Source organism: Cotesia glomerata, linkage group LG8 (genome assembly GCF_020080835.1).
Source record: "Cotesia glomerata isolate CgM1 linkage group LG8, MPM_Cglom_v2.3, whole genome shotgun sequence".
NCBI classification, from domain to species: Eukaryota; Metazoa; Arthropoda; class Insecta; order Hymenoptera; family Braconidae; genus Cotesia; species Cotesia glomerata.
Window position 1 is genome coordinate 15,120,026 of NC_058165.1, and position 120,905 is coordinate 15,240,930.

The 120,905-nt window shown below is 29.2% G+C and overlaps 6 protein-coding genes and 2 long non-coding RNA genes across 9 annotated transcripts; 1 reads left to right on the forward strand and 7 right to left on the reverse strand.

Moving 5' to 3' along the window:
• Nucleotides 1-1,220: 1,220 nt before the first annotated feature.
• LOC123270273 (ABC transporter G family member 7-like) lies at nt 1,221-3,611 on the reverse strand. The gene is made up of 3 exons (XM_044736265.1): nt 2,733-3,611; nt 2,367-2,650; nt 1,221-2,069 (listed from the first exon to the last, which is right to left on the reverse strand). Exons 1-2 carry the CDS (start codon nt 3,535-3,537, stop codon nt 2,472-2,474), a joined length of 984 nt encoding a protein of 327 aa, XP_044592200.1. The 5' UTR covers nt 3,538-3,611; the 3' UTR covers nt 1,221-2,069; nt 2,367-2,471.
• Nucleotides 3,612-4,180: 569 nt separating this feature from the next.
• On the reverse strand, nt 4,181-8,175 carry LOC123270637 (uncharacterized protein F58A4.6). Its single transcript, XM_044736769.1, has 3 exons — nt 7,449-8,175; nt 7,200-7,314; nt 4,181-4,567 (listed from the first exon to the last, which is right to left on the reverse strand). Exons 1-3 carry the CDS (start codon nt 7,799-7,801, stop codon nt 4,289-4,291), a joined length of 747 nt encoding a protein of 248 aa, XP_044592704.1. The 5' UTR covers nt 7,802-8,175; the 3' UTR covers nt 4,181-4,288.
• Nucleotides 8,176-12,623: 4,448 nt separating this feature from the next.
• Nucleotides 12,624-27,954, reverse strand: LOC123270253. The gene is made up of 4 exons (XR_006510549.1): nt 27,464-27,954; nt 13,456-13,549; nt 13,300-13,396; nt 12,624-13,182 (listed from the first exon to the last, which is right to left on the reverse strand). It is a non-coding gene; the product is annotated as an uncharacterized LOC123270253 (long non-coding RNA).
• A 129-nt stretch (nt 27,955-28,083) lies between these two features.
• On the reverse strand, nt 28,084-56,603 carry LOC123270254. Its single transcript, XR_006510550.1, has 3 exons — nt 56,534-56,603; nt 36,763-36,783; nt 28,084-28,093 (listed from the first exon to the last, which is right to left on the reverse strand). It is a non-coding gene; the product is annotated as an uncharacterized LOC123270254 (long non-coding RNA).
• LOC123270252 (bleomycin hydrolase) lies at nt 37,453-56,469 on the reverse strand. Its single transcript, XM_044736226.1, has 4 exons — nt 56,321-56,469; nt 46,191-46,501; nt 38,049-38,876; nt 37,453-37,757 (listed from the first exon to the last, which is right to left on the reverse strand). Exons 1-4 carry the CDS (start codon nt 56,328-56,330, stop codon nt 37,542-37,544), a joined length of 1,365 nt encoding a protein of 454 aa, XP_044592161.1. The 5' UTR covers nt 56,331-56,469; the 3' UTR covers nt 37,453-37,541.
• A 33,599-nt stretch (nt 56,604-90,202) lies between the features above and the next one.
• On the forward strand, nt 90,203-91,513 carry LOC123270963. The gene is made up of 2 exons (XM_044737147.1): nt 90,203-91,106; nt 91,178-91,513. The coding sequence occupies exons 1-2, from the start codon at nt 90,220-90,222 to the stop codon at nt 91,188-91,190; spliced, it is 900 nt and encodes a 299-aa protein (XP_044593082.1). The 5' UTR covers nt 90,203-90,219; the 3' UTR covers nt 91,191-91,513.
• A 6,549-nt stretch (nt 91,514-98,062) lies between these two features.
• Nucleotides 98,063-106,634, reverse strand: LOC123270979 (polymerase delta-interacting protein 2). 2 transcript variants are annotated; one of them, XM_044737180.1, is made up of 8 exons: nt 106,629-106,634; nt 105,296-105,297; nt 99,980-100,075; nt 99,739-99,894; nt 99,023-99,122; nt 98,609-98,950; nt 98,339-98,544; nt 98,063-98,220 (listed from the first exon to the last, which is right to left on the reverse strand). In XM_044737180.1, exons 3-8 carry the CDS (start codon nt 100,072-100,074, stop codon nt 98,112-98,114), a joined length of 1,008 nt encoding a protein of 335 aa, XP_044593115.1. In that variant the 5' UTR covers nt 100,075; nt 105,296-105,297; nt 106,629-106,634; the 3' UTR covers nt 98,063-98,111. The 2 variants fall into 2 exon arrangements, with proteins under 2 accessions (XP_044593115.1, XP_044593114.1); XM_044737179.1 differs by lacking the exons at nt 105,296-105,297; nt 106,629-106,634 and having other exon boundaries at nt 99,980-100,134.
• On the reverse strand, nt 101,223-103,270 carry LOC123270976. Its single transcript, XM_044737174.1, has 3 exons — nt 102,923-103,270; nt 102,533-102,853; nt 101,223-102,463 (listed from the first exon to the last, which is right to left on the reverse strand). The coding sequence occupies exons 1-3, from the start codon at nt 103,005-103,007 to the stop codon at nt 101,376-101,378; spliced, it is 1,494 nt and encodes a 497-aa protein (XP_044593109.1). The 5' UTR covers nt 103,008-103,270; the 3' UTR covers nt 101,223-101,375.
• Nucleotides 106,635-120,905: the final 14,271 nt, after the last annotated feature.

A 120,905-nucleotide genomic window follows, 5' to 3' on the forward strand; every position in this document is an offset into this window, starting at 1 on the left:
TTGAGGGTGATTGAGATTTATTATGAGAATTGTTAGAGCTCCAGGTTACATTTTAGTTATCGTTTTGAGTTATCACGCTACATTGAGGTTTTAGTTAATTATTATTTTGTCAGTAAATTATTCCGTTTATTTTTGTAATATTTATGATTTTGTATCGAGTCAAGTTTATGATTTTTGATATTTAGTTTGTTAATAAATCAAAGATCAATTGAATATCTAAGCGTATTAATAATCACATTAATTCTTATCTGCATCCGAATCCCTCCCTCTCTCCACAAACCAGCATACTGAGCGACACTGTGGCTTACCTGTCTTTCCGCTTTAGCTACCAGTCTCAGGTTCTAGTTTTTTTTTATTTATTAAGTTTTAGAGTATTTTTCGTTTTGAGCTACATTTATTGAGTTTTGGTAATTTCTCTTGGGTTAAAATTATCTGGCGCCTTGGGTTTTAGTTGAGACTGGAAGCGAGAGTGAGAGACAGAAGTATAACCAACATTGAGTAGGTTAATCTGCTACGTAGTAGCAGGTCTACCCGATGTTAAAAATTTTGGTTATAATATATATATATATATATATTAGGGTGTTTCAAAAAAAAAAAAAAATTTTTTTTTTTTAATGGTGTTGAAAAGTTGAAAGTACATTTAAAAACAAAAATTTTTGCGCCTATTAGAGCCCTTAATATTAATATTAAGGTTTGCCTCAATTCATTTGTAATTTTTCTATTTAAATAACACGAGAAAACTTTTTTTTTATTTTTGAATTTCAATTACTTCGGAATGACTTGTTTACGCAATATCCCAGAGAGAACCCTTATAGGAAATTTCACGCTCTACAAAAAACGTTTGAAGGTCAAAGTTCCTCAGATCAACCGTTTCAAAGATATTTGCAATCAAAAATAACACCAATCAAAAATTTCAAATATTTTCCAATAAAATTGCAAAAAAAAATCATACTTTATATTGATATTGTTTTTTTTTGTTAAATCAATTGAATTCTGTTAATTTGAGATTTTAATTTTTTTTTTGCTTATTAACTCCATACGTAACTCACAAAAAGTACAAATAAATAAATATAAAGGTTAAAATTATTAAACAAATGATTTTTGGGTCTCTTTTATAACAAATTTATTTTATTTTCTACCAAATACTAATAAATTCTATTAAACAATCAATTCTTTATAACAAAAAACAATATTTAACAACAATTCATAAAATTTTTTCTAACTTGAAAATATTACAGTTTTATAAAATTATTTTTATTGCAATTAGAATATCGTTTTCTGTGTTCTGTCACTACTTGCAATAAATACTGAAGCTATTCTTCATTTTTCGTTAAGCATCGATTATACTGCTCTATCAATGCCACGCCGCGTTCTGCTACATCATTTACAACTTGAAGTTTCTCAAAATACTCCAAGTTTCTTTTGTAATTTAGATTCTGAGGCCACAAAGTTACATCCTCATCAATGAAATCATACGACAAATCAAACGATTTAAACAGATTTATCGATCTCATAGATACAAATTGACTAAGATCTTTATTTAATAATGACTCTAAATTTTTCTTATCGATTATAAAACGACTCGTTGTAGTTTCATTGGTTTCACAGTTTTTTAAAGCATGAACTATTCTTCTTTTTGTTTCAACTGAAACACTTTCGTCAAAGAGAGATAAAACAGACAACTCGTTATTTAAATACCACAAGTGATCGGCTAATTTTTCTGAGCATATCCGTGAAATAATATTATTAAATTTTTTGTATGAAATTAATTCTTTAATTAAAGTTAAATTATTATTAGGTGCTGCTATAGCGCACGGCGCAGTATACCAAGCTTTTAAATAGAATATTATGATAAATAAACTAAGTTCTGATAATCCAGCTATTTCTGATTTAGTAAGATGAAATTCATTTCTAAATAAAAAAATTTTTAAACTATATATTGCTTTAGCCATCCACCTTGGATGATGGACAGCTCCAGGATGCTTAAATATAATATTTGTGGTAGTAGCACTCAAAAATATCGATGATAATTGCAGGAGTTCACGGTAATCGTCACGACAATGATCCATCTACAAAAAAGTTCAAAGTAAAAATAAAATTAATTACATTGCAACCTCAAAGTAAAGAACATTAATTATTATCAACTGATGTGAAGTAAAAGTTACAAAATATTTTACAAATGCAATTGTAATCGTTAATGATGATTAAGAATGTAATAATCATGTGAAATTGATTTCCAATATTTTTATTTACAACGGGGTTAATTATCAAGTGTAAAATGGATGATTATACGGAACTTCATAAATTTTCATGTTTCACTTTAACATCAGTTGATAATTCTTTAGCGCTGGATTAAAAAATTTTACTTCTATTTGATTATTAACGAATTTCAAAATTTCATCTTTGATTGGTGTTATAACTTCCAAAATTTCTTGGTCATAAATACCAGCCGTAAAGTTTGATTGATCAATTTAATCCCACTTCTTTTTAAATCTCTGATAAATTGGAACGTTTGGGCCAGATGAAGCAGGCCAGTATATTTCAAATGCACTTCGAAGAACAATTTCAAAAATATGGTGTCGACATGGCAAGTATAACAGTTGTCGATTCAGAGCCTTTTCTACTAATACACACGCACCATTTCTGATTCCTGTAAAAATAAAATAAGAATTTAGCATTTAACATTACTATAACTAAACGCTTTATATATTAATAATTAATAAGTAATTTACCCGTATTTGACGCTGTAGTATCAGAACACAATGCTTTGATGTTATCAGTATTAATATTCCATTGTTTTACTGTTGTAATAATAGCTGAAGCTTGATTTTGTCCAGTTCCAGATTCTAGTTTGGGGATTCCTAACAGTTGAAATTTACCTGATGATGATAAAATAATAGGAAGCCGGTTAACTTGTTCTATACCTGTAATATCTGACAACAGTTTTCCATCAAAATGTAGCACATAAGTATCAGTTTCCAAATTAGTTTTCAGATTTAACGTCGCTTCTTTGCGAAATTTTTCCCGTGCTCGGTGAATAGTCAAATGACTGAAGTTTACGCTTGCACAATCAATATTTAGGCTAGATAATAAAGCAGCAAAAATGTAAGTCGCCGACCTACTACTCACATCAGCTCTATCCAAAGCCGCACCAAGTTCTGATGTCATTAGATCAATTTTAGGAACTTGTTGTTTTGGAATTTCATCTTCATAATCAGAGATTAAACGAGAAGTATTACTTTCCAAAGATTTCTGGGATAACTTAGATGTTTGACTTGATATTTCATGATTAACAACATTATCAGTCTCAACTGTACAAGAATAGTCAACATTGTCATTACCGAACTCTCCGACATCAAATGTACCACTATCATTATTGTTATTATAATTGATATCAATGTTCTCTTCATTATTGTTATCACTATTACTGTAGTTATTATTTTCATCGTTTACATCAACTTTGACCCTCAGACGTTTTTTGTAGAGCGTGAAATTTCCTATAAGACCTCTTTCTGGGATATTGTGTAAACAAGCCATTCCGAAGAAATTAAAATTGAAAAGTAAAAAAAAAAATTTTCTCGTGTTATTTAAATAGAAAAATAACAAATGAATTGAGGCAAACCTTAATATTAATATTAAAGGCTCTAATAGGCGTCAAAATTTTTGTTTTTAAATGTACTTTCAACTTTTCAACACCATTAAAAAAAAAAAAATTTTTTTTTTTTGAAACACCCTAATATATATATATATATATATATAGCTACATGTAAAGTTAAGTTTTGGAAACATTACAATGACTTTTTCTCCGCTGCCAAAGAGACGATCGTTGTAAAGAAATTTTTACTGAATTTATTGAAGTTTAATAGATACCTATGTTCTAAGTTTTATGTCTCAAGAAGTTTGAGTTTATAAACGAAAACATTTTTTTACCATTTTTTTAAACATTTTTTTTACATTTTACTCACCAATATGACATAACCTACATATAAAGTCGATTATCGCGAAATTCGTTTTTAGCTGATATCCATGGATACATAATAATAATGTATATATATAATAATATAATATATATATATATATATATATATCTATATATATATATATATATATATATATATATATATATATATATATATATATATATATATCTTAATACAATTAAAAAATAATTAAGTTAAAATTTTAATGATAATGTAGTTTTTATTTCTCTCATCACTGATACCACTGAAATCAGTAAGAACATAATAAGTTTATATACACCAAAATGCACAATTTCAGTTCGTACACTTTACGATATATAAACCAATTTTTTTTTCTTTTTTTTATTCAAACTATAACAATATTTAAGTTTTGCCCATATTCCTTGACACATTCTTCCTAAGTTCTCATCTTTACTTGTTTTTGAATTTTTGTAGATTCTAGGAATGATGATTTTTGGCCAATCATATTTTTCTTGTTGTATAAGACTTAAACATACATATAATTTGCAACAGGCAATTACCGATGGGTCACCTAAACGCATCGCTAACTTGAATTGATGAATCGAAATTTTTCCAGCAATTTTAGCCTGAAAAATATTTTTATATTAATTCACAATAGTATTTTATATCAGAATAAATCACAAAGTAAGATAGATACCTGAGAAAAATTTTTTATATATAATCATATATAATTATGTGTAAGAAGGTCATGTGTGTATAATAGGGTGGGCCAAAAAAAACTTTTAATTTTTTTTTCTTTAGCTACCGCGAAAATATCGTCCAAGATGACGAAAAAAAAATTCTGGTAGAATTTGAGCTCTTAATATCAATATCTAGAGGTGTCACATGGTGATTTTTGATTTCTCATTTAAATAACACGGGAATTTTTATTTATTTTTTTTTTTTTTGAATTTTGATGTATCTCAACGAGTTATTGTGTGGTAAAAATGAATAGATATTTTTGTAGGAAATTGAACGGCCTGCAAAAAAGGTCTAATATAATTGTTCGCTAAGTCAACTCGATTAAAAGTTATTCGCAGTTAAAGTTCAACTTAAAATAATATACGATGACTTTCACAATTTTTTATACTTTTTAACAATAAATCGGCTTGAAATCATAAAACAACATATTGTTCATGATTTTTCTCGTTTTTACTTCGCAAAATTATTGAGAAAAACTTATGTCATATGGCACAGAATTCGAATAAAAGCGTTGAAAACTGATTTCAATGTAGTCGGAAGTACTGTAAAGATTTTTGATGCGATTATATATATTATTTATTAATTTGCTGTTACCCGCTTGCTTCGCTGAGGGCTTTGTAGAATTGCATTTTTAGATCTAGACTTGAAATTTAATTGGAGTATTGTTTTGATTTGCACAGATTCCAAATGGAGTATTGAAAGTTTTAGTTAAAGTCATTGTAAGTCTCATAAGTGAAGTTGAAATCTATCTAGCTTCAAATGCGAAGAATTTTCCTGTGATTCAAAATTTTTTCAGTGACATTATTTTTCTATATAAAATAAATTTAAAATTTTTTTTACAAATTCTATTTAAATAATTAGCCAAATTTATTTTTTATATATCAAATGTTTGGAAAATGCATTCATTTTCATCTGTTACAAACCCGCGATCTCGCAATAAGAAAAATTTATCGGTTATGTGATCAGCAAAAATAACATGTTATTTCCATGCATGTATGTAAAATTCTTAGTCCATTGACTGAATAACTATCATTAATATTAAGTTTTGAAAACTTTACTATGACTTTTACCCTGCTGCCAGAGAGACGATCTTTGTAAGGAAATTTTTAGAAAATTTCATTGAAACCCAATAGACTTATCCTAAATTTCACGTCTCAAAAGGTCCTAGTTCATAAATAACAACATTTTTTCTCTTCTACTATTTTTAGCTGATATCTAATTAAAAAGAAAAAAAAATATTCAAATCGGTTGACCCTCGAGGCCATTTCTGGAATTTCCTGTTTCTCTTGAGATTCTATCAAATTTTATTTCTGTACACAGAAAAGGAAGTAGAATTTATTGAAATCCGTATTGAGATGATCTCTACATGACCAATAAAAGACTACTACCAAATTAAGTCTATAGGAACTATAGCTAGTAAATTTTAAATTTTCATTGTTAACACCCACCCTCGCAATCCGTATTGGGAGTGGGTTATCATATAACATAAGTTTTTCTCAATAAATTTGGGAAGTAAAAAATAAAATCACGAAAAATATGTTGTTTTATGATTTTTAGCCGTTTTATTGTTAAAAGTATAAAAAATTGTGAAAGTCATCGTATATTATTATAAGTTGAATTTTAACTGCGAATAACTTTTAACTGAGTTGACTAAGCGAAAAATTATATCAGACCTTTTTTGTAGGCCGTTCAATTTCCTACAAAAATATCTATTTATTTTTACCACACAATAACTCGTTAAGATACATCAAAATTCCAAAAAAAAAAAAAATTCCCGTGTTATTTAAAGGGGAAATCAAAAATCACCATGTGACACCTCTAGATATTGATATTAAGAGCTCAAACTTTACCAGAATTTTTTTTTCGTCATCTTGGACGATATTTTCGCGGTAGCTAAAGAAAAAAAAATTAAAAGTTTTTTTTGGCCCACCCTAGTGTATAATCATAAATAAAAACTGGCTAATTATAATCATATATAATTGTACATGATTATATATTAAAATTTTTTTTCGGGTAGAGACAGTGGTATTCTTTTACATCTAATCTGTAAGCTAGAGCTGATTCTACCCCAAGTCTACAATAGTATTTTGTCCTGTGTCACGTACAATATTTTTCAAGTCAAATTCAAATGCATTCAAATTTTATGTGTAAGTGTTAAGAAAAATAAAATACTACAATTGTGAAACAATGGACCGTGTTTTACTATTAAATTTCATTTGTTAAAATCATAATTTATAAATAATAACGTAATTTTCTATAGAGTCTTCAAATAATTTTAAATAAAATTTAAGGGTCAGACTTCAAACCACGTTTTTTATTAAAAGCTAGCTTTCTAATATTGAAAAGAACTGACCTTTAAAAATTTTTTTAAATTATTTAAACGTTTAGAAGAAAATCAGTATTATGCGGTTAAGCTCCAGTGATCTAAAATTGTTTATTACGGTAAGTTAAGTAGACTCGAGAACCTAAGTTGTTAGCCAAATGACATAAAAAACTATTTGTTATGTATTTTCTTACACAATGACAAAATTGATCTCCCATAGCTGAAAACGCGCCGCCTAACGTTGACAACCAGGACATGGCATAACTTATTTCTCTTCTCTCTAATACCATAGACGTTATAATATCGTTCCTATAAAGAAAACATTCCTACATGTGATTTTAATAGGCAAAACACGAAGATACTCATCTAAAAGATTAATAAAAATAATAATAATTTAGAAATCTTGACTATATATATATATGAACATATGTGTATGTAATTACCAAATGTAGTCTAAAAATTGTTTCCGAGGCATTTTTAATTTCATAAGAAAAATACCCGTGAAGTTCATAATTTTTTCATGGGGTATTATTTCAGGTAGTATTAAATCAGCATAAAGTTTTAAAGCTGATGAACGGTATAATAACGAATTTTTCATCAATGTCACATAACCTGATCCTGCATATCCACTAAAACCCTTTGTATTCATTGGCACTAAAATGATTGTTGTAGATGATTGTATCGCTAATGATTTCTCATGCTTTGGACTTTTTTTATAATCGATGACACGATTAGGAGATATTAATAAATTATCAAAAATAAATTTTTTTGTATAAATAACTAAATGAACATCCATTTTCTGCTCAGAATCACCAAGTATTAGACTTTAATTTAACGATTCGTACTTCTGTTCGTAACCACTTTTTATTTGCAGCTCGTATTTTTTAGTTTAAGAATATTTGTATTTCCAGACATGAACTTAATTCAGTTTTAATTGAATTTTTGTGTGAATACTATTTTTGCTCTACATGTATAAAATATACCTGAGGGAGGGACAAAAGAGTGTGCGACATTTTGCAGAACTGGATATGAGATTTCGTATGTTAAGGTTGGCCAAGTGGTTGTACTAAACATTATCGCGTCGTGCCACCTGGTTGCGACAAAACTCATCGTAGAAATTGAGAGTAAAACAGATTTCCTAAATTAATGTAATGAAAATCTAATAGATGGCGGATACATGTGCATTTAGAACTTTAACCGGATCCTCGTACCATTAGAGAGCTCCCTGTAAAAGCATACATTTTTCTCTTGTATATAAGTAGATGATGTGTACTCCATTATACAAGTTATACAAAACTACGATAAAAATATTAATTTATTGTTTTTTAAATTGTAATAATTATTCAGTGGTTTAAATTAAAAATATTTGTGCAATCAATATTTTTATTATAATTATTTAAATAAAATTATTTATTTTAATAATAATTTCTTTTTATTGCTCGTGAAATATTTATCAGTTTTAAAATAAATGTCAATAATTTATAAATTATAACAATAAAATGTAAATAATAATAACAATAAAATGTAAATAATAATAACAATAAAAATAAATAACAATAACAATAAACTATAAATTGTTAAAAAATATAAGTGTTTTAATTTTTATAAGAACTATTAGATTAAAATAAAAAAATCCAGGATGTTAAATTACAATTACATTTGTGAGTAATTATTAATTTATTAATTCAAAAAATTTCATATCCCTATAAATATCTTTACTGTTTCCTGATTAATAAATATTTAAATACATATATAAATTTTTTTTTTTTATGTCTCTCATGTACATAATTTATATTTATTAATAAAAGTACTCCGAAATTTTTAATCTGTCTTTAACATGTATTTCCCATTCATCTAAAACATATTCATTTTGGAGTTGATTTTTTTTTAATATCTATGATATTTACAATAATAAATTATTTATTAACAAATTTCATTATCCGATCGATTATTTAATAAAAATAAAAGTGTTGTCATTAATTAACGCGGTTCACCTCAGCATGGATGGTCTAAAATTATAAACAAAATAAATAAATATAATTTATGCTCAGCCAATTATAATAAAAAATTTAAAAGAGCTGTAAATAATTGCCATTGGGCCCCATCCTAGCTATAATGGTCCGATTTTGTTTATAAATAATAATTTTTATCTTTACTCTTCTAAATATAGCACAAAAATAAGGGTTTATATATAATTTACCAAAAACACCTTGGCACGGACGACCCGGTATAATTGATGAAAATCATTCAATTAGTAGCAAGTCAATTATATTAAAAAAAAAAAAAAGGATTCTAAACATTTAACCATATCCTTCTTGGTACAAATGATGGCCCCATGTTCATGTTCAAATAAAATTCTCACATACCCAGACAAGTATTATTTATTTTATAACTTATTTTGTGTTGAGTATTGAGTGTTGTTGAGTATTGAGAAATATAATAAGCTAAGTGGGGATAGCGTCAATTACGGTCTGTTATATACAGTTCTGAGACCAACAGTCAGAGACGCGTATGCCACTCCTTCCCTTCTTAGTAGGGGAGCCCACGATGCTAAATGGGGATTTACTCGAGCGTCGTAGAGACCTATTGGGTTGCAAAGCTTAGGTGATAAGAAGAAAAAAATGTTATATGATATATACCTTTACATCGGTGGGGGAAGCGGCTATAAATTTTTAAATATGTAAAAAAAAAACTGTTGCATGGACATCCTCGAGCGCGTCAGATATTGATAGCATCAATGCTCTACGTATTTGTAATAATGTACGTATATTAATCTGATCGTTTGCATGATGCGGGTGGTTGTATGTAAGGGTTGAAAATGAAAAAAAAAATTTTTTATCGAGCGCGTCAGATTTTCTAAGGGAGTGTTAAGTGCACCAAAAAAAAGCTCTCATTCACTAATCTGACGATTTCGATGGGATGCAAACTCGCGGGCATTTTCATAATGTGCAAAAAAAATTCGCCATTTTGAAATACTCAAGCGCGTCAGATTAAGATATATATGGTTCATCTTTATGTTCTAAACGTACTGTCTCATAATCTGACGATTATCTAGAGGGATTCGCCTGATCTGACAAAAAAAAATTAGACAAACGATTCACCTTAAAGGCCATCCCTGCAACTTCCCGCTAATTCCATTCCTGGGCGCTTAAAATTGTACTTATGACATTTTTGAGCTCAAAATATAATTTATGTGATATTTTAAGCTTGCTGAGTTCAAAGAAAAAATATTTCTATGCATTTGAGCTCTCCCAGCTCGAAAGTCTGATAGAAGTTTCATAGAACACTATTTTTGGAATTTTCAAACCGCAATAACTTTTGAATGGATCAAGCAATTTTCACGCGGTTGGCGGCATTCGACGCCGTTTTATCATCCTCATAAGTAATTTTGCAATTTTAATTGATCGAACTACAAATTTCGGAGTAATCCCGAAAAAACACTTTTTCGGGTTTCTTTCGTTCACGATATCTCTTGAACGAATCAACCGATTTTGACCAGCTTAGTGGCGATCGACGTGGTTTTTCAAGCTCAAAGGCGGATTAGTTTTTAGAGTTGATCGATAAAGCCGTTTAAAAGTTATAAGTTTAAAAAAAATTTTTTTCTTATTTTTTTTGAGATTTTTCAAAATTTCTCAAATCCTATCGGTCCGAATCGGTTCAAATTCACAGGAAATTTAATTTTGAGAGAAATCTTTAAAACGCCGTTTAGTAGATTCCGATCGGTTTAGTAGTTCAAAAGTTATAAGCGAGTCACATAGTCACACACACACACACACACACACACACACACACACACACACACACACACACACACACACACACACACACACACACACACACACACACACACACACACACACACACACACACACACACACACACACACACACAAAAATATATTTTGATAAAATCTTATGTGGCTTATCATGACTCGACTAAGAGGAGATTATTTATTGAGAATAAACATTAACTTGTATCAGACTTATCGTGGAATAAAAATTAAAGCAGGTATTATAAAAAAAAAAAAAGGATAATTCATATCCTGCTTTTCTTTAGTTAAAAGCTGGCGGCACTATTTAAATCTGGCAAACTCACTTTCACATTAACGGCTTAAGTTTGCTTTTTTTTTTAATTATATAAAATTTTGTGAACAATAAAATTTAAAAAAAAAATATAATAGATGATAAGCAAGTTTAACTTTGGCACGGATAATTGGTGATCACTTGAAAAAATGTAGTACTTATTCGATAAAAGGTCAATTTGACTGTTAAAATTAATAATTATTCAAAATTCACGTAAAGTTTTCTAAGCACGGATAACCCGGAATAATAATTATAAACAAAAGAATTCATAGGTTCAGGCTAATTAACAGATAGAAATGAAAGGTCATAGAAAATTTACGAAGAAATATTTTTTTACAAATGACCTAGCAGTAATATAAAATGGGTAGGGATAATATATACCTGGCTTAGATATTTATAAAAAGTAGGTCTAAGACTCGACTTTCCTTAGCCCCTCTTGTCATATTTTCAAATAAAATTTTTCATTTCAAATGACATAAGATCAGCTTAAACAATATCATAATTTTCAATGAAAATTACGATTAATGTTTAAGTTTAACCTTAAAATAGATAATGCACTTCTACGAGAAATAAAAGAAAATTTAATACTTATCCGAAAAAAGAACGAATTGATTGTTAAAATTGATGATTATTTAAATTTCACGTAATAGTTTCTACGCACGGATGGCCCTGAATAATAATTATATACAAAACAATTCATAGGTTTAGGCTAATTAACAAATAGAAACAGAAAGTAATATAAAATTTACAAAGAAAAACTTCTTTACAAATGACCTAGCAGTAATATAAAAAATGGGTATGAATAATATATACCTGGCTTAGATATTTATTGAAATTCGAACTAAGACTCGACTTTCTTTAGCCCCCCTTGTCATATTTTCAAATAATTTTTTTCATTTTAAATAACATAAGATCAGCTTTAACAATATTATAATTTTCAATAAAAATTATGATTAATGATTAAGTCTAACCTTGAAACAGATAATGCACTACTACGAAAAATTTAATACTTATCCGAAAAAAGAATGAATTGATTGTTAAAATTGATGATTATTTAAATTTCACGTAAAAGTTTCTACACACGGATGGCCCGGAATAATTATTGAAAACTAAAAAACTGATAGTTACAGGTTAATTATTGAATATAAATGAAGGGTTATTGAACATTTAAAAAGAAAAACTTTTTCACAAATGACCTGGTAGTAATATGAAGGGGTAGGGATGATAAATACCTGGCTTAGATGTTTAAAAGATATTGCAATAAATTACACAGAGTTAGTCCACACCCAAGTCTTCAATAAGATTTGAATATTGTAATTAATTCATGAAGCTTATGTTGGCATGGATAGCCCTAATAGTTTTTATTCAAAATTCAACACTATTGATAGCCAGCCAAACATCCAAAAAACGTCAAAAGAGTATTTCAAAGTTAACAAAAAATATTTTGAAAAATATATCCGCAAAGATAGACCAGTATTAATCTTAAAATAAACATTATTATAGGTTCTCCACCAATTATTAAATAAAAAGTCTTAGTTGATAAATACTTACGATTTTATTTTCAATAAGTGCATAGAAAATCAGTACACAAGAACGTTAGTTAAATAGAACATAATGATTATGAATTTTTTATAATTATTATTAAGACTTTGTTTTTGCGTTCATCAATGTATTTACTGCTATGTACGCTGATTCTGTAAAATATTTTTTCTTTTCACGTATGTCAAAATTTATTATATTTTGACACATTATTTTTATCAATCTTTAATAAGTTATGAAGATTTATAAGACTTTTGTTATTTAAAATACTTTCGACATCTACTTTTGGTCTTAACGACTCAAGAAAGCTTGTAAATTTAATAAATTCTATGTCTTTAGGATCATTTACTCGCCTCAACACAATAACAGGTTGCATACTGACATATTTGTCGGTGCTCTTATGACCACTTCTTTGCAATTCATAATCGGATTTTCTCCTACTTTCTGTACTTTTTTTTACAGGGCCTGATTTTTGGGCCTGAAATTTCTTATAAAGCTTAATAACATCTTCCAGAAGGAGTTGCCTATGTTTGACTGGTCCATCTTTTCCAACTATCTGAAAAAGAAAAAATCATAATTTATTTAATTGAAATCTTAAAAGAAGAGTATAAGTACACTTTGATGTCAAAAAAGTAATTTTTTTCTGAAAAACACAAAACTTCCTATTACTTACAGTAGGTGGATGATTGTGTTTGTCTTTAAAGTGATCGACTTGTAGATTTTTTTTATGTGGTGACGTGCTTAACCACAATTTTGCGGGACAAGTCTCCCTGTTAATAAAAAATGATATTAAAAATGGTCAAAAATACACAATTATTTCGATACTTACGTTGAATTTATTCCCTTTTCTTTGTTGATAATTAACAAACCACTTATTCAATTTATCATACGAATGAAATTTCGCAGGTATATCTGTTGAATTCCTGGACATTTTTTTTTTTTTATTTTTAAGTAATAATCGACATTAATGAGAAAAGAATTTAGCAATAAAAATATTAGGTTATGTTAAGCGAAAGTAACGAGGTTTCGTACAAAAGGCGCCGAAATCAAATAATAAGTTAACGGTAAGAAAAATAATTTTAAAATTCAGATGAGCTATATAAATGTGAAAAGTTTATAAACAAATTTATAAAAGATTAAATAATAAGTGAATTCGTAAATGAAAGTGTGAAATTTAATATATTTTTTCTGTCCGAAATACAAATCCAGTTTGGAAAGTTAAGACTACATGTTAAAAAAAATATACACTGTAACTAATTTTCCCAAGTTACTTTTCTTATTTTTTGATAAAATATAAAATTCTATTTTAATTAATCATTCTTCTTGATAATTTTTTAAATAATGCTTTTCAAAAGTTGACAGTATCAATCTTAATACAAAGAGCTCGGTATTATTTTTTAAAACATTAATTTTAGTTCGTAATCAGCTTAGTATAAAACGTTAACTGCAATTTTAAATAAATTTTGTGAACCAACCTTGGCACACTTTTCCATAGATGAAATTTATTTAATTCAATACATAACAAATTTACCTGCACAATATTATAATGTAAAGAAAAATTTACAATAATATTGAAATTTGACCTTGAAACGCATGATGCACTACGAATAAAAATGAAAAAATATGTACTATTTATTCGATAAAATTATTTTTTAATAAGATTTTACGTCACTTAAGGTAAAAGCCCCAATAGATGATCACGTACCAGTATATGATCACTCCATGTATTTGTATATCTATATTCATAAATATAGGTATACAAATACATGGAGTGATCATATACTGGTACATGATCATCTATTGGGGCTTTTACCTTATCGTGGCTTGACTACGCGAGAATTATTTATTAAAAATTATAATTAATTTGTATAAGACCAATGAAGAAATGAAAATAAGTGCAGGGATCACAAATAAACATTCGGTAGAATCTGGCGCCAAGTTCCGTTCAAATCCGTTGTAAACGGAGCGCCAGACTACCTACTATGTTTACTGTAAGCAGAACGGTATTTTGAGGTTGCAAAATTTTATTTAATTCTACGGTACTTCTTGTTCCTAAATTTTATATTATAAAAGTAATTCATGCTTTATTTTACTGATATTAATTAATTATATTCAATTATAATAATTAATCTACTTGAAATTATTAAATTTTATCAGCACAAACTATAGCAAGCTCAAAAATTTCGATCCTGACTTTTTTTCTATGTAAAAAGTGACATGCCACAGACTAAATAATTCGAGAATGCATGGTAATCTTCCAATAGATGGGAAACTACAGTTAAAAAAATACATTTCAAAACTTGCATCGACATTCGCCAGGGTGCGCTGGAATTGTTTTTACATAAACTGTAGCTTCAAGAGGATAGTTTGCTATAAAAAATGCAGCCAACGCGAGATTTAAGTTGGTACCAATTGTAAATTTTTATTATAATTACAAAAAATACTAAAATCCGAACAAAAACAGTTTCACTGTAATGTGTTTTACGATTATGGAAAACACCTCATCAGAAGTGACCTGGTAGTACAATCAAAATGAAGAGACGATAAATACTCTATTCATATTGTCATAAAGAGTCAGGGTGAAACTCGTCTCTCCCAAACACACCTTAAATTAAAGTAAATCTATTTGTTGTTATAAATATCAAATGTTATTCTTCCAATTAAGAATATTCATACAATCAATATCTTTTTAATTGTGAAATTTTAATCATATCTGTTATCATTATACTTTTCTTTTACTACTTGAAGATCACTATTCGGCTACCGAATATGAATAATTCAAAATCACTACAGGTAAGTCGCAGTTTTGCTATAAATATATGTATAACAATTTTTCGGAAACAATATCGGAATAAATAAATCTATGTAGTTTTTAGAATTTCTGATGTGTTTGTAAATTAAAATTTGTTTATGAAATTGAACAATTTTATGCTGTAGTTAATATTTCGACTTTGTTCTCATGATAAATAGTATTTATTTGCTTCTTATTTTTTTCTATTACTGAAAACTTTTATACCCACGTTGTACATATATAACGAAAAATGATTATAGCTAATAATTCGCCGGACCTACCTTGGCACAGATTATCCGATATTATTTTTTTAAAAAGTATTATAGGCATTCAAATAAGTATTAAATTAAAATTTATGTGACTCACTCTGACTTGAACAATTTTTGTGAAATAAAATTTTAAATTGTGTACTAATATACATTTGCTTCCTGATTGGGCTACTCCAACGCCGTTAATCGGCAGTTTCCATTAAAATTTTTTAAAGCAGTACTGGTCAATGTGATTAGTAATCAATCGATAATGAAAAATAGAAAATTTGGCGTTTCTGGATTGCTTTAATTTAAGGTTAAAAATTGAGTGTCTTGAAATTCTTGGTCATATTAAATATCAAATTAAATTTAATTGATGATGAGGGTTAAAATTAATAAAAGTGCGAATTTAACAAAAAACAAAAAAAAAAGAAAGCAAATACGTAAAGTGGCACTTTAATGGTTACGCTTATCGTGTTACCAAAAGAACGATGGGTGGAACTAAAATGTAAGTACAATTGAGGTAACCATACATAATTTAAATATTCTCACCAATATGTGAGATACAATAATGGACAATAATTTATCCCTGCTTGTGTTGCTTTGGTATCGATGAAAGTTTGGATTTATGAAAATTTGTCCAAATAAATATGAAAGTTTGTAAAAATGCTAATGAATCTAAATGAATAAAAGCACAGAAAAATTTCCATATAAATAAATATAAATACAAATGATTATATGTAAACTAGATCATCTGTGCAATTGTACAGTTGTACATATGACCAACTGAACAAATAAAATTCCCTATTTTTAAAAATACGTACAACTAATAATATGTTTATTTGATTTAAATTCCAAAAGTATAAATGGAAAAATGAACATTACTGTAAATGAAAATGTATATATTTAATAGTTAATAAAAATATCATTTGAATAAATGATTAATAATACAAGTGTATAAAAATAAATGATACATTGACTTAATGAATTTATGTATTTAAAAAGATATATCCGGATGTAAAAAAGCTATGATAATTATTTGAACAAAAGAAATTGCGGATAAATAATGGTAATGAATAAATGTAGAAATGATTTTATGAATAAACGACATTATGATCATTAGTATTTTTAAGTTTTTGTATAAATGAATATTTGTAAACATGATGATCTGAACAAATGAAAACTGTCCGAATGGATATTTGAATAAATGAAATTCTGTCCAAGTAAATCAATACAAATGAACATCTGGATTAAAGTAAATCTGTAAAAATGAATATTTGTCCAGAAGTTAAACTGCCAAAATGAATATTTGTCCAAAAGTTAAACTGTCAAAATGAATATCGGTGAAAAAAAAAATTTCCACAATATCTCTCTAATAATTTTATTTCATTAGCATGTTGGAATGTATTAAGAACGAACTTTATAACATTCCACCCTCAAACGAGTGTACGGGGACGTTAAAAATTAAGAGAAATTTAAATGTATAACTTGTATAGGTGTGAAAGAAACGGATTTAATGAGTAGAAATTTCACTCACTGAGTACAGTGCGGGGGCGTTAAATATTTAATAAAAAAATAAAAAATTTTTAACTTACAGCTCCTACAGGTTTGAAAGTTGGATGTAGTTCTCGTTGCATATAAGGGATTTAGAAATTTTTATTTTAAAAAAAATGGCAAGTGGCTGAAAATTTTTTCTAAATGAAAAGTTATAGTTTGCAAATGTAAATTCTGTTTAATTACCGGAATAAAAAAGATTGTATTTAATTAGATACGATTATAGATAATTTATATGGGGCATTTCATGCCAAATCGACCACTTTTGAACCTGACCCTTTTCGATTTTTCTGAAATTTTGGTATCTTTCTGTACCGTATTGAAAATAATTATCTGAATTTTTACAAATTTTTTTACCCAACCAAAAAAAAGTTACGAGTTATTCAAAAAAGACAGGTTTTTTTAAATACCCACAACTTTTTTGAAAATTAACTTATTGGGATGATTTTTTTTTTTAGAAATTTTTGTTTTTAAATATATTTTTCAGAAAAAAATGAAAATTTTATCTAACTTTATTGGAAAATAATGAAATCTTATCGATGATTGTCACTTTTAATTTTAGTTTTTATTTTTTTTTCTCGGATTTTAAAGTTTTGTAAATTTGCTAAAAAATTTGCAGAGTGGTATAACGAAAAACAAACATTTAAAAAAAATTTTTATTTTTCATTTCTTAAAAAAAAAAAATATAAACAAAAAAAAATACCACTCTGATAATTTCACGACATTCGCAGAAAGTACTGAAGTTTTTTATAAAAAAAAAAAAAAAAAACGAAAATTAATAATGTCAACAATCCCAAAATTTTTTTTTTTTTACAAAAATTTCATAAAAAAAAAACGTTGAATATCAATGCGAATTATTATTTGAATTTTTTTCTGAAAAATATATTTAAAAACAAAAATTAAAAAAAAAATCATCCAAATAAGTTGATTTTCAATAAAGTTATGGTTATTTAAAAAAAAAAAAACTGCCTTCTTTGAATAACTCGTAACTTTTATTTTGGTTGGGTAAAAAAATTTGCAAAAAATTCTGATAATAATTTTCAATACGGTAGAGAAAGATACTAAAATTGCAGAAAAATCGAAAAGGGTCCGGTTCAAAAGTGGTCGATTTGGCATGGAATGCCCCACATATAATTGTATCTCGTCTATTTATAATTGGATGTAATTATATCCAATTATATAAAATCATTCAAAATCATCAAGTAGAATTATATATACATAATTAGATACAATTGTTTAAAATTATATTAAATTTTATATGATTCACCTCCACAACTTAATAAAATTTTATACAATTATATATACTTAGATACAATTGCATAGAATTATATCTAATTACACACCACTGTATAAAATTGTATAAAATTATATATAATGAGATACATTTATATATAATTTAACGGAATTCTCTTCTACGATCTCAGATAATTATATATAACAAGATACAATTTTATATAATTGTGGACAACTCTGTATAATTGTATAGAATGCATGGTCTTGAAACAGACTTCTGCAATTTCATGTAAGTACACATATGTATTTATGTATCTGTTTTAAATTTAACAGGATTGAATATATTGTGATTACTAAGTATAAGACATTCCCTTTTTTTATGTAAGAGTCTGTTTTTCCAATTATTAATAATCTTTTAATATAGAGTATTCTGTGGATTAAATAATAGGAACTATATTAACTTATATAAAAATTAAATTTCACAAATATTAATTATTAGTAAATTTTTCTTTATCTTGAGTTTCTTCATTATTAATCTCTTGTCCTTTTCAAACTGTAAATATTATAAATTTAGAAATAGTATCAGTCACTTTTATTATTATTTTTTATTTTACGTAAGTTTATTTAAAGTGAAACAAATATTAATACAATTTTTTAAACTAATTCTTTTAACGTTGAATCTATTACAATATATAGATAACAAAAATAATAAATTAAATAATAATTATAATGTAAATAAACCATCATAACACAAATCGCAATAATAATATATTATAAGTCTTTTCCTAACCATTGTATTATTTACGTTTTGAAGATATTAATATTTCAATTAATTTTTTTTTAATGTAATTGATAATATCAATTATTTCATATTATGAATTATTTAATGTAGGTAATATTAATTTTTTATTAATTAGGTATTTTTAGACTTTAAACTTAGACTTTAAACTTTTCAATAGACTTTAAACTTTTAACTTTAAACTTTTCAATTAATTAATATTATTAAATATATTGAGTTTTATTTTATATTAGGTTATTAAAATGTACCAGCCAGTCTTGCCTTGCACAATGCCAGGAAACAAGTAAACTCGCTGTAATGATGTGGTTTTTCAATCAACGCCTTTTGATGGTCAGAGCGATTATAATGAACCTGCAAACATAAAAAATAACATTGTGCAAGGCAAGACTGGCTGGTACATTTTAATAACCTAATATAAAATAAAACTCAATATATTTAATAATATTAATTAATTGAAAAGTTTAAAGTTAAAAGTTTAAAGTCTATTGAAAAGTTTAAAGTCTAAGTTTAAAGTCTAAAAATACCTAATTAATAAAAAATTAATATTACCTACATTAAATAATTCATAATATGAAATAATTGATATTATCAATTACATTAAAAAAAAATTAATTGAAATATTAATATCTTCAAAACGTAAATAATACAATGGTTAGGAAAAGACTTATAATATATTATTATTGCGATTTGTGTTATGATGGTTTATTTACATTATAATTATTATTTAATTTATTATTTTTGTTATCTATATATTGTAATAGATTCAACGTTAAAAGAATTAGTTTAAAAAATTGTATTAATATTTGTTTCACTTTAAATAAACTTACGTAAAATAAAAAATAATAATAAAAGTGACTGATACTATTTCTAAATTTATAATATTTACAGTTTGAAAAGGACAAGAGATTAATAATGAAGAAACTCAAGATAAAGAAAAATTTACTAATAATTAATATTTGTGAAATTTAATTTTTATATAAGTTAATATAGTTCCTATTATTTAATCCACAGAATACTCTATATTAAAAGATTATTAATAATTGGAAAAACAGACTCTTACATAAAAAAAGGGAATGTCTTATACTTAGTAATCACAATATATTCAATCCTGTTAAATTTAAAACAGATACATAAATACATATGTGTACTTACATGAAATTGCAGAAGTCTGTTTCAAGACCATGCATTCTATACAATTATACAGAGTTGTCCACAATTATATAAAATTGTATCTTGTTATATATAATTATCTGAGATCGTAGAAGAGAATTCCGTTAAATTATATATAAATGTATCTCATTATATATAATTTTATACAATTTTATACAGTGGTGTGTAATTAGATATAATTCTATGCAATTGTATCTAAGTATATATAATTGTATAAAATTTTATTAAGTTGTGGAGGTGAATCATATAAAATTTAATATAATTTTAAACAATTGTATCTAATTATGTATATATAATTCTACTTGATGATTTTGAATGATTTTATATAATTGGATATAATTACATCCAATTATAAATAGACGAGATACAATTATATGTGGGGCATTCCATGCCAAATCGACCACTTTTGAACCGGACCCTTTTCGATTTTTCTGCAATTTTAGTATCTTTCTCTACCGTATTGAAAATTATTATCAGAATTTTTTGCAAATTTTTTTACCCAACCAAAATAAAAGTTACGAGTTATTCAAAGAAGGCAGTTTTTTTTTTTTTAAATAACCATAACTTTATTGAAAATCAACTTATTTGGATGATTTTTTTTTTAATTTTTGTTTTTAAATATATTTTTCAGAAAAAAATTCAAATAATAATTCGCATTGATATTCAACGTTTTTTTTTTATGAAATTTTTGTAAAAAAAAAAAAATTTTGGGATTGTTGACATTATTAATTTTCGTTTTTTTTTTTTTTTTTTATAAAAAACTTCAGTACTTTCTGCGAATGTCGTGAAATTATCAGAGTGGTATTTTTTTTTGTTTATATTTTTTTTTTTTAAGAAATGAAAAATAAAAATTTTTTTTAAATGTTTGTTTTTCGTTATACCACTCTGCAAATTTTTTAGCAAATTTACAAAACTTTAAAATCCGAGAAAAAAAAATAAAAACTAAAATTAAAAGTGACAATCATCGATAAGATTTCATTATTTTCCAATAAAGTTAGATAAAATTTTCATTTTTTTCTGAAAAATATATTTAAAAACAAAAATTTCTAAAAAAAAAAATCATCCCAATAAGTTAATTTTCAAAAAAGTTGTGGGTATTTAAAAAACCTGTCTTTTTGAATAACTCGTAACTTTTTTTTGGTTGGGTAAAAAAATTTGTAAAAATTCAGATAATTATTTTCAATACGGTACAGAAAGATACCAAAATTTCAGAAAAATCGAAAAGGGTCAGGTTCAAAAGTGGTCGATTTGGCATGAAATGCCCCATATAAATTATCTATAATCGTATCTAATTAAATACAATCTTTTTTATTCCGGTAATTAAACAGAATTTACATTTGCAAACTATAACTTTTCATTTAGAAAAAATTTTCAGCCACTTGCCATTTTTTTTAAAATAAAAATTTCTAAATCCCTTATATGCAACGAGAACTACATCCAACTTTCAAACCTGTAGGAGCTGTAAGTTAAAAATTTTTTATTTTTTTATTAAATATTTAACGCCCCCGCACTGTACTCAGTGAGTGAAATTTCTACTCATTAAATCCGTTTCTTTCACACCTATACAAGTTATACATTTAAATTTCTCTTAATTTTTAACGTCCCCGTACACTCGTTTGAGGGTGGAATGTTATAAAGTTCGTTCTTAATACATTCCAACATGCTAATGAAATAAAATTATTAGAGAGATATTGTGGAAATTTTTTTTTTCACCGATATTCATTTTGACAGTTTAACTTTTGGACAAATATTCATTTTGGCAGTTTAACTTCTGGACAAATATTCATTTTTACAGATTTACTTTAATCCAGATGTTCATTTGTATTGATTTACTTGGACAGAATTTCATTTATTCAAATATCCATTCGGACAGTTTTCATTTGTTCAGATCATCATGTTTACAAATATTCATTTATACAAAAACTTAAAAATACTAATGATCATAATGTCGTTTATTCATAAAATCATTTCTACATTTATTCATTACCATTATTTATCCGCAATTTCTTTTGTTCAAATAATTATCATAGCTTTTTTACATCCGGATATATCTTTTTAAATACATAAATTCATTAAGTCAATGTATCATTTATTTTTTTATACACTTGTATTATTAATCATTTATTCAAATGATATTTTTTATTAACTATTAAATATATACATTTTCATTTACAGTAATGTTCATTTTTCCATTTATACTTTTGGAATTTAAATCAAATAAACATATTATTAGTTGTACGTATTTTTAAAAATAGGGAATTTTATTTGTTCAGTTGGTCATATGTACAACTGTACAATTGCACAGATGATCTAGTTTACATATAATCATTTGTATTTATATTTATTTATATGGAAATTTTTCTGTGCTTTTATTCATTTAGATTCATTAGCATTTTTACAAACTTTCATATTTATTTGGACAAATTTTCATAAATCCAAACTTTCATCGATACCAAAGCAACACAAGCAGGGATAAATTATTGTCCATTATTGTATATCTAACAGATTTAAGGAAAGAAAAAGAAAGCAATATCTTATAACTTCATATTGCTTATGTTATGTAACAGGAATATTTATCTTTGTGTAAGATTGGCAAATTGTTATGTCATTAAATTTAATTTAATATTTATTATTGTAGCCATCTATATTGCGTTAAGCCTAGGTGTCCAGGCCACGGATACTTTCAAGACAAAAAATTTTCACCAGCCGAAAACGTCAAACACAATCATGATCCAAATCCTGAGTTAGAAACGGTTGATAACTTTTTTTCAACCATCAGAGATTTGAGTTGTGTTCCAGGACAGGAGCCGCGAGAAGTATACCACGCCGCTAAATTGAAGTAACCCTAATATATCATTCTTAATGACGCTTAGCTTATTGAAATTCAAATTATATGATTAATATAAAATGTTATAATAAAATCATATAGCTTACGCAAATTCACGCTTATTAATTTTTTTGCATGTAGCTTTCCTATCTGTAGCTTTCCTATCTGTACTCTATTTACTCATAATAAATGCTGAAATTAAAGATAACATTAAGGATGTCTAAGACAACGATAACTGGCTTCCCGGGAAAAAATGATCAGACCTGTTCATGTCTGATCAGGTCTGAAATTAGACCTGTTCATGCCTGTTCATGTCTGATCAGGTCTGAAATTAGACCTGGTCAGGCCTGTTCATGTATGATCAGGCCTGAAGTTAGTCATGAGCATGCCTGTCCAGGCCTGTTCATGTCTGAAGCGTTAAAGACGCTCAGGCCTGATCAGACCTGTCCATGTCTGACCAGACCTGTCCATGCCTGATCAGACCTGTTCATGTCTTAAGCGTTAAAGACACTCAGGCATGATCAGACCTGTCCATGTCTGACCAGACCTGTCCATGCCTGATCAGACCTGTTCATGTCTGAAGCGTTAAAGATGCTCAGGCCTGATCAGACCTGCCCATGCCTGTCCATGTTTGATCAGGCCTGTTCATGTCTGAAGCGTTAAAGACGCTCAGGCCTGATCAGACCTGTCCATGCCTGACCAGACCTGTCCATGCCTGATCAGACCTGTTCATGTCTAAAGCGTTAAAGACGCTCAGGCCTGATCAGATCTGTCCATGCCTGACCAGGCCTGTCCATGTTTGATCAGGCCTGTTCATGTCTGAAGCGTTAAATACGCTCAGGCCTGATCAGGCCTGTTCATGTCTGTTTATCTCAGAAACGTTAAATACGTTCAGGCCTGATCAGACACGTTCATGTCTGATCAGGCCTGTTCATGTCTAGAAAAGCTATATTCACCCTACGGTAGGTTTTCAATGATTATCAAATTACTTTTATTTATTGAATAATAAAATATACCTGCAGGTATAATCAGGCCTGAGCGTATTTAACGCTTCAGACATGAACAGGGATGGACAGGCATGAACAGGTATGATCAGGCCTGAGCGTATTTAACACTTCAGACATGAACAGGCATGGTCAGGTCTGATCATTTTTTTCCGGGTAGATCTGATCAGACTTGCATAGTCAGAGATGTGATAAAAATTTTTTCTTTGACGAAAAAAATTTTTTTGGTCATCACAAAAAGTGCAAAATTATTTTTATCATTACGTTTAAATAATTTTGAAATAAAAAATTTGTTACATTTCCTATGGGATGTTTTGCTCTGCTCTGCTTTTGCCTAATATTAAAATCATTACTTATTTTATTATTTAAATAAATGTGATGTTATAATGAGATTCGGTTAAATAAATAAATTAAGACTATCAAAATATATTATAAAATCAATTTTTATATTATATTTATGATAAACTTATTCGATACGTTATGTACTTCATAGAATTGTTGTCACATAAGATAGCAGCACAGCAGGCGGGAACTTCAAGGCGCACGGATATCACCAAAGTTAAACAGCATTGAGCGTGGTCAGTAGTTGGATGGGTGACTGCTGGTGATACAGCCGTACAATTATATGTAATCATTTTTTTTTATTTTTATTTATTATAGAGAATTGCATATGACTCTATCAAATACTATATTCATAAAATTGAGCAAAATAATTTATTAAAAGTAACAATGGGCTTTCAGACCTGACCATGTCTGATCAGGCCTGATCAGGCATGGTCATTTTTCATGTCTGATCAGGCCTGAAGACTCATGCCTGTTCATGTCTGATCAGGTCTGATCATTTTTTCCCGGGTTACTAATAAAAGTGTACTGATGCACATAATTGCTTTCTGCTTTTCACATTTTGCTGCATGGTAGGTGCAGCATGTAGATATGTTTGTCAAAAATTTTTGATACTTTACTGTTGTCATGCAACACTTAAAAACCTTTCAGGAAAAAAGTTTACTAATTCATGACATGAAATTTGATGTATTGAAAAAACGTTGGTAGAAAAAAAATTATGTCAATTACCGGCAAATAATGAAGCCGTGCCATCCGTTCCACGATTACCGTGAATGTAACGGTAGGTTTTAACTCCAATAAAAATATTAGCAATGAAATAAATTTATACATTTAATATTCTGCCTAACTAAAGGTATAGATTCAGAGCATAGAATGGTATTAATTAATAAATAACTATCAAAAATGATCGCGCGAGCTTCAAAGAACGATTATCGACTTAACCAGCGCATAGACTACATGTTCTTAACTTATCGTACGTAATTTATTTTTAATTTTTTTGGTACATCGATTACCTGCAAAGACTATTGGAAGTAAACAGCTAATTTATTTGTCTCATAGAAAGCTTCGTTTAAAAACATTTACGAAGCCAAACAAGTAAAAGAATCACAGGAATTATGAACTTTTGGCGCTATTTTTTAGAATTTTGTGAGAACAGTTGCTTTTAAAAATTTTTGACAAGCAGATTTATACGATTTCCTCATCAACCTTTTAAATGCGATTTTTTAACTATATTAAAAAAATTAACTAACATCTTAACCTTGTGGATGCACAATCAAGAATTGGTAATGAAAGTTCTGCAGTGGCGTATAATCCAACGAGTCGTCGTAGAATTCAACGCATTCTAAATCAAGAGAACCCTTAACGGCTGAACATTGGCGTGAATGTCGATACAGTGGAAGAATTGGGGGAATTCCTTGCATTGAACATGAACAATAAATGCATGAAATATGAACACAATCAACAGGAATACAGCCTGAGTACTGGAATGGATAGTTTTGAATTACAAAATTACAAAAAACAGATGATCACCGCCACAAACTTGTACTTCTTCGATGAAGAATTTGTACAACAACTCTGTCCATTCGATGGTCTCATTTATGTTGACGCGACATTCGATACCGTGCCAAACGTGCAAAATAATAACAATATGCAGTTTTTAAGCATTTTGGCTAAGGTAACATCGAATGGATGTGTAAAGGTATTATTGATAACTATAATAATCGTTACTATGATAACCGTTACCGCACAGTAACCGCAAATATAGTAATTGTTGAAAATGACAGCTTTTGATGACTATTACAAAATTTTTTTCCAGGCTTTTCCTATTTTTTGGGTTTTGATGACCAACAAATCACAGGAGTGCTATTTAAAAGTATTCAGGTATTTTGCTCGTAAATTTCCCAATTTCCAACCACGGGAAAGTTTAACGGACCATGAGATTGCCATGAGGAATGCGTTGAAAATTGTTTACCCTGCAATAACTACTAGAATTTGTTATTTTCATTATAGTCAAGTAAGTATAAGATTATTTGGAACATATATAATAACAAAGTGAGATAAAACCGAATGAAATTGTTGGAAAAAATATAAAAAATTATCTAACTTCACCGAAATATGGTAAGGCCGTGCCATCCGTGCCACGAATACCGTACACAGCGGTCAATTTGATCTATAAAACTTAAGCTTCACAAAAGTTTCTAACAATTTGATAAAAATTAATAGTCATAGACAACGTAAGAAGCTACTTTGCGGGCTTTTCTTAAAAAAAAAAAAATATTTTTAACGACAGTATTCCAATTTCTGTGATATATTTACAAATGTAGAAAAGACAAGCTTATAGTTCCATGTTTTGGAACAACACGTTTAACCCCCTCAACTTTAGTTCTAAATTGACTACACGAAAACTCAAAATTTAAGCTTCAAGAAATCTATTTTCACTTAGAATGCCGTATGGTCTTTTTAAATCCTCATTTTACATTATCTTCAAGTGATTTCGTTTAACAATACATTAATCATGCACAACTACTCATTCTTGAGTTCATACAGTTACCTACATAAATAATATCTCCTATAGGCTCGAGTCAAAAATGCACGGGACAAAAAACTAATTAGTACATCCTCGAGTACGTGGTCAAATCCTGAAACTTTCTGTGTAATAAATTTATTAAAATATTTAGCTTTGCTTCCTGCAAACTGCATTAGCAAAACGTATGAAGCTATTAAAAAAGAAGCGACAGAAAGTTTTGGTGATTTTTTTGACGACTACTTCGAGTACTATCATGATCAATGGTTACGCAAAGAAGGAACTGTGCAAATCTCTAATTTCGATAGGGGGGAGGACCGTACAACTAATGTTATAGAGTCTTACCACAGTCAACTTAATCGATTAGTAGGCAAACATCCACACTGCAACAAATTTCTTGGTAAATTGTAAAAATTTTCCTTTATTTTCATTTTCACTGCACAGTATAAAATTTTTCGTCAAATTTAACTCAAAAACGTACATTAACGTCTTTTTTTACCCAAACTTAGTATTAATTCAACAGTATCTGTGTGTAACACTGTTTTGTGTGAAAATAACACAAATCTGTGTTAAAAGGTAGTTCCCTGATTCAGAAAGATGATTTGAAATTATTACCTTCATGTTAATTGTATATCTATATAGTCCCAGCAATCGAAGTCGGATTGAAATTCAATGCGAACTAACCCGATTTAATGCGATTTTTTAACACAGTGTTTCGTGCTAAAACGCATTGAATCGGATAGAATAAATTCGAGGCAGAGTTCAATTTACCGACTTAGTCGGCTCATTTATCATCCGTGGTTAAAGTAGAATTTAAATGATAATCGGAGCTGCAGTTTTTCTCCCATAAAAAAAAATATATATAATATATTTCGAAATATAAAAAACATATTTAAAATATATTAAAAATGAAATGTATAAACAATATATAAATATATAAAAAATATGCAAAAAAAATTTTTTTATAATAACTAACTTCTCGCCGATTTTTACATATATTTTAGATATATTTTAAAATACATAAAAAAAATATAGCTGAAATATAAAAAAATATATTTTTAACGTATCTAAAATATATTTTAAATGTATAAAATATATATGGAAATCGGCCAAAAGTTAGTTATTAAAAATATATTTACTATACATAATTTATATATTTTTTATAGATTTATAATATATTAAAAAAATATTTTTATATATTTCGGAACATATATTTATAAAATTTTTTTTTCATGGGGGTATTGTGTATTTCATATGTATAGATTCATATTAGACAATTATGCATTTGGAGATAGCAGAAATGAAATCATAATTTATGGAAAAAAAAATTTTTTAAATAATGGAAATAAACGTACACCTGCTATTGCATGCGGTTGATTCGGTGCGTAAAAGTGGCCCTTTATGGGCAAATTATACATACCCTCACGAAGGTAATATTCATTTTTTGAAAATGCTTGTCAATGGTCCTAAAGGTGTTGACCTTCAAATTGTTAAAAAATCGATTAATATAAACAGTTTGAAAACAGAATTCGATGAAAATATTAAAATAACAATTAGAAATGTGAAAATCTTTTTTCTACTACTGAAGAGTCTTTAACGGGTACTATGTGTAATGGTGTACTTTATAATCAAGCCAACTGCGTATCATCAAAAAGTACTTTAAATAAAAAATATTATAATAAATGTGTTTATAAAAAAATTATCTACACAACTATGTTCTATAAAAAAAGCATCAAATGGGATGATAGTTATGTACAACTTAAAAGCGGTGAATTCGCTCGAATTCAAGAAATATTTTTTAGCGATAATAAAAATTTATTAACTGTCAAAATAGACGCTGAACAAATAAATATTAACGGTATAAACATGACACATTTATGGAAAGTAAAAGTACAACGAACTAATGCCGTACCAATGTCTTTAGAGAACGTTCTTAGAAAAATCATTTATATTAAAGGTGAAAATGTTGATTTTATAACATTACAACCTAGTAATTATAACGTTAATTAATTATTTCAAAGTTTAAAATAACATTAATTAATTATTTAAATTGTATAGTAAAAAGTTACTTTTAATTGTATAGTTATGAACAAAGTGTGTATTATTATTAATAAAAATTATCTATTAATAAATTAAATATTTTAAATAACATTTTACTGTAATGATTTAAATAGGACCCTGAATAAAAACATTTATTAAAATTTAATTATTTGACATCTACAAATTTTTGCAATTTTTTTTTATTGAAAAAATTATTGAAAAAAAATTTTTTTTTAATTTTCATTCATAAAAAATTAGAAAAACTGTAAATGCAATGTAAAAAAAAATTTTTTTTGTTCTAATTTAATGAACCAAAAATAGACAAAAAAAATTATAAACGTCGGCTAATTTTAGTATCATAAAATTTTTAAATATTTAAAATTATTTTGTAATATTTAAATACATAATTAATATATATTATTTATAAGAAAATTTACTTTTCAATAATAATAACATCTAACTGTATTATCAGTGTCGTTGAATAAAGTAGAAAATGTTAATTTAGTTGCCGGTATAGAAGAACTTTTAGAAGTTGGTAAAATTTTTACTATAGTTATCGAACACTGACGGATCGAATTGAATCGTATTAAGACGGATTGAAAACCGAAGATTTCAGAAATTGGATTGAATCGTGTTAAAGCGGATAGGATGTTGAATCCGACTCAATTCGACCCCGTTTGCTGGGCATATGCAATCAATATTAAATATCCAACTATTAATTGAATTCATCTCGGGTTATAGGCGGTTACTCGACAAAATTTTAAGGGTAATTGTATCATCATGTTCTTAATGAATATACAAAAATTTAGAATTTTTCGATGTTATGGCTTAACCGCGACAGCTACCTTAGAAGTAAAGTAACACAGCTTTGTGTAAGTGTAGCATTAAAAAAGTGTTACTCAAATATTGAAAAACATATTTTTGTATCGGAAAGCGGATCGATGGAACGATATAAATGATTAATCGTATTAAATCAACACGTTAAAATGTTTAAAGTTTACACTAAAACTTTTACACAATGACGAAAAATTTCTTACTGAGTGTTAAAATGCGAGTAACTGCATCACTAATGCAACAGAAAAATGTAAATAGCTCCGTAATTGAGAATAATTATTTATGTTTTGTAGCTACACTTATAATGATTTTGCGAGAGGGACGCATAGATCTACATTCTGTACAAACTGGAAAATATGTACAACCCCACCAAAACACGGAATCAAAAAAAAAAAACAATCAAGAGTACGTCCAATTCTGGCAAGATATAAAAAAAAAATAAAAGAAGACAATGAAGAATTAAATGTAATTGATGAAATTAAAAAAATTAATCATATAAAAGAATTACAAGAAAACGAGAGGAAGATTGTCGAAAAATTAATTAATAATGTAAAAGAGAGGTATGAAGAAAAATACGAATTTGAAAAATATACAATGTATACAGCGATCAATGATCCTGAAAATCCGCCTGCAATCATGCATCATATAAGGGACATTAGGCATAAGCTTATCGCCTCAACGGATCCTGCAGTACTACAGTAATATATATTTACAGTAAATATATTTATATACTACAGTAAATATATTTATTGTATATAATACACCAAAAGCACCTGTAAATTTTGGAGAAAATATAAAAAGTTCTTCAGAAGAAACAGCTCAAAAATATTATAAATATTACCTGATTTATAAAGAAAATGAGCTCATGTGTGCTTTTGGAAAATAATACCGGGCCAACCGTGTCGGTCTTATCCGTACATTTTTAACAATCTTTTATATTAATTAGTTAAGATGCTACTGAATATATTTTCTTATTTCTTCTAAATATTAATGAAAAACTTTATTAAAAATATAATTAAAAACTTAAAAATCTCTATTTAAAAATACAATCGACTGGGTATTGATTATGAATAAATTATTATATGAAATACTGGGTCATCCGTGTCAAAATAGGTGTGTTAGTTATGAACATCTTTTATTTTATTAGTAGAACTGTAAGTTATAAATGTAAATTATGTATTTTGACAACCTAAATGATAGGAAGAAAAATAAAAATACAGGTTATGTTTATAATTAAGACGATGTAAATGCATTAAAAATGTTTAAAAGGTAAGAATTTCGTAGTTAACTACATTTTTTATTACAATAAACAATAATCGAGATACCAACAATATTTTATTTATTATAAGCAATTCCTTGCTAATGATTTTCTAGTGAATAAATTTCAAATTGTCTGAATTTAGGTTAGTCATTATTTTTTAATTTCCTTTGTATCTTCTTTTTATAATTCCGTTTTTTTTTTTTATTTGAATTGTTTCAATGGACTATTTTCTAATTTTAGGCCTTTTCAATTTTAATTTTGTATGATAATAATATGATCTAATAATTTAGTAAATGTTTTTATATTGAGCTATAGTTGTTTGATATTGTTTATTTTTAAGACTGTAATTACCCGGGAAAAAATGAATTTGCCTACCCTGTTGAAAAACTCCAATAAGATCCCATCAAAAGCGACAAAAGCCACTAAGAAACCAATAAAATTTATGGGTTTCTAAGTGGCTTTTGTCGCTTTTGATGAGATCCTATTGGAAATTTTAAACATGGTAATCATATATATTCATATATTATTATATATTGAATATATAGAATTATATATGATTATATCTAAATTTTTATATAAAATATATATAATCATATATAGACTAATATATTGTATGTATATTTTATATAAGTCTGTATATGATCAGATCTGAGTTATCTAGGTCTATATATGATTATATATAAATCTATATATGTTTAGATCTGATTAGACCTGAGTTATCAAGGGCTATATATGATTATATCTGATCAGATCTGATTGATATTCCAGCTGTCGGGTTATAAAAAATGTCAAAAGAAAATTGCTATTTTTGCTTTTGATTTTAAATAAATATTTGTTAACTGTTAACAAATATTTATTAACATTTAATAAATCGTATTTAATAAATAATTTATTAACTGGTAATAAATATATATTAAATCCCATGATGTTAAAAAATCACTTATTAACAGTTAATAAAGGTCATTAAATATAAACAAATCCTTCTATCAATATCAGTGTAACTATATGGAAATCATATATAATTATATATGAATCATATATAACTATATATGAATCATATAATTATATATGAATCATATCTAATTATATATTAATCATATATGAATCATATATAATTATATATGCATTTTGTGATTACTATAAAACATTCTCTGTTTTCATCTCAGAGTCTGCTGCTCCAATGATTAATAATCTTTTAAACTATAGTTTTTTGTGGATGAAATAATGGAACTGTATTAATTAATTTAACTTATAAAAATCGATTATGTATTCGATTTGTATTAGTTGTAGGTATTTCAAGCTTTACTCTTCCAGTAAGTCTCGTAGGTAAACAGATACCGTGTTAGTCTGTCAAGCGGGGGTGTTTTTGTTAATTTTCCATCGCAATCTAATAAATATAAAATATAAATTATATGGTAATTTAAAATATAAATACTTAAACAATGAGATAATAAGGCCCTGAATCCCAGGCCCACATGCTAGATTGGTATGAGCAGCTCCAACACGGAGACTAATACTAAACTTATATAAACATATCATAATGGCTAGTTTTTAAGTTAATTTGCAGCCGAACTTTGTAAAACATATGTAATTTACCAACAAAAGCAAATAAACTTAAAAAAAAAAAAAAAAAAAATACCGTGTTAGTCTTTAAAGCGTCAGGTCCCCGGTTCGATCTCCGCTCACGGTGAATTTTTTTTATTTTTATAGAAATAATTATATCTAATTATATATGATTATATATAATTAGATCTGGCCAATTTTCAGGTCTAATTATATATAAGTGATTATATATAACTATATATGATTAGGCAAATTCATTTTTTTCCGGCATATAAGGAGACTAATATTTTATTTATTTTCTTTTAATTGAAACATCAAATTTATTTGAAATATTTTATTTGTATAGTTTTTAATATTCAAATTATTTCTCTGGGGATTTACCATGTAGGAATTTTTCATCTTTAATTATGTTTATGTATAGAAATTTTTATTTGGATAAATTTCTATAATTATGTTTGTCTGAGCTTACAATTATTTATTTTATGTGAATTTTCTTCATAGTTTCGTATATTTTTCTTATTTTCTGAACATATTATTAATTGAAATTTTTAGTGAGAGATGTCCAAATTGAAAATTTTTTATTCTACTCGACCCGTACTGAAAAAAAATATATACCGCATATACGGGGACAAAAAAAAAGTATGTGGCGTATATATTTTATATGTGCGACGTATATGTATTTTTGTCAGCATATATGCGTATAGATATTTTTTCAGTGTGGGGAATTATTGCCAACCGTTACGAATCAATGACGACGACAATCAATGACGACGACAATCAATGACGACGACGGTACATATTGAATGAAAAAAAATGATGGAATATTATTTTGATCTTCCCATTTGACATGTTAATCAATAAAAATATTAATGAAAATTAACTTCTATCTTTATATTTAATTTTTTGGAGCAAGAGAGAAATTTTCTCAAGACAACAAGATTTTCTGGACTTAAATAAATTTTCTTGGATCAAGATACGTTTTTTTAAAGCAAGAGAATTAATCTTGTTGGAATAAGTGAAATTTCCTGTGTCGAAAAAATTTTTTTTTCGCTCAAGAAAATAATTTGGAAGAAAAACATTTTCTTGGCTCAAGTGAACTTTTTTAACTTTCCGCTAGGAAAATCGAAGATTTTCAAGAATCGGGAAGTTATTGTTTCACCCCGTTTTACGAAAATCGAGTTTTCATCGAATCTCGACGTTTCGAGGTCCTAGGAAGCTTCCCTGACTATTGCCGCGATGGTGTCTGTAGTTTCTGTGTGTGTGTGTGTGTGTGTGTGTGTGTGTGTGTGTGTGTGTGTGTGTGTGTGTGTGTGTGTGTGTGTGTGTGTGTGTGTGTGTGGATGTATGTAAACCTCTTATAACTTTTGAACGACTTGACCGATTTGATCGCAGTTGGTGCCATTCAAAAGGGCTTGACTAAACTTAGATTTTGAATATACTTTGAAACGATTCGGACCGGTAGATTTTGAGAAATCGCAAAAAAAACTACAAAAAAAATTTTTTTTAAATAACTCTAAACGACTTTACCGATCAATTCCAAAAACTAATCAGCTTTTAACATAAAAAAAACTACGTCGATCGCAGCCAGTTCGGTCAAAATCGGTTGATTCGTTCGTGAGTTATCGTTGACGAAAGAAAACCGAAAAAAGTGTTTTTTCGGAATTACTCCGAAATTTTTCGCTCTATTAATTTAAACTTTAAGATTCTTTATGAAGCTTAAAAAACTGCGTTAAATGCTTCCAACCACGTGGAAATCGGTTCATTCATTCAAAAGTTATTGCGATTTGAAAATTAAAAAAATAGTGTTTTATCAAACTTCTATCAAACTTTTGAGCTCGAAGAGCTCAAAAGCATAAAAAAGCTATTTTTTGAGCTCGAAGAGCTCAAAATAATACTCAAATTGTATTTAAGAAACCGAAGAGCTCAAAAACGTCATGAGTGTAATTTCAAGCGTTTAGGTATAGATTTGGCGGGAAGTTGCAGGGATGGCCTTCAGGGTCAACCGTTTTCCTAATTTTTTTTTGTGTAGTTTATAAAAAAACACATTTTTTCTATTCTACTTATCACTCTGACACAGCCTGCATATGAAGCCAATTATCGCAAAATTTGTTTATATCTGTTATTTAATTATTGAGAAAGAAAAATAAATAAATCGGTTGACTCTGGAGCTCATTTCTGAAATTTCCTGTTTCTCTCGAGATTCTATTAAAATTTATGTCTGTAGGCACTGTATTTGAAGAGTATGAATTTTTTGACAATTAACACCCCCGCACTCCTATATGAGGGAGGAATTTCTTAAGATCCTATTCGAGATGATTTCTACATCATAAATAAAAGATTTCTAGAAAACTTTGAGTCCACAGAAACTATTGATTGGAAATAAGAATTGTTTATTGTTAATGCCCTCGCAACCTCTATTGGAGTTGGAATTTGATAAAATCCATTCTTAGCTGAACTTGAAACGAAGATTATACACGTAGATCCCTACCAAATTTAGAGTCTATAGAAGTTACAGTTTGGAAATTGAAATCAAAAATTCTAACACCCACCCCCGCAATCCCTATTAAAAGTAGAATTTATTGAAATCCGTTTTGAGATAATCTCTACATGACAATTAAAAGACTCCTACCAAATTTGGAGTCTGTAGAAACTATTGCTAGCAAATTAAAAATTTTAATTGCTTATACCCAACCCCGCAATCCTTATTAAGATCGGGTTGTCGTAAAATCCTCATTTAGATCACTTCTACATCACACATGGAAGACTCTTACTGAATTTGGAGTCTGTAGGAGTTATAGCTAGAAAATTAAAAATTTTTATTGTTTAAGCCCTCGTCTGCTTTTTGAGTTAAAAATATTTTGTCATCAAATTTTTGTCGCAACATATCAATAAAGGGTTTCAATTTATATCATTGACACAGTAGGAAAATATTATTTGTCCATATTTACATTAAAATTTTGGTGAAAAATTAAAAAATCCTTAAAAAACTCGAATTTTTTATTAAAAAAATTCGAAAAAGTTGCTTAAAAAATCGAAGATATTTGAATCCTCATTCAACAAAGGACTTAAAAAATTTGTTTTACAGTCTAGTGAAACATATATTTTTTTCAAGAAAATTAAAAATGTCGGTCTTCAAAAGAAGTCAAAATTTGAGTTAAAATGTAAAAAAAATTTTTTTTTTTCGAAAACTACATTTAAAACTGAAGAAAATAGCCACTTACAAAATGAAATTACGATAATTTAATCAGGAATTATGAATTTCTGAAAATTACCTCATCGTTATTTTTTTGCGATTTTCAAAAATTCGTATCCCCAAGGTTCTTGGAAATTTAGGGCTCAAAATTTAGGACTAGGTGTCTTTTTATATGTAGAAAAACATATAAAAAATTCAACCGGATCAAAAAATATGATTTTTAAAATCAGGTGATTTGGCATGGAATGACCCATATACATGTATACGAATGATTCGTATGAGCCCGACTAGTACACGGAAAAAAGAAAACTCGAAAAATTAAAGTATAAAATGTAAAATCGGTCCCGTCGTAATCAAAACTAGAAAAATTACAGTTTGAAATAACATTTTTCTAAATTCAATTTTTTAATTTAATATTCAGAGCTTGCAATGTAAATAATACATTCTACAATGTAATTCTTACAAAATCTGTAACAATTACAATCTAAAACTGTAATTTTTCCAGTTTTCATCACAAAGCATCACGTTGCATTATATACTGTAATTTTTCGAGTTTTCTTTTTTCCGTGTATATTAATATATGATGAGATTTAATTATACAAAAGTATATATGATTATATTGAATGATACATGGTCAGATCTCATAGTAGCAGATTTTCATAGCGAAATATTAAGAATTAAGAGAGTAGAAAAATTTCTAAATTTTTAATAATCATGATAGCTCGCGTAAATTTTTTTTCTGTGTAAATATACGAAGTTTTTAATATTTTTTTTCTTTTTCTCTTGATAGTATTATTATTAAAGTTACACAAACTTTCAAAAATCTCTAAAAATTTTGGAAATTTATCTGCTATATCTATATATGTTTTTTTAATACAATAAAATGCAGAGATATTTATAATTAACAGAAATAATTTAACTATTAATAGAGTTTTGAAATTTTTACTTTAAACTTTATACAAACGCTTTTAGGTAACTGTAACTGAGACTTAAATTTTATTAAAAATTTATTAAAAATTATCTGATCTCTTTCTCAGTGAACATTAAAAAAAATCATTTTGTAGAGTTACAAAATTCTGAAAGTATTATATGTATCCAAGTGATTATTTAAATGAAGTCATTGTTTAATCAAATTAAAAGTGATTTGCATTTTTATCAACCAACTCACATTTTTTCTTAGTGTGATTGTTACTATTTTATCATCCTACATTTAATGATAATTTATGAATTGTAAAATTTTTTTTCCTAACGCCGTAATAGATATTATTAAAATGAAATAAAGTAATATAGCTACTGCTTGTTAGAAATTAAATCATAAAAGCTTTAAAACAAACATCAATTGATCAATCCAATTAATTGAAATAATCATAAAAATAATACTATCGAGCATAATTCTTATAAATATGAGAATAATTAGATAATAAAGTTTCAAAAGATCAAAACTAGAAAAAAATTGATAAATCATGTTAGCTGTTTACAGATAAAAATAATTTCATGGAATAAAAGTATAAAATAGTACAATAAGTGATACATTATTGAGCTAAAGTTCCCATTGGATCCCAAGCTGGTAAAACGATTGGCTTTTGTTGGAATACTGCCAAAACTTCAGCTGGTACGAATTTTTTATCTACGACTATTTCGAAAACAAATTCCATAAACCAGTCAGCAGTCATTGTAATGAAACCTTTTTCACCACGTTCTTCTCCCCAGGAATTTTCTACTCGTAATTTTGTCACTTTTTCATCAGGCTGAAAAGTAAAAAATCATAAATTCGAGACATCTAATTATTTACTATTAATTTTTATCCACTTAAGAAATATATAAAAATTACGAAGACATATGTTAATCATTGACAATTTCTGATTTTTTCTGATATGATAATAAATTTATCTTAATCTCAAGTTTTTATAATTGAAAAAAATGTTAGTAACTAGTTATTATAAAATTATTATTGAAGATTATCAAACACTAATAAGTGATAATGTCGAACTTTCAAACACTAAGTATTAAAATAATAAAAAGAAAAAAAGAAAGCTTACATCAAATGAAACACCAGTAAAGACCATAGCATGTGTCATAGATGATTCTCCATATATAAGTCTATCCGCTTTAGATAGTCCCATTTGAGTATCGATTCCGAACAAGGAATCGATGTCGTGCGCATCAATACTATGAAATCCTTGTTTAGAAGCAAATCGTTTGATCACTTCACAGCCGAACCAAACTGCTTCATTTTGCTTGATACTTTTTCCAACCAGTGACAATAATAAATCGACTGGTTGATTATTATATACTGTATCATGACCACCCTTGACATTTCCCAAACAATCTACCGTGTAAAGATGACCAAAAGGATGGCTTGGTCTCGGATCTGTTACCAAACATACTTTGTCATCAATATTGTAAAATGGTTTTACATAGTTCTTATAAAAATCTAAGCCAGTTATCGGCCCAATTGAATGATAAGCTTTAGATTTATCATAATATTCCCAGGTTATTTCTTGTGCAGGTATTCCCAAACAAATACCAACAATACGATAAATTATGTTCATTTTCTCGTAAATTTTCTTTTCAATTAGATCATCAGATGCTCCATCAGTAATAATATTTCTTAATTCCTTAGCAAATTCTCTCAATTTACTTGTCAAAAGAAAATTCATGCGCGATGTTGATTCACTTGTCCATGATTCAGGGAAACATGATTTTGGTACTAAACCATATTTATTAATCAAATTGCATATCATATCCCATTGACCACCATCACAAGTGGGATCATGGAGTAAAAATGATACTAAACGATCCTCAACTTTTTCACCTTGTTTCGCAGTCTTTACTATGTTATGCAAAAAATAATTGGATCGTTCAATCTGCAAGAAAAAAATTTTATTTACTTATAAAAGTAAATATTCTTAACTCTGTTAGTCTATAAAATATTTATATCTCATATTCCAGATTTAAAATCAACGAAATTCGTATAGATACAGCAAAACCTGGGTACACTAACCACCTACGGTTCTCAAAAATAGTGGTCATCGTACAGAAAATGATAGGGAGTTTAATAAAAAAGAAATCAGTTGAGAGAAAGTATTTCATATATTTTTCGAGAATCTCGAAAATCAACTTTTGTTTCTAGAACAAGGTTAAGAAAGATAGCCACTGTGATGGATGAAAAAAAATTTGAAGTTTATATCTTCGAAAAAATGTATAAAACTCTAAGTAAAAATTCCAAAAATTGACTGAGTTACACTCATTTCATTAAGATGATATATGATTTAATATTAATTTATGAATCGACGGTCTAATTAGCAATTTGTCTAACTCCTTATTTTTTTAGAGGGTAATTTTTTAATATTTTGATGTGGTGATAGTCTAATTATAAATTATTTAGATGATTCAAACTAAAATATTATACCTCTATTATTAGATATTAATGATATTAAATGGTTTTTTAGAGTAATATTAAATTTTGAATCAATTGTTTTTTCGTACAAATGGAAGGTTCTCTAAAACGGAGTTAGACAATTTGCTAATTAGAACGTCGATATAATCATATATAATTGTATATAGTCATACATAATTACATATAACCCCATATACAATTATATATATATATATATATATTAGACTGGGCCAAAAAAATTAACTATTTTTTTTTTTTTTTTGTATATCGAAAATATTATTTGGGATGACAAAAAAAAAATGTTGTGAGAATTTGAGCCCTTAATATTTAAGAGGTCTATCATCGCAACTTTTAATTTTTTTTTCCGGAACGGGTTTTTGTCTCATAACTCCTAAACCATCGAGGTAAATGAAATAAACTTAGATGTTTTTTGAAGCAAATTTAATTGTCTACAAAAAAAGACTGATTGAAATTTTTCGTCAGATGAACCGTTTTCTTATAAACACGCCTTGAAAATTGATAAGATTTCAGAATTTTATTGTTTAACTTTGGAATTTTGTAATTCACTTAAAAATTAGTTTCCGGAAAAATTCAATAGAGATTCTTGAAGGGAATTTAATTTCCTACAAAAATGTCTCTTAACATTTTTAGCTAAATTCACTCCTTTGAAAGTTATTCAAAGTTAAAGTTGATGTCAAAATAAAATTCTGGTTTTCGCTGTAAATTTAATTTTTGAGCCCATTGAAAATTTTGATCTTTATAGATAATAATTTTTATTTTATCAACAGAATTATGAAAAATTTGAAAAAATCATAATATATTTTTATTTATTGGCATTGAAAAGCTATTTTCTGCAGAAAATTGCATTTTCACTGTGTTTTGATAGTTTAAAAATAACAATCATGTTGTTTTCTCATTGAAAATTATTTACTTTTTATTTAATACAAATTTATCTACGAGAATCCGCTTTGATTAACAACCTCCTTACTCCCTTGTTTCATTTTCGACATCAATCCACAGTACTACTTCTCATGAGATTACTCTCTCATTTTCTCAATAATTGCGTCGCTTAATACGAATGCTTAGCAGAAATTAATCATCAATGATATAGTACACATTCAATAAGAAACAAAATCAAATTACAGTCAACGCTCTCTGTATTTGATTCGCCCGTCAGGACCATTCTCTGTACTTGACTCGTCCATAAGAGCTGTGTAAATTCGTCAAATACAGAGGAAAAATGTGGTCAAACACAGAGAGCGGTTAAAATACAGAGAGGTCCAATACAGAGAGCATCGACTGTATCATTCATAAAAAATTTTATAGCACAAAAATATCATTGTATGGATTTTAAGCATTTTTAGTCTAGAAGGTAAACAAGAGAAGACTTTAGTACATCTATAATTATATTTTACAATTAAAAAGACGGAATAATCATTCAATTAACGTACTTTTATTGCAATTAGGGAATTTTTCCGATACTCACTAATAACTAGTAATAAATATTGGAGCTGTTCTTCGTCTTTAGTAAGGCATTGATTGTAATCTTCAATTAGCGCTACACCACGTTCCGCGACATCATTGACAACAGCCAATTTACTAAAAATTGTTGACATTCCTGAAAACTATCGATGCTGGACCACTTGTCGACTTCTTCACTTAAAATTCATGTGGCAAGTCAAAAGTCTTTTAAAATTGTTAACGATTCTGTTGAAAATGAAGTCACTTACATCTTTGTTGTAAAAATTCATGTAAGTTTTGTAGTCAAATTCATATTTTCTGGCTTTAGTTTTTATAGGGTTCCGATTTTTCAAATTTTTACCATTTTTCTTTACTTCCGGATCTACAGCATCGTCAAATAGAGAAATATGGCTAATTTGTCATAAATACCACAAATGATCGCTCATTTTTTAAAGCTCCTTTTGATACAGATGAATTAATTTTATCATAGAGTATCAATTGTTGCATCAAAATTAAGTCATTATTTGCAGCTAAGATAGCAGAAGGTGAAGTGAACCAAGCTTTTATATAAATGACAATTATGAAAATACATACTTGGCGAATACTAGTTAATTCATGAGGGTCAGCTTAAATTCTCCCCTAAAATATATATTTTCAGGCAATAAATTACCTTCGACATCCAACGAGCATGACTCATCGCTCCTGGATGTTTAAAAGGTGAAATTATCTTTTAGGAATAACTCCTAAAAAATTGACGATAACTCTAAAAATTCTCGGTAATCATTCCTCGGAAGATATTTCTGCAACAAATGAGTACGAATGAAAAAAACTGATTTTCTTAATCTAGAATTAATAATTAAAAATCGTTTTGAATACTAAAGAACAAGATTTCAATTAAAACAAAGTACAAAATTCGATCAATTTTAATTTAACATAAATTACGAGTTAAAAGATAATCACGTATATTTTTGTCTATGTTTAAAATGAATTGTATTCGATCGACACCAGGAAATTACTATTAATTTAAAGTTTAAATTTTTCCATTACACAATTTTTTAAATTTACCGAAAAGGAAAAATTTCTTTTGAAAAAATATGGGCATTCTAGTGACAAGACATTGATATGTTGGAAATTTTCAACAATTTCATTTCTTTGCAGAAGAAATCAAAATTTTTCGCACAGTAACTTTTTTGTTGGAAAATAGTTTAACTGATTAAAAAATAAAACAAAAATACAATTTTAGATAGATAACTTGAGAATTTTCATTCAGAATTGTTTTCAAATGTGAAAACTTCTTTCAATTATTTGCATTTTCTTAAAAAAATTTTTCTCTCAGTGTATAGTGAAAAGAAAGTTGTTTTTGAGTGCTTTTTGTGAATGATATTATGTAACTAAAACATACCAGCGAATAACTTTCAATAAAATCAATGTTTCGTCTTTTTCTCTGATAGTACTTTAGCAACAATAGGATCATTAATTCCTGCACTGTATTTTTTTTTATCAATCTTGTCCCAATTATTTTTGTATCTACCAAAAATTGAAACATTTGGGCCATTTGCGTTGGCCAGTATACTTCAAAACACCTTTAATGAGTAGTTCAATGACGTGATGACGACATGGCAACCAAATGAGCTTTCGCCCTAAAAGATTCTCTAGTTCTACGCCAGCGCCACGATGAATGCCTATTTAATAATAGAATCATTAATGAATTAAAAACAAACATGAAAAATAAAATCTCTCAATTCTAAATACTTTGTTAATAGTATTGATTTACCTGTGTATTGTATATGCAGTATCAAAGCACACCGCTTTGACATAATCACTGACATTTAATGCTTCAAAGGTTGAGTTTACTGCTGAAGCTTGCTCAATTCAGTTCCTGCTCAATTTTTGGAATGCCTAATAATTGTTCAGCGCCAGACGATGTCAGAAGAATTGGGGTCTATCTACAACATCTGCGCCAACAATATCGCTTAACAATTTACCATCCCAATGAACTTCGTAATTATCATTGAACTTTAAGTCTTTTTAACCCTTCAGCTATTTCTTTTCGAAGAGAGTATACGATTCGTTGGATAGTTTTATAGCAAATTAACATTCCGAAGATCTATTCCAACGCTTTCTGTAAGGTAGCTGCCAAAATATATATGGCATTTCTGTTGCTAACATTTTACACGATCAAGCGCAGCTGCTAAATTTGGAGTGATAATGTTTATTTTTGGTATTTTTTTCAGACAACAATTCTGTTTTCAAAATCGGAAACATTTGAAATTTGACTGATAGTTGACTGCGACGATGTTAGTAACTCTTGACTAGGTGTAATTTCATTATTATTATTATCGATAACCAAATCTATTTCTGAAAAGTATTTTTGATATTATTTACAAGAAAATGTGATCAAAGTATAACAAGATTACATAATATTTAGTTATCAATTAGTTATGCTGAGCATAAAAATTACACAGAAAAACTTCTTGCACCAAGAAAATTTTAAGGAAGACAAAAGTTATTTTGGAGCAAAAAAGAAATTTTCTGGGGTCAAGAAACTTTGACTTCATTAAAAGAAATTTTTTAATCTTCCCTTAATATTTTCTTGAGCCAAGATAATTTACCTTCTAGTCAGGAATTTTTTTTTTTTCTGTATACGGTTACGGGAACAGAATAAATTGCAGTTATTTTTCAGTTATTAATTTTATTAAATCAAGTATTAGTAGCCAAATACCAAACATATCTACCTATCTCATCGGTTTCCATAATTTCAACATATTTTCTCGAAGTTTCTGGTGAACTGGAGTTATCAGAAATTTCTGGTTGATTCAATAGTTTCTGAGCCGAAAAGTTGTTGATCTCTCCATTCAAACTTAGCACCGTTTTTCCAGCGATATTAAATAACTGTTGAATTTTTGTTTCAAAAACTCACTTCTTTTTGTTTTGAGCTTGTGATTTTATTCTTTTTCTTATTGCACTGCAATAATTGCCATTTTGAAAAACTCAAGTATTTTGTTAATCGTATTTCGAAGCCCGGAGGTTAAAATTTGTAAAATTTTTCCAACAATCTTGAACTATATTTGCAGTTTTTTGCACTTTCATTGACTTTTAGATGAAGAACTTTGTGATGATAAAAAAAATAATAATAAACTTCTTTTTATAGTGTGGGAAGTTTACGACCATTAATTTTAGCTATTGGAACACCAATCAAATTAATTTTTCGGTTGTCATATTGATACAGTTCTTTGATATTATTCAATTATATTTACGTAATCAAAAAATCACAACAAATAAAGAGAGTCAGGTTGTAATAAAATTGTAACAACACTCAGAAATTAGACACACAACTCACAACACACGAATACTGAGATTAAAAGCGACGCTCGATCCACAATTAACAATGAAGAAAGATGCTACAGTTATCTAAAAAACATAACCTCTCTCTATTTATAGAACAATGTAATATAAGAAATACCGAAAGTGAAGGTCGAACTAGGGTCTTTTGTAGAAATGGTGATAGATGAATAAAAACATCGTGGCGCTATATAATACGATACTAATAATTAATAATATTGTTTTGAGGTTATGTTCAATCGGTTGGCTTTGTATTAAGCTTGACACTATTATTGAGAGAAATGAGAGGAGTAAATCTCATGAGATGTAGTACTGTGGATTGATGTCGAAAATGAAACAAGGGGAGTAAGGGGGAGGTTGTTAATCAAAGCGGTTCTCGTAGATAAATTTGTGTATTAAATAAAAAGTAAATAATTTTCAATGAGAAAACAACATGATTGTTATTTTTTAAACTATCAAAACACAGTGAAAATGCAATTTTCTGCAGAAAATAGCTTTTCAATGCCAATAAATAAAAAATATATTATGATTTTTTCAAATTTTTTCATAATTCCTGTTGATAAAATAAAAATTATTATCTATAAAAAGATCAAAAATTTTCAATGAACTCAAAAATTAAATTTACAGCGAAAAAACCAGAATTTTATTTTGACATCAACTTTTAACTTTTGAATAACTTTCAAAGGAGTGAATTTAGCTAAAAATGTTAAGAGACATTTTTGTAGGAAATTAAATTCAACTTCAAGAATCTCTATTGAATTTTTTCCGGAAACTTAATTTTTTAAGTGAATTACAAAAATTCCAAAAGTTAAACAATAAAATTCTGAAATCTTATCAATTTTCAAGGCATGTTTATAAGAAAACGGTTCTATCTGACGAAAAATTTCAATCAGTCTTTTTTTGTAGACAATTAAATTTGCTTCAAAAAACATCTAAGTTTATTTCATTTACCTCGATGGTTTAGGAGTTATGAGACAAAAACCCGTTCCGGAAAAAAAAATTAAAAGTTGCGATGATAGACCTCTTAAATATTAAGGGCTCAAATTCTCACAACATTTTTTTTTTGTCATCCCAAATAATATTTTCCATATACAAAAAAAAAAAAAATAGTTAATTTTTTTGGCCCAGTATAATATATATATATATATATGGGGGTACGATCCTTAAGGAAAAAATGCTCATAATCTCAGATTTTCTCGCTTGTGTTACTTTCTTTTCAGTTTCTTACCACGTTATTATTATTATTAATATGATACGTTGATTGAAAAATAAAAGTATTAAAATATGGGGCGAAATGAGACCCCTAAAAAATTCTATTAGTGTTTTTATTCTTTTTACGTTATTTGAAGCTTTTGTCCGAGAGTAAAAAACTAATTTGATTCAAGAGCATTATAATCTTGAACCCAGAAGATCATTTTGAAGAAATTATCTTAAATCAAGCACAAAAATTTTTGTCCTAAGCATATCTAGTATCTTTCTTGGTTCCAGATTTTTGCCCTTATATCGAGTTAATTTTTTATCAGTGAACGTATTTGTTTACAATATGATCGAAGAGCTGAAAATAAAAACTTATTTAAATTAAAAAGGAATTATATAAATGATTTCTCATGAACAAATCAGTGTAAAATTATTGTATAATAATAAATCACTTCCAAGTGTTCGTGTTATAGAAGCGCATGAAAAATTAATTTTCATAAAAAATAATTAATTATCTGTTTTTATTCATACGAAAAAGGATCCTACAAAATCTATGAAATCGACATAAATAAAAGACCTATTTATTAGTAAAAGTATTTTTAATTCACTGTACTCTAATAACATGAAAGTTTCATTTTCATTTCCAGAAGACATAAAATTTCTTAAGTTATAGTTCTAAAACGTATGTATCATATATTTGAAAATAAATTAAACTTTGTAGAGTACTTGTTTGAAATATATGGTTAAATATTATTTTAAAAATAAAAATTATTTTGCTTACTTTATCCCAAAAGAACAAATAAGGTTGGCTGAATTCAAATTCTTCTAAATTATACTGTTTCACAAATGGAATCCTGATGACATTCAATGTTGCGAAAATCCAGCATCTTCCTGAATTTTTTTGATTCGTCATTGGTTTTACTTCTGATACTTTGTGTTGAAACACATGATTAGTTTTTTCAATGTTTGATCTTGAAAGACAACATTCCAATGGGTCGCTTTTTGTACATACATTTTGGGCTAGTATATTTTTTTTATCTTCATAAAATTTTTGATGAAATTCATCCAATATTTTAGACGTTAGCATTCCCGCTATTAATGAAACAAAAAAGAATTAATGTTAATATACATTCATTATTACTGATTTTTCATAATATGAAAAAATTTTATACGGACAATCTACATCGTCAATACGTGATTGAAGTGTGTGAAATGTTTTATCAATCGATTATTATTATCGAAAAAAAAAAATTGACTTAGAACAGGAAAAAACAGTATGTACAACAGTTAAAATTAGTTTTAATAGTCATTAACGAAGAATACAAATTTTTCCGAATTTTAAAAAATAAGAAAAAAATTAATTATAGAGGGCCACGACCCGACAAGACTAAAAAGTTTTAAGAATATAGGAATTTAATATAAAAAATTTTCAAAAAATCAAAATATGCAGCTTCTTAAAAAAATTATAATTCAAATTTCAAACTTGATAATTATGTGAAAAACATTTCGACTAGTTGTTTTTTTTTTGTTTTTTTTTCAAGACCATTAGAAAAAAATAATTCGATTTTGCAATTTTTACTTAGTGTTGTACTAAATCAAAAAGTTGATAAAATTCTTGGGTACAGAAGAGTATATAAGCGACATTGTCTGATAAAGTTTGGTGATGCATGTTTTCAAAAACGTAGTCCTAAAAATTATTTTAGTTTGATTTCTTCTATTATAGAATGGTTTTCAAGTTGGGAATAATAACTTGGGTGTTTTTTCATAGTTTTCACTTGTATCGCTATTAATCAATTCTAATTTTTACAATAAATAAAAACAAAAACTAAAAAATAAGCTTTTTCTTAATATCCCGAAAATAATTAGAGATTAAGGGCTGAAATTTTTGCTAAATTTTTTTTTTTTCGGTACCATATTGATCTCCAACAGGTGGATGTCGTGTTATCGTATTTAAACAGAAACATTGCAAAAAAAATTATACATGAAAGCTTTAATGATGTTAAAAAAAGCTCTGCAAGGAATAATTTGTATCAAATATAAAAATTCCGATATCTTCGAAAGTAGAACGAAGATGGTTAGGAGGATCTCCAAAAGTAATGAGGTTTGCAATTTAAGTCAGGCAATTTACGGATTAAATGGTACAAACTAATGAGTGCCACGCTAAAGAAGCTAAGATTGGAACTCACAGTTTCGAACCCCTGTTTATTCCAAACTTGGTCAGATAGGAAGATTACCATAATGGCAGTGTGTGTTTATGTTTGTGTGTGAGCAAATGTAAACCTCATATAATTTTCTAACGGATTAATTGATCGGAATGCAATTGGCGGCATCTCAATAGTTGAACACCACGCAAAATGGAACTAGTACAAGAACAGATTTATGTGAGTGGTATCACTGGATATTTCTGGTATTAAATATAAGTGATATTCATATTTTAATATTAAAATATATAATTTAAAATATATGTTATATATATATATATATATATATATATATATATATATATATATATATAATAGCCCGGGAAATAGGATCGCTAATCTAATCAATGATAATTGCTCGCACCTCGAATTATTTGACACTTCGATCACATCGTTTGTATCATCGGTTAAAATACTGCTTCTAACCAATAACCACTAGCCTTTTAAAAAGTGCAATTTCATTTCATCTTGTAATGACTACTCTTAGAGATATTTTCATATAATACTAATAATTTAAACATAAAGTAAATGAAATTGATTTAATTCAATTCAATTAAAATTTAATTCTATTGAAATGTTTATACTCTTTTTACTTTATTTTTATTTTTATTTTCTTTTTTCACCCATAACCAAATTTAATTGATGTAAATCTAATGTATAAAGCCGATTGGCGTATGAATGAATAAATAAATAAATAAAAAAAAGATGTGGTGTCGTGGTACACCAGGTAAGAACGAAGTTCCTTCGGCTAATGTAGAATCGACACAATTTGCAAAAAAAAAATCGTGCTCAATTTTATGTAGGTTTTCTTGATTTTTCTCTTAAATTTTGCTGATTAGTTTTTATTTAAGTACAGGAAAGTATTTACGAAATTCAGTATTTTAGGAAATAATAAATTACGTAAAATAAAAAAAAATCGTAATTCAAATTATCAATTAAAATAACAAAATATGTCTCTTTATTTTTGTTAGACAACATAAAATTACATAGAAATAGAAATAATTACAAAAAAAGTTTATTATTATTATAAGTAATTCTTATTAATCAGTCTCGTCATTAAATTATATTGCTGAAACTATTGGCTTGTGGTAACTAAAATATGATACATATGTTTGTGATTATATTTTATGCAAATACCTCGAAAAGACAGCATCAATAGTAGTACCGTATCTCGTTGTCGATTCTTTTGGATTGTTATTTATATGTAATTTAAATTTTTCTAAAAGAAAATGTTCTTAGTGGTTCTGATTTTTCATCTGCAAAATTGATATTGAAGTCTCCAGATAAAACTATCGGAAGCTGATGGAAGTTTTCACCAAGTATTTCAGAAACCTCATCAGTATATTCTATCAGCGCTTGATGGATGAAATGTTTCACATCTTCAATTTTCGTATTTGGTGAAATGTAGACTATTACCATGACAGTTTCAACTCCGTTGTTCGTTTTACATATAGCTGAACAAATGTCTCCAACTCCTGTACGTCTAACATTCACATCACCAGTATTTTTTAAGATTATGTCCATATTTGGTGTTAAAATATTAGTAGTGTCATTGCTATTTTGATAGATAGCAACTCCACGTGTACGTACGTAATCTCGCTTGAAATGGGCAATGCAGTTGAAATTAGGAATATCAAACTGTTGGTCATTGCTCATCCACGTTTCGGAAAGAAGTAAGAATAGTATATTACACACCTAGGGAAGTAAAGTAAGAAATGTCTCGGATCACATGTAATTGTCGGCCGAGGCGAAGCCGAGGTTGACAAACATGTGATCTGAGGCTTTCTTATTTACTTCCCGTGGAGTGTATACTATTTTTTTGCTCGACGAAGGCAGAAAGGGGCAACTTAGTTTAACGCAGCGGGACGAAAGTTGCCACTTTCCGCCCGGAGGGCAAAAAATTAGTTTTTTGAATTACAGAATCCGACAAATCCAATCTATGGCTTTGTAGACTTTGACAATTTAATGTGGTTATGGAAATGCCATTTTTAGTTTGAAGAAAATCCAAGATCGTTTGGGCTTTAGTGTGTAAAGGATTTAACGACAATCTCTGAAATTCTTGCAGCAAACTTTTCGTTGATGATGCTTGCACTCAATTATGGTGGAATCTGAAGTTAGTTGGATCGTTATCGGGTGTTACAATAAACAAACCTTCGATGTTTGTTACACGAGATAGCTCAACATAAATAAGCTCTTGTGGAAGAGCTACCAATATCCTGTTACGTGAATGTGGAACGCTTCACGTAATAATTACCGTAACTCCTACTCTTTCCTGCTTCACAGCATTATTTATATTTATAATATTGGTAGCTTTTTCAAATAGTAAAGCATCAAGTTGAACACGCTGCTTTTTCAATCTAGATTTCTGCTGATACTTTTTACAGTGTTTAGATTGAGTTTTTTTAGTTTTAGATGGTGCATTTAATGCAGCGTTACTAAAAAAAAAAAAAATATTTAACATGAAAAAAAAAAAAAAAAATTTCTATATATACATTTGAGTGCTTCTTTTCTTTGAATTTATATATTTTCACTCCACACACGAATTATTATTCTAAACTCAGAAAGTAATTTTTTTTTTCTAATTTACAATAATACTTTTTCGTAGATGAGGCCAAAAATAAAATTCGAAAAAAAGGGAGCACCCTCGTATGTATACATACACATCGATATTTTTTTATTGTACCTTTCTCGTTTATTTTTAATTTTCTTCATTTTTTGACGTTCCCTGAATGCCTTTTGATGCTCTGCATTTGTTTTTGGTGGTTTTGCGGTACTGAAAATGATAAAAAATAGATTTTTTGTTTAACTTAAAACTTAAAAAAAAAAATATTCAATTAACTTTTTAAATATTTTCATTAGTTTACTAGATATTTTTGCTTTATATTGTACCTTTCTTGCTTATTCTCATTTTTTTTAGCTTTTTAGCGTTCCCAATACTCCTTTTGATACTCTGCTTTGGTTTTTGGTGGTTTTGCAGTACTAAAAATGATTAATAAAAATAGAATTATCAAAATATATATATATATTTAAATGTTTGGAATTGAAGGGCGAATTTTTTTTAATTATTTAAAAAAATAATCAATAAACTTTTTAAATATTTTCATTAGTTTAGAGGATATCCTTGCTTTATATCGTACCTTTCTTGCTTATTTTCATTTTTTTTAGCTTTTTCGCGTTCCCTATACGCTTTTTGATACTCTGCTTTGGTTTTCGGTGGTTTTGCAGTACTAAAAATGATTAAATATAAATAGAATTATTAATAACATGTATATATATTTAGGACAGAATTAACTCTTAAAAAGAAATATTCACACACACACACACACACACACACACGCACACGCACGCACGCACGCGCTCACACACACGCACACGCATGTATAATCTCTATGAAGTTTCGTAGTTTTTTTCTCAATTTTTCCGTATGACCCTCAAAACAACAAGAAAGATAACCTAGAAAACCTTACAAAAATTTTAGTGTGTACATACAATATTAACCAATGTAAAATATTTTATATTTATAAATAAAATAATACTTACGTATTTAATTCTTTTGCACTGAATAATTTCCCACTATTATCACTGTCAATTGCATTCAAGTCACTTGTTAGTTTACTTGCGATTGTTACTATATTTATTATTGTTTTGACGATTTGAAATTATATGAAAATAAACGTGGCTACTCTCGAGTAAAATGTTTCTATAAAGTGAGTATTCGCCACGTGCTTGTCCATGAATTCATGAGTATATACTATGCATTGGCGGGGTGGAGTGGTAATAGAGAGAGAAGGGATGAGAGAACGAAAAGAAAGAAGGAGAAAGAGAAAGGTATAATAAAGAGAAAGACGCACGTCTCATTTAACGGTTTTATTCCACGGACTTTTTCTTACGGTTTTACTATCACATTTTTTTTCAGTTCGGTCGCGCAGCGAAATCCCTATCTCCTCCAAGCCTGCCGTAAGGAACTTCGTTCCAATAAATAAATAAATCCACAGATTCGGTAGAATCTGGCGCCAAGTTCCGTTCAAATCCGTTGTAAACGGAGCACCAGACTACCGAGTATGTTTACCGTAAGCAGAACGATATTTTCAGGTTGCAAAATTTTATTCATTCTACAGACTTTTTTTTTCTTCAATGATACTCTATAATAATACGTTATATGTTATATTATCAATATTAATTAATAATGGTCTGAAAATAATAAATTCTATTTAAAATTAATTAAATTCACTGGCACAAACTATAGCGACCCAGATTTTTAGATCCTGACTTTTTTCTTATGGAGAAAGTGATCTGCCACAGACTAAATAATTCGAGAATGCATAGTAATCCTTCATTAGATGGGAAACTACAGTTAAAAAAAGATATTTCACAGCTTGCACCTACACCCGCCAGGGTGCGCTGGAATTATTTCTACATAAACTGTAGCTTCAAGAGGATATTTTGTTATAAAAAATTCAGCCAACGCGAGATTTAAGTTGATACCAATTGTCTATTTTTATTATAATTACAAAAAATACTAAAATCCGAACATAAACAGTTTCACTGTAAAAAATCGCGCCAAGTCCACGTTCATAAGACTTTTAAGAAAAAAAAATTTTTTTTTCTTTACAAAAAGATATAAAATCAAAATATTAAAAAATCCAAGTAACCGATATGATTGTATATAATTTTCGGAAATTAAAAAACATTTTGTTGTAAATTTAAAAATTAAAGAAATAATTTTGGAACGTACTTGGTGTGCGTCATTGTGTATGTCAAATTTTTTTTCAGTCTTAGTAGATAGATTTTACGAATTTTATAAAAAGTAAAATATTTTGCAACCACGCACACTAAATACGTTCCAAAATTATTTCTTTAATTTTTAAATTTACAACAAAATGTTTTTTAATTTCCGAAAATTATATACAATCATATCGGTTACTTGGATTTTTTAATATTTTGATTTTATATCTTTTTGTAAAGAAAAAAAATTTTTTTTTCTTAAAAGTCTTATGAACGTGGACTTGGCGCGATTCTTTACAGTGAAACTGTTTTTGTTCGGATATTATTTAATAAGTTAGCAATCAATTTCGAAGAATTTTTAAATTACAGTTGAACTTTAAATTGAAATAATTATAATTTTCCTTACTTCAAAAGTATCGTATCAGAAATGGCTAATAAATACTACAGTTAAAAAAAAAATTCTTGACTGGAGTGTAAATTTTCTTGGATCAAAAAAATATTAAGGAAGGTTGAAAATTTCTTGAATGAAGACAAAGTTTCTTGAGCCAAGAAAATTTTTTCTTGCTCCAAAATAACTTTCGTTATCCTTAAAATTTTCTTGGCGCAAGCAATTTGTTTTTTGTGTGTACTTATATGATAAAAGTATTATCATAAAAATGGTACTCTTGGAATCTTTAAATCCATAACCAGCAAAAAAACGTTATATGATCATTTTAGCATAAAAAAATGATACCCATAGTTAAAATTATCTCTCTTAGGAATAATATATTTTTTACATGATTGAAAAATTTTTCTTTTTTCATTAAATTTTACTCTCTAACTATACCTCCCAAATTTCGAAATTGCTAAATAAATAAATAAGTAAAATAATTTTGGTATAATTGAAAATGATTAAAGCCGTAATATCATGTTTTTCTTGGGTTCTCAGAACTTGAGAATACTTTTTGTATAATCTAACAACAAAATTACGAAACGTAAAGAAAATAATTTTGCAGGAAAATTTAATTCCAAGTGTACTTGAAAAAAAAAAATTGTTATTTCGGTAGAAAAGTCAAAAAACATAAACAAATACTATAAATTTGAAAAATTATGGACCAATCAATATTTCTTATTGAATTCAGTAAAAAATATTGATTGAAGAGAAATAAAAATGATGAAATTTCAATTCTTTTAAATAATTTGAATTCTTGTGTTTATATATAAATAAATATGGAAATACCGTTTGAATGAAACGATTGCTTTTCTATTCTTTTCAATATCAGTATTTTTAAAATGTTAATTCAACTAGGACTTCTGTAATGGAAATTCAATACTTGAATCTGATAGCTGTAACGAATTCTTTCCAAATCGTAAAAACTTTTAATAAATAAGTTACTAGCTCGGAGGAAGTCATTAATCTAGATGAAAGTGAACTTATGATGGTTTTTTAAAGACAACATGGTTTCTATAAAAGGAGCAATAATTAAATATTATCTCAATATAACTTAAAAACTCTTTAATATTCAACGCTTAAGGATTCTAAAAAAATGATTAAACTTAATAAAATAACTCTTTTGCTGTTTAGATTTTTATCTTAGTTAATGACATAACAATTTTAATATTAATAGGAATATAAAAATAAAAATGTTTTTGATTTTTAATTAACGAATCATATATTTAAAATATTTTTTTTAAATATCTATGAATTCTTTATAAGCAATCTTTGATATCAATAAAAGACAATTTTTTCAGCTGTATCTTATGCTTGTTCAAATACCGTGATGTTCAACTTCTACTGTTTTTATGTCTTATGTTACAAATATATAAATTTGATTATTTGAGATTTCTTCACTAACAGATTCAAAATTGTTTATATGTTTTTGAATAACACTCAATTTATCGAATAAATTAATTTTTATCTGCTAAAAGGAAGGGTTCAATACATTTCACTTTAAAACCTGCCCAACTACTCAGTATTTGACCTTATAGCTCGTTATTGCACTTTAAAAATTATTCAGTGAATTTTTTAAGATTAAAGCATAAGAATTCAATAAATTATACTGTCAAATTTATAATACTTCACAGGATCGTCATTGGACATTTTCTTGTAAAGCGCAAACTGTTTTCATGTAACATATGATTATAATAATGCTTATCTAAAATAGTTGGACTTATGAGCTGTGTAAGTCATCAGCTGTCTTTAAAATATACAATTAACATCAATGATTATTTTGTAGAGAGTTCCATACGTTACACAATAATTGTTATAATTATTTTTCTGAAAAAACTTTTCTCTGAATCAAGAAGTTGGGTTAAATATAAAAAAGTTTGGAAAATCCAAAAATGCATGCCTTACAACGCTCATTCATTTTTTAAGAAAAAAATTAATTGTGTAATTGATTAAAAAAAAAAAAATTATAACTAAGCAATTTCTTACAGAGTATTTTTTATTTTTTTTTAAATATCGGTGCCTTTTTTTCTTGTCATATGCGCACGCATCAAGTGGCGCCATAGTTCTCACGTGACAAACAAGAAAAGTTCGTTTGGTTTTGTACGGTTGTATCGTAGTGAATTTTAATAAAAATTCAATTAAAAAAAAAAAAAATACGTCAGCTAGGCCACTGATATGAAATACGAACCCAGTTTATCGAATTCTTAAACTAATGGAAAAGGTCCGGTCTTGAAATATCATTTTGTTCGGGAGTAATCGTTGATACATCCAAAATGGGGTGACATCCGGACGTCCACGTAAAATTGTTTTCAAAACGTTTTTTTTTTTTTTCAAAATAGCAACATGAAATGATTTTAGAAAGTAAAAGATGGTTTAATTTAAGTGTTTTTTCGGTGTACATCTTTATATTAATGTATAAGTGTAATATGGTTGTGATAGAGACATTTAAAGATCACAAAATTGCTTGACTTTGACGAGTCGAATATATATATAAAGCACAACCTCACGCGCTTCGCGCTATGAGGCGTGCAAAAAAATACTTTTTTAAGCTATTCAACTGAAAAATCGACTTTTTTAATATACATTGAATTTATTGTGAAGTTTTTTTTATCGTACAGATATTTTTCTGAGCAAGGCCTCGTGACGTTGTCAAAATTATTTGGCAACGCAGGTAAGCTCAAAGATTCGGGGACTAGACTAGACAGACGAACGAACGAGACTCTTGTAAGGGGGGATAAGTGTTATGGCTCAAACAGGTCTTACGGCTGCACCTCCCCGCATGGGCCCCGCTGGTAACTGGTCGGGTTGTCATTATATTACCGATCAGGCTAACGCAGTCGTTGAATGGGTTGATACAGTTAACTGAGTACGAAGACAGATTGACATTAAATTCAACTCAATTCACATCTGTCCTATGATAGCGTAAATGCTTGAGGGCAGGGTTTCTCCTTGCCGGCAAACTTGGCTGTGTATTTCCTATGTGAGGGTAGGATAGATATACGTGCGTGTTTAGCTCTTTTGAGCCCAGGAAACGGCCTCTTCGGAGGTAGGCGAAAGCCTCATCATATATTCTTCGTACAGATATTTTAAACTTGAATTACTATTTTTTTTTAAATATGATAAAGAAAACCAAATGGTGTTCTAAAATAAAACCTATTATATATTCATACATCAATTATTAGCATTGGTACATGACCGTGATTAATAATATGCACCAATTCATCACGATGAATTAACGTAATTATTTTTTCTATACTAGTTACAATAAAAAAAATTTTATTTCAATTATTAATACGCTTTGTTTTATAAATGAATTCATTTTGATATGTCTTTGTGCCATAAAATTTAAACCAAAAAGTTTATTTAATTAAAGTATTGATAAATGAAAATTTAATATCTATATTTTGAAACGTATGCGTTCATCGAATGTTGTGTATGGTAAATAAAGTAATAAATTATTACTTATTTACAAATATATGTTATATCAACAAAATCATTATCATATTCTTAACAATTACTACAGAATAAATCATTTGTAACAGTAAAATAACTTACGAATCGCCATTGTAAAGATAAAATTCGGTGAAGAATAATGAACTAAACTACACGAAGTTGAGACTATAACCTCAAGTACAATTGTTTAACAGTATTTGTGTATACGTATATACTTTTATTAGTGATATATATATATATATATATATATATATATATATATATATATATATATATATATATATATATATATGTGGATGACTGTCGCTTGCCTACGGAAGCCTGGTTAGCTCATCGATGACTTATAAGAAAGTGGCGCTACACTCGCTTATTGTTTACATGTATACTACCCATAGTATAAAAGTAACTAGTAAAAAAGTCACTAGTGCACTTCCAACTTGAGCACTTGTTCCCTGATAGTGTGATGCACCTAGTGCATCCAACAGGTGACGCTACCTGTTATTAGAGCGCTATCTATTATGAGAGCGTGAATTCAAACGAAATATTCAAATTAGTAAATATTAAATGATTAAAATCAGTTAAATTTTATATTCGAAGTAAATATTCAAATCATTTATTTCATGCTTTTACTCTTACCAGTTGTAATAAACATCTTTTGGTTAACTCTGTTTTATTTACAAAAGAAAATAAAATAAAATAAGGGAAAAACATATTTCGGTACAAGAGGACATTGTAACCGAATTTTCAGAACCCATAAAAGGTACTTGAGTAATTCAAGGACTATTTCTCACCACATGGAATTTAAAACCCTATGAGGAAAAGTCGTAAAAGCATAACAATAGCCACCTTGTTATGTTGTTATGCTTCCATCTAGTGGATGTTATTTTTATTTATTGAAAACTTTACTTACTGTAGTTCTTTCGCCCGGGAGTATTAAAATACTCGGTTTCAGCGCGGGAAAGGAATCATTTTAAATAAAAGAATTCTATTTAGACGTTATTTAATTTTGATCAAAATTATTTAGTTGGTTTCAATTTATTATTCAAGTTGACAAAATATTAAAAAGCTTCAAAATATAAAATTGAAGTTTACAATGACGTGATCTTAGCAATCTAAGCTCTCGGTGAGAAGTGTCGTTACATAGTTTTTCCGAAGAGCTTCAAACTCCGTTCCTCTCCCACCATAACTTCCATACATACATCCACTCTAAGGAATACATAAGCACACACATTTTCTACTAAATATAAATGATCCTTATCTACTAACATGTATTTTCTCTATATCTATATATATTTATTTCAGCCTATCGGCCTGAAAGTTAGTAGACTTCACTAATATACACTTTTAGCAATACAGTCATTATGTTTATTTAACTATTTTTATTAATTTAACAGACCCTTTTAAAATCTATTTATAATAAAATTAACTTATAATTAACTTGAAATTAAATTACAATAAAAATTATAATAAACTATAACATGAAAATATATATATTATATTGCTTATAATATGTTGGATTAATGTTTGAGTTTGACTAATTAATAACTTGAATTAAATATTATTTCTATTATTTTACAATCGGATTTTCTAATAAAATTATAAGTCAATTTAATTATTATCATGTATAAAAGAATAGACATTATCGTTTAATTATAAATTAAATAATAATTAAATAATGATTCAATAATAAATTAATAGTAAATTAATTAAATAATAATTATTAATTATAAACTAAATACAAGATAATAATTATTAATTATTTTAACTTAATTTTGCTTAACTACAATATTATATAAAGTTAGATTTTAACAGTAAATGTTATTTAACAATCTTATTTTTGTTTAGTTACATATGGTTTTGTATTATTCTTTGTTACTTTAGAACAAGGGTCTATTGAATTTCACACGTGTCTTTTACGACTTTTTCTCATAGGGTTTTAAGTTCCATGTGGCGAGAAATAGTCCTTGAATTATTCAAGTACTTTTTATGGGTTCTGAGAATTCGGTTACAATGTCCTTTTGTACCGAAATATGTTTTTTTATTTTATTTTCTTTTGTAAATAACACAGAGTTAACTAAAAGATGTTTATTACAACTGGTAAGAGTAAAAGCATTAAATAAATGATTTGAATATTTACTTCGAATATAAAATTTAACTAATTTTAATCATTTATGTTACCCCACGGTAATTTATCTAATCCATCTCCCGTTCTTGCTATTCTAATTGTTTTTACATCAAAATAGTCCATTGCTTCTTTTAATTTAGTTATACCCGTAAGAACGTCATTTAACTGAGTCCTATCTTCTGCTTTTAATTTAACTATTACTGTGAAAATGTGAAGGTTTCTTTTTTTAGAAATTATTACTTGGCCTATTTCTACTTGATCAGGAAATTCCGCAACGTTAATAAAATTTTTATTTATAAGTTCTTGAGTTATTTGGTTTCTTGATTTAAAATCGGCTGACCAAACATGAGCAATATTATCCTTTTTCATAAATATACCATCTCTAGTTTCGGAGAACACATCGGGTAATGTTACCTTTTTAAAACGCTTTGGAGGTTGGGTGGCGTTTTCAGGAATTTTATCGATTTCATCATCAGTAGAGTAAAGGTCATCTTCAGAAACGGGTTCGGGGAAAGAATTGTCGTCACTGTCGGAGTCGTCTGTCTCATTAGCTACATCTGGATACAAAGAGGCCTGACGCTCACAACTATCTACACCTGCTGTTTCTTTAACTTTAACTCTATTCGACTCTATTTCACTTCTTTTAGATGACTCGAATGTTAGGTTTTTAGCATGCACATTCAATATTTCTCTTACATCAGTCATATCAAGGGGGGAGGACGTCCTCTCTGGCATCTCTTGCATGGGGAGCTCACAACCCCATGCTAACTTTGAGCTTGGTATAACTATTGCGGGTGCGTTATGCATCCATTCCAGGACTCTTTGTGACCTTTCCGAAGGGTATGCCCATTTTAAATCCAACAACCTGTCTCCCTGAGCCCAGAGTACTGGCTCCGTTCGGGGCACGACTTCGTCTTTGACGTCAGGTCAACAGGTCGTCGGGAAAGCATCACTCTCCTTCCGAATTTTTTCTGGCTTTAACTTTAACTTTGATGCCTTAAACAATCTTTGGGGTAAATCATTCTCTTCAACAGTCTTTAAATCATTTGACTGCCTAAGCTTAACGAGCTCATCTTCAAGAAGTAATTCATTAAATTTTGTACTTTTAGTCAGTGAAATATTAGCTAAATTAACAGGATTTCTAGAGAGAGCATCAGCATTCGCATTTAATCGGCCTGGTTTATAAATGACATCATACTGATACTCTCGCAATTTCAATAACCAGTAGGGTGTCCGTTATTTCCCAAGTTGACTTTTTTTTTGCGATCGCCCCCTGGATTTTTAGTTCTTGACCTAAAAAAAATATCTTACCCAAATAAGCTCTTAATTACCAAATTGAACCGTGCCGAAGTCGAGTTACATTTCCCATTTAAATAACATGGGAATTTGGAACTTTTTGCAATTATTTTTTTTTCTTCAAAAAAAATGTCACCACTATTATGATCGGTGCATATTCTGATGAGAAATTGAATGCTCTACAAAAAAGTTCTCTTATAATTTTTCGATAAAATCATTCCTTTAGAAGTTATTTGTGGTTAAAGTTGTGTTTATAGTTATTATCATAGTTTTGCAGTCTTGCTGTAAAGTTTTTTGTGTTATAATCATTTATTTTATCTATAAATGTTCCAAAAATTTTATCAAAATGATTAATAGTTACAGTAACGTTAACAATACGATGTATTGAATACATTTTTAATAATATTGCCGCTTATTTGTATTTTTTCTGTCTCTATTCACATTTATTTGTTAAGCAATTTTTAGTCGCATTATGATAAGTATTCATGAATTTGTTTGTTTTTGTTTTCATGAATAATTTGCACTAAATATTGTTTTTGTTCTTTTTTATGCGTTAAATTGTTGATGTATTTTTGAGTTCATCGAAGCGCTCTTTCGGCTACATCGTTAACAATTGTAGATTATTAACAATGTCTAATCCTTCCAAACAATCATTATTGGTGGCTCATGTCTCAAAGTTAATCTCTAGCAATTTTTTATTTATGTTGAATCAAAAAAAAAAATTTTCATCGAATTTGAATTAATAAAAATTAATTTATTTAAGAAAGAAATCAATATCTTTTTTTTTTAATTGATAATTTCATTATCTGCATTAACTATATAGCGTTCAGGGGGAATCAAAATCGAAATTTTCATCACATTTTAATAATTTAACGTAATTGGATCCTGCAAGACATATTTCAAGAAAATTATGAAATTTTTTTTATTGAAAGATAATTATATTAATGATTCACCACCAAAATTTCAAATCAATTCACCACATTGTTTTTAAGCAATGAATTTTCGAAATTGCAACATTTACACGCAAAGGTATAGAAAGATGGTGAAGTTATATAACTTTTAAATGTGAAGTTATATACTATAGTATGAAGTTATATACTATAGTAACTATAGTATGAAATTATTTGCATCACTCGAGTGGTATGGAAGATTTCATACTAACTTTACCATCTCTCTATACCTCTGCGTATAAATGATGCAATTTCGAAAATTAATTTCTCAAAAACGGTGTGGTGAATCGATCTGAAATTTTGGTAGTGAATTGTTAATATATTTATCTTTCGATAAAAAAATTTTCATAATTTTCTTGGAATATGCCTTGCAGAACCCAACTGTCAATCATTTTTCGTTTTACGTGAAGTTATGTATTTGAATCGAAAAAAGTCAAATCAGCTTTTTCACCAGTTAAACACCACAGATGGTTTTTGAATTTGTGCAATACTGCCTCAGAAATTTTCTTAACGGTCGTCCTGTAATGATACAGTCTTTATATAATTTATATCTTTTGGTATAGAGCTGATGCTGCAAGAGGTGCCAAAAACCAAAATGATACATAAATAAATACTATGAATGAACAAATATCCAAAAGATTTTGTTGCGTTTCAAGATCTAACTCGAAAATGTCCCGAAAAATATATATTTTCAGCGAATAAATCGCTTTTGACATCTAGCGTGCATGGTGAAATGCAACTGGTTTATAAAATTTGATTTCATTGGCACTCTAATAATGCAACTAAAAATTGTTTAACAAATAAATGTGAATAGAGACAAAAAAAATACAAATAAGCGGCAATATTATTTAAAATGTATTCAATACATCGTATTGTTAACGTTACTGTAACTATTAATCATTTTGATAAAATTTTTGGAACATTTATAGATAAAATAAATGATTATAAGACAAAAAACTTTATAGCAAGACTGCAAAACTATGATAATAACTATAAACACAACTTTAACCACAAATAACTTCTAAAGGAATGATTTTATCGAAAAATTATAAGAGAACTTTTTTGTAGAGCATTCAATTTCTCATCAGAATATGCACCGATCATAATAGTGGTGACATTTTTTTTGAAGAAAAAAAAATAATTGCAAAAAGTTCCAAATTCCCATGTTATTTAAGTGGGAAATGTAACTCGACTTCGGCACGGTTCAATTTGGTAATTAAGAGCTTATTTGTGTAAGATATTTTTTTTTAGGCCAAGAACTAAAAATCAAGGGGGCGATCGCGAAAAAAAAATCAACTTGGGAAATAACGGACACCCTAATGGAGTTATATTAAATTATACAGTTTATAATTATATAATTAAAATTACGAGATCAAACTCGATGGGAATTTTTCTTCAGTATATAGAATAATATTTTAATAGAGGAACGCAAAAACGAATAATCGTTTAAAACTAATCACTAGGGCCCGGAATATCGCCACCGTTCAAATGACTGTTTGTATGTTTAACCTTAAATTTGAACAATTGAGAATAGGCCAACTTCCGTGCCCTACTAATCACCCTAACATGTAAGTTAATTATTAATAGGTCCTGGAAGTTGGCATTTTTTCTTTATTCAAATTTGAGGTTAAACATGAATGCTCATTTACACAACTGCAAATCTCTTGCTAGAATACAATTCAAAGCTATAAATTGGATAAAATTTGATTCAATTTAATCTCAAATTTGGCTACAGTATGAGACCTAGTTTAATTATATATTTGGAATATATAAGTTACTATAAGTAAAATTTTTATAATTTCAATTTAATTTTTATTGGGTAACTTGTCTCAAATTAATTTGATATGATTAATTTCATACAAATTTTGTAGATATAAAAATGTTAAAATAGAAATGAAAAATAACGTGATTAATTTCGAATTTTATTGTATCGGATGTTTTCATAAGCCAGTCAATTGTTCTTAAATTTGTTGTAAATTGGAAATATTGAAATTTATACGTTTAACGTCGTTAGAAACAATCAGATGCCGACTTACATTTTTATGTAAGTTATAATTCGTATAAAATTATTTCTATCTCACACTACTGATTTCATTTTAAAACTAAATAAATTTTCATGTTTCTAATTCATTAGCATCACAACTTCATAATAAAATTGTAGATTGTAATTCATGTTGTAAGTGTTTATTGCAGTCTCTAATTTTTACTATGTTTTCAGTTGGTATTTACTCGAGCTGCTTCCTATACATATAGGAAATTGATACCAGTACAAAGTTCAAATGCTGAAGAGCTTTTGCTAATAATATTAGCACTTTTGATTGGAAGAAGAATTTTATGAAATTGTTGATTAAAAGATCAGGTTCGTTCAAAAAAAAAAAAAAAATATACGCTCTTGGGATACTTCTACAAGCAAGTTAATTAATTTTACATCTACTTTTAATTTAGAATATTCATAATTGTGTGTATGAGTTGATTCAAACGATCAGATGCTGACTCACAATTTTCAGTGAGCCATAATTTGGATAAAATTTCATTATTTTGATCCATTTTAAGCCAGATTGTTGATTACAAATAAATTTTATATGAAAAATATTTAAGTTGATATATAAGAGTTATTTATGACAATTGGATGCCGACTTACATTTTTATGTAAGTTATGATTTGGGTAAAATTATTATTAATTTCATCTGAAATCAGGTCAAATACGTAGTTTTAAATCGATTGATTATTAGAAATACTTATATTTATACGTAAGAATAGATCATAACGATCGGATGCCGGCTTACATTTTGGTGTACGCATAATTGGGTAAAATTATCATTAATTTTATCGAATCAGGTCAGATCTTTAGTTTTAATTAAATTTCAAATTATAATATTAAAGCTTGCATGATTTTAATTTATTAGTACAAGTAAGTCATAAAATCGTAGACTGTAATTTATGTTGTAACTGTTTATTGCAGTCTCTAATTATTACTATATTTTCAGTTGTTATTTACTCGAGCTGCTCACTATACATATGGGAAATTGATACCAGTACAAAGTTCAACTTCTAAAGAGCTTTCCAACAACATTAGCACTTTTAATTGGAAGAAAGAAGATTTTTATGAAATTGTTGATTTCATGTGAAGAAAAAAAAGAACGCTTGGATTAAAAAATCAGAGCGTTCAAAGATAAAAAACATTCTGTTGGGATGCTTCTACAGGCCAGTTAATTAATTTTACATCTACTTTTAATTTAGAATATTCATAATTGTGTGTATGAGTTGATTCAAACGATCAGATGCTGACTCACAATTTTCAGTGAGCTATAATTTGGATAAAATTTCTTTATTTTGATCCATATTAGGCCAGATTGTTGATTACAAAAAAAATTTTATATGAAAAATATATAAGTTAATATATAAGAGTTATTTATAAAGATTGGATGCCGACTTACTCTTTTAAGTAAGTTATGATTTGGGTAAAATTATTATTAATTTTATCGTAAATCAGGCCAGATCTTTAGTTTTTAGAAAAGTTTTATATTCTAATATTAAAGCTTGCATAATTTCATTTTATCGATACAAGTAAATTATAAAACTGTAGATTGTAATTTATGTTGCAACTGTATAGAACAATCTCTAATTTTTTATTTATTTTTAGTTGCTCTACGCTTGAGTTCTTGTACGTATGAGGAATGGAAACAGTACCAAGTTCTACTGCTGATAGAGTTGCTGAAAAATCTGGCAGTATCATAGGAAATGAATAAATAAGGATGGTTATAAAACCATTGGTTGATGTAAACAACAAGACACTGAAAAGTTATAATCAGGTTTTAAAAATATTAGAACATGCTTTTATGGCTGTTTATGTTACTCCTATACGTTACTCTACATTTATTTTTAATCAATGGAGATATATATTTATACGTAATGGTTAATTATAATGATCGGATGCCGACTTACATTTTTATGTAAGTTATAATTTGGATAAAATTATTAATCTCATCTCAAATTAGACCAGATCATGACCCAGTGAACACATGACTTCAATATGACGTCATTTATAAGTCATAGGAATGTCACAATATTTTACGTAAATATGACGTAAAATTGACCTGTCTTGTAATCCAATTATGATGTAAAAATATATGATATATTTTTGACATCATACTGATGTAAGTTTATTACTTCTCTATGATGTAACGGAAATGAGTTAGATATTACGTACAACTGACATAATATATAAACTACAATATTACGTAACATTAATGCCATCATTGTATGTCATAACGACGTAAGTTTAACATCATGCGTTTACATCAGTGACAAGTCACGGCTGTACGTAATCTTGACGTAAGTTTAACATCATGCGTTTACATCAGTGACAAGTCACGGTTGTACGTAATCTTGACGTAAGATTAATATCATGTGTTTACATCAGTGACAAGTTACGGTCTTACGTAATACCGATACCATCTGTGAGTCATTATTTAACATCAATAATTTGTCACAATTGTACATAATACTGACGTAATTTGAAAGTCATTTTCTAAATCAGTGACAAACGATTATTTTCCATAATATTGATAAAATTTGGGGATGTATTTTTAATATTATCGATTGATCAAAATTTATCAAATATAAAACTTCTTCAATAAGATGTCTAATTTACAATTAATCGCTAAATATTAGTGAAAATTGGTTTAAAATTTAGTAAGAATCAGAAAGAGGTAAACAGCTGATTTAAGCTGGTACCTTGCAAATTTAAGTCCGCTCTTAATAACAAAAATTTATAATTTATAATATTAATGAATATATCTAACATATTAGCAAATAACATACAAAATATTTTTCATTTACGTTTTTAAGAAAAAAACATACAAATTAAATACATGTGGGATATAAACTTTTTATATCTTTGATTGTATGTTTCCATACACTGCAGAAAAAAAATCTTGACTCAAAGGTAAATTTCTTTGGACTAAGAATATATTAGAGATGACTGAAAATTTCGTGAATGAAGTCAAAATATCTTGACACTAAAACACTTCTTGCTCCAATATAACTTCAGCCTGGCTCCGTCAAAATTTTCTTGGTGCAAGAAATACTTTTTTTTCGTTGCATATGTTTCTCACTTATATTTTTTCCATGAATTTAGGTACTTTTATCCATTGTAAAAATATTTTCGACTTCATTCAGTATAAATGATTTGGTGTGAAACTGATAACAAAATACCGAGTTCAATTTATGTGGCATGAACTCTAAATTTTTAAACCGTCAAGCGAGTAAACATATAATTTCTTATGATTTCGCGTCAAGAAATTAAATGTCAGTCATTTAAATATTGCACTATTACTTGAAAAATAATTTTCTGACATTAGTGCTGCTACTTATGAAACATTGTATTTGAAATAATTCAAACAGTTCCATGATTGTTATTGGCGAGACTAATAGTATTTTACACAGTAAAAAATTTGCGTCATTGCGTCAAAACTTTAGTGTTAAAAATTTTTGTGTTACATATTTAACTTTTTTAAGTGTAAATTTAATATTTATTAAAATTAAAAATTTTTTACTGTGTACATCAAGTTTCATAATGTTGTTAGTATGTTAAATTAAAAATTCAAATTTCGAAAAAATTGAAATTAAAAAGAAATATAGATTAAAAAAAATGGTATACTTAAAAGAGTTGAAATTAAAAAAATCTAAATTTTGTAAATTGAAATTTTGAAGAAGAAAAATCCAAATGAAAAATACTAAATTTTCGGAAAAAATTAAATAAAAAAAAAATTCGAGTCTTGAGAAATCAATAAGTATTAAAAAATATTCAAATGACACGGATACATCGTTTACTCTGAAAAAATTTCACTCTGTGAAAGTTCTCTGTGTCCGCAGAGAGTCTAAAGTTCTCTGCGTCCGCTTTTAGACGAAAATTTTTGAAAGTGTAAGATTCAATCAATTCTTATGAAAATTTATAAATTGCCTATTCATTACCACAAGTTTCACTAGAGAGCCTTTTATAAGAGTTTTTACAAAGTTTTATAGAACTTTATAAAATTTCATGAGTTTAATGAAATTTTATAAAATTGTATAAATTATTAGACTTGAATTTTATACAATTCCAGCTCTTAAAATACATTTAATCTCAGAAAAAATTATGAAATAAGCATTTTTCGTCATGTCCCAGTAAACACGTTTACGTCAATGTGACGTCAAAATGACATTGGGCTATGTCAGGATTTACGTAAGATACAAGTCACGAATGAGTCATATATGACTCATTATTTCACACTTCTTGACGTAAGATTCTGACGTAAAAATATGACGTAGTCATGACGTCAGTATTATGTCTCAATGACATTTATGACGTCAATATGACATACCTGTGATGTCTATATCATGATAATGATGTCATTATGACGTAAAAGTGATGTAAGTGATGTAAGAATTGTACCTCAGAAAAATATTAAAAAAATTTCTCAAAAATAAAAAATGGCAATTTTGAAATTAATTATAGTGTTGTGGACTTATTACAAAGTTTGAAACACTAGTTATATGTTGATACTTGATGAAAAAATCCTGAAATATGCTGGGCTCGAACTTGGGTCCTCACGTATTGAAGTCTGGAACGCTGCTCACTTGTCCAAGTAACGGTTCATGTTACGAAGCAAATAACTTATGTGATAAGCCTAACATGACGAAAAATGCTTATTTCATCATTTTTTCTGAGATTAAATGTATTTTAAGAGCTGGAATTGTATAAAATTCAAGTCTAATAATTTATACAATTTTATAAAATTTCATTAAACTCATGAAATTTTATAAAGTTCTATAAAACTTTGTAAAAACTCTTATAAAAGGCTCTTTAGTGAAACTTATGGTAATGAATAGGCAATTTATAAATTTTCATAAGAATTGATTGAATCTTACACTTTCAAAAATTTTCGTCTAAAAGCGGACGCAGAGAACTTTTAGACTCTCTGCGGACACAGAGAACTTTCACAGAGTGAAATTTTTTCAGAGTAAACGATGTATCCGTGTCATTTGAATATTTTTAATACTTATTGATTTCTCAAGACTCGAATTTTTTATTTAATTTTTTCCGAAAATTTAGTATTTTCATTTGGATGTTTCTTCTTCAAAATTTCAATTTACAAAATTTAGATTTTTTTTTTTAATTTCAACTCTTTTAAGTATACCATTTTTTTAATCTATATTTCTTTTTTAATTTCAATTTTTTCGAAATTTGAATTTTTTAATTTAACATACTAACAACATTATGAAACTTGATGTACACAGTAAAAATTTTGCGTCATTGTGTCAAAAATTTTGTGTTAAAAATTTTTATGGTAGATATTTAACATTTTATTATGTTGATTTAACACAATAAATATTAAATTTACACTTATAAAAGTTAAATATTTAACACAAAAATTTTTAACACTAAAGTTTTTGACGCAATGACGCAAACTTTTTACTGTGTAAAATACTATTAGTCTCGTCAATAACAATCATGGAACTGTTTGAATTATTTCAAATACAATGTTTCATAAGTAGCAGCACTAATGTCAGAAAATTATTTTTCAAGTAATAGTGCAATATTTAAATGACTGACATTTAATTTCTTGACGCGAAATCATAAGAAATTATATGTTTACTCGCTTGACGGTTTAAAAATTTAGAGTTCATGCCACATTAATTGAACTCGGTATTTTGTTATCAGTTTCACACCAAATCATTTATACTGAATGAAGTCGAAAATATTTTTACAATGGATAAAAGTACCTAAATTCATGGAAAAAATATAAGTGAGAAACATATGCAACGAAAAAAAAGTATTTCTTGCACTAAGAAAATTTTGACGGAGGCTGAAGTTATATTGGAGCAAGAAGTGTTTTAGTGTCAAGATATTTTGACTTCATTCACGAAATTTTCAGTCATCTCTAATATATTCTTAGTCCAAAGAAATTTACCTTTGAGTCAAGATTTTTTTCTGCAGTGTATGAAAACATACAATCAAAGATATAAAAAGTTTATATCCCACATGTATTTAATTTGTATGTTTTTTTCTTAAAAACGTAAATGAAAAATATTTTGTATGTTATTTGCTAATATGTTAGATATATTCATTAATATTATAAATTATAAATTTTTGTTATTAAGAGCGGACTTAAATTTGCAAGGTACCAGCTTAAATCAGCTGTTTACCTCTTTCTGATTCTTACTAAATTTTAAACCAATTTTCACTAATATTTAGCGATTAATTGTAAATTAGACATCTTATTGAAGAAGTTTTATATTTGATAAATTTTGATCAATCGATAATATTAAAAAAATACATCCCCCAAATTTTATCAATATTATGAAAAATAATCGTTTGTCACTGATTTAGAAAATGACTTTCAAATTACGTCAGTATTATGTACAATTGTGACAAATTATTGATGTTAAATAATGACTCACAGATGGTATCGGTATTACGTAAGACCGTGACTTGTCACTGATGTAAACACATGATATTAATCTTACGTCAAGATTACGTACAACCGTGACTTGTCACTGATGTAAACGCATGATGTTAAACTTACGTCAAGATTACGTACAGCCGTGACTTGTCACTGATGTAAACGCATGATGTTAAACTTACGTCGTTATGACATACAATGATGGCATTAATGTTACGTAATATTGTAGTTTATATATTATGTCAGTTGTACGTAATATCTAAGTCATTTCCGTTACATCATAGAGAAGTAATAAACTTACATCAGTATGATGTCAAAAATATATCATATATTTTTACATCATAATTGGATTACAAGACAGGTCAATTTTACGTCATATTTACGTAAAATATTGTGACATTCCTATGACTTATAAATGACGTCATATTGAAGTCATGTGTTCACTGGGGTAAGGCTTATCACATAAGTTATTTACTTCGTAACATGAACCGTTACTTGGACAAGTGAGCAGCGTTCCAGACTTCGATACGTGAGGACCCAAGTTCGAGCCCAGCATATTTCAGGATTTTTTCATCAAGTATCAACATATAACTAGTGTTTCAAACTTTGTAATAAGTCCACAACACTATAATTAATTTCAAAATTGCCATCTTTTTATTTTTGAGAAATTTTTTTTTTAATATTTTTTCTGAGGTACAATTCTTACATCACTTACATCACTTTTACGTCATAATGACATCATTATCATGATATAGACATCACAGGTATGTCATATTGACGTCATAAATGTCATTGAGACATAATACTGACGTCATGACTACGTCATATTTTTACGTCAGAATCTTACGTCAAGAAGTGTGAAATAATGAGTCATATATGACTCATTCGTGACTTGTATCTTACGTAAATCCTGACATAGCCCAATGTCATTTTGACGTCACATTGACGTAAACGTGTTTACTGGGGAGTCTTAAATTCCCTGTTGAAAAATAACAATGGTAAAGTATGAATGTGAACATGCTGATCAAATGCCAGCTCACACTGTTGAGTGAGCTATGATGTGGATAAAATGTTTTCATTTTATTCCATGTTAGGCCAGATCATTAGTTATCATATTATTTTACATTAAATATATTTAAAATTGCATATAACAGTTGATAATGATCGAAGGCCAGCTTACAGTTCTATGTAAGTTATAATCAGGATAAAATCATTTTTATTTTTATTTCAAACTAGGCCAAATCATTAGTCTTTGATTAATTATAAAATAATAATAATCAAATTTTAATTTGACTATGCTCATCGGATGCCGGCTCACACACTTGAGTGAGCTATAATTTGAATAAGACATTTTTATTTTATTCCATGTTCAGCCAGATCATGAGTTATAATTATATTTTTTATTATAAATATTTAAAATTGTTTATCACAATAGTTAATAACGATCGAATGCCAGCTTACATTTAAATGTAAGTTAATGTTTGGGTGAAATAATTTTAAATTTTATCTCAAAGTAGGCCAGATCATGAGTTTCAAATTAATTTTAAAAATAATGAAATAATTATTAAGTCTAAATATAAACACGTTGATTGGATGCCAGCTCACAATGATGAGTAATCTATAATGTGAATTAAATGTTTTTATTTTATTTCATATTAGGCCAGATCATTAGTTATAAATAAATTTTTTATTAAAATTCATAAAATTTATGACAAAGTATACTGTATTGATCGGATACCGGCTTACATTTTAATGTTAGTTATAATTTGAGAATAATTTATTTTAATTTTATCTTAAATTAGGTCAGATACTTTACTCAGATAATTTTACATGTAAGAGTAGATTATTATGATCGGATGTCGGCTTACATTTTTTGTGTAAGTAATGATTTGCTTAAAATTATTGTTAATTTTATTTTGAATCAGACCAGATCTTTAGTTTTAAAATAATTATATTTCCTAATATTCAAACTTTGAATATTTTTAATTATAAGCACTATAAGTAAAATATAAAACTTTAAATCGTAATTTATACTGCCGCTAATACAACAATCTCTAATTTTTTTTTTTCAGTTGCACTTTGATTGAGTTACTGTACGTGTGGGAAGCGAAAGTTGGTTTTCGCTGTGAAACCAGTACCGAATTCTGCTGCTGATAAAACTGCCAACAAATCTGGAAATTCCGAAAAAAAAATAACATTTGCTGTTGGTTTGCTTCTACAGGGAAGTAAAATTAATGTAACTTCTACTTTTTATTCACAACCCTAGCGGTTTTGTAAATGCTGAAAAAATGTCGCAATTATATAGTATTAATGCGGTATTTTTTCAGCATTTTTTCGGTTGTTTTGGTCAGTTTTTTTATCGAAAAATTACGGAACATTTACCGTAAAAATGCCATACATTTACGCTAAAAATTTAGAATATTTACGCTGAAAATGCGGCATATTTACGGTAAGAAGGCGGTAAAATGATTGTATTAAAACCATATTTAAAAAATTGTGTAAAATTAAATAACGCTCGGACTGGGATTCGAACCCAGAACCTCCTGAGGACATGTCGGCTACTCTACCATTTGAGCTACCCAGTCTATACCATATTGTTTTTTTGCTTATTCTATAAACATTAAGCCACACCGTCCATCTTACAATAAGCATATTTAAAATTAAATAATATAATTATATATGTGAAATAATATAACTTTTCGATTTTAGAAAATTTGCAATTTTCTAAGTGAGAAATTAAAAATTGAAATTAAAATTAGAATATATTTACTTAACATATGTATTATTTTATATTAATTACTGCTAAATACCTAATTAAAAAATAATATTCTACATATTTTTTATTCAAAAACAGTATTTATTTTTGCAAAGTAGCGATGGAGAATAAAAAGCAAAATTTAAAATTTTTCATTTTATTCATTTCTAACATAGAAGTGAACTAAAATAAAACTAAATCTTTAACAATTGTCCATTATGTCAGAAAATATTCGGCAAAATTACTGTATTATTACGGTAATTATTTGGAATTTTTTGGGTAAAATTTGGGCATTAATGCGGTAATTGTATAGTATATTTTTGGTAACTGTACAGCATAAGTGCAGTATATATACTGGATAACTACAGTATAAAAACTGGCCAAAACAACTATAGTTTAACCACATTATTACCGAATTATAACGGTAAATATACGGCATGAGCATAAATGCCGAAAAATTGCGGTATTTTTACGGCATTCTCAAAACCGCGAGGGAATATTTAGAATTATATGGTTTATGAGAACGATTAGACGCCGGCTTACATTTTTATGTAAGTTATCATTTGAATAAAATTATTATTAATTTTATTTCAAGTCAGGCCAGATCGTTTTCGATCGATTGTTTGTTTAAAATATATAATTTTATATTTAAGAGTAGATTATTATGATTGGATGTCGGCTTATATTTTTATGTAAGTAATGATTTGCTTAAAATTATTATTAATTTTATTTCAAATTAGACCAGATCTTTAGTTTTAAAATAATTGTATCTCTTAACATTCCAACTTTAAATCATAATTTATACTGCTGCTGTATACAACAATCTCTAATTTTTTTTTTTTTTTTCAGTTCTTTGATTGAATTACTGCACGTATGGGAAGCGAAAGTTGGTTTTCGCTGCGATACCAGTACCGACTTCTGCTGCTGATGAAACTGCCGACAAATCTGGAAATTCCGAAAAAAATAAACAAGGATGTTTTTGAAGCCATTACCCAGTAAACACTTTTACGTCAATGTTACGTCAAAATGACATTGGGCTATGTCAGGATTTACGTAAGATACAAGTCACGAATGAGTCATGTGTGACTCATTATTTCACACTTCTTGACGTAAGATTCTGACGTAAAAATATGACGTAGTCATGACGTCAGTATTATGTCTCAATGACATTTATGACGTCAATATGACATACCTGTGATGTCTATATCATGATAATGATGTCATTATGACGTAAAAGTGATGTAAGTGATGTAAGAATTGTATCTCAGAAAAAATATTAAAAAAAAAATTTCTCAAAAATAAAAAGATGGCAATTTTGAAATTAATTATAGTGTTGTGGACTTATTACAGTTTGAAACACTAGTTATATGTTGATACTTGATGAAAAAATCCTGAAATATGATGGGCTCGAACTTGGGTCCTCACGTGTCGGAGTCTGGAACGCTGCTCACTTGTCCAAGTAACGGTTTATGTCACGAAGTAAATAACTTACGTGATAAGCCTTACATGACGAAAAATGCTTATTTCATAATTTTTTCTGAGATTAAATGGATTTTAAGAGCTGGAATTGTATAAAATTCAAGTCTAATAATTTATACAATTTCATAAAATTTCATTAAACTCATGAAATTTTATAAAGTTCTATAAAACTTTGTAAAAACTCTTATAAAAGGCTCTCTAGTGAAACTTGTGGTAATTAATAGACAATTTATAAATTTTCATAAGAATTGATTGAATCTTACACTTTCAAAAATTTTCGTCTAAAAGCGGACACAGAGAACTTTCACAAAGTGAAATTTTTTCAGAGTAAACGATGTATCCGTGTCATTTGAATATTTTTTGATACTTATTGATTTCTCAAGACTCGAATTTTTTATTTAATTTTTCCGAAAATTTAGTATTTTTCATTTGGATTTTTCTTCTTCAAAATTTCAATTTACAAAATTTAGATTTTTTTTTTAATTTCAACTCTTTTAAGTATACCATTTTTTTAATCTATATTTCTTTTTAATTTCAATTTTTTTCGAAATTTGAATTTCTTTAATTTAACATACTAACAAAATTATGAAACTTGATGTACACAGTAAAAAAATTTTGCGTCATTGTGTCAAAAAATTTTGTGTTAAAAAATTTTATTTTAAATATTTAACATTTTATTATCTTGATTTAACACAATACATATTAAATTTACACTTATAAAAGTTAAATATTTAACACAAAAATTTTTAACACTAAAGTTTTTGACGCAATGACGCAAAATTTTTTACTGTGTAAAATACTATTAGTCTCGTCAATAACAATCATGGAACTGTTTGAATTATTTCAAATACAATGTTTCATAAGTAGCAGCACTAATGTCAGAAAATTATTTTTCAAGTAATAGTGCAATATTTAAATGACTGACATTTAATTTCTTGACGCGAAATCATAAAAAATTATATGTTTACTCGCTTGACGGTTTAAAAATTTAGAGTTCATGCCACATAAATTGAACTCGGTATTTTGTTATCAGTTTCACACCAAATCATTTATACCGAATGAAGTCGAAAATATTTTTACAATGGATAAAAGTACCTAAATTCATGGAAAAATATAAGTGAGAAACATATGCAACGAAAAGTATTTCTTGCACCAAGAAAATTTTGACGGAGGCCGAAGTTATATTGGAGCAAGAAGTGTTTTAGTGTCAAGAAATTTTGACTTCATTCACGAAATTTTCAGTCATCTCTAATATATTCTTGGTCCAAAGAAATTTACCTTTGAGTCAAGATTTTTTTTCTGCAGTGTATGGAAACATACAAGCAAAGATACAAAAAGTTTATATCCCACATGTATTTAATTTGTATGTTTTTTTCTTAAAAACGTAAATGAAAAATATTTTGTATGTTATTTGCTAATATGTTAGATATATTCATTAATATTATAAATTATAAATTTTTGTTATTAAGAGCGGACTTAAATTTACAAGGTACCAGCTTAAATCAGCTGTTTACCTCTTCCTGATTCTTACTAAATTTTAAACCAATTTTCACTAATATTTAGCGATTAATTGTAAATTAGACATCTTGTTAAAGAAGTTTTATATTTGATAAATTTTGATCAATCGATAATATTAAAAAAATACATCCCCCAAATTTTATCAATATTATGGAAAATAATCGTTTGTCACTGATTTAGAAAATGACTTTCAAATTACGTCAGTATTATGTACAATTGTGACAAATTATTGATGTTAAATAATGACTTACAGATGGTATCGGTATTACGTAAGACCGTGACTTGTCACTGATGTAAACACATGATATTAATCTTACGTCAAGATTACGTACAACCGTGACTTGTCACTGATGTAAACGCATGATGTTAAACTTACGTCAAGATTACGTACAGCCGTGACTTGTCACTGATGTAAACGCATGATGTTAAACTTACGTCGTTATGACATACAATGATGGCATTAATGTTACGTAATATTGTAGTTTATATATTATGTCAGTTGTACGTAATATCTAAGTCATTTCCGTTACATCATGGAGAAGTAATAAACTTACATCAGTATGATGTCAAAAATATATCATATATTTTTACATCATAATTGGATCACAAGACAGGTCAATTTTACATCATATTTATGTAAAATATTGTGACATTCCTATGACTTATAAATGACGTCATATTGAAATCATGTGTTCACTGGGTAGTTTGTATACACAACAAGATGCTGGGAGTCTATAATCAGGTTTAAAAAAAAAAAAAAAAGCATATGCATTTATGGCTGCTTTTTCATTTTTATCAGTTAGTTTTATATTTTTTTAATTGAAAATTTTCAAATTTATAAGTAAAAGTAAATTATAGTGATCGAATTCCAACTTACATTTTGATGTAAGTGATAATTTGGATAAAATAATTTTTTATTTTATCTATCAAACTGGGTCAGATCACAAGTTTTAAATTATTTTTAAAATAATAACAATAATTAAGTGTAAATGTAAACACGTCGATTGGATGCCAGCTTACACTATTGAGTGAGCTATAATATGGATTAAATGTTTTTATTTTACTCCATATTAGGCCAGATCATTAGTTATAAGTAAATTTTTTGTTAAAATTCATAAGTTATGGTTTGATAAGTTATGATTTGAGTGAAATTATTTATCTTTTATGATGTCAGGCAAGATATGAGTTATAATTATATTTTTGATTGAAAAATTTTTAAATTGTATGTAAGAGTAGTTAGTAACGATCTAATGCCAGCTTCCATTTTCATGCAAGCTATAGTTTGGATAAATTTATTTTTAATTTTATCTCAAACTAGGCAAGATCATTAGTCCTTAATTAATCAAAAAATAATAATAATTAAAAATGATAGTAATTTAGAAATAATAATGATAAACTTTAAATTTGAATATGCTCATCGAATGCCGGCTCACACTGTTGAATGAGCTATGATGTGGATAAAACGTTTTCATTTTATTCCATGTTAGGCCAGATTATGAGTTATAATTATGTTTTTCATTAAAAATATTTAAAATTGTACGTAGCACTAATTGATAATGATAGAATACCAGTTTACATTACTATGTAAGTTATTTTTAATTTAAAAAGATTTATATTTATATAAAGAAGGATAAATTATAATGATCGGATGCCGACTTACATTTTTATGCAAGTGATAATTTGGATAAAATCATTTTTTATTTTATCTCTAACTGGGCCAGATCACAAGTTTTAAATTATTTTTAAAATAATAACAATAATTAAGTCTAAATGTAAACACGTCGATTGGATGCCAGCTTACACAGTTGAGTGAGCTATAATATGGATTAAATGTTTTTATTTTACTCCATATTAGGCCAGATCATTAGTTATAAATAAATTTTTTATTAAAATTCATAAAATTTATGATAAAGTATACTATATTAATCGGATACCGGCTTACACTTTGATGTAAGTTATAATTTGAGAATAATTTATTTAAATTTTATCTTAAATTAGGTCAGATACTTATATTTAAATTTTATTTTATATCGCAAATATTGTATTTTTTATGTTGAAATAGAAGTAAAGAATAGCGCGATTTTTTTTATATATTTTATTAATTTGATTATTAAAAAATGTTTACTTTTAGATTAATTTTTTTTTTTTTGTCAAGTAACGAAATTGAATTTATTGCGCCTTTTTTGTCGTTAATGTAGTTAGCTTTTTAAGAAGTTCGCGCTACTCATCATTTCTGTTTACTTACTTTTTTTTCTTGCCGTCAGATGTCATCAATAGTGGTGGCACCTGAAAAAAACATGGCGGCCCCCATGACGAATGTTCTACTATCGTTACCCCTTAAATGGGAAATGTAACTTGACTTCGGCATGGTTCAATTTGGTAATTAAGAGCTTATTTTTGTAAGATATTATTTTTTAGTCCAAGAACTAAAAATCAAGGGGGCGATCGCGAAAAAAAAATCAACTTGGGAAATAACGGACACCCTAATAACCAGTGTAGAAGTCGTGAGGTAGGATCTTTAATTCTGTGAGCCCAAACTAGAGGTCTGTGATCAGTAACTAAATAGAACTTTCCACATATAAATAGGGTCTATAATGTTTTACTGCAAATACAATTGCAAACAACTCCTTTTCAATTACGGAATAGTTTAACTCTGCCCCTTTCAAGAGTTTTGAGGCATAGGCAACAGGAAGATTCTTTCCAACTTCCCCTTGACTGAGGACAGCACCGAGAGCATAGAAAGATGCGTCGGTAGTTACGATAAAAGGCTTTGTGAAATCGGGAAACTTGAGAATGGGTTCTTCGCACAATAAATATCTGAGGTTTTCAAAGGCCTTTTGTCTTTCATCGGACCAACGAAAAGGTTGCCCTTTCTTCAATAATTGAGTAAGAGGGCGGGATATTGATGCAAAATTAGGTATGAACCGGCGATAGTAGCCTGTTAAACCCAAAAACTCTTTTATTTTCTTAGCAGTACCCAGTAAACACGTTTACGTCAATGTGACGTCAAAATGACATTGGGCTATGTCAGGATTTACGTAAGATACAAGTCACGAATGAGTCATATGTGACTCATTATTTCACACTTCTTGACGTAAGATTCTGACGTAAAAATATGACGTAGTCATGACGTCAGTATTATATCTCAATGACATTTATGACGTCAATATGACATACCTGTGATGTCTATATCATGATAATGATCTCATTATGACGTAAAAGTGATGTAAGTGATGTAAAAATTATACCTCAGAAAAAATATTTAAAAAAAAATTTCTCAAAAATAAAAAGATGGCAATTTTGAAATTAATTATAGTGTTGTGGACTTATTACAAAGTTTAAAACACTAGTTATATGTTGATACTTGATGAAAAAATCCTGAAATATGCTGGGCTCGAACTTGGGTCCTCACGTATCGGAGTCTGGAACGCTGCTCACTTATCCAAGTAACGGTTCATGTCACGAAGTTAATAACTTATGTGATAAGCCTTACATAACGAAAAATGCTTATTTCATAATTTTTTCTGAGATTAAATGGATTTTAAGAGCTGGAATTGTATAAAATTCAAGTCTAATAATTTATACAATTTCATAAAATTTCATTAAACTCATGAAATTTTATAAAGTTCTATAAAACTTTGTAAAAACTCTTATAAAAGGCTCTCTAGTGAAACTTGTGGTAATTAATAGACAATTTATAAATTTTCATAAGAATTGATTGAATCTTACACTTTCAAAAATTTTCGTCTAAAAGCGGACACAGAGAACTTTCACAAAGTGAAATTTTTTCAGAGTAAACGATGTATCCGTGTCATTTGAATATTTTTTAATACTTATTGATTTCTCAAGACTCGAATTTTTTTTTTATTTAATTTTTTCCGAAAATTTAGTATTTTTCATTTGGATTTTTCTTCTTCAAAATTTCAATTTACAAAATTTAGATTTTTTTTTTTTAATTTCAACTCTTTTAAGTATACCATTTTTTTAATCTATATTTCTTTTTAATTTCAATTTTTTTCGAAATTTGAATTTCTTTAATTTAACATACTAACAACATTATGAAGTCTTGATGTACACAGTAGTAATTTTGCGTCATTGTGTCAAAAATTTTGTGTTAAAATTTTATGTTAAATATTTAACATTTTTATGTTGATTTAACACAATAAATGTTAAATTTACACTTAAAAAAGTTAAATATTTAACACAAAAATTTTTAACACTAAAGTTTTGACGCAATGACGCAAAATTTTTACTGTGTAAAATACTATTAGTCTCGTCAATAACAATCATGGAACTGTTTGAATTATTTCAAATACAATGTTTCATAAGTAGCAGCACTAATGTCAGAAAATTATTTTTCAAGTAATAGTGCAATATTTAAATGACTGACATTTAATTTCTTGACGCGAAATCATAAGAAATTATATGTTTACTGCTTGACGGTTTAAAAATTTAGAGTTCATGCCACATAAATTGAACTCGGTATTTTGTTATCAGTTTCACACCAAATCATTTATACTGAATGAAGTCGAAAATATTTTTACAATGGATAAAAGTACCTAAATTCATGGAAAAATATAAGTGAGAAACATATGCAACGAAAAAAAAGTATTTCTTGCACCAAGAAAATTTTGACGGAGGCCGAAGTTATATTGGAGCAAGAAGTGTTTTAGTGTCAAGAAATTTTGACTTCATTCACGAAATTTTTAGTCATCTCTAATATATTCTTGGTCCAAAGAAATTTACCTTTGAGTCAAGATTTTTTCTGCAGTGTATGGAAACATACAAGCAAAGATACAAAAAGTTTATATCCCACATGTATTTAATTTGTATGTTTTTTTCTTAAAAACGTAAATGAAAAATATTTTGTATGTTATTTGCTAATATGTTAGATATATTCATTAATATTATAAATTATAAATTTTTGTTATTAAGAGCGGACTTAAATTTGCAAGGTACCAGCTTAAATCAGCTGTTTACCTCTTCCTGATTCTTACTAAATTTTAAACCAATTTTCACTAATATTTAGCGATTAATTGTAAATTAGACATCTTGTTAAAGAAGTTTTATATTTGATAAATTTTGATCAATCGATAATATTAAAAAAATACATTCCCCAAATTTTATCAATATTATGGAAAATAATCGTTTGTCACTGATTTAGAAAATGACTTTCAAATTACGTCAGTATTATGTACAATTGTGACAAATTATTGATGTTAAATAATGACTCACAGATGGTATCGGTATTACGTAAGACCGTGACTTGTCACTGATGTAAACACATGATATTAATCTTACGTCAAGATTACGTACAACCGTGACTTGTCACTGATGTAAACGCATGATATTAAACTTACGTCAAGATTACGTACAGCCGTGACTTGTCACTGATGTAAACGCATGATGTTAAACTTACGTCGTTATGACATACAATGATGGCATTAATATTACGTAATATTGTAGTTTATATATTATGTCAGTTGTACGGAATATCTATGTCATTTCCGTTACATCATAGAGAAGTAATAAACTTACATCAGTATGATGTCAAAAATATATCATATATTTTTACATCATAATTGGATCACAAGACAGGTCAATTTTACGTCATATTTACGTAAAATATTGTGACATTCCTATGACTTATAAATGACGTCATATTGAAGTCATGTGTTCACTGGGTAGTAGGGACAGGAAAGTTTTTAACTGAACTTATTTTGCCAGGATCGGGACTCAACCCATCCTGACTAATTATGTGACCTAGGTAAGTGACGCTTGTTTGAAGAAATCGACATTTATCAGTTTGTAACAATAGTCTAGCCGTCTGTAGCCTACCTAACAACTTAATTACTTTTCTTTCATGCTCTTTTAATGAACTAGCGTAAACAACGATATCATCAAGGTAAACAAACAGTTCAATACCTTGTAACCCTGACAATATATTGTCCATTAATCGCTGGAATGTACTAGGGGAGTTCTTCAGCCCAAAAGGCATTCTCTTGAAATGATAGTGACCGTTGGGGGTAGAGAAAGCAGTTTTAATTTTGTTTACTTCATTCATGAGGATCTGATGAAATCCGGAAGCTAAGTCAAATACTGAGAAATATTTAGCACCACCAAGTTGATCTAAAATTTCTACAATATTTGGCAGGGGATACGCATCTCCGGCGGTTTTCTCATTAAGGTGACGAAAATCAATGACAACTGGCCATCTTTTTTCGCCGGATGAACTTGGTTTTTTGCTGACTATCCATACTGGTGAATTATACGGAGAGTTACTTGTTTCTATTATCCCTCCTTCCAACATTTCTTTTACCTGCCTTTGAATTTCCTCTTTATGCACTTGTGGATACCTGTACTGTCTTGTGTTAATTGGTATATCGTCAGTTGTTATAATTTTATGTTTCACGACATTCCTATTAATTTATCCCCAGGCAAATAAAATTGATATGGAAATTTGACAACTATTCTCACTATACTGTTCCTTTCTTCTGTATTTAGTTCGTCAAGATGGAGTGTTTGTATTAGTTTTTTAGTTCTTTCTCGTGTCAAGTCGTCTCGGGCTTTATCTCCTATCTTTTCTTCCTCTTTCTTGTTTTTGTTTAGCCCTTCAGCTTCAATTTCTTCTAAGGTCACAGATGGTAGTTCTATCTTCTTTTCCTCTTCATTACAATTTACTATGAAAATCCAAGCGATCCCGTTCCTATTTTTAACTAAAGCATTTTCAGCATGAACATTTTCTTCCAAGTCAAGTTTTTGTATTACTCCTTCTTGTACCTCTCGATTTTTTATTCTAACTGCAACCTGCATCCTACATCTTGCTGGAATTTTGACATAATGATTTTCCAACGGTATACTGATGTGTTTACGATTTATTTTTAAAGCATTGTCCTTGAAGCAGATGGTGGCCTTGAAAGTTTGAAGAAAGTCTAAGCCTAATATTCCGTCTTGTTTTAGAGGTATATCCGATCCAATAACTTGAAATTTACAACAAATAGAGTTAAAATTAATAAAAACTTGCCCAAGGGTGATGGCTGATCCAGACGTTATTCCTGAAAGTTTATATTTAACACTTTTATCGATTTTTAAGCTCGGTGATAAACAAGATTCTTTGATCAAATTAACGTCTGCGCCTGAGTTTATTAGTAGTCAGTACTTTTGCATTTTCAACAGCTCATCACTGGTAATAGTGATACAGGGTGGCGTAACATGGTTTGATTCGGCAAGTTGTATAGATGCTTCAATTTGAGATGTTGACCGTTCCGTTTCGACTTTATTATTTTGATTTGTACAGTTATTTTGATCGCTGCCGTCAGTAATAGCAGCTTGGTTTGGATTAGAATTATTTGTTGCACCCATAGTATGTTTGTGTCTACAAACAGAAGCTACGTGATTCCTTCTACTGCAAACTGTACAAAACAAATGTGAAGCTCTACATTCCGATTTAATGTGTCCTTGACCTCCACATCGATAGCAAACCATAGATTTCCGGTTGAATTTATGAAATTTTTCGGTATTGTGTGTCCGGGCCATGTGTACGGCAGCAACTGCGGGGTGATTTTTAAAATTCGAGCCTTGATCTGGCTTGTAGTGATTATTATTTCTCTTTCCTCCTTGGTAACCTCTCGTAAAATTAACATGACCTGATACATCATTAATTCCCATACCTTGAGGTCGAGTATTAAAAAGTGAATCCCTCTGTTCCCGTTCCTTTTCTAATTCTAAGGCTAAATCGATCGCTTGTAATAAAGTTAAAGGTTTTTGACTCGCTACCCAAAGTCCTAACTGTCCTCTTAAACCGCGTACAAAACTGTCCCGTGCTCCTTCTCGTGTGCTCGCCAATAACCCGGTTCTTATTTCTCCCGAATGTTTGTCAATAATCACTTCAGAAGTGCCTTGGACAATTTCTTTAATTCTAGTTGCAAAATCTACGATAGATTCGCCTTCATTTTGATGAATATTAGAAAGAAGTGATTGCCACTGAGACAATGTGCGCCTTGGCGCTAAAGCAATTTTGAGGTTGTTCAGAACTTCTTCAAAAGTTAATTCTGACTCACTCGAAACATATCTGCTAGCTTTGCCTTGAATACGGGACTTTATTAATTGGGTCAAATACAATTTACCAGATGGATGTATCAAGTTTACAGTTTGTTTGCAAAGTTCAATGAAACTATTTACCGGCATATTTTCTCCATTGAAAATAGGAATTAAACTTACTGCATCTTTGATATTCATATAAGCGAGGGTGAAAGGATCATTTGATCTTTGAAGATTATTTGTAGCATAACTGTGTTCATTACTTCTACTAGGTAAAACAGGTGTATTGAGCAATGTAAGATTATGGAAAGTATTAGTAATTGGGATAGAATTATCAAAAGTTGCCGAGGAAAGGCCAGACGTACTTTCAGAATTATTGTTACTAATAGGAGTACTTTCGACTACTTCTTCTGGTACTGTGAGAGGGGTTTCTTCTATAGCAATGATTTTTGTGGAAGGGGTTGAAGTTGACATTTTGGTGCCGTTCATTGAAATGTAAAACCAAAATATTTCTTACTAAATTATTTAAGTTAACTAGAAATTTTATAATTGAAATAAAATATGTATCCAATTATCCTCGGATAAAATGATAATAATTCAAATTTGTCATTAAATGATATTGAGATTGACAGGTATTTTGACAGCTTTTAGTATAATTTATCTTTTATAAAATTTTAATAAAATTTAAGAACAATTTTCTTATGCAGTAGCAAAACTATGATCGCAAATTTTTAAAATAATTTTCAGTATCAACAGTCAGTTAATTTTATCAAATAGTCCCGAAATTTATCAAGCCTCTGTCGATCTCAATGTCATAATAATTGCTACTTTAACAAAATCTTTAACTGACGTTATCTAAGATTATTATTTTAAAAAATCAATAGATTTCATCGCTAGCATATCATATGACTTATAATTATAACTTACAGTTTGCAGATGTGATACAGGCAGAATACTTATAATTATTAAAATTCACTGTCACTCACAAATTGCCCTTTAAAATATAATTTTGCACTTTCACAATTTCACTACACTGATGCCTTGATTTTGACGTCGCAGTTTCCTTGTAGATGACCCTCGGTAGTTGGATTGATTCTTTGAAGATTCCGCTTTTGGCTGGTGAACTGCTTGGAGCGTTGACCTCGTAGATGACTCCGGTGATCCTTGATCCTTGGCTTCGTTGATGACTCCAATGATTTTCGTTTTGTCAACTGACAATTGGCGGGTGAATTTAAATGAGTTGAATTGATTGATTAATTCAACTAGATCCCAAATAGTGTGACAATCCCACCGCTGTCCCCAGTTGTTATGTCCAGCAAGGTCACTAGATTGCTCGTACTGCCTCCTTCTGGACTGAGGTATGAGTTGTAGTCACGCGGGATCTACTTTTTATTTTATTATATTTCACTAATATTTTCACGTCCAAGTACTTAAGATATAATTTAAAATTTTTTACAAGCATTTCCAAGAAACAAAAATAGTTTGAGTGAGGTTTATTTTTTTTTTTAATTTCAAAAATACTTCTCCTTTTTAATAAAATTATTCTTTTAAATTCTCCTAAACAGTAAAAAAATAATTGTTCAGTATTATTTTGTATTTTAAAATAAATTTGCATTGAATTAAAAAAAAAATTTTATAATAACATTCCTGTTTTAAATAACCCGCTGCTTTCCCCTTTGCGCACAAAAGAATGCGCAGAACCGAGCTGGAACCTCAGAGGACAGAGAAAGTGTTATTCTTCTGTCTTTCTTAGTCGGAACAGCTTCCACTTATAGAAACTGTCCATATAGAAGTATTACATATATGGTTTTTGAACAATTTCTTGAATTTTTTCATTCTCAGTCGGAATGTTTAATTTCATCCACTCTTTAGCTGCATCAGGAAAAGTAAAATTTGACTGTTGACATTTATTAATTAATGAACAAACTGGATCAGATAAAACGATGAAATCTTGTAATTTTGTTATTAAAGAATCATCGGAAATCTGATCATTCAAAGTAATCAATTTTTCTTTCTCTTGTTTTTTTTGATTTTGTAAAAGACGGATTGTTTAATTTATTACTGATAATTTTTTGATGTGAAACATCTATAGGCTCACTTGTAAACCGAATTGTTGGCGTGGCGACGCTTGCCGTGGCGACGGGTCGCCACGCTATACTGAGGTATATATATATATATATATTTTATATGTAGTAGAGTGTACGGTGTGGCTTCTCACTCAGTTCGACGTTGTTGTTTACTGTAAGATAATATATAAGAAGGTATTCCAATCCTGCAATGCATGATGGGAAATGTGTCAAGCGGTCGCGCCACCACGAGTGTGTCAGACACACTAACCGGCAACTAAAGTATTTTCATGCTAACTCTCGCAATAATAATAAATTTTATTTAATAAATAATCATTGCATAAAAAAATTATTTTCACCCTCTAACAATAATAATAAATAATCATAATTAAATAAAAACCTTTAAATAACTTTTTTTATTGCATCCGTAAATTCTCCGGTTAAACCGGTTTTTCCTAAACGCAGTTTATGATTTACCTCTCACATCGGTACGTTAAGCTCTATTGTGGCGCCTACACTTTTTGATAACTTTTCATTTACCAAGTCCGGGTTCGAAACTCGGCAATTCTAATTTTTTTTTTTTACAATTATTCTATATTTTTATTATTCCAATAGATTCTCAGGTCTTATACTGAATGTATTATTATTATTTATTAGTAAAAATAATTAGATTAGAGCTCTTCTAATAACAGGTAAGTAATTAGTATGTATACAGTCATTTTAATTTATTGAAACAAGTACTTTTTTTTAAGTTTATTGTGTAAAATATATGAAATTATTATTGATCAAATCAACAAATTCAACGTATTACAATAGAAAATATGATGGACAGTATATATAGATAAAATATATTTATTCCAAGGACTAATATATGTATAAAATATTGTCACCCAGCAAGTAACTTTTAAAAATTGAAAGCCTCAATTTTATTGAGAAAGAAGAATAAATAATGTAGTATAATTAACTTATTTACGGACGGTTTTTGTTGACGTGCGCATATATGCGCTCTTAGAGCTGAAGACTGCAACATTGGGATTATCAGGTTGCACTGTAATGTCTTTTGCGAGAACATGGAGTCGCAATGAGATAAATTTTCCGAGTATTTTGTCGCGAATACCATGACATTTTGGGAAGACTAATGATTGATCGGCAGTTTCCAGGACACTCTTCATTACTTTTTCATGCACAGATTGCAAATGGAGAGGAGATTTTCTGTAAGTAGCAAAAACTTCTTCCGCAGTCTTCAAAAGTGTATATACTGCCTCTGTCGGATGTTTCAAGTTTCCTCGATTTATTGCATCCGTCCAAGCCGTACTTGCGTTAGGCAAAGGAACTGAAGAGATTATTGCTGCCTCACAATCATTACAACCGTTCGCACAAGTAAACACTGCCCAACCACAAAGGTAATAAAGCCCATAGTTTTGTATTTCGGATAATTTACAATTTACCGGAATTTTAAGGAAATTTTATGAATCATCATTAGTAGTTTGGAGTTCAGTTTTTTTTTGCTTGAGAAATTCAATGTAGTACGGCTCATCATCGTATTAATATGATACAGACACAGGGACACGTAAATACTGAGCCACTGCAATCAAGCGCATTCGGTAGCGTAATATTGGCGAAGTTTAGGGTGAATATCACCACCAGCTCGAACCTGAGAAAATAAATTTTCTCCAGAACTAGAAGTCTGACGCCCCGTAAGAAGGTACTCCAATTTTTTTGTCAGAACTAGATCTTCTCGTAATTTTAACGCAGTAGTAGTAGCCAGAATGATGCTCCGTTGTATCGGTTTCCATCTATTATCAGAGCTAATTTGTAGTTCTCTGATAATCTCAATAAAGCTCTGCAGAAACTCTACTCGTTCTAACGATGCGCCATAAGTTCCGTGAGTTACTTTTGTGCCGACAAATCATGAACTCATACCACTGACTACATAATAAAATAAACCACCCAGTGGTCATAGCTGTTTGCGGAAGAAGACCAGTTTGCGCCGCTAGAATTAATGCATGTCCCATTTCATAGCTAAAAATTTTTCTAGCCAGTCCAACGTGCATTTTATCGAACTGTGGTGGGTCTAAAATAGCAGTGGTGAGACCTTTTACTAGAACAGGCCCACCAAGTGATTGGTACTCTACAAGCTGTCGAACGTGGGTAATATTAACAAAAATGGGAAAAATTTTTTGAATTTAGAAAAATGTACTGAAACGAAGAGTATTATCTTAGATTAAAAATTTTTTCTCTTCACTCAGAAAAATTATTCTTTTCCAAATAGATTTCTTTTTTGGTTCAAGATTTTTTTTCGTCAGGCAAGTTACTTTTTTTTATCATGGTGGTAAATACCTCACACAAACGAGAATTCTCAGTAATGGGTTTTGAAATTTTACAAGCAGATGCCCATTTACTTCTCATCTCAACTGAACGAGAAAACCTCAGCATTTTAAAACCCTTTTCACTGCTGTTATGACAGTCAGGAAAGCTACATCCACCCATGATCTGCGTTAATAAATATTAGTTTAGATATTGTTACATACAATAAAAAGTTATCCAAATGCAGATTTATTATAAATAAATATCCATACTTACTTAATTTAGCTCTTCAATACACACTCTCAACAACAAAACGTTAAGAAAAAACAAATTGACATTATTTTTAAACAAATGACAATCGCGAAATTCTATACTACTTGTATCTATCAAATAAATTAAAAATTTTCATTTGACTATACACATACATAAATAAATATTTTTAAGAATAAATAATTGTCATTATAATTTCTATAAAAATATAAATTAATTAATTAGGATAAGAAATAATTTGCAATTAATAAGTACAATCAGATACCTCATAAGGGTAACGTTGAATTCGAAATTTCCCACCAGTAGCATTTGAATTGTGAAAAATTTTATTGTTAATATAACCCGATATTGTTCATTATATTTATTATAACATTTTGATAAAAATTTCAATAAATTAAAATGACTGTGTACATACTAATTACTTACCTGTTATTAGACGAGCTCTAATCTAATTATTTTTACTAATAATTAATAAATAATAATAATACATTCAGTATAAGACCTGACAATCTATTGGAATAGTAAAAATTATAATAAAACTATAGAATAATTGTAAAAAAAAAAAAAAAAAAAAAAAAATTTAGAATTGCCGAGTTTTGAACCCGGACTTGGTAAATGTAAAATTATCAAAAAATAGAGGCACCACAATAGAACTTAACGTAGTGGTGTAAGAGGTAAATTATAAACTGCGTTTAGGAAAAACCGGAGAATTTACGGATGCAATAAAAAAGCTATTCAAAGGTTTTTGAAGTGAAACTTTTTTACGGAGGGTAAAATTGAACGATTTGAGGCGGAAAAGGGGAAGTAGCGCTAGAGGAGAAGCATTGAGTGAAAGTTTAGAGTAGGCGAGTGGGGGAATCGCTTGTATAGCAAGCCGAGCAAGCCTTATATATTTTAAAGAGTGGGGAGAGTTAAGGAGAGTCAAGTAGAGTGGACGAGTGCAGTGCGCGTGCGTCGTAAGTCCACCACGTTACTTATATATATATATATATATATATATATATATATATATATATATATATATATATATAATGTGTGTATATATTATATGTATATGCGTATATCAGCTATATGTATATGTGTATATCAACTGTCGCAAACCGTTCTTATTTAAAACGTTTTAGTACAGATATATGCATAAATTAATACGTAAATAGCCTGGTTTGTCAATTTATAGTTTGAATATTCAAAGTTTACAAGCCCATAACAATGACATTATCGACAAAGTAGCTGCTAATTCAAATATTCTACTTTTGTCTGAAACGTGGACTCATAATGATGAAGACATTTCCATTCCTAATTTTAATTGTGTAGTTAAATATAAACGCCCTAATATAAGATCTGGAGGTGGAGCTATTTATCAAAATGATAACGATACAACACACATTGTAACACCATCAATGGACATTTCAGTACATAATATACAGGAACTTGGAGTACAACTCAGTGCTGTAGGAGAAATTTGTGCCGCTGAATGTACAACGGAAAATGGCCAGTCAATTTTACTAGTATCAATTTATATATCACCGAATAAGTATATCACAGACATAATAAAATTTATTCATCGTGCACTACTACCATTTTCGGCTGCTGTTGCGGAAGAACTTAATCAATATTTAGAAAAAAAACCTATAATCCTTAGTGGAGATTTTAACGTAAATTTTTCATCGGAGTCATCGGCCGTTTTGGTTGATTTTTTAAAGACCAAATTTGATTTAGCGATAAATAATAATCCAAATGAACCAACGACAAAACATGGGACAACAATAGATGCGGTTTTTTCGAGATACTTAAATAGAATACAGACAAAAATATTTATTTCACATTTTAGCTATCACAAGCCGCTGATAACATTTGTTGATAATTCAAGTAATAATAAAGAATAAATAAGATGATTATTCTAAAAAATAAAAAGGAAAAATAAAACTTACATTTGTTGTAAACATAATATTCTTAGAATTAAATTCATTTAAATTTTAATTAAAAAATGTGTAATTGTTTTAATTCTTAAAAACCGAATAATTAATCCAATAAATTTATTTTGTTTGAGAATAAATGAAATGCTATAATATATATTTATATATATTGATCTGTTTATTTATTTAAAGCGGCTTAAAAAAGTTTCACTTCTATTGTGACCTTATGTCTGTGAGGCTCACTCATTTTTTATTTAATTATTATTATTTATTATTATTGTTAGAGGGTGAAAATAATTTTTTTATGCAATGATTATTTATTACATAAAATTTATTATTATTGCGAGAGTTAGCATGAAAATACTTTAGTTGCCGGTTAGTGTGTCTGACACACTCGTGGTGGCGCGACCGATTGACACATTTCCCATCATGCATTGCAGGATTGGAATACCTTCTTATATATTATCTCAGTTTACTACGGTACACATAACCTGCGTTTTATTTAATTTTGATGTGAAACATTTTTATTTTAATTTTTGACAATAAAATATGTGTGATAGTGATAACTCAGAAGATCAAAGTGATCAACCTTGTGCAAAGAAAGTGAAACTACACTATGGCATACTACCAAGTCATCAGTAAGTAGATCGTATTTTTCAAGTGTCCATAAATGTAATTATTATATTTTTATATTTAATTATATAAATTATATTAAGATTAATAATTATATAAATTATATTAATATTATCTTCAATTAATTATTTTTTTATTATTCATGAAGGAATTAATATGGAAAAATTTATTAATAAAATTTATATTTGCAAATCTTCTAATGGCGCTAATCAAAGCTAATGGCGCCGTTGGAAACCTTATTCATATCGAACAAAACGAAGAAAATCAAGTTACTCGCATATGGCTAGTTTTTCCAGATAAAAACACTGGTACAGTGGCTAGAAGAAAAGTCGCTGCCTTTGTTGCAGAACATAATATCGATAAACGTGCTGTGCCTATTGTGCGTCGAACTTCAACAATATCACTCAATAATAATAAAACTATTGTGGGAAAAAGAAATCATTTTCCATTGATATCAGGATGTGCTATGACTATTCATAAGTTTCAAGGAGGTACTTATGACGAGGTGGTGTATGAGTATAGTAAAAGTCATAGTATTCCATTACTTTACGTAGCTTTAACACGAGTAACAAGTGCTGAAGGGTTGTTTATATGTAACAGTACGGATGATTTAAGATTTTATCATGGAAGGAGAGTTGATCCATCAGTTTCCAGCTTACAGCACGAATTTGAAAGATTATCTTTAAACAGACTTACTACATTGCAAGGATTGATCACTGATTTTATGAACTCCAGAAATAAATTAACCATATACACTTTAAACTGTCAAAGTCTCAGAAAATATGCTGCTGATTTACAAGATTCTATTTGCAGAAATAGTAACTTTTTGTTACTAACTGAAACATGGTGTCCTGCAAACGAAGCAGTTGACTTATGTAACTTTCATTGTATTGCAAAATTTAAACGACAAAATGTTAGAGCCGCTGGAGTTCAAAATGCTACAGAAGTTCATGTTTCCCAAACATCTATTGGTGATATGTGTGCTTCACATGTTAAACTAGAAGACGGAAGTGAATTAATTATGATTGTAGTAAACATTTCACCTAATAACAAAATGGATCATATAATTTCATTTTTACATGAAAGGTTATTTCCTTATAGTCAAAGAGGTTCAATAATTTTTAAAACGAATTAACATAAACTACCATTAATTTTAGCTGGAGATTTTAATGTAAATTTTGCAAGAGCTGAATCAATGCCATTAATGACATTTCTTCAAAAAGAATTTCAATTGCAAATCAACAACAATCCAAGAGAATCTACTACCAAATATGGAACAACAATAGATGCTGTATTTGTGGGATATCTTGATAATGTTTCATCCAATACTTTTGTAACGTACTTTAGTTATCATCGACCAATCGTCACAGTAATACCAGCAGAGGAAACATCGAATATAACTATTACTGAAGTCACAGATGAAAATATTTAAATTGTGGCCACTTGATATTAATATCGAATTTTTATATCACATGTAAATAAATGTTTATTAAATAAAGTTACCATTTTCTGTAAGAAATTCGTAATACTTCATTTTTTCATTAGGCTATATTTAATTCCTGTAATAATATTATCTTTTATGCATATTACTTGTACACACACGATGTTTCACATCTGCCAGGCGTCCCATGACGGCTCACATTTTTTTTTCATTATATCTAAATTTTTTAAGCAACACCGAAACGCATCACGATAACTGCACCAACGAGTTTTGCAAGCCAATTTAATTTTTGTTCCTCCGTTTTCTATTATCTCTCGTTCTAAATTAGAAACTTTGAATGTACGTAAAATGGTATTTATAGATTCTGCAAATGATTTATCAATAAGGTCCTTGGCAAGTAAATTTCCATGATGACTGCTGCATCCTGCATGCCATAAATTTACAGCTTTACCCATTTGCTGTCATAACTGAAGCGTTATCAGAAACTACGGCATAAATGGTTTTATTATAATTTGTTTTGGCTATTTCGACAGCTTCTTCTATAACTTTAGTTAATTGTTGTGTATCTTCAGATAACAATGTGAAATCCCAAGAGTTTAAAAAAAAACTTGGTTCATTTGCTGTATGAATAATACATACAACATTTTTAGTATTTGCAACCGAATTTTTCCAACCATCTATCACTATTACTCCTTCTGACTGATCCATTTTTGTGTGTTTATTTGAAATTTTGCTGTGTAATTTATTTAACAACGTATTGGAGAGAGTTTTTCTGCATGGCAGATGATAGTTCGGATTTAACGACTTAACAAACTCTTTAAACGGAATTGATTCAACAATACTAAACAGGAGATTGCATCCTACGAAAAATTTCACAAGTTTTTCATCAATAGTTGATAAATCACTCCTACTATTTGATGAAATGCTTGAAGTCGCTTTAGATTGATTATCAAATAAAATATCAGCTGACCTTTCTTCAGAGGATCTACTTAGCACCTATAGAAATGTAAAGAAAAATTTACTCAAAATAAAAAAAAAATTTGTTTTTTTGAAAATATTCACTGAGAAAAAAAATACTTTTACTCAATTAACAATTTCTTGGTTCAAGAAATTCGATGAGATCAAATATTCTATTATTTTCAATTACTAATTTCTGAAGAGAAGAGCATCAATATTTATCTTTGGATAATAGATAAACAAGAGAATAGGTTTATTTAAATTGAGTAAAAATTATTTCAATTAATGTAACAAGTTCTTGAGCTAAGAATATATATTCTCGAAAATTTTCTTAATAAAAGTATTTATTATACCTTAGTTTTTCCCGAGAGATCAGTAGTTTTGGCACCACGTCTATTTCTGAAATAAGTGAAGAAAATACAAAATTAATTATCAAAAAATGACTAAAAATTTTTTTTTTAATTCAATGAAAATATAAATATTTATTAAATAACTATTTACCGATGACTTTGTAATCGAATTTGTGCAGTATTTTTTAACTTATAATTGCACTTTAAACATTGAGCAATATTTTTACCATTTAACTTTTCAATCACAAAATCATTTTCTTTAAAAATGATTGATAAATTTTTTTTTTTAATGCACTTAATTTTGAGGTAAAATTAAAAGTTTAGAATAGTTATTGCGAAAATTGTTGAAAGACGCTTAGAATTTTAAAAATGTACAATGTCCAATGATAACCACCAGGTGGCATACTAATCGACGTATAATACCGGACGAATTTAAGTATTTTACGTTGTTTACGTAAAATACATAGGAAACTGCTCGTTACGCGTAACTGCTCACCCCTGCCCGTGAGTGTTGTGATGTAGCAGCACATGCCGCCATCTACATAGGATATAAATTAGCGGTTTATTTAAATTCAAATCAGACAAATAATTGATTAATAATATAATTATAAGAATAATTATTTGTAGAAAAATAATAAGAATAATATTAAGAACATCGAACATAGAATAATATTAACAAAGAAAATAAAACATATGGAATACTTAAATATAGAATGGTCACTCGAGAGGAAAATAAAATATAATATCTCGAGAAAAGCTATAAAAAGGAGAAACTAAAATCTTAAATAACAAATACATCTTTGTTTCTTAGAGACTCTAGCAAAATACTACAATTTACGACTTTGAATAAAGGACTTTATTATCCTAGGCTAAACTAAATATTCCCTTTTTTATGGCTTTTCTTCTAACCAGGCAACGACTACGACGCCGTGTGTTAAACACATGGTTAGTTTCACTTTTCCGAGAGAAAATTAAGCGAAGGCGTCACTTTTACTTTTGAGTCCCACTCTTGAAGAAATCGACCAATTAGAAATCATTCTTATAATAAATCCAACCCTAAAGCTAAAATCTCCCCTCTAAAATAAGTCATTAACTCGATGTAAAACTTAGGAAAATTAAGATATAGCAGTAAGCAAGTAACTCCTGTATATGAAACATCTTACAATATATCCCATATAACTTTCATATAAAATCTCATCATCCACAGATTCGGTAGAATCTGGCGCCAAGTTCCGTTCAAATCCGTTGTAAACGGAACGCCAGACTACCGACTGTGTTTACTGTAAGCAGAACGGTATTTCGGGGTTGCAAAATTTTATTTAATTATATGGTTCTCCTTTTTCCAAAATAATATATTATAAAAGTAATTTATACTTTATTTTACTGATATTAATTAATTATAATCAATTATAACACTTAATTCACTTAAAATTATTAAATTTTATCAGTACAAACTATAGTAAGCCCAGAAATTTCGATCCTGACTTTTTTTCGATGGGGAATATCAGCGCCACAGACTAGATAAAATAAAAATGTGTAGTAATCCTTCCTATAGACACGCAACTACAGTAAAAAGTGATTCATAGCTTGCATCTATAGCCGCCAGGGTGCACTGGAATTACATCTACATAAACTGTAGCTTTAAGGGGATAGTTTGCAGTAAAAAATGCAGTCAACACGAGATTTAAGTTGTTATCAATTGTAAATTTTCATTATAATTACAAAAATACTAAAATCCGAACAAAACAGTTTCACTGTAAAAAGTCGCACCAAGTCCACGTTCATAAGACTATTAGGAAAAAATTTTTTTTCTTTACAAAAAGATACAAAATAAAAAATTAAAAATCCGAGTAACCGATATGATTGTTTATGATTTTCGGAAATTAAAAATTTTTTTGTAAATTTAAAAATTAAAAATTTTAGAACGTACTTGGTGTGCGTCATTGTGTATTTCAATTTTTTTAAAGTCCTAGTAAATAGATTTTACGAATTTCATTAAAAGTAAAATATTTTGCAACCGCGCACACTAAATACGTTCTAAAATTTTTTTTTTAATTTTTAAATTTACAATAAAATTTTTTTTAATTTCCGAAAATCATAAACAATCATATCGGTTACTCGGATTTTTTAATTTTTTTATTTTGTATCTTTTTGTAAAGAAAAAAAAAATTTTTTTTCCTAATAGTCTTATGAACGTGGACTTGGTGCGACTTTTTTACAGTGAAACTGTTTTTGTTCGGATTCATAATACCGAATGCCAAATCCTCATCCTAACTAGTATAATTAATAATAATATTAATTATTATTCACGAAAGTCCGTAACAGGAATACTTTCGTATTCTTTAGCGAATTTTAAAGAGCCCGCCGATCTGAGCCGAATCTAACTATAATATTGAGACATCTACAGCAGTAAAAACTTACTAAACATCGGATCAGATCATAACAGTGTAAGAGGTGGCTGTTGCTGTTATTGCTGTTGTTGATAATTTATGAAAGTGTAGGCGTTTTTTAATTTCTTTTTACGTTGATCCGAAATTTATTAAGAACCGATAAATAAATTAGAAAACCGCAAAATTTGCACCTGTTACGGGATTAAGATATTCAAAAAACAAAATATATCAAAATTTTGTTGTTTTTTTTTTTTATTTATTAATTACCCTTCAATTGCACGCCTCATAGCGCGAAGCGCGTGAGGTTGTGTGCTTTATACTCGACTCTTTGAAGACTATCTTGTTTATCGGTATAAAAATCAAACTTGTTCTGATAAATTTTTATTTCCATGTAGTTGATTTCCTTTAACAAGTCACAAATTTTCATTAATTAAAAAATTATCATTTCATTTTACCAACTTCTCAATTTATCAATGATTTGAGTGATACTATGATTACATAATTTTCAGAATCAAACATAAAAAACTCTTTTGTTGAAAAATAATAAATTTTTATACATTTCTAAAATCTAATGATTTATTTGAATCAAATGATTCGTGGTTATTAAATTTATAAAGTTCAAATATTTTTCTATAAAACAGCCGTTATAATGTAATTAGAATTCATAACAGTTAAATTATGTAATAAATTGATAAATCGATTTATTTATTTAACTAGCTAAGTAAGTTATACTTTTAAAATTAAAAATTTTGTGACTGAATTTCATAATTAAACAATCCCTCATTTTTTTTTCTTCGAGTCTTAAAACTAGAACAATTTAAAAAACAAAAATTGGAGAATGCCATTTTTTTTTTTTTTTTTTTTTTTTCATTATTTACATATTGAAAATTTTTCTTTTACATTTCTTAAGCTTAAAAATAATATGTGTACTGTGACGGGTGGGCTTACCCTCCCGTCAATGTTGAGATAAATCATATATAGTTCTATAAATCGATGGGCCAACTTGCCCACCTGAATTGGACACCGAATTTCCGTTGTATTTCTAGCCTGACTCTAGTTACCGAGAATCGCTGCTTGCACGTGTTGCTGAGGAGACGCTTCCTCATGGGAACCGAGCGAACAGGTACTCTAGCACAGGGAATCGCTTTCGGCGCCTTGATACCATTTTCTGCTGACTAGGGAACTTGACAATAACCACCTAGTTCCTAAGGGCGGAATAATCTGAGTTCAACCGCGGAATAAATACAAGTTCCGCGCAGTGATACAGGTGTTTGGCGGCATCCGCGACCGAGGTTACATAAACCTGGGACCTCCAGGAGGAGCGGCCACTGGTAATCAGTCAGTCGTTTAGTCTGTCCGAATCTATGTCGAGTCCGAGCTGTCTTGCATCGTGATTAATTGTCTCCTAAGACTCTAATTCTCGTTGCTGTCCCATCTCTCTCTCTCTCAGTTATAGAATCAAAAATATTGCATCAAATGGATTATTGTACTGGATTAGATTTGCTTTCATAAATAGAATTAGTTTGTAAAAGAGACTCTCAGGGCCATTTCGGGCAACTCCCATGCTTTGGGGACGCCCAATAAACAATTAGTACCGTAATTCACGAGTATTCTTCATTCACTGAGCGACCCACCCTCTTATCAACATCTAAATATTTTTCAGTGAGACGCTGAGCTAGTCCGGAGGTCTGTTTACATGACAGGTAAATAACCAGGTGTAGGCTCACACGTAACAGTACTATTAAAAAAAAAATGTATTCATAGATTTTTTGTGAGTGAAAGTAGAAGAGCCGCGATTCAAAACCATTCTCCAATATTTATAACTGTCACAATAGGTTTGAGAAAAAAAAAACATTTCAATTTTTTTAGAAAATTTACGGTTGAATTATAAATTATACGAGTTAAAATATTTATGAAGTAACCAATGAGAAGGATAAATCTTAAAACTTAAGAGCGGTTGATAGTTGATTTTCAAACGAGTTTTGTTCATGAATGAGATAAAATTTTGAAAAAATCGCTTCGCTCTTCGATAGATAATTAAATTATCTATTGAAGAGCGAAGCGCTTTTTTAGAAAATTTTCATTTATTTATGCATAAAATGCGTTTTAAGATTCCATAAAATGTACAAGTATGACAGAGATACTTTCGTTTGTCCAATAGAGGGCGAGAGAGAGAAAAAATGTAAACCCTTCTTAAAATACATCCAGAATTATGTTGTAAATCTTCAGTTTGATACAATTAATTATTATTTTGTTTCAAACAATCTAAGTTTAAAAAAAAAGTTAAAGGAACAAGATTTGTGTTTTTTATAAACATTTAAATATATTTTACAAATATACAATAATTATTTTAATAATTTTTCATTAATTACTGACATCAAATAACAAATACGATGAATGCTCATTAAAAAAGTATGAAATATTTATACATTTCTAAGAATATTAATACAGCTAGCGCTAATAGTGAAATTTAATTTTTGTAATTATAAAACTTATTCAAGTGAATATCGATTAATACTAAACTTTTCTAGTAATATTATAGTTATTTTAAGTATTCATATTAATTTCAATTGAGAATTTTTAAAACTTGGACTAAGAAAAAAAAATATTTAACCTGTCGATTATATCATTCACATAGATCGTAAAACAAATTTAAAATTAATATCAAAGTTCTTATCTCTATTTTATCCACCAATTTTGACAGTTCAACATTATTATTTATTACAATAATCACTAATTCTGAAATTATGTATGTCAAAAGAAAATTAAATTTTCATCTTTAATAAAAACTCTTACAGAAATTTTTCAGACTTTGAACATAAACTCGTTAAATTTATATATTAGTGACTGTAAAATTAAAATTTTAAACATGCTCATTTTCCTGAAAATAGAATAAACGTGAAATAAAAGTAACTATTTATTTACTAAAATTGGTTTTATGGTGACAATAATTTCATAAATCGACATTAGTTGATGATTCGTCAACTTTAGATTCTAGAGAGAAAGGAGGAATTCTACAGTCAAATGTGTATCCATCTTCTCTTTCTAAGCGAAATGTTCCCCTAAACAAAGGAAAGTACATAATTAGTTTTAAAATCATGCGGTTCTAGTTTTTCGATTAGAGATTTTGTTAAATCTCCAATATATTTGCTGATACTAGCAAACAATAAAAAAAATTACCACATGTGACCACTAGGAGCTTGCAAACTGACATGACTACTATATTGAAAAGCTGGTAATGTTTTTGATAATACTGGCTCTTGTCCGACAACCCCACGACCCCTCACCGTCTCTAAAGTACCAGATAAGCTAAATATTCTCCAGTGACGTTCTCGTAATTGTACACTAAGATCTCCTAAGTTTTCAAGTCTTATGCAGTAACGCCACTAGAATAAATAAATTTACCTATAAAATTTTTAACAGTAACTTCTAATAATTTCTTAAACTTACCCAATATACAGAAGTGGTTTGAGTTTCCCTACAACCCATATAAAACGGAATGACAGTCACACGAATATTTTCAGTTATTTCTTTGTGAACGTCTGATAATTCAAGCCATGGATGATTTTTTTCTTGCCAAGCTCGGAGTGTTTCTTGAGCCATAAAAGGTGGATCTCTGTCTGGATTGAATGTTAAAAATTTATCAAAAAGTTCATGCTGTAATGCTGTTTTGTCGTTAGTCGAGTAAGGTAAGATATCTTCATGTGCAACATAATCTAATCCAGGAATCGCATACAAACTTCTACTACTTTCATTATTTCCTAAAAACGTTACAGCTTCAGTTTGCGCTCTCTACAAAATAAAAAATAATTTCATTAATAAGTGCTTCTTGATGTTTATTAAAAATTTTTTTGTTTAACTTACAATAAAAGGACAATCACGTTGATCGATAAGGACTTGATAAAATGTATGAGTTTTTCCTTTAACTTCTTTGCCTACACTATTTGGACTAATTTCATCAACTCTAAAAAAAATTTAAGAAAATAATTTGTGATTACATCTTATTTCAGAATTAGAAAAATATATCAAGATGTTTTTAAAGTTTCTAGAAGATTAAAAAATGTGAAGAATTTTCCAGAAAGTTTTTGACCTTCGAAAAGATTTGTGGTCTTCGAATATCTCAGAATTTTTCAGATGTTTCTAAATTATCAAAACTATCTCCTGTTCTATAATGTCTTGAAAAACGAAAATAAAATCTATGAACTTTCTAGCACTTTTTAAAACTATCTTTATTTGAAAATTTATTATTTTTTGTAATGTGACTCACTAGTTTCATTTTATCAAATGCAGTGAATCAGAGTTACTTTGAGATAATGTTTAAAACATAATAAACCCAATTTTTTGAACAAATTAAACTACCTTTCTGCCATTTCAATAATTTTATTGGTTTTATGTCTCATGTAAAAAAAATTTCAAAGCTAATTCTGAATATTATTATTTGAAGCGAAAAATGTTACTTTGAGAAGCTTAAGTTATTTTAATTTAGTCAATTGAAATAATTAATTAAATCTGCAATAGTTAAGCATGCAATTGAAAATATTTTTAAAGAGTAAATACATGGTTTATTATGAATAACTTACCCATTTTTTTTATTGGGTAGATCACGATCATAAACTCGTGCAAGCCATGGGAACAAAATAACACCACGATATCCAAATACTCTGTGCAATATTAATTGTCCAGTTTCATATTTCCCTTGCAATTTAGGAGTTTCTAATTTTCCTACTTCTGCTAATCTAAACTCACGCGAGAAAAATATTTACATTATTATTAATTCAACAGAAAGAATGATTAAAAACACGTGTTCAAATCAATATTTACCTTATATATGTAGCATTTTGAATATTTAATAAATTATTCTTCGCTTTTAAAAGGATACAATGAAAGCTTTTGCGGTGGAATTGCATAAAGTTCATGCTAAAATTATAAATTTTTGATACTGGATGAAAAAAAAACGATTATTATTATAAATTTGTAATAAAATCATTACACATTGTAAAAAAATGATTATATACACATTATTGTTAGTATAAAATGTATGCGTTGTGCGCAATTACACACTATTTATAAATTCTTGGTACTATAGTAACTTTACTACGCGCGATATACATAAACAACCGCGCTTATGAATTGGATATGCGATTGAATTAACTAGGGAATGAACATCAATTTAAATAATAATTCAAAAATTGAAAACTGTCAATTATAATATACATATGTTTGGGCAAAAATAAAATTTCAAAACTAAAATGGACAGAATGTAAAAAATATCAGAATAAAGTGTTAAAAGTGTAAAGTAAATTATTTCATATGTAGCGATTGAAACAGAAATTCAGGTAGAAATAAATAATTCTCTAAATAAAGTCACTACATATATAAGTTGTTATTTATGCTTCCATCTAGTGGATGTTATTTTTATTTATTGAAAACTTTACTTACTGTAGTTCTTTCGCCCGGGAGTATTAAAATACTCGGTTTCAGCGCGGGAAAGGAATCATTTTAAATAAAAGAATTCTATTTAGACGTTATTTAATTTTGATCAAAATTATTTAGTTGGTTTCAGTTTATTATTCAAGTTGACAAAATATTAAAAAGCTTCAAAATATAAAATTGAGGTTTACAATGACGTGATCTTAGCAATCTAAGCTCTCGGTGAGAAGTGTCGTTACATAGTTTTTCCGAAGAGCTTCAAACTCCGTTCTTCTCCCACCATAACTCCCATACATATATCCGCTCTTGTACATATGGGGTATTCCATGCCAAATCGACCACTTTTGAACTCGACCCCTTTAAATTTTGCTGAAACATTTCCATTCTTTTCTACCCTTTGAAAAACACTTTTGAGAATTTTTTCAAATTTTTTTGGCCAACCCAAAAAAAGTTATGAATTTTTCAAAAAAACGGCTTTTTTATTTTCAAATAGCCATAACTTTTTTAGGCATCGACTTTTGGGTACCTTTTTTTTTTTTAAAATTTTTTTAAATGAACTTTTTGAAAAAATATATCAGAAAATTAAATATCATCAATTCTTCAAAATAATCGGCTTTTTTTGACCAAAACCGTTATTTTTTGGAAGTTCAACAGTTTTTTTTTTTTTTTTTTTTTTCTCAAAAAAAACTTCAATTAATATGACAACTTTTCCCGTCCAATACTAAGCTTATTAATTAATATTGTTAATTTTTAATGATTTTACAAAAACAATATAATAATTTAATCATTAATGTTCTCTCTGGCGTTTCAATATTTTACAAATTCTATGTTCATTAGAGTTTGAGAATTTTTTTACATACAAACAACCATTTTTGTCGGGGATTACACAATGTAGTTGTTGAGTTCCTACAATTGGTTTCGTTTTTGTAAATCTGTCATTCAAGTCGTTCAATGCTGTATTATAGTCTTCTTCTGGAGAAAACTTGACTATGATATTTGGCAAGTTATCCGGATCAGAAGTCCATTCGTAAAGTCCTATAGGTGTTGTTATTTGTTTATCTACCGCAAGCTGGAGACTTGCTCTTGCTGCAAGTCGTTTGAGGATACCACCAATTCCATCACACGGACCTTTGCCATGGGCAGTTGCAAAAAAATGCCATTCAGCAGGAATATCAAAATCATCTTCATGGTAGTACAAATTAACAAAATTTTTAAAGTTTTTAAACTGTTGAGGAGCCCCATCAGAAAAGTAATAAATCTTGTTACAGCGTTCAGGAAGACTTTTCACATAATCAGTTATTATTTTGATGAAAACATGAACAGCAACAGCATCGTGATTATTACAGTCTGAAATAATCACTAAACTTCTGTGTTCAAGTTTGTCATTTACTTTATAATAAATAACTACCGGAAAAACTGTCGCCTGATCATTATTCCAGTGAAAACCAGATGCTGCATTTTGTACTACGAACGCATAATTCTCTGCAAAATCACAAATAATGACATATTCATTTGGTTTTAGTGTTTCCTTTAATGTTTTTAAAAACTTAGCTTGTTCTTTTGCAATGAATGAGTGAGGTAGAAGAACTTTCAATTCACTACAAAGGTTTTCAATAAATTCTTCTGTAGGCTGTATAAAAGTTTCTAAACTGCACCTTGGTTTTGATACCCAACGCTTGTAAGTGACATTCTCGATTTCCTGATTTTCAAAACATGTCAGTAAAATGTTACTCAACTCATCTACCCCTGGACACTTGTTACATCCACCCAAATAACATTTTTCTGTTGGAGTCTCACATATTATCATGTCCAAGCAATCATTATAGTGTTTCAACGACTTTTCTGTATTTCTCGTTAAAGAATGAACATTTGCACCTGAAATAAAAGTGATTGAGTAAACTGAAAATCTAGGCACGTATGATTATTAATAAACTGGATAATTACCAAGCATCATCAACTTAAAGTTTTGATGGATAGTACATACACAGATAGTATGCGTTCCACTTGCTCCTGCTAACACACAATGTTTCGGCCGTAACGAAGCAAATTTCGAAAATCCAACTTTCTCTGCAGGGTTTATTTCACGGAAACATTGGTAAAGTTCTTTTAAATTAGACAGAACAAGCCGTTTTTGGACGTGTACCCGATTACCATCATCATTTCGAACTGAAACAAAGTCTTTCATGCCGGGCATCAAAGCACTATACTCATCATCGTTGTAAAAATTCGCAATTTTCAATAATATTTGATCAGTAATTGTCGTCCCTATAAAAAAAATGTTAAGTGAATCAATCTTCAGATGTATTAGAGCCATTGATTTTACGCTATACCTACCTAATTTTGTTTCAGGTGTTGAAAGTATACCTTTTTCTTCAACCAACTTTTTTGCTACTTTTGATAAATGTCTTGATGTATTCATAGTTTTACAAATACGTCTTTCACCCCATTTTTCAGGTAACAAGGTTAAGATTTGTATCTTTAAAGACTTTTCTGTTTCTTTATCATTGAATTTATCGTGCAGCTTTTCAATTAATGAACGAAAATTTTCACCATCGTCATCAATTGATCCTTCGTCAGCAGTTGAGAGCAAAATTTTTTTCAAGCTGTCAGACGTCTGATTTATTTTATTACTCAAAAATTGATAATCATTCAATTTTTTTGAAGGAATTGGCGATTGATTTAATAGTCACAATGCATCGTTTATACTGGGTAATTGAGTTGCAGCACTAACTTGGGATGCCGAGCTTGATTGTGAATCTTTGGGTTCACTATTAAACGACAAGGAACCTTAAAAAAAACAATGAATCGTATAGCTGCTAAAAATGCATTCAAGTAATGTATAAATAATTTAAAAAAAACTTACGGAATGATGAGGACAACGGGAGATCTGTGGCAGTTGTGTTACTATCACTGTCAGCACCATCACTGTTCTCATTGTTATCACTAGAATCATCTTCATGATCACTTGCATCAACGGTAGTATCATTACTAGTATTTGTTTGTTCCTTTACCAATTTTAAAGCTTTGTTTCGACACGGACTGCATAATAAATAATTATCACTTAATCCCAACGTGACTTTCATGATGTCAGTCGCTGGACGTAAACTTTTTTTTTTAAAATGTGATTCTAAATCAAATGGATTACAACAACGATCGAAAAATATTTTTGTTGCCATTATGTCTCGATAAAATTATTCCAATCACTGTAGATGAGTAGAAGTAAGATAATTATCTTTTCAAACAAGGTCAAATCAACTATAACAATAATTCTCTTATTTAAAAAATGGAATGACAAAAATCTCTCACTACATCACACAAAAGGTTAACAGGTTATGTTTGGATATGAGCGTGACAGCCTTACTTATGAATCGAAACATACTAGCGTATAGTTTTTTAGTATACTGACTATAGATAAGTCCATAATTGTCATACCCTAGATTATCGATATTACTGATATGTTCAAATTTGAATCTTAGTATTTACTATCGTTTTATAAGCTTATAAATTAAGGATATTATACCACAAAACATTTAAATTACATTTATTTTATTATAGAAATAACTTAGAAAAAAAAAATTTTTTTCCATTTTTCAAAATTTGACAATTTTTTTTCAATTGAATAAAAAAAATTAAAAAAAAATCCGAGCCACTCCGAGATGGACGGGAAAAGTTGTCATATTAATTGAAGTTTTTTTTGAGAAAAAAAAAAAAAAAAAACTGTCGAACTTCCAAAAAATAACGGTTTTGGTCAAAAAAAGCCGATTATTTTGAAGAATTGATGATATTTAATTTTCTGATATATTTTTTCAAAAAGTTCATTAAAAAAAAAAAATTTTAAAAAAAAAAAGGTCCCCAAAAGTAGATGCCTAAAAAAGTTATGGCTATTTGAAAATAAAAAAGCCGTTTTTTTGAAAAATTCATAACTTTTTTTGGGTTGGCCAAAAAAATTTGAAAAAATTCTCAAAAGTGTTTTTCAAAGGGTAGAAAAGAATGGAAATGTTTCAGCAAAATTTAAAGGGGTCGAGTTCAAAAGTGGTCGATTTGGCATGGAATACCCCATATGTAAGTACACATATTTCTACTACATATAAATGATTTTCACACACAAATATATAATATTTTCTATTATATTCACATATATTTATTTATAAATTATATATATTGCAGTGCATTAATATTCGTATTTTGCAAATTAGATTAAGCTTATTACTATTTCTATCAATCTATAATCTATTAAAACTATGAAATAGTTTAATTGTTAATGTAAGAGATAAATATCATTTAATAATATTATTTTATACAATCTTATCAACAGACTCGATAGAGTCTGGCGCCAAGTTCCGTTCTCAAGCCAGACTACCGAGTGTGTATATACCGTAAGCAGAACGGTTTTTTGAGGTTACAAATTTTTTTTCAAGTTTATTTTGATTTTTTTTTTATATGATATTTTATAATAGTAGTTCATGCTTTTTATTACGCGTATTACTTGATTATTATCAATTATCTTAATAATTTCTATTTAAAATTATTAAAAATAATCAGCACAAACTATAGCGACCCAGATTTTTAGATTTTAACTTTTTTCTTATGTAAAAAGCGGACGGCCAGAGACTAAATAATATAAGGATTAAATTTACAACAAAATTTTTTTTAATTTACGAAAATCATATACAACCATATCGGATACTTGGATTTTTGAAGTGAAACTTCTTTACGGAGGGTAAAATTGAACGATTTGAGGCGGAAAAGGGGAAGTAGCGCTAGAGGAGAAGCATTGAGTGAAAGTTTAGAGTAGGCGAGTGGGGGAATCGCTTGTATTCGCTCTGTGCGCGTGGGCGGAGCTAAAATTCTAACACTCCTGCATTAATAGTATTAGTGTATTCAGGCATACTGACAGCGCCACCAAAAAGGGGGCTCGGGCGTTTTTTGGGGCTCATGGCACTATACGTATACACAATACTCACTTATTTTCAAAGTAGTATATGTATGCTCCGCCCAGGCGCACAGAGCGAATAGCAAGCCGAGCAAGCCTTATATATTTTAAAGAGTGGGGAGAGTTAAGGAGAGTCAAGTAGAGTGGACGAGTGCAGTGCGCGTGCGTCGTAATTCCACCACGTTACTTATATATATATATATATTATAATCAAATTTTCAAGGGGGGTATACGGGAACTTAACTAAACTTAATTCTAAAAATAAAATCTGGATTATACTTCGTTATCTTTCCGATTCTTGGTCTCTAGTCTCGATAAAATAGGGCGCCAGGTAATTTTTAATCACTAGAATTACCAAACTAGTGAACACGGAACGTAAAGAATTTTTATTCGCTAGGAATTCTCAAACTAGCTAAACTTAAACGCAAACTCAAACAATATCAGAACTCAAACTTAAACTCAAACGTAATTAGATAATTTTTATTCGCTAGAAATTATCAAACTAGCTAAAACGTAAACTAAATCGAAAATACAGAAAACTTAACAAAATAAAGACCAAAAATCAGAAGGACAACGGAATACCTCGGGGTCGCTCAGTGTGCTGGTTTGTGGAGAGAGGGGGTGGTTCGGGTAGAGAGGATCCATAATTGTAATAATTTTATACGCAACACTAAAAATTTATCATTAAAACAAGATCGGTATTTATTCAGTAAACCGTAAACTTAATTAACAAACTCAATCTCAAATCCATATAAAATTACTAAAACGATATAGCTAACAATATCAACGCTATAGCCAAGTTACAGTACCTTATTCTTATAAAATAAAACAAATAAATAAATAAATCTTAATGACTCGAATAACAATCTCAATTAAATCTATCAACAAAACTCTAAATTCTTTATAATACAAAAGTTTACTATAAACGAGACTATCCGATATCTCAAGACCAAAAACTAATTTATTAAAGCTCAAATTACAATAAATAAACTAAAATCATACCTGATATAAACAATGCCGATGCTGAGTAACCTTTTATACTAACTTAAATAAACCTCATAACTATATTCATTTCTGTAACGTAAACTAAAATTCAAGAGACTAAACTCTTAACCTGTAGCTGCAATAATACGCACATCCGATCACTTGAAGTGATCATAGGCGACTCTCCAACTCGACTGTCCTCTACGAGGTCTAAGACTCAACTCTTCTTAACAAAATCTAAAATCCAACTATCTTTAACAAAATCTAAAACTCAAGTATTCTTAAACATGACTCACTCCCAACTAAAATTTCTATATTCAATTAATCCCCATAAACTTTTTAATCTCTAAATCAAACAATTGAGGCTTGGAGTACGGATATTCCTTTAGTGGATGCTCTCCGGGAACTGACTACTGCTGGGATCGAAACCAAAAACGTAACTTAAACTCAAAATTAAAATATCAAAAACGTAACTTAAACGTAACAAAAACTTAACGAAAAACGTGTGGGAGTACTTTTCCACTCTCGGAAATTTTTGCGTCAACCACCGTACTCTTTGGGCCATAAAATCCCTTCCCCGGCATTCAAGGGGCTCATGACGTCACGGGACCCCAAGACCAACGCTAAGTGTTAGCAAAGGCTAACACCCTCAAGAGTCAAGGGGCATGAGGCAGATTTTCCTCAGCCACTGAGATATACACACCTACGGTCTAGGACACATCCTATTTTCCTTTATTTCACGCATCGTATTATTGTAATCGCGAAGTACTATATTGACATTATTATTTATACACGAACTTTATCTATTGTATTGTTTTCTGATAACTATATTCTACGGGATTGATTATTTATTGTGAGATTTAATTAACTTCATCCGAATATTGTAAAGAGTATAGCTATAACTTGAATAAATTATAAAACGAAAGAAATAGATTACTACAGAGTCAGAAGTGGGATACACTATCGTGCTCACATAGTGAATAGTGTAGTGAATAGTGCGGTGAATAGTGATTTTTAATAAATTTAAAATCATGAGTCGTGACCGAAGATCAAGGCGGGACCGTGATCATGAGAGTGATCGTCACCGGAAAGATCGGCACAGATCTCGATCACCGCATCGCCACCGGGAATCACCACCTCGGCAGAGGGGTGCTTCCAATAGTCGATTGAATCCAACTGTACCAAACAATCGACAAACTGACAGTGAAGCCAGCAGCAGCAGGAGTAGCGAGTTCCTGATGATTGAGAAACTCACAGAGGTCCTCTCAGGCTTTGCACAGTCAGCACGTACACCAAGACCTAGCGGTGGCAGTTTCACCAACGAGAAGGCGATTCCGGAGTTTGATCTCAAGGAAACCAGCCTATCTGCTGCGGAGTGGATTGCCAAGGTCAGCGCACACGCTAGTCTTTATGGATGGGACGAGCGGACAACCCTTTATATGGCGACATGCAGGCTTAAAGGTAACGCAAAACTTTGGTATACAGAATTGCATGATTCGCAGTTAACGTGGGGGGCATTCTCTTCTTTAATTGCCGAGCAGTTTCCGGGTGAGTCGAATTACAGTAAATTATTTAAAGAAGCCGCGAACTTCGAATGCGCCGTAGGTCATGATCTTGTTGCGTACTCTTTCCTTAAAATAGGAAAATTGAAGAAATTAAAACTTGAAATACCGGAGAATAAATTAGTTTCATGTGTAGTTGGGGGAATTCAAGACGATTCGATCCGCACTACTTTAATGACTCATAAATTCCAAACTATCGCGGAATTGAATGAGCGTCTCGCGAATTACGAAACTACGCATAAATCAAGAGATAAGAGTAAAGACGCGAAAAAGTCACACGCGCGAGAGTCCAGTAAAGTCAAAACTCGGGAAGACAAATCGAAAAACGTCTGTTACGGTTGCGGTAAACCTGGTCACCAACGTCACAACTGCCCAGAAGCAGATAATATTAATAAGCCAAGTAATTTGAAATCGACCAAAGAAACATCGAATGAAGACCCGTGTGGTTATTGCCATAAACCGGGTCATACGGAAAAAAAGTGCTACACCAAGCAGCGGGACGAAGCTAGGAAGAAGAAATCCGCATGACTAGATGTATGCTCAGTCGAAGTTAGTAAACCATTAATAACATGCGTCGTGAATGAACAAGGGAAAGAGTGTATGGTTGATTTGGGCAGCGACTGCTCAGTCATACGAGATCGCGAAGCTCGCTCTTTGGGATTAAAACTAAGACCAACTCAGGAAACATTGTTCGCGTTTAATCAAGCCGTAGTAACCCCAATCGCGAGAGCGAAATTGAAGCTCAAAATCAACGACACTACCTTTAGATTAAAAGCGTTTGTGGTCCCAGACGATCAGCTATCAAGGGATATTCTCATTGGCCGTGACATCCTCAGGAAACCCCGGGTCAAAGCTATCGTAGATGCCACCGGTATACAGATCATTAGAGACACCGTTGAGGTACATATGGTTGAGGCCGGTAAGCGGAAGATAGAAGTAGCTGATGTATGCTGCCCGGGAGTGGATGAAGACAATCGGGATAAACTCGTAGATCTCTTGAATGAATTCCGGGACTGCATTGCTCTTAACATGAAAGAAATCGGCAAAGCCAGCGGAACAACTATGAAGATTCGACTAACAACCGACGCACCTGTTCATTCAGCACCACGACGATTATCTTACGACGAGCGTAACAAAGTTAAAGACTTAGTTAAGGAATTATTGGATGGGGAAATTATTCGGGAAAGCCATTCGCCTTATGCAAGTCCGATAGTAGTTCGTCACAAGTCCGGAGGAGATATCCGCATGTGTATCGATTTTCGAGGAGTAAATACGGTCACCGTCGTCGATCCTCATCCTATGCCTCACATAGATGACCAGATCGATCGATTAAGCGGAGTTTCATATTATATGACACTAGATTTAAAATCCGGATTTTATCAAATTCCTATGGACAAAGATTCTATCAAAGTGACTGCATTTGTAACCCCAGACGGTCATTACGAATTTCTACGCATGCCGTTTGGCTTAAAAAAATGCACCCGCTGTTTTCCAAAGAGCCATAAACACTGCTCTCGGAGAATTGAGATTCACAATAGCCTTAGTGTATGTTGACGACATTCTGGTTGTAGGCTCAAGTATAGAAGAGGCTTTCAAAAACCTAAGGCTTGTTTTGAAAGCGCTCAGGAATTACAACTTCACGCTTAATTTAGAGAAGTGTAAGTTCTTTCAAACAAAGATCGACTATTTGGGCCGGGAAGTATCCAGGGATGGAGTTCGTCCAGGCGCTCATAAAATCGAAGCCGTTAAAAACGCAGAAATCCCTAAAGACGTGAAAGGAGTGCGTTCATTCCTTGGCCTTGCGGGATACTTCTGGAAATTTATTAAACACTTCGCCCAAAAAGTCTCGCCACTAACAGATTTGTTGAAGAAAAACAGTCCTTGGGTTTGGACTGAAAAACATACTGGAGTAATAAACGAAGTAAAAGAAATATTAACAACAAGACCCGTTCTTGCTATCTATGACCCGACCCTTAAAACTGAGGTTCATACAGACGCCAGTTCAATAGGTCTTGGAGCCATGCTCATGCAAAAGCATGGGAACGAAAAGAAAGTTGTCTCTTACTATAGTCGTAAAACAACCCCGATAGAACAAAAATATCATTCATACGACTTGGAAACTCTTGCGGTCGTTGCAGCCCTCAAAACCTTTCGCGTATACCTGATAGGGATAAACTTCACTGTAGTTACTGACTGCAGTGCCGTGCGGGCGACCGCTGAAAAAAAGGACATACAACCACGTGTTGCCAGATGGTGGGTATATTTACAAGACTATAATTTCGACATTGTGTATCGACCGGGCGTTCAAGGAGCGCATGTTGATTATTTAAGTCGGTATCCCATTGAATGCTTAGCTATTGATGTCACTCCCAGCGAGTGGATCAAAGTTGCTCAAATGCAAGATCCCGACACTGAGACAATCATGAAGATCCTGGAGTCTGGAGATAGTCAAGCGAGTACAAAACATTATTTTGAAATTTATGACCTTAGGAACGGAGTAGTTTTCCGAAGAACTGAGAATGGTAATAGATGGTTAGTACCACGAGCTTCTCGTTTCCACGTCGTGAAAATATGTCATGACGATCAGGGACACCTCGGAATTGATAAGACTCTCGAGAAACTGCGCGAACATTATTGGTTTAAAGGCATGAAGAGATTTGTTTCAAAATACGTTACTGCATGCTTACAATGTCTGTATTATAAGTCTACCTCTGGCCGTAAGCCTGGCATGTTACACCCCATAGAGAAGGTTGCCCTCCCTTTCCACACGATTCACATTGATCATGTGGGTCCGTTTGTCAAAAGTAAACGAGGCTATACCCAGATACTAACTATAGTTGACGGGTTTACTAAATTTTGTATTCTGGAGCCAGTGAAGGACGTTAAAGCCAAGTGGGTCATTCGAGCACTGACCCAACTCTTTTCACTTTTTGGAGTTCCTACTAGGATCATCAGTGACAGAGGCACGAGTTTTACGTCACAACTGTTTGCTGCTTTTTGTAGAGAATACAATATCAAGCACGTTCTCAATGCAGTCGCAACACCAAGGGCGAACGGACAGTGTGAGCGTATGAATCGGACGTTGCTGAATTCATTAGCAACTTCCAGTGCAGGGGCAGACGAAGACCAATGGGATAAATTTGTAAAGATAGTCCAGAGTGGTATCAATAGTGTTACTAATCGGAATACACAAAAAACCCCAGCTCAACTTTTACTTGGTTACAGGCCCCGCAGTATGGCAGATTCTGTCCTTTTAGGTTCAACTCAAAGCTCGTTGGACGCCCTGGATCTCAAGGAGATGCGAGAACAGGCGAAAGCAGCTACGGAAGTTGAACAGGAAAAGCAGAAGGCCAGGTTTGATGCCAAGCGGTCCAAACCACCACAGTATGCTGTCGGCGACATCGTTGTGGTTGCTACCAATCCGGTCGCGACTGGACAGAGCAACAAACTAGTCGCCAAGTCTAAGGGTCCTTTCAAGGTTACTGCAGTGCTGCCCAATGACCGGTATGAGGTCCAAGACTTGCGGGAGCTGCAGAAATCCAGGGGACAAAAGACTGTCGTAGCGGTTGACAGGATGAAAAGATGGATATCCTTCAACGCACTGGAATAAATTAAGGTGAGATTATGATTCCTAATCAATGTTTGTAGTTTATAGATCTCAGAAACGTGTCTTTGGGTCGTGTAATGGACCAAAGAAGGGTGACCAGAACAACAGCGAGTGCTCTGGCGTTGAGGATCCATGAGGGGTCTCCGGGATGCTCGACGGTGAGCTGACTCCCAGGGACAAGCAACGAGTTGCGTCGTCCGGATTCAGTAACCGTGCTGGTCTTTCTGAGAACTCCGAGCCACTGGGTCAATTGGACAAGGCAGTGGATGCTCGATCTCACCTACTGCCAAGGCAAGAGCTTCTGGAGCCTGTCAGCTTGCTACTGACGGGAGGAACCTTGGAAGTTCTTGGCCAGTCTGGCATGACTAGTTTCCGCCAAGTCGGGGGCTTCTAGAGCCCATCAGCTTGTCACTGATGGGAGGAACCATGGAAGTTCTCGGCCAGTCAGGCACGACTAATTTCGCCAAGTCTGGGATCTTTAGAGCTCGTCAGCTTGTCACTGACGGGAGAGACTATGGAGGTTCCAGGCCAGTCAGGCGTGGACTGTTTTGCCAAGTCAGTCGTTCTCTTGGTTCCTGGCCCCTGGTCAAGGCAGGTTCGGAGGACACTGGCCTAGGTTGGACCAGTTGGCCGCTAGTTAGAGTGTCATGCTGGACTTCAGTCAAGAGTCTTCAGGGACGTACCCTCTAGCGCTAGGCCCAGACAACTCAGTATGTGTATACCTAACTGAGGTCTCATCCTGAACAGGCATCCGTGGACTATACCGTTTTTGTAAACGGGTTTCACGGGGTAAGGCCCTGGAATGGTTGAGAATCCTATTTTTCCTATCCCTAGGCGCCACCTGGTTGCTATCGCGGGTCGATTCATACTCTTGGGAAGAGCTGATCACTCTGACTAGAGGAGTGTGGGTTGAGCGGCGATAATCACCTTCTTGTAGTTTTAATACCCTGATCGGGTCATTAATAAGGATTTGTTTGAATGAATTTTTCAGATCCAGGTAGTCAAAGCCGAGGACGGTTTGTGTGGTCAGGAGAGGCTGAATGTGGGAGTACTTTTCCACTCTCGGAAATTTTTGCGTCAACCACCGTACTCTTTGGGCCATAAAATCCCTTCCCCGGCATTCAAGGGGCTCATGACGTCACGGGACCCCAAGACCAACGCTAAGTGTTAGCAAAGGCTAACACCCTCACGAGTCAAGGGGCATGATGGCAGATTTTCCTCAGCCACTGAGATATACACACCTACGGTTTAGGACACATCTTATTTTCCTTTATTTCACGCATCGTATTATTGTAATCGCGAAGTACTATATTGACATTATTATTTATACACGAACTTTATCTATTGTATTGTTTTCTGATAACTATATTCTACGGGATTGATTATTTATTGTGAGATTTAATTAACTTCATCCGAATATTGTAAAGAGTATAGCTATAACTTGAATAAATTATAAAACAAAAGAAATAGATTACTACAAACGTAAACGTAAACGTAACTCAAACTGATCCCATATGCTTTCGTCATGTTCCTCTACATCAGAGCGCTGGCATCTAACCAGACCTAGGCATTCCACCTGGAAGTCTCAAAGGGTTAGACTGGCGTCTAGCATCAAACGAAACCGGGTGACTTATAGTCCCGCTCCACGGTAACGCTGATTTACCCACATACTCTGCAGCCTCAAAACCCAAAACTTAAAATTCGAAACTCAAAACCCACAAACTCAAAATAACTCAATAAAACCCATAAATAACTCGACCTCTATATTTTTCAAAAACTTGACTCTAAAACTGACTCTAATTTCAAAAATCTCAAACGCTCGACTGTAACTGTAACTCTCTAAATTCACACTAAAACTGTAGCTCCTCGTTACTCGGCATCTACACTCGGACTCTACTCACTAAAGACTCGCTAAGAACTCACTGAAGGTTCGCTAAAGACTCACTTTTAATCCTCTCAATTATTTTCTATAAAATTTTGGCCTTGGAATATCGACTTAAAATCACAAAAAATCCGTTGGCGCTAGTGACGTTCATTTTAAATAGACCCCGGTCGAAAAAATAACGTCACAATATATATATATATATATATATATATATATATATATATATATATATATATATATATATATATATATATATATTTATTTATATATATATATATAATGTGTGTGTATATATTATATGTATATGCGTATATCAGCTATATGTATATGCGTATATCAGCTGTCGCAAACCGTTCTTATTTAAAACGTTTTAGTACAGATATATGCATAAATTAATACGTAGATACTTATAAATACATGAAAAATACACTTATTTGATATATATATTAAAATTTATTCCTGGAAAATTATTTTTCATTATATTTTTAATTATTTTGTGTAAATAGTTTTGGGGTATAGTGGGGTGTATATATATTTACACGTGTTGACTCAAATATAAATTTCTCAATTCCTGTTTATACATTCGTGTTAATAATTTCATCATTATAATTTCTTAATCCTGGTAAGTAAATGATAATTATTGTAGGTTGCTTTATTGAGAGTTACTACGATTGAAAAATTATATATCGTTACAAAAAATAATACGGCTACTTTTTATCATGGGCGAACAGAGCCAGCTGCACTTCGTCCGTTAAAACTTGAGCTTCAAAGACTGTCATTAAACCCATTAGTGACATTAGAATCACAATTACTTGAATTTATCACTAAAAAGCCTGGTTTGTCAATTTATAGTTTGAATATTCAAAGTTTACAAGCCCATAACAATGACATTATCGACAAAGTAGCTGCTAATTCAAATATTCTACTTTTGTCTGAAACGTGGACTCATAATGATGAAGACATTTCCATTCCTAATTTTAATTGTGTGGTTAAATATAAACGCCCTAATATAAGATCTGGAGGTGGAGCTATTTATCAAAATGATAACGATACAACACACATTGTAACACCATCAATGGACATTTCAGTACATAATATACAGGAACTTGGAGTACAACTCAGTGCTGTAGGAGAAATTTGTGCCGCTGAATGTACAACGGAAAATGGCCAGTCAATTTTACTAGTATCAATTTATATATCACCGAATAAGTATATCACAGACATAATAAAATTTATTCATCGTGCACTACTACCATTTTCGGCTGCTGTTGCGGAAGAACTTAATCAATATTTAGAAAAAAAACCTATAATCCTTAGTGGAGATTTTAACGTAAATTTTTCATCGGAGTCATCGGCCGTTTTGGTTGATTTTTTAAAGACCAAATTTGATTTAGCGATAAATAATAATCCAAATGAACCAACGACAAAACATGGGACAACAATAGATGCGGTTTTTTCGAGATACTTAAATAGAATACAGACAAAAATATTTATTTCACATTTTAGCTATCACAAGCCGCTGATAACATTTGTTGATAATTCAAGTAATAATAAAGAATAAATAAGATGATAATTCTAAAAAATAAAAAGGAAAAATAAAACTTACATTTGTTGTAAACATAATATTCTTAGAAATAAATTCATTTAAATTTTAATTAAAAAATGTGTAATTGTTTTAATTCTTAAAAACCGAATAATTAATCCAATAAATTTATTTTATTTGAGAATAAATGAAATGCTATAATATATATTTATATATATTGATCTGTTTATTTATTTAAAGCGGCTTAAAAAAGTTTCACTTCTATTGTGACCTTATGTCTGTGAGGCTCACTCATTTTTTAATTTTTTATTTTATATCTTTTTGTAAAGAAATAAAATTTTTTTTTCTTAATAGTCTTATGAACGTGGACTTGGCGCGATTTTTTTTACAGTGAAACTGTTTTTGTACGGATTCTTTTAACATTAATTAATAATTATTTATAAGTTGGATAAAGGATATAAATTTTTAATTTAATTTTTATATATTTCGTTGCAATATTATATTAAAGCAAATTTAACAAAAATATGTTATTTAACGATCTTATTTTTTGTTACATATTTGTTACGTTATTATTTAGCCGTTCACAGAAAAAAAGATTTCTTGACTGGAGAATAAAATTCTTGGCTCAAGTAAATTTTCGGGTGCCCGAAGGAAGACCGAAGTTGTCTTGGCCGAAGTAAAAATTTTTCTTGAAATTCTATTCTTGGTGGAAGTAATTTTTCTTAATTCAAATTATCATAAATACTTGATACAATAAATTTTTATATTGGATCAAGATTTTGAGATACTCTAGGGAAGCAGCGCCACCTACTTCAGCTGAGAAAAAAATTTTCTCACCTTGAGAAAATTTTTCTCTTGAATATTTGATACCCATTTTAGATTATTTTAGCACGCAATTATACATATTGAATGAAAGAAAATGGTTCAATATTATTTGATCTTCCCATTTGACATGTTTGTCAATAAAAATATTAATGAAAATTTATTATCGAGATATTTAATTTTTTGGAGCAAGAGAAAAATTTTCTCAAGACAAGAAAATTTACTTCTGTCAAGAACTTAATTTTTTGGAGCAAGAGAAAAATTTTCTCAAAACAAGAAAATTTTCTTGATTCAAATAAATTGTCTTGGATCAAGATACGTATTTCTTGAAGCAAGAGAATTAATTTTGTTGGGATAAGTGAAATTTCTTGTGTCAAAAAAAATTTTTTTTTTCGCCCAAGAAAATAATTAGCAAGAAAAATATTTTCTTGGTTCAAGTGAACCATTCTTTCTGTGTTGAAACAAGGGATCATAGAATTTTTCTCACACGTGTCTTTTATGGCTTTTCCTCAGAATCTCAAGTACCTAAGGTTTCTCAGAACTCAACTACAATGTCACTTTGTACTCGATAATAGCTTATATTTATTTGAAACAAAATATACTCTATATAATAAATATTCTACGATACAGAACCTAAACTTTCTAATTTGGATAGTGTTCACTATTTAAATTATTAATTAATAAAATAATTTAATATAATCTAAATTACATTTAAATTTGCACTGGCTGGTAGCGTCACCTTCTGGATGAATCTAGAGGCATTACAAAGTGAAAAAAAAAAACCATTCAAAATAAAAGCCAACAGAAAAAAGATTGCATACTAGGACTTAAAAATTAATTTATATTCTGTAGTATAATAATATTAAAACGACTAAAACTGACTAAAACGACTAAAACTATAAATTCGAAATAATTAAATTCAACTGTTTTTACTTTGAAGTCGCTTCTTCCATTTTGCAAACTGGACTTTTTTGCAAAGAAGAAAGCTTTCTTGCTTTTTTGAGTAAGCAAGAAAAAAACACCATTTCTTTGATAAACATCATATTGTAGATAGGAACCCTCTAAATTTGAATTTTCAGAATTCTTTGTCTCGTAGCTCTAATTCATAGAAGTCTACTGTAATCGTATCCAAATAAATATACAATACTAAAGAAGAATAATGAATATAAATAAATTAATATAAAAAAAAACTCCTCTACTTAAGACATGTTAGAAAATACCTTCAGTAAACTTAAAATTGTATCATAAATATCACAATTACATTATTAATGATACATAAATTGGATATATATTTTTTACGGAAAACGTACGAAGATGTCTTGCTAGCGAAGTTATCAATTCTTCTAAAACCTTTTTTTTATCTGATTATATACTGAATTCTTGTATACTTTTCGAGTTATTGAGAGAACCTTTTCGAGTTATTGAGAATCAGAAAATATTTTAGAAAAAATATTCTTAGTTCAGCAGATAAATTTATTCTTTCTATTGATACAAAATAAATATTTTTATTTGAATTTTGTCTACGGAACAAATGTGTAGATATATTGAAAACATTTTTACTTCAATTGGTGATTATCCATATTAATTTTAATAATATACCTTCCCTGATTAAAATTATTGATTGAAAACAATTGAAAAAATTTTGAATTGATTTTAATTTTTTACATATAATTGAAAAATATTGACTGAAATTGAAACATTCGGGAGTTGAATTTTTTTCAATAATCAGAAGCCAAATAAGAAACTATTCAAAAATATTCAGACTTCTTTAATTTCAATTGCTTTGAATCCCGAGCACCGAATCGAAAAATATTCAAAACAATTCAAACGAAGAATTCAAATAAATTAAAACAAACTCGAAAAATTCAATTGTTTTCTATTTCATTCAACAAATTAATATATTATTTAATCTGCGAATTTATAAATTATTCAATTGAATTGAAGGAAATTCGATTGATTGTATTGTTTTCTATTTTTCCCAATAAATAAATGGATTATTGAATTTACGACCTTATGACTAATTGAAACAAATTAAAACAAACTCGAAAAATTGAATTGTTTTCTATTTCACCCAACAAATTAATAATTATTTAATTTGCGATTTCATAAATTATTCAATCGAATTTAAAGAAATTCAATTGATTGTATTGTTTTCTATTTTTCTCAACAAATAAATGGATTATTGAATTTACGACCTTATGACTAATTGAAACAAATTAAAGCAAACTCGAAAAATTGAATTGTTTTCTATTTCACCCAACAAATTAATAATAATTTAATTTGCGATTTCATAAATTATTCAATCGAATTTAAAGAAATTCAATTGATTGTATTGTTTTCTATTTTTCCCAACAAATAAACGGAATATTGAATTCACGATTTTATGACTAATTTAAACAAATTAAAACAAACTCGAAAAATTGAATTGTTTTCTATTTCTTTCAACAAATTATTAAATTTTTTTATTTGTGATTTGGTGAATTATTCGATTGAATTTAAATAAATTTATGATATTGAATTGTTTTCTATTTTTGACAATTAATAAATAAGTCATAAATTGAGGCATCTTTGAATAATTGCGATACATTGGAATAGGTTGTAAAGTTATATTAATTACTTTCTGTATTACATAAATTATTATTAAGGTTATAATCAAGCACAAACATTAAATAGTTTTTAATTTTAAGAAATAAAATAAATTTATCTAATAAAAATAAATTAGTTATAGTTAAACATAAATAATTATATGATAGAAAAATCATTCTGATAATTCATCACTCGCGCTCCCAACTGAGTCTCGCAAAAAGCGATATTTATTTTGATTCTTAGTAACATTATCTTTTATTTGATCATGCTCTTCTTCATCATCGATTTTATCATCTTCTTTTTCATCGTCAGAACTGCCTTTGTCTTCATAATTATCAACGATTATTTCAGCTGATTGTTCCTCAGTTTGTTCTCCATCTTGGAAATTAATTTCTTCCCTATTTCTTCCGTTTTCCAACTCATTATCATCAACTTCCGGAATAATTTCACCTTCCAAGGGTTTTTCAGATACTTTCTCTTTCCTTCCGTAATTCCCCTTCAATTTGGCAATCAATGCACTAATATGGCCTTCTAAGTTTCCCGAATTTTGCTCAATCTCTGCCCTTGATAGAGTACGCATTCGTGGCGAATTTTCAAGATAGTGCCGAAACAGACCTGAAATTCAATAAAAATAAATATAGGTCATTCTATGTCAAATCGACCAATAGTTGGAATCGACCCCTTTCGATTTGGATAAATTTTGGTCCTGAAATTTTTGAAAAAGATCCGGAAATTTTTGGAGAGGTGTTTTTTTTCAAAAATATGCATTTTTGAATTAAAAAAAAAAATTTTTTTCTGTTTTTTGCAACTTCTAAAGAAGGTAAAATTATGCAGATACATAATATTGTAATTTCGAGCATTTAAAAATTGAATACACGACGTGGAAATATTAAATAATAAATCAATTTGAACTTTTTTTTTTTTTTTGGATATAATCTTAAAGTCAGGCTTAACGCAAGATATAATTTCTTATTTTTTTAACGCATGATATATTTTGTCCGTTTCTTTACTTCAATTACAGTTTTTAATCTCAAATAATTCAAACAGATATTAATTTTCAATAAAAATCAGAAATTATTTCATGACTATATCAATTTTTTTCGTTTTTTCCAATACTTATTTGCTTACAAATTTCTGCACATTAATGGTCCTCAATCTCAAATTACAAATTATTACTATGTTTGTAAGACGATATGTGGCGTCAACAACTACAAATGAAGTAAAAAAAGCGCCATTCGGCCACACCCGACATGGATAGGTAGATTTCTCTTTTGAATATTGAGAAAAACACGTTATTAAAAGGCAATGATATCCTAAAATTTATTTTTTATTATATTTTTGCAAATAATGATATGAGACTGACTACAACAAATAGATATTCAAAGATATCTACCTAAAAAATAGGATTCGTAACAGATGAAAATCATTAGATGATAAAAGCCAACAATTAATTTATTCTCGATTTTTTTTAATTTTCCCCACTCCGAAATAAATTGAAAAAAGTATCAAAAGGTGACGAATAATAGCTCAAATTAAAGATAATTATGTGAATTTTAACATAAATTTGATAAATTCAAGCTACCTTCTACGGCTAAAAAATTATTCAAAGAAAAAGGGCCGAAATACGTTCATTGAAAAATTTTTGAAAATTTTTAATTCACGGAATTAATTAAAAAAATTAGGATGACGGTTGACCCTAAAGGCCATCCCTGCAACTTCCCGCTCATTTCGTACTGAAGCGCTGCAAATTACACATCATGTTTTTGAGCTCTTCGAGCTAAAAAATATGATTTTTGTGTCATTTTAAGCTCTTCCAGCTCAAAACTCTGATAGCAGTTTGATAAAACACAATTTTTTGAATTTTCAAACCGCAATAACTTTTGAATGAATGAATCGATTTTCACGCGGTTGAAAGCATTCGACGCAGTTTTTTAAGCTCCATAAAGAATTTTTGTGTATAAATTGATCGAACCAGGAATTTCGGAGTGATTCCGAAAAAACATTTTTTCCGGTTTTCTTTCGTCAACGATAACTCACGAACGAATCAACCGATTTTGACCGGGCTGGCGGCGATCGACGCGGTTTTTTGATGTTGAGAGCTGAATAGTTTTTGAAATCGATCGATAGAGCCGTTTAAAAGTTATTCCAAAAAAACCACATTTAAAAATTTTTTTTTTTGTAGTTTTTTAAGATTTCTCAAAATCTACCGGTCCGAATCGATTCAAATTGTATTCAAAATCTAAGTTTGGTCAAACCGTGATCAAATCGGTCAAGCCGTTCAAAAGTTATGAGAGGTTTACATACACACACACACACACACACACACACACACACACACACACACACACACACACACACACACACACACACACACACACACACACACACACACACA

Coding starts and splice junctions, on each gene's coding strand:
- LOC123270273 (XM_044736265.1), bottom strand. CDS start 3,537: ATGGCTTGTTTACACAATATCCCAGAAAGAGGTCTTATAGGAAATTTC. Junction 2,651..2,732: donor TACTACAGCGTCAAATACGG/GTAAATTACTTA, acceptor TTATTTTTACAG/GAATCAGAAATGGTGCGTGT.
- LOC123270637 (XM_044736769.1), bottom strand. CDS start 7,801: ATGGATGTTCATTTAGTTATTTATACAAAAAAATTTATTTTTGATAAT. Junction 7,315..7,448: donor CAATTTTTAGACTACATTTG/GTAATTACATAC, acceptor TTTTCTTTATAG/GAACGATATTATAACGTCTA. Junction 4,568..7,199: donor GAGATCAATTTTGTCATTGT/GTAAGAAAATAC, acceptor AATATTTTTCAG/GCTAAAATTGCTGGAAAAAT.
- LOC123270252 (XM_044736226.1), bottom strand. Junction 38,877..46,190: donor ATTTGTTCTTTTGGGATAAA/GTAAGCAAAATA, acceptor TTTTTCTTGCAG/ATTGAACGATCCAATTATTT. Junction 37,758..38,048: donor TTACTGGTGTTTCATTTGAT/GTAAGCTTTCTT, acceptor TTTACTTTTCAG/CCTGATGAAAAAGTGACAAA.
- LOC123270963 (XM_044737147.1), top strand. CDS start 90,220: ATGGCGCTAATCAAAGCTAATGGCGCCGTTGGAAACCTTATTCATATC.
- LOC123270979 (XM_044737180.1), bottom strand. CDS start 100,074: ATGAACTTTATGCAATTCCACCGCAAAAGCTTTCATTGTATCCTTTTA. Junction 99,123..99,738: donor CTACCCAATAAAAAAAATGG/GTAAGTTATTCA, acceptor AATTTTTTTTAG/AGTTGATGAAATTAGTCCAA. Junction 98,545..98,608: donor AAACCACTTCTGTATATTGG/GTAAGTTTAAGA, acceptor TATTTATTCTAG/TGGCGTTACTGCATAAGACT.
- LOC123270976 (XM_044737174.1), bottom strand. CDS start 103,007: ATGAATACATCAAGACATTTATCAAAAGTAGCAAAAAAGTTGGTTGAA. Junction 102,854..102,922: donor AACACCTGAAACAAAATTAG/GTAGGTATAGCG, acceptor TTTTTTTTATAG/GGACGACAATTACTGATCAA. Junction 102,464..102,532: donor CTTTAAGTTGATGATGCTTG/GTAATTATCCAG, acceptor CTTTTATTTCAG/GTGCAAATGTTCATTCTTTA.